General features: G+C 34.7%; 8 protein-coding genes, 1 long non-coding RNA gene and 1 pseudogene across 17 annotated transcripts; 7 read left to right on the forward strand and 3 right to left on the reverse strand.

Annotated features, from left to right (window-relative positions):
• Positions 1-1,929: 1,929 nt before the first annotated feature.
• Positions 1,930-4,249, forward strand: LOC108994831 (chitinase-like protein 2). The gene is made up of 3 exons (XM_018970216.2): positions 1,930-2,379; positions 3,031-3,190; positions 3,670-4,249. Exons 1-3 carry the CDS (start codon positions 1,992-1,994, stop codon positions 4,079-4,081), a joined length of 960 nt encoding a protein of 319 aa, XP_018825761.1. The 5' UTR covers positions 1,930-1,991; the 3' UTR covers positions 4,082-4,249.
• Positions 4,250-8,970: 4,721 nt separating this feature from the next.
• LOC108994708 lies at positions 8,971-13,431 on the forward strand. 3 transcript variants are annotated; one of them, XM_018970025.2, is made up of 7 exons: positions 8,972-9,243; positions 9,345-9,415; positions 11,820-11,885; positions 11,999-12,046; positions 12,544-12,606; positions 13,122-13,184; positions 13,280-13,431. In XM_018970025.2, the coding sequence occupies exons 2-6, from the start codon at positions 9,362-9,364 to the stop codon at positions 13,173-13,175; spliced, it is 285 nt and encodes a 94-aa protein (XP_018825570.1). In that variant the 5' UTR covers positions 8,972-9,243; positions 9,345-9,361; the 3' UTR covers positions 13,176-13,184; positions 13,280-13,431. The 3 variants fall into 3 exon arrangements, with proteins under 3 accessions (XP_035539558.1, XP_018825570.1, XP_035539557.1); XM_035683665.1 differs by having other exon boundaries at positions 8,971-9,153; positions 13,122-13,431; XM_035683664.1 differs by having other exon boundaries at positions 13,122-13,431.
• Positions 13,432-17,837: 4,406 nt separating this feature from the next.
• Positions 17,838-18,789, forward strand: LOC108994734 (annotated as a pseudogene).
• Positions 18,790-23,549: 4,760 nt separating this feature from the next.
• Positions 23,550-34,286, forward strand: LOC108994811 (AMSH-like ubiquitin thioesterase 3). Its single transcript, XM_018970185.2, has 14 exons — positions 23,550-23,820; positions 24,165-24,229; positions 24,332-24,407; positions 24,496-24,696; positions 25,390-25,490; positions 26,392-26,497; positions 26,576-26,622; positions 26,868-27,180; positions 27,341-27,430; positions 27,608-27,670; positions 29,514-29,588; positions 32,402-32,464; positions 33,390-33,442; positions 33,782-34,286. The coding sequence occupies exons 1-14, from the start codon at positions 23,719-23,721 to the stop codon at positions 33,969-33,971; spliced, it is 1,545 nt and encodes a 514-aa protein (XP_018825730.1). The 5' UTR covers positions 23,550-23,718; the 3' UTR covers positions 33,972-34,286.
• Positions 34,287-38,915: 4,629 nt separating this feature from the next.
• LOC108994724 (transcription factor MYB1-like) lies at positions 38,916-43,260 on the forward strand. Its single transcript, XM_018970049.2, has 3 exons — positions 38,916-39,265; positions 39,400-39,529; positions 41,791-43,260. Exons 1-3 carry the CDS (start codon positions 39,133-39,135, stop codon positions 42,893-42,895), a joined length of 1,368 nt encoding a protein of 455 aa, XP_018825594.1. The 5' UTR covers positions 38,916-39,132; the 3' UTR covers positions 42,896-43,260.
• A 2,326-nt stretch (positions 43,261-45,586) lies between these two features.
• LOC108994723 lies at positions 45,587-50,062 on the reverse strand. 4 transcript variants are annotated; one of them, XR_004797744.1, is made up of 6 exons: positions 50,020-50,062; positions 49,774-49,887; positions 48,934-48,977; positions 47,768-47,906; positions 46,939-47,003; positions 45,587-46,188 (listed from the first exon to the last, which is right to left on the reverse strand). It is a non-coding gene; the product is annotated as an uncharacterized LOC108994723 (long non-coding RNA). The 4 variants fall into 4 exon arrangements; XR_004797742.1 differs by having other exon boundaries at positions 49,774-50,036; XR_004797743.1 differs by having other exon boundaries at positions 48,934-49,061; positions 49,774-50,036.
• Positions 50,063-79,251: 29,189 nt separating this feature from the next.
• Positions 79,252-79,809, reverse strand: LOC108994735 (zinc finger protein GIS3-like). Its single transcript, XM_018970061.1, has one exon. The coding sequence runs from the start codon at positions 79,807-79,809 to the stop codon at positions 79,252-79,254; it is 558 nt and encodes a 185-aa protein (XP_018825606.1).
• A 24,654-nt stretch (positions 79,810-104,463) lies between these two features.
• On the reverse strand, positions 104,464-109,354 carry LOC108994773 (pentatricopeptide repeat-containing protein At3g09650, chloroplastic). Of its 3 annotated transcripts, none has more exons than XM_018970103.2 (2): positions 108,604-109,307; positions 104,464-107,145 (listed from the first exon to the last, which is right to left on the reverse strand). In XM_018970103.2, exon 2 carries the CDS (start codon positions 107,043-107,045, stop codon positions 104,778-104,780), a length of 2,268 nt encoding a protein of 755 aa, XP_018825648.1. In that variant the 5' UTR covers positions 107,046-107,145; positions 108,604-109,307; the 3' UTR covers positions 104,464-104,777. The 3 variants fall into 3 exon arrangements, 1 of the variants encoding a protein (XP_018825648.1); XR_001996757.2 differs by lacking the exon at positions 104,464-107,145 and adding an exon at positions 107,283-107,609 and having other exon boundaries at positions 108,604-109,354; XR_004797739.1 differs by lacking the exon at positions 104,464-107,145 and adding an exon at positions 107,283-107,572 and having other exon boundaries at positions 108,604-109,304.
• Positions 109,355-111,683: 2,329 nt separating this feature from the next.
• On the forward strand, positions 111,684-113,246 carry LOC108994707. The gene is made up of 3 exons (XM_018970024.2): positions 111,684-112,112; positions 112,200-112,453; positions 112,662-113,246. Exons 1-3 carry the CDS (start codon positions 111,966-111,968, stop codon positions 113,056-113,058), a joined length of 798 nt encoding a protein of 265 aa, XP_018825569.1. The 5' UTR covers positions 111,684-111,965; the 3' UTR covers positions 113,059-113,246.
• A 15,678-nt stretch (positions 113,247-128,924) lies between these two features.
• Positions 128,925-134,080, forward strand: LOC108994832 (importin subunit alpha-2-like). 2 transcript variants are annotated; one of them, XM_018970218.2, is made up of 11 exons: positions 128,925-129,302; positions 129,567-129,663; positions 129,761-129,852; positions 129,955-130,086; positions 130,366-130,551; positions 130,640-130,803; positions 130,934-131,012; positions 132,428-132,556; positions 132,756-132,883; positions 132,966-133,346; positions 133,457-134,080. In XM_018970218.2, exons 1-10 carry the CDS (start codon positions 129,090-129,092, stop codon positions 133,342-133,344), a joined length of 1,599 nt encoding a protein of 532 aa, XP_018825763.1. In that variant the 5' UTR covers positions 128,925-129,089; the 3' UTR covers positions 133,345-133,346; positions 133,457-134,080. The 2 variants fall into 2 exon arrangements, with proteins under 2 accessions (XP_018825763.1, XP_035539580.1); XM_035683687.1 differs by lacking the exons at positions 132,966-133,346; positions 133,457-134,080 and having other exon boundaries at positions 132,670-132,758.
• The last annotated feature ends 10,099 nt before the right edge of the window (positions 134,081-144,179 follow it).

Consider the following 144,179-nt stretch of genomic DNA (forward strand, 5'->3'; position numbering starts at 1 on the left):
TTATTGACATTTTTGTAATATAATTTTAAAAAGTAATATTATTTTATAACAATATTATATTTTAAAATATAATTGTAAAAAAAAAAATGTATTTTTTGATGTGTTTTTTTTACAATTATTTTTTATAGAAATTTTTTTAATACTTTTTAATATTTTTAAAAAATAAAATAAATTTATAATATTATTAAAAAACACTTCCTTAATTATGAAGTAAAAAATAATTATTAAAAAATACTTTCTTAATCATAAAGTAAAAAAAAAAATTAAATTTGTTAAAAATATTTAAAATTATTAAAAAAATTACATGATTAAGGAAGTGTTTACATGTTTAAAATTATATGTTTAAAAATATTTAAATTTTAAAAATTTAAAATTAAAATTTTAAAATATTTAAAATTATTAAAAAAATCTATATAAAATTAAAATTAAAAAAATCATATAAAAAAATACATAATAGAGCCAGCAGTAGCGGGAGCTATCAGTGGTGGCTCTATCGTTATTCTTTATACAATCCTAAAATGTGAAAACTCCATACGCTCTTTTTTTTTTTTAAAAATTAGGATTTATATGAAAATTTTATTTATTTTTAATAATAGGTCTTATTATTTGACATCATTTCCCCTGCCCCTCAGCTTTGACCTCATTTCCCTCTACTCCAAGTGTTCCGAAGTATGTTCCTCCTTTCGTGGTTCTTCAGGTGCATTATCAACCGAGCTCGAGGGCGATGCGCCTTCCCCCATTGATCACCGTGACTTGTCCTATCGCTTTTGGGGCGCTATCTGCAGACTGCGGCTGGGACAGTAATAACAGAGGTTTGCCACCTTGAGCAACGCAGCATCTCCAAAAGTCAGTAATAACCGAAGAGATCATGCTCAAAATATCAGAAAGTCCAAAGCCATTTGTTGCCTATCTTTCCGTGTATATGATCATATTTATCTTCAACTCTTGTATAGATCAAGTGTATTTTTTGTAATTCCAAACTTCTATACAGATTTGTGTTAATATGATGCTTTGAGCTGCCAAAAATCAATTTATTCGAGTATATCTTTCGGATAGGATGGAGTTATATAAAGTGGTATAAATTGAGCTACCTAATCATCTAGTACATATGCAACTCCCATCGAAGTTGTGATGATTCTTTGCATGAATGCAGGCAATTGCTTTGAGATAATGAGATCAGACCCTTCCCTTTTTTTGAGATAGTAATCTGCAGCTAGAGTTTGAACAACTTAACCTACCCAATGCTAACACGAGTCTCACTGAAAGACTTCATTGATAGCAATACTATGAGGGTAAAAAGTTAAAACCAATCTGTGCCTATAAAAGATGAGATCCTCAACCGGAAGCTGCTTCCTCCTCCTTCAGGCACGTTAAAGCTCAGCTTTAATGGATGATGCAATTTTCGAGGAAGGTAAGAAGGCAGGTGTGGGTGCATGTACTATGCAAAGAGAAGGGAGATGTAATAATGGATGTGTAGAAAAGAAAATAAGGTGATTGATGCCGATGACGTCGAAGCCCTGGCAGCTCTACAATCCCAGAGGGTAACTCCTTAACAACTTCGACCTAACTTACTTGGATGAAAAGCTTGTGCTTTTAGTTTTGATTCTGTCCAAAAATAAGAAACAAAAAAGAAGATGATGAAGCTTTGAATTAGAATCTAACAAAATTTTTGCCGCAGATTAAGACCCCGTCATTACCAGTACTAACTACTACCACACCTTCCCCGCGGCTGGCAGATCGTCTTTTCCTAAGAAGAGAGAAAAAAAGAAGGCGTCCTAGCATTCAAGTTTTTCTTTCCTTGCACTTGAAGAAGACTAAAAAATAAGCAAAAGCTGATCGTTCTCCCACTCTGAAAATCTCCTCCTCCTAATTATGAGTTGGACGTTCACTTTCTATCCCTGTCAACAACCTCTATTATAAGATGAACAAATCTCTCCAACACCTTCAATCTTCAGCACAAGGCATTCTCTAGGTTGTTGGTACATGCAAAAATGGAGGCCAAATACTGCTGGTCTGTGCTCTTGACATTGGCGTTGATTTTAGCTCTTGTCAATGGCGATGATGAATCCTCTTCTGTAAAGCCGGTGGTGAAGATAGTGAAGGGCCAAAAGTTGTGTCAGAGAGGGTGGGAGTGCAAACGTTTCTCCCAGCACTGCTGTAACGAGACCATTTCTGACTACTTCCAGACATACCAGTTTGAGAACCTCTTTGCCAAGCGTAACACACCTGTAGCCCACGCAGTCGGCTTCTGGGACTACCGTTCTTTTATCACTGCTGCTGCTGAGTACCAGCCATCAGGCTTTGGCACCACCGGTGGGAAGCTCACCGGCATGAAGGAAGTTGCAGCTTTTCTTGGTCATGTTGGCAGCAAAACCTCCTGTGAGTTAATTAAGAAGTTTTTGTTTTTTTGTCTTGCAATTTGGTTTTGCTTATTGGTTTAGTATAAGCAGTGCTTAGGAGTACTTAATTTTAGTGTAAGCTTATAGGAGGCTGTGTTTTAAATGAATTTTGGGGTCCTGATTAAGTATCCTTTAATATTGTTGAACAATATTGAATCTGTTGGGAATGGATATCTGGGGCCATCACAATTTGGGTTTATAGGCTTATTAGATTGAGATGATCTTACCATGAAATGAATGTATCCATCAAACTCACAAAGAGGTTGGCATGCATTGAAGATCTCGCGCTTCCTGTTATTTAGGACACACATTTAGGAGATATTATGTAATTCAGACCCAGATACTGAGAATTTGTATCATCAGATCCAAAACTAAGAACATCTAAGTTTCATTTTTAGGTCAGACGAATAGTATTGGGGTGTGAGTGGATCTATTAGTAGTGCTTTCATTATAGATTTCTCCTAGGATTGGATTGTAATGGCAATTAATATGAATCTGCAGCAGTCCTATATTGCTGTGCATCATCCGGGAGTTGTGTCTTTAATTCTACGGTCATGGGTCCTTTACTAACTCATTCTCTGTGCCAAGTACTAGCAATGGTTATGATATGATCATGGTTGATACTTTTCAGGCGGATATGGAGTGGCAACCGGGGGACCTTTGGCCTGGGGTTTGTGCTACAACAAGGAACTGAGCCCGGAGAAGGATTACTGTAATGAGGACTTCAAACTCACTTATCCATGCTCTCCTGGAGCTTCATACCATGGCCGTGGTGCCATTCCAATCTATTGGTACGCACCTTACTTCAGAAATTCAGAAATTAAAGAATTTCTATCAATTTAATTGAACGGAGAAATGTATTATATTGCTGAAAAAATGTTATTTATCGCCTTTTTAATTATCATTTAGGTTGCGTTTGGATTCTGTTGTGATCTCATATGATCTGAATTGATCTGTAAATAGTAATATTCTATAGGTCTCATTGAGATGTATTTAAATATAAATATGTTGAGATATATGTTTAGATGTATAGAATAGATTGAAATAAATTTAATAATTTTTTATAAAAAATTAAAAAAATAATAAATCTCACCAATAATTAATTTAAGATAGATGGATTTGATTTTGAATTAATTTCAACAACTAAACACACCCTAATGCCACCTCAGGCAACGATCAAAGAAGATGGTTAGAAAGTTGATAAATAATATTTTTCTTTATCAAACACCTCCTCTACATACCTAACCATTTTCTTTGCTTTTTTCGTCAGGAACTACAACTACGGAGAAACAGGGGAAGCACTGAAGTTGGATCTGTTGAACCATCCAGAATATATAGAACAGAACGCAACCTTGGCATTCCAGACTGCAATTTGGAGGTGGATGACTCCAATCAAGAAGCATCAACCTTCAGCACACGATGTCTTTGTTGGAAACTGGAAACCCACAAAGAATGACACTTTGTCCAAGAGGGTTACTGGTTTCGGCACCACCATGAATGTGCTGTACGGGGATTCTGTTTGCGGTCAGGGTGATGGTGATTCCATGAACAGCATCATCTCCCATTACCTCTACTACCTTGATCTTATGGGTGTAGGCCGAGAAGACGCAGGGCCTCATGATGTACTCAGCTGTGCCGAGCAGGCTGCTTTCAACCCATCCTCTTCCTCTTCCTCTTCTTGATGATCACGATCCCCTTTGCTTGCATATTGATATCGGTATAGGATGGATTAATAAGGGAGGGAAGCTATTCACATTCGAGTAAATGTACAATTACCGAAGGGAAAATTGAAATACGAAGGGATCACAGACAAAAAAAAAACATATATATATATATATAAAGATTCTGCTCAATTTTTGTACCTGTGAAGATAACTAGCTGGACTATTGATTTCTATATTGATCATATGTGGCTGCCCTTTTTCAATATTGTTGTGTAAATGTTGAAGGAAAGTTTGTATATGTTGGATATATAATGAACCATTTTGTGCAGGTTGCAATATTTTTTGCGTTTCGGTTTTGAAATCTCAGTGTTTTACCCAAGTTTTATCATCCAAGACTCGGAGTTTTTTCTTTCATGAATAAGAAAGATAAATGAGGTTGGATAGTGCTACCTGCACCATACGGTGCGGGGCACCCTCCTACCCCCCGCATCATGCATGGAAGGTTTCCAACCCCGCTCCGGTATCAAGGTGGGGATAAAATTCCTGCCCCACTGCCGCTCAACCGAATAACTCATTGAGTTTATATATATGATTATAAAAAATTTACACAATTTCTTACTATTCATATAATCTCCACACACAACATATTTTTTTATTTTTTAATTTTATTAAATATTTAATATATGAATAATGAGTACAAAAATTAAATTATTTTAAAAAGAATAAACTCAAAAAAAATTTTAAAAAAATATTAAAATTTTAAAAAATATGGTGTGAAGAGATTGAGGAGGTTGTATAGCATTGCTCATATGACTATTGTATTGACTTGACTTCCTATATAAAAGTTGGCCTAGAGGTCAAGACAATCTATTAACTTGAAATTCATATATACAATATATGAACTTCAAGTTAATAAATATCTATATATAATATATTTATATAAATTTTAAAAATATAATTTTTTTATATTAAATATGAGAGGGGTGTGAAGTAGGGTGTGAGGTGCGAGATAGGGTCCCACTGGAGTCAACTTGCCCCCACCCCCGTTAAGGGTCTTCCATGTGGGGCGAACAGGCCAAGGTAGCAGAGGTGGGCCCTCGCTAACCACCCCTAAATGAGGACCAGGAAAATAGCACAGAAATTTGATAACTCAAAATATGTAGTTAAACCTTGAGATTTCCATTGCATTGAAATTACCCTCTTCATACCATTGTTAATTTGTTATGACACTCCATACCGAGTGAATATATGAAAGTAATTAAAAGGATTCGACATTATTTAGGAGAGATAAATTCTTATTCTTTACAGCGATTCTAACGAACTTCAATTAGAATTTTGACTGATTCTTTTGAAATATAATCTTATTCGTGGGTTAAGTTTTCCTTGGTTCGCTTGGGGTTTCCTTGGATTGGTGCATATGTAAGAGAGCTGCTAGAGATGCAAAAAAATCCCACACATTGATGCGGCACATTGCCTAGTCTCCCAATTCTTTTTTTCCTCTCTTTCCCCCTCTCCCCTCCCCCTTTCCCTTTCTCAACCCCTCACTGACATCTCCGCTGCAGCCTCTCACCAACGTCGCTACCGAACCTTCCTCGCCCCTCGTCGATGTTGCTGCCGCACCCCTCACATTCCTCGCCATTTTCGACGTCGCCCTTCACTGCAGCCTAGTCATCTTCCTCGTCCCCGTCATTGACGTCAAAATGTCATTGTTGTCGTCACTGCTGCCGCACCTCACTGATAGGTTCGAGATCTCTCACGCTCTCTCTCTCTCTCTTCACTCGATCGAGCTGAGGGGATGGAGAAGGGGTGGGGGAAGTAAAATTGAAAAAAATAAAAATAAAGAAACTTAACTGGCGTGGCACGTCACGAAAGTTTGTGAGATTTTTTTATGTCTATAGTATTTTTTTAAATGTAGAATCATATTTTTGCAAAGGAAAACTTGGTCATAACCTCATGTACTTTGTACATATTGGTATTCGGCCCTTTGTTATTTTTTTTTAGAAATAACATTTCGTGTTGCGATGAATTTTAGACCAAGCGCCTTCATTAAAAATTCCCTTCATATTAACTAACAAAAAACACATGACAATTCCACAGTTACCACGTCTAATTATTTTCTTTTCTCATTTCAAAAAATAAAATTAAAAATTATATTTTGATCAAAAATAGGAAAAAAAGGCACTAAGACGGCTTCATAGCTTTATATTTTGATCTTCTTCGAAGTGTTAATGTTCGTATTTGTCATGTTTTTAAAGAATGTAACACGGTGATTGATTATTTTGCCAAAGAAGGAGCTCATAACTTGTGTGTGGATCTTCGAGCTCATAACTTTCTTTCTCTTAGGTTGTGTTTGGATGTTGAAGTGAGTTGAATTGAGTTGAGTTGAAATGATAAAATATTGTTAGAATATTATTTTTTAATATTATTATTATTTTAGAATTTAAAAAAGTTGAATTGTTTATTATATTTTGTATTGAAATTTGAAAAAATTGTAATGATGAATTGAGATGAGTTTGGTAACCAAACTCACCCTTAGATTTAAAGGTCTATTGTGCCTTGATAAATGTTTTTTTTCCTTATTGCGCCTAAGGTAAGGGCTGAAGTTTTGAATTTCCAGTGCTGTAGTGAATCGGATCTGCGTTATATGGTCCCTTTGCATCGTTGGCTGGTCTAGTTTTAATGGTTTTTTATTTTTATTTTTTCTGATTTTGTATTGATGTCATTTTTTGATAATAAGGTTGTCTTTGTTTAGTCTTTCTCGAGACTTCCTTTATAATTACAATATTTTTTCGTTATAAGTGAATTTTTTTTAATAAAAATAAGAGAGGTCACTCTTAAACATTTGATCCAGTCTCTTTTTTTTAGACGGGAGGTCTATTTAAGCCACCACAGGGTTTGACCACTATGTTGAGCCACGTACCTTGTGGTGGCCTGAGCTGGGCCAACATGAGGTGGCCCATTTCAGTCACTTGACCAAAATTTAGCTAGAATCTAAAAATTTAACTAGTTACTTTTTAATAATATCAAATAATAAATTTTTTAAATCTATTATTATTTTATTAAAATATTAATTTTAATATTTTTATTTATTTTAATTTTAATCATAATTTAAATATTTATTCGTTATTAAAAAAAAAATACGCGTGAGTTTTTTTTATTACTAAGGCAACAAGTTAACAACACATATGTTAAAACCCTGCTTTTGCTGGAAATCAAATACTTATAAAGAAAAAGTTTATAAAATAGATATTAAAATTTGTTCATTGTCAACATCAAACAAAATAGCGATCATAACAGATTCAAGATGTGTACTAAAAGCTTCATTCCAGACAGGAATTCGGCGTGGGATTGAAGTTCATACGTTTGTGGTTTTTCTTCATTTTTTCTTCTTACGGGGAGAGTAGCAGACAATAGGAAGATGAATTATTTAGTCTAAAATAATATTTAGCCAGCCCAATAAATTTGGGCAGTGATATAATCTTGGCCTATAATTTCTATTTATTTGTTGAGTCTATTATTTCACTTTATTGTGCATCTTGGCCAAATTTTAACTTTGTTGAATTCACTACTGGTGCTCTTAAAACACTCTTATTGAAATAGCCAAGTCAAACCCAAGTTTTAGCTAAGAATAATACTAGTATTCCTTTTGGGGGCTTCTGTTGAGATTTATTTATTTATTATTTTTACTTTGTGATTAATGAAGTATTTTTTAATGATGTTGTGATTTTTTTTTATTTTTTTAAATATTTAAAAGTGTTAAAAAATCTATGTAAGAAAAGAACAAAAAAAAAAAAAAAACACATAAAATAACATAGCGGGAGCCCTAGCAGTAGCTCTAGTGTTACTCTTTAGCTAATATGAGATGGATTTAACTTTAATAATTTCATTCACATCAAATCTCCACATTGAATTATTCATTTATTATATCATAATAAAATAATAAGAGATGAATTTGACTTTAATTATTCTATTCACATTAAATCTGCACATTAGATTATCTATTTATTCATTATATAATAAAATAATAATATTAATTTAATTTTTTTAATTATTAATTAATTTAATTTTATCATATTTTACCATTCTACCTATTTATTTAATGTTATTTACCTAATTTATTTAATTTTATTTAGACCATTTTTTTCCTTCTTAGATTTCATTAGAAAGAGAAAAGCCAGATGAGAGAGAGATGAAATAATAATAAAAACAATTGATTTGTTAGTGTTACAATGCACATCCAAATATGACCAAACATTTAGATTTACTATAGCTGAAGTCTATCTTTTTAGAATTTGCCTAATTCAATGCCATCAGTTTTTATATCCCAATAACTATTTGAAGTAGTTTTTTTAAATTTAACTAATCCATTAAAAATGCTCTTAGATAACCTATTGATAATGGTATTCAAACTAGCACAAAGTCATTAACCATACGTCCTCTAGTTTTTATTAATTCCTTAAATTTGATTTAATTTAATTTAATTAAATTTTTTTTTAAATTCTATGTTTGTTGGGTATTAGTTATATTTCTTGAAGTCCCTTGAGTCTTACCCCATAAGCACCTACGCGCCCCCAATTCCCAAACCTCACTCTCACCCACCCCATGACTTATATATATATATATATATATATAGAGCAATTAATCTCTATTTGGAAACTGTAATACAAGTCTAGATAATTTTATATTTAAAAATTTTTAAAATTACAAAAATATCTCTCATAAAATAATATTTTTTCTCATTTAATAAAGGGTCTGCACATACAATCCTAAGCCATGCAATGCAATTCAAGGGACTGCAATGCAAGGGCCTGTAAATAAAATTTCTCATATATATATATAACACGAAATTTCATTTTTCTTTTTACATCACATATAAATATATATAAATATATATCTAATCTTCTACATGCATATAAATATATTCTTACCTTACGCTCTTACCCAATCCTACCAATTCTTTCATCTCTGTCTGATCTCTCTTTTCAGTGGCTCCTCTATTCACACTTTTGGTCCTCCTCCTCTGGCCTCCTCCTGCATCTCCTTCTTTTTGTCTATGGTTGTGAGTCATGACGTCATTGCGCTTATAATTAGGTTTAGCTCCTTCCTTCATTTTTGCAAACTCGACTCGGTGCTTTAGGGACCTCTCTCTAATCTCTTCTTTGATATATCCTCAAGCTAAAGGTTTTCTTCTTATGTTATATTTGTATATAGAATCTTCAAGGCTGAAAGCCTGAATCCTACTTCTTTCTGTACGTCTTTAATGCCGGTCGATTTGTTTTCAGAGAAAGAGCTGAGATCGATGGCGGAATGCAACAGAGGCCAAGAAGACTGTTTTGCTTCCCAAGGCCAAGAGGTATATAAATAAATATATATATATATATATATATGATAAATGATAAATGATAGTTACATGATCGTGTACATAAACTTCGTTTAATTATTTAAAAAAAAATAAAAAAAATATGAGATTTATATAAAAAAAATTAATTTTTTAATAATAGATTTTTTTTTTTTTTTAAAATGACTGTACGATACTTACGCATTTCATGACTATATATAATATTAATATATATATACACGCACTCTCGGATGATCAATCTTCTTTCTCATCATATAATTCATAAACAATGACTAGAAAATGTATGTATGTATATATTTTTAAGACTGTACTGCGTATCAGCCGGAAGCCGCAACACACCTTTCATAATTTTTTTTTTTTTTTTTTTCACCCCAGCACGTTAAGTGTGCTGGGGCTTCTTCACACAGTAGTGTGTGAAGAAGATTTATTCATATTTCTATACCTCTTCGATAAGCATGTATGATCATAACGTGCATGATTGCAATGCCTTATCTGTATCATGAATGTATTTCATGCCCTTACTGCATGGCTTAATCATGCATATGGTCCACGGTACCTGCATGCAGGACATCCACTCATATTCATTTATATATTTTTAAATTGAATGGTTATTTCCGTTTGGTGTATTAAATCTTATTAAATCTTCCTATCTTTATTTCGTTCCATTCTAAAAATAAAAGAAAAATATTTTAATAAAAAAAATTATAAAAAAATAAACCCATAATATATATGATTTAATATTGTCGATAACATCTCTCTCATATTTTCTTTCTGAAGTTGGATTGAAAGGAATTAAAGGCCACGAATACACCACGAATACACTTTGGACACGTTTGTTTTTAAAGATGCGATAAGATGAGATGAGATTAAAGTTTAAAAATTAAATAAAAAATTATTAAAATATATTTTTTAATATTATTTTTATTTTGAGATTTAAAAAAGTTAAATTATTTATTTTATTTTATATTAAAAGTTAAAAAAATTATAATAATTAAATGAGATGAGATGAGATAAGATGAGATATTTTTAAAAGCAAATTAGCTATAGATTTTTGAGTCAAGTGGTTCCTTACATCCAACGGTTGGTAATAGAACACGGAATGGTAAGACGCTTTGGTCCTACACAAGGCCGTGTTCGTAGATATTCTCTTGCATTTTGTCGGCAGGGAATTACATTACAGATAACGTAAAGGCAATGGGTAGTTAGCCCGTCACGATATTCACGTGGACTTTGTTTTTTTCAAGCAAATGACATGTCTAAAATGTGGTTATTAGTCAGTTTTGTCCCCATCGACAAAAAATAAATGCAATTCTTTGAATTTAGTGATTATCAAGAAGTAATTTAATTTGAAGTAATTTAAAAGAGAGATACTATAAAAAAAGTTTTACACTACACACTTTCACTTAATTAAAGTAAAATTTATTATTTTTATCATTATATTTAAATATACACATATTTAAACATTAAGATATAAGAGCAAAAATAACAAATTACATGTTGGTTATGTGGATGTGTGTGGTATAAAACTTCTATGTATATTTTTTCTTTCTTCAAAAGTATTAAATTATATAATTTGGATAAATGTCTTTTTAATTCAAACATATATATATATATATATATATATATATATATATATATATATAGGGTTCATATTATTTGAAAGTCTTGTATGGATAACATTATTAGCTAAGGGGATGGCACAAGACCCAAATCTCTAAAATAGAGATCATGGGTTCGACCCTGAACCCTCTCTCCCAATGTATAAAAAAAAAAAAATTATTTAATACTTTAGGATTCAAATGCTATGTCTATCTTTAAATTAGACTATCTAGCTAATTTAGATAAGACTGAAAAAAATCTCAATCAACATTGTAAAACCAATTTTTCATGTAAGCCAAATGAGTGGGAGGCTAGACATGAATCATGACCAAGTATCCAAAATATTAATATATTAATTGAAAAGAGAAATGCTTTAATTATAAATTGATTTTACAAAAATAAATTTACAACTCATGTGACTTTATATAGTATGTCAGATTATAAAATTATTTTTATTATAAAATAGGTAATTTAATGTATCACATGAAACTATATCAGTTTATGATTTTATTTTTATAAAATAGTCACAAAGTAAAATAGTTTTGTGACTGTTACACTTCTAAGAAGGGAAACACGTGCATTTACTTTGATAATGAAATGAAATTAAATAATTAATAAACCATGGTTTCAACCTGTGACTGGATGATGAGATTTCTTAGCCTTTATTGTGATTATCTGTACATGTATTTCTTATAAGAGAATATTATTATATACTGATTAGCAGAAATTGGGTTTTAGACTCTTTCTAATCATAAAAAATGAAAAAAAAAAAAAAAACTTTTGGGATGTATTATCACAGGCAAAGACCAGTACAGAGAAGAAGTATGGAGCACTGATGCCAAAGAAAAAGCCACTGATTTCAAACGTAAATGATCAACACTCTTAAATATTCAGCTAGCATAACATGATTCTGCCTCATTTTCTCTCCAAATCATGTTCTGTTAAAATAAGCGATAACTTGTTTTGGTATGGCTTTAGGATCATGAACGTGCATTCTTTGATTCAGCAGACTGGGCATTATGCAAGGTAATTTATCCCAGTTAACTTTCTTGATCAGGTGTGTCATGTGATTCAAGCAATTAATCTTAGAGCATGATTCGGCACTCGGAATATCTCATAATTTAGTGAATACTAGTAAAATAGTTTGAGTAAATATGTTTTATTGGGTTTTGAAAAAGAAAAGAGAAAAAATAGAATAAAAATATTATAGAATAAAGAAATTATTTGAATATAACTTTTTAATATTCATTTTGTTTTGAAATTTGTAGATATTGTATTGATTTTTGTATTTTGTTTTGAAGTTTGTAAAATTGTATTACTTTTTGTGTTTGACTAATGAATAGATGAAAAAAAATTAAAAACTTGAATTTGAAAAAATATTTTGTGTTTGAGTGATGTTTGAGAATGAAATTGTAGGAAATTTTTAGAATTTTAATAATTTTTTTTAGTGTGTCCAAACAAGCCATTAGTTAACTATCAGTTTGGAATTTATTTGAAGAAAATTACAAATAAATAACGTGCAGCAAGGTGCTGGAGTGAATACAAAAACAACAGCAGCAGTGGAGACCTTGCAGCCAAAACTACAGGTATAAACTTTGGGCTCGCCTATAACATGTTTGGGTACCGCTTCATTCAGAAAAAACAGTGCTATTTATAAGTAGATGTGTAAACACACTACTTAATGCGTGATCTACTATAATTATAAAAAGAGAAAAGATATTTACAATCGTAAATTGTGCAATTGCTGCATAATCGCTTTGAAAAAAGTGAATAAAATATAAGAGCCATATAAAAAAATTAATTTTATAATAGTGGATCTCAATCTTTTTCAAAGCGATTACGTGGTGTTTACGCACTTCATGATTATATATAGAATTACTCTTATAAAAAATTTAAAAATATCAATACTTTTTTATGTCATCGATGTGATAAGTACTGTGTTAATATATAAACAGATTTGCAAATAGATTTTTTCTATACCGAAATCCTGAACGTTTAATCATAGCTTGATATTAGATTTTGTTAGAGTGGAATCTTACTTAACAGACATAGTATTGGAAAACAAATGCTCACAAAATCAGTCCAACCTGACAATATGCAGAGAACACCTCATCAACAGCTCCCTCCCAGGAGACCTGCTTGTACATCTGGTTGAGATGGAATGGTGAGTGTTCAAATGCAATGCTTACAGGTAGCTGGCCTGGGTATGCTATATATATTAACTTTTTGAACTACTTCATGTGGTTGTGGATGTTGCAGAGAGAGTAGAACTGCATGTACGTGTTCAGGAATCATACAAGTTTTTGTGTGATGTTGTCACAGTAATCATACTGTTCATAAAATGGCATACATTACAATGGCCTAAGCGCTTTTACATGTGCACTTGCTTCTAATAAAAAGGTTTTCATTAATGTGAGAAATGTTTTGATATCTGCTTTTCTTTTCATAAACGACGATTGTTGTGTTTGTATGCCTAAATTACAAAAGAAGAAAAGAAAATGCAGCACGAGCTGTGGTTGACACCATTACGGTATAAGGAAACCAATCATCTCATGTTTGGGAGTTTTAGATTGTGTTTGGGAACACAACTGTTTTCAGACGTTATTATCAGATTATTTCACTATTATTTATAAATTATTTCACTACTATTTATAGATAATATGAGATACTCTTAACATCCTAACGGAACCAGAAAGCTATATCGCCCTTCTTTCATACTTTATAGTTCAATAGAGGAACAAATGCATTCTAAGAAGTCATTCATAATGTCCATTCTAGAAAGCAAAAGTTAAGGAAAATGACTTGTGGCCTGAAACCAATGTAGGTTCGACAAACATATAATAAATCAATAGTTGGCTGTCAATTATCAGGTTTATCAGATTCAAAAGTTAGGGCTTGGCAAGGAGCTTTTATCGATGCTTATCAAAGCTTTACTTCCAAGTTTTAAGTCCTATGAGGTGTCACACGTCAATAGAGAGGCCAATGATGTAGCACACAAGCTTGCTCAATATGCAAGACATTCGGAAAACCAGAAAGTTTGAATGAATTCTTTTCCAGATATAATTTCTCAATCTGTATTTATAGATGCCAAATTGTAATCACTCAATCTCTAATGAGTGTCATTGTTTCCCATTAACAAAAATTATCACTTTATCTTTGGGGTATGGTTTTCGTCTAACTCTTTTTTAGTATTGATTTGGTCTCGTTTATTTTCACAACTCATCTAAATTCATCTCGTCTAATCATTATAACTTTTCAAAAATTTCACACAAAATAAATTAAACAATTCAATTTTTTCAAATCTTAAAATAAAAATATTATTAAAAAAATATATTTTAATAATATTTTATTTAATTTTTAATTTTAATATCAACTCATCTCATCTTATTTGTGAAAACAAATGAGGAGTTGTAAGAGGTCTTAATTGGTTGGAAAGTCGTGGACTCAATCCCCTTTAGATAGACACGATGCTAAAGAGATCAAATATTATCCTTATCCATCTACTTGGTGCCGGTATGCTTTTGATTTGGCTAATGATAGGCTATAAGTCAAATTCGTCTTGGGGATGTGCCTATTATTGTATGAATCAGCATTTGGTTTTATAAGGCAGTTACTATTTCCAACCAGGTTAACCCCATTATAATCTGAGTGGGTACCTGATTATAAAAATTTGGATTTTATCCGAGTTGTAACTGGATATCCTAATTTGTTAAAAAACTATTTTAGAGATGAAGCTACAAATATAAAATTATGTTGTTATGAATATCAAAATGACATTGTTTTATCTATTAGGGGTGGATGGCGGGGGCCCCACCACTCGTCCGCTCGCCCCAACTTGTCGGTTGAGCGCCCTAAACTGTCAGATGCCAGGGTGCTAGCCCCCGCCCGCACCTGGAAACTCAAGCAAGGATAGGGTCTGTGATAGGCCCAGACCCACCCGTGCTGGGCCCCATCTATATGTTAAAAAAAACTATTTCTTTAATAAAACAACGTTGTTTTAATATAGGGTTTCGTACAAAATGAGAAATGCCCCAGGGCCTAGTCGTTCTCTCTCTCTCTCTCTCTCTCTCTCTCTCTCTCTCTCTCTCTCTCTCTCTCTCTCTCTCTCTCTCACAATGCCTCTATTTTAGCATTTTATGGCTTCTTCGTCACCCCCAGCCGATCGCTATCGTTGTGGTGGTCTCTCTCTCTCTCTCTCTCTCTCTCTCTCTCTCTCTCTCTCTCTCTCTCTCTCAATGCCTTTGTTTTAGCATTTTATGGCGTCGTTGTTGCCCTTAGTTGGTCATCTTCGCCGTCATGATCTCTCTCTCCCTCTCATCGTTGCCTCCAGTCGGTATTATATATATATAATATATCTGGTTGGTGGTTCACTTTTCATTGGATGAGTTTTGGTTTTTTTAACAACCGTGGGTTGGTGGTGGGCGCTTTGTATTTTAACCGGGGTGGGCGAAAGAACCGGGGGTCAGTTTGCCCCCTTATAGCTAGACGAGAAGCACTGCCCAACAGAGGCGTGGCTAGAGCCCAAGGGCCCAACCCTGCCCCACCCATGTAGGGGCGGGGGGCAGGACAAGGGCACTCCTATTATCTATAATGTATTTTTTTAAAAAGAAACCCAGTTACGAATATTGGTTATTAATTCGAAATCCGCATTATATAATCGTATCCGTATTTGGATAAGGGTAGGTATGAAATCTAGATACCTGCCTAGATGAACCCGATTTTCTAAACCTTGAATCGGATTGAAAAAGGGTACAATGCAAATGCCATGAACTATAATAAGTGTGTAAATTTATTAAAAATAATTTCAAAATTTCATAACTACTATTTATGTTAAATATAATTGTAAAATAATTTTAATATTATCATTTTTCTTGTCTAAAGAAAAATGATATCCGCAATCATAGAGTGCGCGCTTGTGTTGAAAAATGAGTAAATAAAAGACTCATACTTTTGAATAGTGAACCCTATTTTTTTTTCAAAATGAGTGCGCGGTACTTGTACAATATGATTTATATCTAGCATTACTCTTTGTCTAAATAAAAATAATATTTACAGTCGTGAATTGAATAAGTAAAAAATTCACATAAAAGAATTAAATTTTTAATAATAGACTCAATTTTTTTTTTTAAAAGACTGGTGTTACTACTGTCTAAAATCCCATTTTAAATTGTCCTCAATGCTAAACCCCAGCCTGTTTTTCAATATCTCATGACTAGGGCCCACAAAACTTGGGCTTGGAGTTGGAACACCAGAATTTATAGAAAAATGATAGCTAGAAGCCCTGAAGCACACCGTACACCCTCCAAATAAGCATTGTGAAATATCTATTTTACCCCCATTTAAATCACAACCTTCTGGCTTCCTCTCCTTGCTGCTCACCCACGACGGATTACATTCCCCTTTCTCTCCCATCTTCTTTTTCTAGTAGAAGTGCCCACGACAGATTTGCATCATTTCTCCCATCTCCAGCAGCTGTTCGACGCAGGAATCGCGGGTTACACTTTTTTCCTTCAATTTTTCCTTGGCAAGAGGTTACACTTTTTGCCCTTCAACATTTGTGGACACTTAGGATGATACATTGGTCTGCGATTTTTTTGCCCATTGATAAAATCGTATTTTTGATTTTTTGTAGCTTCAATTTTTGGTCTGTGATAACTGTGATGAGATCACGATGGAGAATACTGAAATGAGAATATTATTGAGATTGTTTGTAGATTCAAAACAGTGATGAGATCATGAAATTTTTTGTCTGTGATGATGATGATTCTTTTTGGTCTGTGATTTGGTGTTGCGCATATGAGAGAGAGAGAGAGAGAGAGAGAGAGGTGATTAGGTGATTACCTTCCACGAAGTTCAATGTTGGATTTGTTGGCAAAATGCGAAGTGTGCTATTGAGGGAGGAAAACTGCTGACCCCAAGAGAACTCTATTTGTTTTTTGTGTTTTGGTTTTTTAATACACGTCAGTTGGTGTGCATGTGTGGTGTGCGGCACTTAAGTGGGCTTCTCCGTAGCACTTCTCGAATTTATAAGCAAACTAGCCTGCATTTGGCGGCTTGTTAGGCGAATGACATAAGATTGAGAGGGTCGTCTTCCTTAGCTTCCAGGGCTTCACCTGCACTAAGAAACCTACCTGAAGAAGCTTGCAATAATAAGAAGCTTCCAAGGGATACCCCATCAAAGGCCGAATCCAAGGAATTTACTAATCAAGAATGCTCGAACAACTTTGAAGCTCTTTCAATAAGTAACCCTTCTCCTCTAAACTCTTAGTTCAGAAATCCCAACTCAGTTTCCATCTCAAAGAACCCCATTCCAGCTAAGAAATGCCAAGATACTATTAGAAAAATTGACCACCGGTACATTTCTCAAATTCTGTCGCAAATGACTGGTTTATATTGCTAAACCACGAGGTCAAGGCAAGGAGAATCATTTTGACTGCTCAATTTGTAGCGAGTGTATTGCAAAATCAAGAAAACCCATTACACCCTTTGAAATTTTATATCTAGGTTTCGAATATCGACCCATTATTCGTGAAGAATCAGGGTTGGTTTGGTTACACAAAACTAAACTATCTCATCTCATATAATCATTACAATTTTCTCAAACTTTCACACAAAATATAATAAACAATTCAACTTTTTCAAATCTAAAAACAAAACTAATATTAAAAAATAATATTATAACAATATTTTATTCAATTTTTAACAAAACATATCGTCTCATCTGAACTGCATAACCAAATGAGACCTTAATTGATTCGAGGGGTCTTATCTAACACCCTTTCTTAGAAAGGTCCAGTTGTTTTGTCTATAATTGCAAATGACTGCTGATAATTGCAATCCTGATAGGTTCACTTATAATATCCTAATTCATTGAGTTTGCAAGATTGGAGTGTTGGATGAGGCCCTTCATTTGGTCAAGTAGATGGAGGCCTTGAGATATTCTCTGAATGTGTTCACGTCTACAATAGGACATGAAGAAGCAAGGAAGGGAATATTTTTCTGGATCAAATGTTCAAGGATGGACTTGTATATGATGTTTTTTGCTATAATACGGTGATTGATTGCTTGTGTAAAGCCAATAAGATGGACATGACATCTGAGACTTTCAGAGACATGCAACATATGGGAAGTGCTCCTAACCTTGTCACTTACAATACCCTTATTAGCGGACATTGCAAGGATGGAGAGCTATATAAGGTGCGGGAACTTCTGGTGATTCTTTTAGAACATGGATTTAAGCCTAATATCTTCAAATTTAGTTCAATAATAGATGGCCTTTGTCGAGTACACCAAATTGGCGATGCTTTTGAGTGTTTCATTGAAAATGGTTGAGTGGGGTGTCACCCCAAATACTGTCACATATAATATATTGATCTCTTTATGTGTCATTGAGGATGTTGGTAGATCAATGAATCTTTTGAAAAAGATGTTAAGCCAACGGAATAAGCCCCGATACTTTCTCATTCAATGCTCTTATTCAAAGTTTTTGCAGGTTGAATAAGGTTGAGAAAGCAGAGAGCCTTTTCATTACCATGTTAAAACTAGGTTTGCATCCTGATAATTATACATACAGTGCTATGATCAAGGCACTCTACCAATGTGGGAGACTGATTGAAGCTAAGGATATGTTTCACTCGATGGAAGTAAATGGTTGTGTTCCCAACTCTTATACATGTAAATTAATTTTGGAAACTCTGGTTCAGCTAGGCCACTTTGAAGAGGCTCAGAATTTGGTAAAGAGACGTAGTAAGAGTGGACTAATTTGGTAAAGAGATGTAGTAAGAGTGGACTTTCTTTGAAATCCAATCCTAACTTGTAGGAAAGTGCTATTATGGTCCATCAATTCATGCTGCTTTGATGACATATGCATCTGTAGAGCATTTGGCTACTGTCTTGCTTATTCCATCGGTGCAATTAAGTGTACAACAGGTATGTAGCAAGCCATTTTATAATTTTCTACTTCTAGTTCTTTCGTATCTCTTTTAGACGAGTGTTGGTTCTCGGTAGGATATGCAGGGTGAGTTGCTGATGATGAAGTTAAGCAAATTTGTATAAAAATGTTAAACTTTAAATTTATACTGTCCTGGCATTCCCTTCTATTGGTTTTCTACATCCTAAGAGGTATTCTGATATGAAGTTCAAATTTATTGTAGTTTTTAAATTTGGTTGAAACTTCTTACCTTTCTGAGAGTAAAGGGGGAGAGGGACGATGAATCAGATTGGCTTGGGCGTTTTATCTGTTGTTCACGCATTGACATTGGTGAGGTGTTAAACATATCAATGAAGAAAAGAAAAAGAGGAAAAAAGAGATTACTACTAGTATTCAATCTTTGCCCAATGAACAAAAATGGTCAATTGGATATGATGGCGCTAAAATATCAATAAACTCCATCTTTTAGATTGTCTTGATGCTGTCTTTTTTTTTTTTTTTTAAAATCAATCTACCCAAGTGAAATAGAGTTGTGTTGTTGACAAGTACTCCCTTGCAAGCACATACGATGTTGGCATGCTAATATTATCGCAATGTGATGTGGCTTGGAATTGTAAAATATGAATAATGGCTTTATGTTGTCTGGTGACCTTCTCTCTCTCTCTCTCTCTCTCTCTCTCTATGCGTTGTGACTTTTTTTTTGTCCTAGAAGCGAGGATGGTGAGTTATATTTGGATGACAATCATGTTCTGTGCTCATTTTGTAATTCTATTTTAGCATAAAAATACTCAAAATCTATAAAAATACTCTAATGTATGATCTAAGACTCCTGTATCTCTTATGTAGATTAAATCGCTGATTTAGTGATGGCTACAACAAATCTGGGATCTGTTTTCTAGGTCTGGTGACATTGGACTTGAGAAAGAAAGTAGTAGCTAGGAGATAACCCTTTTGGATGGCTGTGTCATGTGTGTACCATTCATTTTATCTGGCTGATGTCTGAGGCTTGTTACTAGTATATGAAAAAGCTCCAAATGGACATGATTTGGAGCAGAGAGACATGTTACCTGTTTGGCCCCCATGTATGAGAAGAAAAATGAAGCTGGTTTGGTGGAGCGTATGGCAAGCAATTGGAACAAGGCTTTGTCAAGTGAATTTTAGGGCACATTGGACATATGTTGGAAATCGAACCGAGATCGTTAGGTTTCTAACTGCTGTTTAGACAACATCTTTTCTCTAAAAGCATTTAGTGCCTCCTTACAATGATAATTAGCAAAACCATCTTTAGGAACTCACGAAAACAAAAGTCTCACGTGTTCATAGTGGCAGCTAAAGTTTTTGTAGTGATGCCACTCCTCATATTTATCAACCTTTTCAAGGAGTTGTCAACTCAATAAAAATCTGTATGAATGGTTTGACATGTTTGGGATAATCTCCCCTAGATACTCCAAGTGGTGATGTTATTTTCCTTTTTCAAGGCACACATGCTCCGATGAATTAAGCAAGGCTGCCTTTTTTTTTTGCTCTAAAAAACATTGTTCTGTATTGTCTTTTGTGAACTGTTTGAACATATGATCAAATATATCTATATGTATGTATGTATGTATGTATGTATGTATGTATGTATGTATTTAATCATAATTCAAATATTTTTATACACATGAAATCGACTAGCATAATCAAGATGATGATAGACAGAGATATTGGTGAAACTTCAAAGGGTCATAATCGAGATATTTTTTGGAAGAAACTATAGAATCTACCAACTCCAATGGTAGTTAAGGTTTTTCTTTGAAAAACTTGTCACAATGGTCTACCTACAAGAGCAAATTGAGGAAATCTTATAGCCGGTCAATCTGTTTTTCCTCAAATAATAGCCATCCAATCAAATTTTGCCACATAGTTCTTTTATTTCAAATCTCATATACCTGTCCACACCTAATAATTGTAAGAATGTCCTTCATGAGAAACCCTCCCTCCCTCCCTCTTTCTTCCACCAAAGCCTCCTCCTCTCCAGAAAGGAAGCCTCACAAGACAACTACTGCCGATCTGCTTGCAAGTAAGGATAACTCACATATCTACTGCTGATCTGCTCAAGTGGATTTTTTTTCTTTCAAAATTTTTAATTTGATTGGTTAGGGAACGATTCGATGGGGGTGGATTTTGTTTTGCCACCCGTGCCTTTTTGCACATGATTTTCCATCTACAACAATTGGTTTTAAAATACACATGATTCTGATAAAGTGGTCTTCTGTTGCTGTTCGAAAGTTGGTTTAACAAACTATTCTGAGCACGAGAGGGTTAGGAACATGGGATTGCGAGGAGATTTTGATGTATTAGCTAGGAGCAAAGCAAAAAAAAAAAAAAAAAAAAAAAAAAAAAAAAGAAAAGACCATGCAGAGCAAATAATAGAGAAATGGGTGGAACATTTGTAACTTTATGGATTAAATTAGCTAATTTGATCCTTTCTACAGAAGATTTTGTTTCTAGAGAAGCAAACAATAGGGCAACACGATCGAGTAGAAAAAAAAAACTAGCATGATAATCCAGGGGAGATGGTGCTCGACGGTGAAATTATTGGAGGGTGATCGAACTGGTGACGTGCGGCGGTGGGTGATGGTGACAAGAGCTGATTTCTGTGATGCCGAGGCTGAGGTTGAGGTTCGACTGGCTTAAGGCAAAGACAAGGTTGAGTTTCTGCAGAAATATTTCTATTTTATCTAGTGTGATGCTCATTGTTTGATTTGTGTGGAATTGCTGATGTGGTGGAATTCTATTGGAGGCTGTTAAAGCCTCAACAATAGACAGACAGATGCAAAGTAGAACTAGAGCAAATTGAGTGTTGAAGAAAGTGATCGGTTCGGATCTCTGTCCCATTTGTGGTCTGGCTAGTGAAAATGTTGTGCATGCTCTTTGGACTTATGTTGTTGCTTGTGATGTCTGGAGGATTGATTGTTGAAAAGTTCAGAAGATGAGTGGCTGTGTGGTGGACTTTTTGTCTCTTATGAAGCATATGGGTAATATCCTTGATCAAAATGAATTTTTTGAGATAACAATTATTATGAGGAAGGTATGGCTTAGGAGCAAAGTATTGATACATGCAAAACACATTTTCACAACACATTTCATAACAATATTGTAAGATAAGGGTACTTTTGTAAAATAATGTTATTTTTATAAAGTGTTTTACAAAATTATTCCTCATTTAACACATTATTATGAAATATGTTGTAAAAAATATTGCGTATAAATAATTTTCCTTAGAGAATATCAGATTGCTAGAGCAGAGATGATGCATCACAATAGTATGAGGACAATTGAACAACAAGTATGGTCACTACTTGCAAGTCCCTAGGTCAAGGCAAACTGAGATGTAACTATTGATAAAGAACATACTTGAATGGGTATTGGGGTTGCGATTAGAAATTCTCAAGGTGATGTTTTGGCAGCTACGAGCACCAATAGAGTTAGATTCCATTTCAATAGAAACTCGGGGAGCACTTATTGCATGTTTGTTTTGTAGAGATCTGGGTTTGTCTAATGTGATTCTTAAAGAGTATGCTAAAGTAGTGGTTGATGCTGGTAATAATTCTCATGAAAATTTTACGAAGTATTGGCGTCTTGTGGAGGAAATCAAGCTCTTTATACATGGTCCTCTTGCTTGGCAGATTCACTATGTCAGGAGGGACTTCAATCAAGCTGTACATTAATTCTGTATTTATTGATATGGAAGATGTTCCTATCCATGTAAGATTGGTTAATGTATTGTCTAAAATGGTTGATAATTAATGAATGACGTTGTTTTATTTAAAAAAGAAGAAGATATATTCGAGAAATTTAAGAGATGCAAATGAGGAAGATTATTTCATAACACACATCAGTTCGACTATTTTTTAAGTTCTTGTGTAATAAAATAAATAGTTTGTGGGTTAAATGTGACAGATCTTTAAACAATTTATCAATTATTCGAAGACTATTTTTAATTTTGATTGGATTAAAAGTAATGATAGATGCATATTATTTCTATAATACTTTTACACTCATATTTTAAAGTATTCTGTTATATATAATCATTTTTATGTATTTTTTGTGGACTCCTCTTATATGATTGATCAAAATAATTATTTTATATTAAAAAAAAATGATATAGTCAATTATATTAATAGAGTGTATAAAAAATATGTACATAAAATTTTTATATTTTAAAACGAGATATTTATATAAGAGATACTATTTTTATAAATTATTTTATCATAATATCATTTATTAAAAATTTAGCTATAAAAAATTGTAAAAAATGGTATGTCTATATTTTCCAACATTTTTAGTCAGCCAGTAGCTTCAGAGTGTGTTTAGATGTTAAAGTGAGTTGAATTGAGTTGAGTTGAGATAATAAAATATTGTTAGAATATTATTTTTTAATATTATTATTATTTTAAAATTTAAAAAAATTGAATTATTTATTATATTTTATATTGAGATTTAAAAAAATTATAATGATGAATTGAAATAAATTGAAATGAATTGAGGATACAAACTCACCCTCACTATGTCGACATAGGGTGACAGAAATGTCGGAAATCTTTATTTATATCTCTCCTCGAAACGACGGTGTTTGATCTTCAGAAACTTGACTCCCACGCTCGCTCGGAAATCGACTCCTCGCTACCTTGTTCTCGTCTTTCTAACATTGACACAGACGTGTGGCTTTTCTGGGAATACAATCGGAGTTGCAGAGAACTGGCATTTTTATCGCCGTCACCGGAGAATGATGAAGATCGACGTGAAATCGATGGCTCGGACAGTCGAGGTCGACAATCGAATTCCTCTCCGTAATTACTACCGGATCGCTGATAATCTCCTCAAACAGGTTCCTCCAATTCTAGGATTTTCATAGCTCTGGGTTGAAACTGTATGCGTAAACTTGTTGAAGGTGCAAGTAAAATGACTCTAATTCTGGTTTTATTAGCAAATGGAATATAGCCTATAGGAAGCAATTGCTAATGTTGTACGATGGAGGTGTACGTGACGCTGAATGTTTGTAGGGCTTTGATAGAATCACATCATTACTGATAGTTTGCCCTACTTTCTATGGTGTATGTTTTTGATCCTATAGTATTGGCTTTAGCCTAACGATAAAGCAGGATTTATTTATTTATTTTTACGGTTCCCTGTTATTTATATGGCTTATTTTGTTATGTTTAATCCACTCAGGCTAGCATCTATAGGGAGGAGAAGAATGTTATAGATTTGTACATCATACTTCTTAGATATTCGAGGTAAGGATAAAAAAAATGATGTGATCGTTTTCTGAAGTTTCTGAAATTGAAACGGTATCCTGTATTTGGATTCATGAGCTTTTTTTTTCTAACTTGCTGCAGTTTGGTGTCTGAAACTATACCATTCCATCGGGATTACCTGCTTCTGCTTCCAGAAGAAAGAAAAAAATATAAGAAGGTGAGGCATACTCTTTGTGTATCTTGTACTTTTGTGTCGACTATATGATAGCATGTCTTCGTGTGGGCTTTTCTTATTTGCAATCCAGAAATTGCTATCAGTGCTGGATGAGGTTGAATCTTTGAAGCCAGAGTTCTTACGACGAGTGGACGAACTAAAAAAAGCCCATTCTGGATCCAGATTATTACTACCTGATGCCCCAGAATCGAGTTTATTTGGTTCAGAGATATCCTCCTTGGAAAGGCCTGCTGCTAATAGAAATTCTTACCTCAGTGTTGATATGAAGCGGGTATGACCTTGCTCATGCTTCTCTGATGTTATGTGAATTTGTCACCTGATAATTGGAATGCTAATAGTCTTCTAATCATTTGATTTATCTGACAATACACTACTTACAAAGCTTTTCTTTTCAGTTTTTTTGGAAAATGGTACTTGGACACCCAAAATACCAAACTATGACCGAAATTGTTATTTTATTTTTCATTTTTTTTAATTTTTTAACTTTTGTTTGAATAAAAATAATTTTTATAACTGATTTATCTTTTATAAAATTCAAAAAGTGAAAATAAAATTCGAAAGAAAATTAAAAAATTATATCGGTCAAATTTCTGTATTTTGGGTGTTCGAGTAGCAGTGTCTTTTTTTTTTTTTTTTTTCGGTATGGTTGCTCAGTCACAATGTTGCCTTACTGTTCTGTTCTATATTGTATGAAGTTTGTAGAAATCTTCACTTTTGTTGTATACCTTCTGTTGATTCGTTTTGTTTTCTAATATCTCTTGCTCTTTGGTGTAGAATTTTTATTTTCTAAAATGAAAAATTCTTCTCATCAGCTACTATTCACTACCGCACGCCCCACACCCTATAAAAAACACCCCTACACCCTATGAAAAAAAAAGAAACTATAGGTGTGGGGTGTGAAAGTGAATGGTGGCTGATGTATAGAATTCCTCTTCTAAAATATATTGTTTTCATCTTACTGCAGCCTGCTAGTGTAGCACCTCAGTCTTCATGGAAGTATCACAATCATCATTCTCAGGGTTTTTCATCAAACTCCGCGCAAATTGAGAAGCAGTTCCAAAAGCTGTGAGTATATCATTTAAACTTCTCACGCCAAGTAATTATAGACATAAGGCCCCTTTTGGGGGTCAAGTCTTTGCACCATGCAAAACCAGTCCCTTTGTAGGCCGAGTTAGAGGGACTTGATTGGAGTTTATCAAGTTCAGGTGTTTATAGGAGAGGCCTCTCTGAACCTACTAATTTTGCCTAACTTGAGCTGATTAGGACACAGATTTCATGCCCTGATAATAAGCACTATTTATTCAAGGTACTATTCATGTTAGTTCCTTGTACAAAGCTTTTACTTTATTATACAATATGCACTTTTAATAACCCTTACAGCTAAGATTAAAGCATTGATATGGACATGCTTCCTGAAGAGACTGCCACCTTAACTTTGATACTTTAAGGTGTCTCACCTTGATGTGAAATTCAGACATGTAACCCTGAGGGGTAGCTCAGCTTGCCCGGCCTTGGGTTTGCTCCCCAATGGTCACTAGTTTGAGTCCCCTTAGGGCCACTGGAGGTTTACCTGGTCGTTAAACTTCAGGGCCCCATGGGATTAGTCGAGGTGCGCGAAAGTTGGCCCGGATACCCATGGTTATTAAAAAAAAAAAAAAAAAAAAAAAATTCAGACATGCTTCGTAATTCCTATGCTGGTGTTGATCCTCTGGCTACTCTCATCTCCTATAACTATTCTACTTGTGAAACATTTTTAGTTCTTCTTTCTTTGCTTTTGTTTAGCTATACACTTCATTATATGTGTAATATTGTACTAGTAATCTAACCAACCAAAAAAAAAAAAAAAATATTGTACTAGTAATCTAGAGAGACCCATAATATAAATTGCTAAAGATAAAATTGCTTTTAGTATTGTCGTTTCTACAGAGATGACCCATAATAATAATTAATATGTTGAAATGTACAGATCTTTTGGTTTACCTCCTCCAAAGAGGGAAACTTTGTCTAGACACTCATTCTTGGGTCCAAATGGTCTTCAGGGACAGTGGCTAGGACCTAGTGCAGACATAAAGGTGAACTTGTCTGTTCTTCTTCCTTCTCCTCCTCCAGCCCAAACTGTATAAACTAATGAAAGCTACTGTGAAACACAGGTTCAATATCCAAACAATATCAACTTAAACCCAACAGAAATTCCGGTGTAAGTATTCCTGATAAGGTCTTCCATTCTCAACTAAAGCTTCAAAATTGTATTCTTTTCTTCCTTTTTTATGTCTTATATTTATCTCACATGGCATTAGAATGAATTCAAGAGATTGACCATTTTGCTTGCTATTTCTTGTCAAGTTTCTTCCATCTAAATTACTTATCAAAAAAACAAAAAGTTTCTTCCATCTAAATTGCCACTGCTTGTAACATTTTTAATTTTGTCATCCATGATAATAGCCTGAATCAGGCTGGACAATATGGTCTTGTACCAGCAAAAGATGGTGATCGCCTCAGCATCGGATCTACAATGGAGTCAGTGCTCTCCTTGGATGATGGTAGATGGCAGTGTACTGACGAGTTGTGTTCTCCATTGATTGAGGCAGAACCTTTCCAGTTGGTCAAGCAACCTTCCATTCCTCCTGTCCTTGCTCAGCTGCAGCAAGATGTCACTCCAATTCCTCCATCAAAAGTTGCAGACCCAAGACCTGGATCAGCTAAATCTTCTCAGGATGGGATGCCAGATTCTGGTTCATATCAGCATCTACACATTGTAGGCTTCCTCTGCTAGCTCTTGTTTGGCATATACTTAGGGAAAGTAAACATTTTCCTATTACTTGGAAACATCATGATTTTTTCCTTTTTACCTTTTAGAGGTTATGCCTCTAGTTCTTGATGAATATAATGCTAATTTAATTCAATTTATATTGCAGCCCGTAAAAATGATGGAAGATTTCTTGAGATTAGCTCGGGAAAACACTCAGAAGAATTTAGAGACATGTGGTGTTCTTGCGGGTTCATTGGTAAGACTAATTAAATATTTTAAGATCCATGTGTGGGCTCTTGTTTACTCTTTTGATTTGTTTACCGTTAAAAAAAAAATTTAAGAACCAAATTGTTATTGTATTGTGATAAGAAAAAATAAGTTAGAGGGGAAGTTGACTTTTTCTTCATTATCTTCCAATTTCATGTTGCTGTAGAAAAACAGGGTCTTCCATATCACTACGCTTATTATCCCAAAGCAAGAATCAACTTCTGATTCGGTAAGACCACTTACTATTTTTCTTTTTTCTTCATCATTTTATGTCATATTTAATGCCCTCCTAGTTGTTATTCTAAGGTTTATCTTAGGTGCCGTTTGGATTGTGAGATGAGATGAGATGGTTTTAGATGAAAGTTGAATAAAATATTGTTAGAATATTATTTTTTAATATTATTATTATTTTGGGATTTGAAAAAGTTGAATTGTTTATTATATTTTGTGTGAGAATTTGGAAAAGTTGTAATGATGAGATGAGATGAAACACTTTCACTATCCAAACAGGGCCTTAATCCCATCCCCGTGCGACTCCCTCAAATTGGTGAATCTTTAAGGGCCAGTTTATCAATATCATAATAATTAAATCTATTTTGTTACTTTAATATATTTTACTTATAAACAAAAAATTGGTTAGTTTAATATAAGGCTTTTCCCCTAATTTATACTAAATATAAAAAATGATATCATATGCTCAATTTTAAATACAAAAAAATATTATCAACATATTTATCAGTTGAGAAATGTTACTCTTCATCTTGAATTTGTCATTCTCACTCACACCTGCTGATGTGACGCATTTTTTAGCGGCTTCTTGTTTGAACAACTTAATAAAAATCCATTAAAATTTGTCATATCAGTCAGTGTGATGATGAGAAACATCCATAATGAAAAGTTCGGAGAGAATAAAAATAAGTATCTAGGATAGCCAAGTGCAATAGATTTGAAAAAATACATTTTTTGGGGTTTAGAAACTATTTTAGAGCCAAAGTTTGAGTTCTAAAAATAATTGTAGATTTTGTTTTGTAGTCTGGAAAGTCTTAGCAAGACTTTAAATAGAGGATTTTTTGAAATTTTATTAGTGAATGAAATCTTAGAAATTTTAAATTTCTTTTGGGGAGTCAGTTCTTTGTTATATTGTAACGCCCCAATGGAAGACCCAAACCACATGACCTATACTCCAAAATGATTAATCAATGATACAATTGGAGTCCCATTGGAACCTTCTAAGGAGCAAAAACTTCTCATTCCCAAGCAATGTGGGATCCCATATACCACCTACCCGTATCTTTATCATATGGGGTTACCTGGCTCTGATATTATTTGTAATGCCCCAATAGAAGACCCAAATCACATGACCTATTCTCCAAAAAAACTAGTCAATTGGTATAATTGGAGCCCCATTGGAATCTTATAAAGAGCAAAAATTTTTCATTCCCAAGCAATGTGGGATTCCATACAACACCTACCTTTATCTCCCCTCTGCCCCCAAAACACACAAAAAAAAAAAAAAAAACGAAAATGAAATAGTATTGGCTTTGAAACAATGAAATGCAGAAAGAATATTCAGAATGCGTTATATTTGTCAAATGTTTTGGTTTTAGGAAGTATTTGAGATTCTTAGATATTTCATTTGCATACAAAATTAGTTCTTATTCCCTTTGCAGATTTTTTTTTTAACCATTGATGCTAATATAGATCATGTTGAAGAATAACTCCAGATATCCTATTCGGCATGCACTCATACCACTGATTTAATTGGATTTCCTATGCCAATATTTCAGTTTTTTTTTTCCTGTTTTCTAAATGTAAATAACTGTTTTTTTTTTTTTTTTTTTTTTTTTTTCTTTTGAAGGCCCTTGTGTATATTTGTAAATTACTAGCATCGGCCTGTTTATTGTATCTTTAAATTACAAATGGATATAATGTTTCCCTATTGCTGATTATGAGTATAAACAAATAAGAAAAATGCTTGATGTGTCTGCAGAAAGCATTTTTGTCTTTTTTCTTGGCAAATTTTTAGTGTATACTACTTGAATGTATGTGCCATCAACTCCCCTTTATTTCAGTGTCAGACTTTGAATGAGGAAGAGATATTTGAAGTTCAAGACAAATTATCGCTCTTTCCGCTTGGTTGGATTCACGTAAGTGTGTGAATTCTCTCAATGGCCAGTAATTGTCAATATTACTTATCATTAAATTTTGCATGCTCATGGTCTGTTTCTGCTTTGAGCTACTGAAATGTTGATTAGAAATTTTTGAAATAACTTGTTATTTTGATGGCTGGTGAGCATGCTGTTGGCCTCTCTGATTTTTCAGTTTTGTTTAATGACATCCACTTGAAATAATAATAGATATTCAGTCAATTGGAATTATCTAATTCAATCTTCAACTATGAATATTGAATAGAACCCTCAACGCATGTGCTTTCCTGTAAGTGAGGGACTAGGCTTGCTGCTTTTGCTCATGTTTTGGTCTCAGATGTTGGTATGTTCATAGCTATGCTTATAAGCGTTTGGGTCTCCCTGTGGGAGCATCATACAAGGCAAAGTTAAAATGGGATGGTTTATTGCTGAAATGGGAAGAGGACTGGCTGGCTGGGAGCATCTTTATATGTTAGAAGGGGTTGGATCGGCTTGATCAATAGCACTCTATCTAACTTACCTACTTATTTTTTTCGCTCTTTCCCATCCCAGTTGGTGTGGCAAAAGCATATAGAGAAGCTCCAACGGGGCTTCCTATGGGTTGGTGTGGAGGGTGAGCCTAAACGTAACCTAGTCCATTGGTCAACAATATGTGCTCTGGTCTCTTCTAGTAGTTTGGGTGTCGAAAACTTGTTTGTTTATGCGGGCAAATGATTGTGGCACTATGCATTGGAGAGAAACTATGGTGATTGGTGGTGAAAGTTAAGTATGGGAGCATGTGGGGCAGATGGTGTTCTAATGTGGTCTGAAAAATCAGTGGTTCTAACCCAACACAACACCTAGAGAGGGGTGAATAGGTGTTTTTCCATTATACTGCACTATTTAAAAATGTCGTCAAACAAGCAGTCAATCAATGAAACAATTCACATGAAAATAATCAACACAACAATTTGGTCACGAAGTGAAAACTCATTTGAAGAACATCTTCAAAATCTAAAACCACCTAAAATCCACTATAGAAATTTAGTTTGTTACAACCGATTTAGAAACACTCACGAAACACTCACAAGACCCTTGCAGTAGCTAAATCTGGCTTGCAACATCACGAGTGACCCATGTAATCACTGAACGCATGTAGCTCCGGAACTCCGGCCTTTCTATAGCTTTACTACCAGAACCTCTCGATCTTTGCTTCAACGGTAGCTCCAGAATCCCTTTCGGCCAAAGAACATTCACCCCAATTGATTTAGCAGTAGTTGACCTCAAGCAAAATAGTATGGGGATTTGATTACAAGAGAAAACTGAAGTATATGGAATGGAATCTTTTTCTCTCTTTCTTAGCTCTCTATCTGCTCTGCACGTGCTTGCCTTATGAAGGAACAAAAAAGTTTCCTTTTATAGCCACAATGGGACACGATGCTGAAACCCTATTCAAAGTCATACTTTTAACATTCCCCGCTCGAGCAAGTGTCGAGCGCACGTTGCTTCCAAGCATCGCTCGAGCCATGAGTCGAGCGAACTCTCTGTATGAGCTTCACTCGAGCAACGGATCGAGCGTAGGTCGAGCAAACTTTCTATATGAAGCTTAGCCCGAGCCATGTTGAGCTGATTTGAATCCCCTGTCATTTTATCAGTTTTCTTTAGCCACTTGACACTGAACAAGTTACAACACAATTTAACATAGGTTGTCACATATATGCCAACACACTCATTTTACATTAACATGGTCAATGGGCCTTTTAGAGTGTGGGTGTAGGAAAACATTTGCTAAGGATAAGGAGAATTTTCTAGATCCATTAGATATTAGGGTAATGATACCCTTACACCTTTTTTACTACTGCTTTACTACCTAGTGGGAGATCAAGCTCTTAAGGAAATTCGGCCAGAATTGTTTAGTTCCTCTTCTACAAGCATTTATGAGTGGCTGAACTTCTCCAGATTATGAATGACAGTCCACACTGGAGCATGCCCTTTGTCAAATTAGTGCAGGATTCGAAAGTGGAATCGATCACATTGCTCCTCAACCTCCTGTATTCACCAAGGATGAGAGGAAACTGTGTGGACCAAATGGGGTGGATCCATTCAAGAAGAAGGCAGTTCGAGGCGAGATCATTTTATTGTCTCCTACACTTTGCAGCTGCATGTTCCTGTTCACTCAAGCATGGCATTCTTGTATAGACGATGTCTAGGGAAGATCCTAACAGTGAATAATCTGAGTTGGGAGGAACATAATATGATGAATTGGTGTTGTATGCCCAAGTACGGGAAACCATCTACCACTTGCTGCTTCACTGTAAAGTGGCTTGGGCCTTGTGGGCGGAAATCTAGAATGGTGAAACCACAATGAATGGAGTTAATGGTAGTGTGGGCGGTAAACCGAGTGAAAATTTGGGCACAGGGGCTAGGAGGAGGGCTCCTTTGTGCTTAACATGGAGTATTTGGAAGGAGGGTAACACCTACAACTTTGAAGATTGTGAGAGAGGAATTAAAAACTTCCATGATTGAATCTTTGTATCAGTGGACTACGGTCCACAACAATGCGTGCTTTGCATCTTTGTAGATTTTACTAAAATTCGTGCTACCTTCACCTCCTTAATTATGACTTGATGTGCTTTACTTGTTGATGTCAAAATAAAAAAATTATTATGAAAAGTAAACATTATTAGAAAAGCCAATTTTGGCATGATCGACTCAGAGATTACTGGTTTTGTTTTCTCAACTTTCTATGTTTTTTGTATGGATGTGTACTTTTCTCTATAGGCAGCTGTTTGGGTTTCTTGACCATTCTGTCTGTTTACTAATGTTATTATCAGACGCACCCATCACAGACCTGCTTCATGTCTTCCGTAGATCTACACACTCATTACTCGTACCAGGTAACAAATGGTAGTACTTGATCTAGGTTTCCTGTCTTTGACTGCTTTTAGCTTGATTAAATTCAGTTACTGAATTTGGTATACTTTTTTTGTATTAGCACTTGATTAAATTCTGTTTTCTTTTTTATTTTTTATTTTATTTATTTTTTATTTTTTTATCAATAAAGTTTGTTTACCTATAAAAAAAAAAAAAAAATTCAGTTTTTTATACTTGTTTTGTTTTAGCTTTGATTGGCTTGGTATTAGCACTTGATCTATACTTGTTTTCTAGTATAAAGTTTTAGTAGTGTTGGACTTAGCTGCTAAGTGATTTAGTTTTTACTGGAGCATGGTTGATGCTTTTTTCTTCTTCGTACTTTTTTCTCTCTTTTTTTGTAATATTATTTTCTATGAAGGCAACTTAATTTAGCCTTCAATACCAAACTAATCAGAACAAGCCACATAAATCTGATATTTTTCACTTGCCCTCAGGCCATGTCCCTTGTTGCCTCTCAAGTAACTGTCTTTTTTAATGCATAGGTTTTGTGGCGGGGTTTTTTTTTTTTTTTTTTTTTTTTTTTTTTTTTTTTTTTTTTTTTTTTTTATGTGTAAGCAGTATTTGCATTAGCATGGAACTTGTTAGAGATAATGACAAATATCTGCTAAATGCTTGGTTATTGAAACATGGATGAAGAATGTAGCACTGAAAGGAATATAAACTAAGAATTTAACCATTTGGATGTTCAAGCAAAATAGATAAGATGGTGATTGGTGAAATTGCAATTATAAATGAGAACTTAATAAGCATTGGCATTTCTCCAGAATTTGGAGATTTTTCCCCATGAATCAGTTAAACTGCTTCTATATTTGCATATCTGATATTTTCCATCCTTGTTATTATGTATTTTTACTTTGTTAACAAGATTTCTTTTTGGTTTTACTATAGATTATGCTGCCAGAAGCAATTGCAATTGTTATGGCCCCTACAGATACTTCGAGGTTGGTTTTCCAAGATCACTTGGTGGTTATCACGTCAAATATATATAGTCCTGTATTAAGTAAGCTACACAGAATTCTGCTGACTTGGAATATATAATAGCAAAGCAAAATTTTGCAAGAAATATCAATAGTAGAAATAATGTTGAGTTACCATCTCTGGTTGAATGTTGGGTGACCCATAAAGAATATGTGTCTATAGGGAAGGCAAACCACTGGGACTCTATATGATTAAAGGTTAACAAATGCTACCAAATTATTTATTAATACATTAAAAATTATGTATCTTAGTTAATACTATTACTAGTTGGCATGCTAAATTTGTTTCCCTTGCTTTTGCAGTCCACATGGCATATTTCATCTATCCGATCCAGCTGGTGTGTCTGTGCTTCGAAATTGCCAACAGCGTGGCTTTCATCCCCACGAGGAGCCATCTGATGGAAGCCCAATTTATGAGCATTGTTCACACGTCTATATGAACCCCAATTTGAAGTTTGATGTGGTCGATCTTCGGCTTGAGTTTTCTCATTGAAGCTGGAACATATATATATATATATATATATATATATGTATGTATCAGTATATGTATATTAGAAAGTAAATCTCTTTGCACCTCACACTTATTCTGAGTATAGGATGGATAAGAAGCACATCCATTTGTATCTTCAACCATTTGCGACAAAGCTCAAGTCGATCTTGTATTGTTGTTTGACTGGTAAATATAAATTGTGTCATTAACACCAGCATTGTTCACAAAGTCTACATTTTTCGCAGTTGGGATGGCTTGACATGAATGCCAACATGGGTTGTTCAAATATATTGGTTTCAATAATATAAAGGGAGCTCTTTAGGGTTTGTTTCAAATTTTTTTTTTCCAAAGTAATTGGAAGGGGACCAGGGGATGAAGTTTCACATTGGCAAAGATGAGAAATATTGAAATGGCTCGTAGTTGGCGATGAGCTAATAAAGAGTTTCTGCAAGTGGAAAACAGGCTGGTAACAAAAGTCTCTAGTCTTCGTCTTCCTAAACCTGTCTCCCTTCTGATAATTTTGGACCACAACTCGTGGTGGTAAAGACGATATATGAAGAGAAATGTATATTTACTGCATGACCATATTGATCATCATCTCCCACGTTGCAAGTGGGTCAATGCATGATTATCATGTTTGATCTGGAGAGTAAATGGGAGCTCAGATCATGAATCTTTCGGCCAGGATTTCCAGACATCTCATAACTCTCCTATTTATTTTTTGTGGGGTGGGGGGTGTTGATGGAACCAAACGATTATTTGATTATCTCGATATTATCTGGAAATTATCTTGACTTATCTCAAATGGTGTTTTTTTTTGTTAGAAAATAGACTTCATTTCATTCATGAAGGAAGCTACAGCTGTGACTAGTCCATACAGAAACAAATTCCGAATACAAGCCAAAACTACACATATGTTATACGCTTTCATGTACACAAATTTCTTTACGATAAACATTTTCTTAACTTCTAGAACTCTCTACTGAAAAAATTGATTTGTCTGAAAGTATCTCTCTATAAAAAAAAGAGATAACCATCCCTACCTCCAAGGTATCCAAACCCCATCCTCCAAAGGGTATCCAACCCTCACCTCCAAAGGGTATCTTTGTAAAATTTGATTTATAAAATAAAATAAATTTTCTCGTGTTAACAATTTAAAACCGAGTACGTAGTTTTAATTTGGGGCATTTTGGATGCTAGAAAAGTCATAAAATGGGAGCTGGACTGATTGGTAAGAATGTTAATGAATGGCATATATGCTTTTTTTTGAATGGCTTTAAACTTTCGTATGTACTGTGAAGGCGGGCTATGTATGCGCGCATATATAATGAGGACCACGTTCAAATGTCAAAAAAAAAAAAAAATGTAAAGATTGTATGTAGTGTGGAGGCTAGAGATTGATATATAAGTACCCTCGTCCCCCTTCCCTTAAGAGTAATTACTCTTTAAAAACAGAGATTGATGGAGTCCCAGACTCAAAGCCCTTCACTGCAAGAAATTCAGAGTGTCTTTATGGTTTTCGGCCGTACTTTTTGAGACACAAATAGAATGTTAAAAAATGTCAAAAAATCGGTTGAACTGATTGAACTGGGAGATTCGGTCCGGTTCGTACTAATTGGTCTTGTCCAATACAAATTCTTAAGAATCAAAATCGGTTTGATACTGATTTTTATATTTTGGAAATCAGTTTGAACCGAATCGGATGAAGACTGGATTAGTATAGATATTTTTAATTATTTATATTTTTAATTTTTAATTATTTATATTGTATTATATATATTATATGCTAAATTACTAATTAATATATTATGAAATTTTAATCTTATTATTCACGTTTATTAATCTTATAAAGTAAAATTAATCTTATAAAATTTTAATATAACGTAAAATTAATCTTATAATTTTTAATATAACATTTGATATAACATATAAACTAACCATACAACATGTAAAAAAAGAAGAGAGAATTTCCTTTAAGGAGAACAAATATTAGAGGAATTAGCTCTCAAGTCTTAACTTATGTAATGTCACACGTGTAAACGGTAAATTGGAAAAACCGGACCGGATCAAAACTAGAAAAACAAAAAGTTTTGGTTTCGATGATGAATCAGTCTGTATCGATTTTTAAATTTTTAAAATTGGTGTATATCGGTTTGGTTTCAGAATTTATTTAAAATCGGACCAGTTACACTTCTAAATTTTTGTAGTTAAGTTATATATTTAATCCATCATTTTCAATTGGTCATATAGTTTATATGGGAAGGAAAAAAAACTGAAAAAGGAATTAATCCTTGTTGAGAATACATATATAATATATGTTCACATATATTTCCTCATTTATATGATGTTTTACCATCTTAATCGATTAATTGCTAGCATTTAGATAAATATTTTGGAGTGTTTTTTTTCTAGTGCATCGATCACATATGTAAAGAAAAAGAAAAAGAAAAAGAGAAATATTAAATCTATAAAAAGATTTTACATGAGTAAACACACAAACTAACTTGTTTCATGTAATATGTCAAATCTAATATACAGTAAAATTAACTCAACATTAATCTAACATACCACATGATCAATTTATATAATTCCCTATATTCGAAAAGTACTGTATTTCATGGATCGAGTAGAAAGAACTTTACATGCTGATCAGCTTCAATATTAATTCTGTATTGTTGATTCTTTATTGACATGATATTTGAGATAGAATTAGGAAATTAGAGGCCTTCTTAAAAAACAATTAGCATTGATCGTTAAATTACTTAATTCCCTGTATATATATATATATATAATTAATTAGGTAGTTAATTAATTAATGTGTACTACCCGGCCAGCTAGCTAGCTACGTGCTGCCTATTAATCTCGAATTCGGCGCCAAATTAATGTTATATATTGCATATATAATACGGTATTAATTAATTAGTTTATGTGAATGTAATTAATCTATCTGATTACTTAATTTGGACCATTGATTTAATTGCGCAGTAGGCCCCCGGATTTGGATCGTCGGAGCTGGAGGTGAGTAATTAATTATGAATGCACAAGTACGATCATAAATACATCCATGCACCTCCTAATTCATTTCTTAATTGCCTCTAGCTAGCTGGATACTCCTAATTCGCTACTTTATTTCATTGACCACCGCTACGCACTGTTATTAGAAAATGAGTTTTGTTAAATATAATCATTTTTACGTTTTTTATTTTATTTTAATTATTAATGTGATTGAAAAAAATAATTATTTTATATTAAAAAAAAATGACACAATCAATCACATTAGTGAAATGTGTAAAGAATATATAAAAATGGCTGCACATAAAATTTTTATTAAAAAACTGGATCATAATGGAATGAGAAAATTATATTAATGTCTTTTCTATAAAAATATTATTTTATAAATTGATATAATTTAATATGATATATATATTTTTTAAAATTTTTATGTATACTTCAATTAAGTATGCCATGAATGTGATGAATAACTTAATGAACACATTTAAAATACTCAATTAATTGCATTTTCAATATATACTCAATGAAAAAAATCTATTTATAAATCTGTTTTTTGACACATGACTTGATATATCACTGATCGGTTTTACATTAATATTGATGAAAAAGTATTTTGTACGTATTTTCATATATATATATATAGATATATATTAATAAGTCTAAGTACAAGAAGCTGTGCATGTGTTGATACATGAGTACCAGACTTGCTAGCAGCAAATTAATTAACTCGTACTAGATTGTCAAGATCAACTAAAATATTTTTGATCATCACGTAACGAATCATTAATATATATATATATATATATATATATATATATATACATGAAATGCAGCTTAATTACACATGACTTGCAGCAGAAAAAACAATGCTTTTTAGTGACAGCAATCTGATCAGACCCGATGTATTAATATATGTGTGTGTGTGCATGGCTTTTGCCATCTAATTAAACTATGCATGTGATCCCAATTCAATGTTTTGGCACGATTGAAAATGACATTCTCAGAAAATGGTCCCTGTTTTCAGTTGAAGTCCACATTAATCACTACTACTTATAATGTTTATGCTTTTTACATGATTGGACTTAGCATGCAGCCATACAATATGGTTCACCCTGATGAGGATGAAAAAGATGGAGATGCTTATGTTAGGTGAGGCAATAAATCTCCATAAAACATGACATATTCTCAAAGAATCTTCAGAGCCCACAGGCCAGGCCGACTGCCATACTATAAACCTTAGATCAGCAACAGTACTCTGAGCAAGAGCTAGGTACTACTGTCTGTATATATAAAATTCATATATATGGGTTGAAAAAATCAAAGAAAAACTCTACTTCAATTCCCCAATACACACTTCATATATATATATATATATATATATAGGATCTAAATTAAATGCCCACCATTAATTTGGCTAGCTCTGATCGATCACCAGCGGCTGGCTATATATAATATGATCTATATATAATTAATGTATGTTGGGCCTCAACCTATATATATATATATATGTTGGAGTACTCAGATTAATTAGTACTTAATTAAAATAAAAATATATTATTTTGATATGAATTTTCTTTTTCCTTTTCAGAAGCTTTCGATAATTTTTACGTACAGATGATCTGTTCCAAGGTTAAATAAGAAAATCAAAAGCATTAATAAATCTTGTGAAAGTTCGATGAAGCGGTATCAGTAGCCCTCAAGTCTACTCGTGTTCCCATAAAAAATTCCTTTTGTAGTTATGTGCACGAAAGCTATATGACTGTCACATTAAATGGCCTTATATTCTCAGTTTGCTTTTGCATTTTTCTTAATTTTATGTACAGCTTCACTGCTATTTAATTAATGGCCCTATATCCTAGCTAGTGGAAGAAATCGATCACGCCGTGACACACTGTGGCGCTAGCTAGCTCTTAATTATTAAAGAGTGAGATTTCACACCGAAGAGGAGTTGTTCTTTAATTAGAAGATTCAGGACACAACAAAGCTTGGCCGGCCTTCCCTTAGACGTCCACACCATCATATTCATCTTCATCTCTCCCCTCTGGCCTGCATCTTCCTCGCATTGAGGATATAACGCAACCTCCTTCACATAACCATATAGTACTCCTCAGCTTTTCTATTGTCCTTCTCTGATCTCTTTCTCTCCATAGAGATGGGAAGGGCACCATGTTGTGAAAAAGTGGGGTTGAAGAAAGGAAGATGGACGGCTGAAGAAGATGAAATCTTGATCAACTACATTCAATCCAATGGTGAAGGTTCTTGGAGAACTTTGCCCAAAAATGCAGGTACCACATCTGTTTCTCTTTTTCTTTTTCTTGTTTTATTTATTCTCTTTTGATGAAGAATGCAATTAGGATACTGTTAAAAGTTGGGTGCTAAATACGCGATCAAGATTCTATTAATGGTCAATGTCTTAAAGGTTTGTCAAGGTGTGGGAAGAGCTGCAGGCTCAGGTGGATAAATTATCTGAGGGCAGACTTGAAGAGAGGGAACATCACTCCTGAAGAGGAAGAAACTATTGTTAAGCTGCATAGTGCTGTTGGTAATAGGTATATATTTTAGTTACTCTATGATCTGTACCATTATATATATATATATATATATATATATTTATATATACTCTTTTCCCACGAAGCATGCATACTAAATCATGCATAAAACCACAGATCATAGGAGCTTTAAAAAGTTTGAGAAATGGTGCATCGATCTCATATATAGCCTTCCTACCTAGGAAAAAGAAATCCTGACCAGTACTCCATCATTGTTTGTGTTCAGATTAAGCTGATAGAGGGAAAAAAAAAAAAATCAGAAGCTAAAGGGACATGATTATAAATGTTCATTTAACAATTCTAGAGTATGATTGATCAAAGATGTTGGTGTTTTATATCCTACTGAGCATCCATGTGTAAAGTTAGTCCGAATATATCTGAATTCTCTTGAATTCGGGGAACCCACGTCTAATAAGAATATGCTGATCATTATAGGCGCCGCAGCATTAATAGTTATAAGCATTTTATTTATGTTTTTCTGAACTACATGTACGGCATCATGCAAGAGTATTTATTTATGAACACGTACATGCACTGGAGTGCCAACAATTAAAGGGTGCCATTAACACCGGCCAGCTTCATGCCCTACTAGTACTACTGCAAATTTCGGCAGTCGTCATGATAGCTAGCAGTAACGAACCCCAAAGGCGCAGGTAAAAGGGCTAGAGGTAGCATCTGATCTTGCCCAAGCGCGCAAGGGTACTACGTACGTGAAAATAGGCTGTAAATTACATGATAATAATAGCTAGCTAGAGCAAGGGCTTGGCTTGAATGTGCCGGTTTATCGGCCACCGCTGACCGTTCTACGGTTCATGTACTCATGTACATATCTGATATGTGTTGACTAATATATATATATATAAGTAATTTTATATATAATCGTGTAGTGTGTAAATGTTGCGTAATCATTTTGAAAAAAAGTAGAGTTTACTGTTAAAAAATTATTTTTTTATGTGGATCTCATATTTTATTAACTTTTTTTAAAATGATTACGCGACGGCCACACAATTCACGATTGTAAATATTTTATATATATATATAGGATAAGATTCATTGGTTCTTTTGTTTCCATAGTTAAATAATATTTTCTTCTAAATGAATTGTTCATAATCAATTAGCAGCTAGCTAGCAAAATCGTATAATTAAACTTGGTTCTTTTATTATAAGATAATTGATCTCCTTAACATTCTTTTAATATTCAGTCTATGAAATTGTCCTTGTCCATTAATTGAGCATGCAGCTTGTGACAAACACATTCTATAAAAAAAAATTCAGTGCTTGATCTCATATAATATATTAAAGGAAATATGACAATTTAGGAGATGGGATGGAAGGAAATTAATTTCTCTAATTAACCTACTTTAGATGAACAATTTATTCTTAATTTTCTTTTTTTTAAAAACAAGTTTGAATTACTAGCTAGCTCATTTAATCAACAAGCTGCAGCTTGTATTTTAGTTTGTTTCCGCTCAGCTTTCAGCTTGAATTGATCATGCAAGTAGAATTCAATATCAAGTAGATCGAGCTTGCAGTAGTAGTACTAGTACTACTGGTCAAGAACATTTTCATTAATTTGTTTACAACCTTAAATATAATTAAGCACCGATGACTTTAAACTATTTTAAAAGTGTATTTGAGTTATGTTATATGCATATATATATACTAAACCTATATTTCGCTTTCATCTTACTATATATATATATATATATATTGGTGTGAACATTGACTTTTTCTTTAGGAAAAACAGGAGTACTTGATCCAAGAGTTATGAGCATTAATACCATCACATGATTAATACAACGAAATAGAAATAGGATAAAAGTATATATAGTATATAGTATTTTATAAGAATTAGAAGGGTACTGACAATACGCATGCATCGGCCTGAAGATATATAGCAAATTAAACGTTTTCGGGGAATGTTTTGTTGAAATATTCTAAGTGGAGTCATGAATCAAGCGAGATTTATGATTGCAAGGGTACTAAAGCTGAGAGGTGAGATCATGAAAAATTTTAAAAATAAAAATAAAAGTGGTGCCAATATATATATAAGAATTGAGTCAAAATTAATTTGGAGGAAGTACCTAAGCTTTGTATTAGAGTAGCTTCGGCCTTAAAAGAAATTAAAGAAATTCCAATGAAAAATCAACCTCTGCCTTACTTAAAAAAAAAAAAAAATTTAATATTTTAACAGCAAATTATATTCATATAGTGTCGAATTATATATCTTGGATTAATAATTTTATTAATGTTGCATGCAGATGGTCTTTGATAGCTGGGAATTTACCAGGACGGACAGATAATGAGATAAAGAACTATTGGAACACACACTTAAGCAGAAAGCTTTACAGCTTCACTCGGACCACAAGTGAATCCCTGTCTTCCATTATCAATATGGCTGCTGCATGCAAGCGAAGAGGAGGACGAGGTAGAACCAGATCAAGATCTTCAGCCATTAAAGAGCTCAAGAACACAGCCTCAGCTGGTATTGTTGGAACGTCATTACCAAAGCCTGATCATCATCATCATCATGATGGAGGTGGTGGAACCGCAAATAATAATATTAGTTCCGAGGTGCTTGATCCAGCGTCATCCAAAGAAAAACCGCCACATGATGATGATCTACCCGGTACACTTCTAGAACAGGTTGAAAAGATACCAACGATGATGGGTATAATGGGTTCGTGGGGCCCCCCAGAACAGAAATTAGGAGATGATCAGGTCAGAACTATAAACAACCTCGGTGTGCATGCAGGTTCTTGTCCGGACAATATAGATCAGAGGATATTAGGCGGCCATTGCGGTAATCATGAGATCGGTAAGATCAGTAGTAGTACTACTGCAGGGTTACGCCCAGTAGTACTCCAGCACAGAGAAAGCGAGGTCTTGGAGCCTTACGAGTGGCTCGACGGTGAAATAACGAAGCTTAGCTATATTCTTGAAAGTGGGTTTGTGGAGGATCATCCAATTGAAAATGCTGCCCATCATGATCATAAGGAGTTAATTAGAGATCAAAAGGAGCAGAGATCAGTAGAACTGAATGTTGGGGCATTAAGATCAAGAAGAGATCATCAGAAATTATTAGAGACCACAAGTACTGATGATCAGGACATGGAGAGTAGTGTTCTGAGCTCCTCCAATGCAGATGGTGGAGATCAGTCATGTTACGATTGCTCTAATTACTCAATTAATAATAAAAATTCATCATCAGGCTTTGATGATGAATGGATGGACTGGAATTGGGTAGGTGGTGTTGATCAATGTCATAACCAATATTGGGCCTTATGGAATGAAGGAGACAAGATGTCGACTTCTTGTTTGTGGGAAGCTGCAGGCAGCAACAAAGGTAGTACTGAAGAAAAATAGTACTGTTATCAAGCAACAGATCAAAGTACGTACGTAGGGTTTGGATCAGTTGGAAACAATATTCCAATATATATATATATATATGTTTTTGCAAAGCATGAATAGTACAATTTAAAAAAGAAATTAAAGGTACTTTCAAGCAGGGTGGGGAAAAATAAATAAATAAGTAAATTATAAAAGTACGTACTTTCAAACTGCAGTTAGATAGTATATATAAGACGTAGGATATATCATGCATATATGCCTGTATTTGTTGCTCAAATCATGCGCGCATTCAGTTTGTAAGAAATAAGGTTGTGATCATTATCATTAATTTATCTCATCTACGTACGTTCCCCCGTACGTGTTGTTTTATGTTTTCCACACTTAAGCTTGCTTATTTACTTTTTGTTTTTATATATCTTTTTGTTTATTCTCCCCTTGGTTCCACGAGTCCTAATTATCAAATCTCAATCTCCATTAAGGAAATTTGATCTTTAGAGATGAAATATTTTAGGGACGAATTAAATTTCATCCTTAAAAGTATTTATTTGAGACAAAAATTAAATTTTGTCTCAAAACATGAAAGCGGTTTTTTACGCATTTGAACAAACAAATATCTGTTCAAACTAGACTTTCTGGAATTAAATATAGCGTCTAACAAAAATAAGCTGTTCGAACAGTATTGCAATTCACATTTGAATGTTTACATAATTGTTCGAATAATAGTCGTGACGGAAAAGTATAGAAAATTGTGCCGAAGAATACTGTTTGAATGCGATATTTAATCATTCAAACGATTTTTTTGCTAGAAAGTTATAAATAAATATGGCAAGGATGGTTGCTATACGGTTCAAACGTACCCATACATGTTCGAACATTATTGTGATTCACGTTAGAATGTTATAATTGTTTGAATAATAGTCATGGCGGGAATATATACAAAACTGTGCTCGGGAAAAGTTAGAAACTGTTTGAACGCAATATTTAATTATTCGAACGAATTTTTTGGTAGAAAATTATAAATAAATCTGGCGGAAATGGTTGCTATACCGTTCAAAAGATCATTTTACGTTCGAATGGATTTATAAACAGTTCGAATTCTCATAAGAGTCGTTCGAACGGTGGCATAAACAATCAAAATAAATATGATTATATAAATTTATTGAAATACAATCAAATATTTTAAAAATAAATATTATTTGAGTCTATTAATTATCATTTTCAAAATATGAAAAATCTACCTATACGGATTAATTATTATTTATGGTAAATTAAAATTTAACTAATATGTCATCCTAGGAATTTTATATAATTAATTTAAAAATTAATTAATGACTTTTGTTATGGTAAATAAGAATTTACAATTAAAAAAACATTACCTTCTAGGTAATGTCATTTTTTATATTGTCAACTGGCAGGTAAAATAAGGAAAATGATTTTTGATAAGAAACAAATTATAAGAAATTAGGTCTTTTCCAGTGCTTAAAATCGTTGCAAATACTTCCAATAATCGCTGCATTTGATCAATTTTGGCAATTTTGAAATCGCTGCATGTTCGACAAAATTAAAGCGCAACTTTTGATCAATTTCAGCGATATGCAAAAATCGTCACAAGAAATTACTATTTCCGGCGATTTTAGTTTATCGCAAATGTCACAAAAATCGACGAAAATGGCCTTCCTATTTACTATTAAAATTGCCGAAAAAAATTATTTGTCATTATTTTTTCCAACGATTTTAAATGATTTTCATCATTATGTATTAGCAGCGAGTACATAATGATGATCAGGTTAGAACTGTAAACAACCTCGGTGTGCATGCAGGTTCTTGTCCGGACAATACAGATAAGAGGATATTAGGCAGCCATTGCGGCAATCATGAGATCGGTAAGATCAGTAGTAGTACCACTGCAGGGTTACGCCCAGTATTCCAGCACAGAGAAAGCGAGGTCTTGGATCCGTACGAGTGGCTCGAAGGTGAAATAACGAAGCTTAGCTATATTCTTGAAAGTGGGTTTGTGGAGGATCATCCAATTGAAAATGCTGCCCATCATGATCATAAGAAGTTAATTAGAGATCAAAAGGAGCAGAGATCAGTAGAACTGAATGTTGGGGGCATTAAGATCAAGAAGAGATCGGAAAATAGAGACCACAAGTAGTGATGATCAGGAGATGGAGAGTAGTGTTCTGAGCTCCTCCAATGCAGATGGTGGGGAGTGTTACGATTGCTTTCTCAATTAATAATAAAAATTCATCATCAGGCTTTGATGATGAATGGATGGATTGGAATTGGGTAGGTGGTGTTGATCAATGTCATAACCAATATTGGGCCTCATGGGACAGGATGTTGACTTCGTGTTTGTGGGAAGCTGCAGGCAGCAACAAAGGTAGTACTGAAGAAAAATAGTACTGTTATCAAGCAACAGATCAACGTACGTACGTGGAAGAAAGATTATCAAGTTTATATATATAGTTTTTTGCTTCATATGGGTGGGTTTGGATCAGTTGGAAACATTCCAACATATGTTTTTGCAAAGCATGAATAGTACAATTTAAAAAAGAAACGGTACTTCCAAGCAGGGTGACGAAAAAAAATTTTCCGGTAAAGTTTACTTGCTGGAAAAGGTGTTTCAGAAAATAAAATAAAAATGCACAAAATCGAATACAAAAAAAAAAATTATACACATTCAAGTTTTGCAAGCTTCACAATTTTACCTTACACTATGGATTGCACTTATATTCTTTTTACATACTTAAAAAAGATCCAAGGTATGAGCTACTAATATGACCAAAATTGACATCGATTGTGTTTTACAATATACAATGTCTAACCAACCAAAAAAAGCATTCTGCTTGATAGTTGTTCTCTCTAATACACACTATTTAGTATTTAGTCTAAGGGAACCACTTTGGAGCAGTCGGTCTGCTATTGACCCATTAACAGCCTCCAATTAAATTTTGACACATAACTTATTTCACATTAAGTCAATAGAGTGCATCACACCAGACTATTCATCTGATCCCAGACCTCTCATGTTCCATGTTCTCAGTCATTTCGTCTTCTCCTGCCACTATCGCCAAGCATCTCTACCGCCCATCATTCCCGCTGTCGCCCATCTCTGTCGTCGATCTCCCCCATCTTCGTCAATCATCCCCATCTCCTCTCCCAAAAATCAACCCACAATCACAGTGAAACCCATCTTTGCTTGGTTGCCAAGAAAACTCAGGAAGAAAAGAACAGAAAAATGGGAATCAAACACATTTCAGTGGCGCCCTTATTGCTTCCAACATTTTCTCAGCAACCAAACAAAACTGAAGCCAACACAAACCGATTCAAACTCCAGCAGAAAAAAAAAAAAACATTAACTTCTGATTTCCAAAATACAAGTCACGGGCTAGAAAACAAAATATGAGCCAAAATAAATGATTATTAAAACTTGAAGAACATGACCAATGGTCGTACATGAAAAACCCTAAAATGGAGAGGGCCGTGGTCTGGGTTCCGTGGGAGAGAATGGAGAGAGGTTGCGTTCCTCGTGCGACGACGGAGAGAGGGGTTGTTGTCGTGGCGGTGAGGGCGGTTGTCATGGCGGAGACGGTTCCATGGGAGAGAATGGAATCGATTTTGGAATGAGTCCGAGGGGAGAGAATGGAGAGAGGGAAATCGTGCGTAATACCATGGGGTTGGGGCACATGGTAGTGTTGGTGAGTTGTCTACATTGAAGTCATCCATTGGTGGACTGTTGATGGGGGAAAAACAGTCCGACCGGTGTCAAGATTAACTCTTAGTCTAATCCCCTTGTGTGATCCTGCTTTTAGAATTAGTATGCTCTACAAGACGTATTGATCTAAACATTTATACTAAGACCATTACATGCTAACTGCAACTGCAACTGTAATATACAATATCTAAACCTCTTTTAGTACATTATACCTACACAAGTACTTGAATCTTTTGAACCAACCTTTTCTAGTTAAGTATGCATCAACGCAAAGCCGAAAGAATATACTTTTTAGACTAGCAATAAAATCTTCCATTTAAGAGGACGAAATGGTCAATACCTTGATTAGTCCTGTCTTCTTGTCAAGCTCATATTTCACCTTACTTCCCTTTGTGATCTCAACAACTTGTATCATTCCAATTAGTAATACAACAAAGAGATACATTAGAAAATGTGCCTAAAGAAAACGAGTTTCAATTTAAAAGTTGAAAATTCTTGCTAGATAAGAGAAAGTACTGGAAATTTAAGAAGGCTGAGAAAAGTTGGCAGCTGGGAAATAGAGTCTAATAGATGTTGAGAATAATTTGCAAGGAAAGGGGGTGATGGTCACAAAATTAGCCTGTAGCACTAATGTTTTACCCACTAGGATGAAAGGGAACACTGCTGGATTGGGTTGCATGGGAAATGGAATGACCATAAAGAAGGTGTAACTGCTTTGATAATTCTTATTGGAGAAGTGATCATATTTGCATGCTGGCAAAGAGTTAGAGATTCATAAAAAACAGAAATTAGTGCGAAGATGGTGATCTTAAATGCTAGAAATCTCACTTGAACATTCTTTTAGCATGTTACCACCCAAAAAATAAAAAAATCAAAGTTAATATCTACTAGTAGGTCCCCCCCTTCTAAAAACTGAGGGAGATTTTGGTTGCATTATTGGAAGCACTACAATCAATACAGAAAATACAGAAAAATAAGGCAGACGAAATTCAACCTCAGAACATGTTTATTCCCTTCACTAACAAACCACTTCATATTGTAAAGCCAAGTTCGAAAACATACACAGTTGAAAATATGAGATGCTCCAGGTCTTGCAGACAAAGTTTTATGGAGCAGAATTAGTACCTTTAAGTTTATATGAACACTGAATATAGTAGGTTTATACATACCAATCTCGAGATCACGCCAAGGGTGTGCAGCAACTGATCTCCTTGACAAAGATGAAAGGATTCTCTCATTCAATCGGGGAACTGAACGTTGGGCATGATTTTTTTTTAGCTTCAATTTCATGTGCCTCGTCACTCATCTCTAATAAGATGCAGAAAAAAAAGTCACATGGAAAGCTTGATAAAATATTAAAATTAACAAAGCTGTGGATTCAAAAACTCTGGTTCTTAAATCAGGATGACAAATATGAGAATCAATTATTTCAGTTGCAGGAGGTGGCAATGCCATAAAATCGCTGGGGTAGTCTGATATTGTTGCAGCCAAGATTATATACAAATCACTCTAGAAGCAAATGACATTCAGATCAAATACACTTCCTTTTTGTGAAAATAGAATGTAAGGTGATATCGTGGATCAAGAGCCCATTACAAAACATGTGTTTCTTCCAAAGTTTCAAGAGTACTCAAATTTAAACAATACCCATTTCCAAACTCAGTACAAAAATAAAACTTAACATTAGAATACAAAACATGTAATTTTCAAACTTAGTGCAAATACAAAACTTATACATGCCATTTTCAAACTCAGTGCAAATATAAAACAATAGAGAACGTAAATCCGACCCACTATACATGCCATTTCCAAACTTAACATTAGAATACAAAACATGTCACTTGGCTGAAATATTGCAAATACAAAATCTGTCCAGTTGTAGTATCTAACCAAAAGAAAGTCCATCAAATTTATTTGGTAACTGAGAACTCACTTTACATGAAACTTGCATGCGTTTTATGAGTATTATGAAATACTAATGATATAAATGTGGTTCTTGGTAAATTGAAATACAACATACTCAACTCAACTAAGCTTTTAATCTCAAATATATGAGTCTTAAAACCACATAGAAGAGTATCATGTTAACTCCACAGCAAAGAACTAAAAGTGCTTCCTATATTTTAGCATCCTGTGTCATATATTCTTATTTTCTTCTTTGCATCAGATTATCTTATCACTTTTCTTAAATCCATGCATAAACTCTTGTTGAACCTAATCTTTCCAAATAAATTAAATGATGTTTCATTGTTGGAAGCAAATAATAAACTGTATATCAACCTCAACCTCAAATTATAAACATTTCAGAAAAATTGGAGAATTAATTAAGGCTAACCTTTAGCATGTTGCCTTCACTAAATGCCCTCCACATTCCATAAACTGCACCAAAATCCATGCCATGATTGGATCAAGGCTCACAAACGGTTCTTCCAAGTATGCTCAAATTTGAAGCAAGTGATTCCTCTTGATTGAATGAAATGATAACACCACCCCAAGTAATGAGTACTCTAGCTAGGTGTCTCATGTATACTACTTGTGCATGGGGGTTTCACCATTGCACTTATTAATAAAATCTTTTTACTTCTAAAAAATAAATAAAGAGAAACTCAGTAACAGAATGTGTTTAGAGAAGCTCTTTTTAGTGACTAACAGAGTGTCATGAGGTATTGGAAATTGGACTAGTTTATCATGTTTTCATAAGATTCTATGTCTTCTCCCTCTAATTCTAAAATGTGTTTAGAGAAGTTCTGGGAAAATATGTTAATCGATAGAGTACAAAACTAAGTTACAAACAAAACAAAGGACAAAGGTTAAACCACACTATACCTTCCACATCAGATTCTTTGGATGAGTAACTGATGGTTAGCAAAATGAGGAGTACTAGCCAGCATATGGTTAGCTTTAGAGGATGCCAACTTAAAACATTTACAAACATGCAACAGTCCTCAATTTCCAATGATTTGTATATATCCCAGATGCATAACCTTAATTGACTGATCCTATGGATCTACAACCAGTTCCAATACTGCATGATTCCGAAAAAAGGAAGTTACATACATAATCTCGGTTTGAAAATTAGATTCCCCTATATAATATGGCAAAGATTAGACAAATGGCTTCTCCATCCACGAGAGACTGAAAAATGATAAAAAGCATTTGCGCAAGAAATATTTACTTTGATTGGGGATCCGAGCGTTCAGAAGAGGAATGCCTTCACTTCAAAGGAAGCCAATGGACATTGTTCAGCATTGAGAGGAAAATCGAAGCCAGAATACCGTGGTCATCACACCTGAATACAGAGACGTTCGGCCAACTCAACTCTTGCACAAATCAAATAAATTGAAAAAAAGGTTTTGAATAGACTAGATTAAGGGTACCACCCCTCCATCCCTAACAAATTTCATATGGTCATTAAAGAAACCTGTTAGGATGGTTCAGTGCAGGAGATTGAGAGTGGAAGGCTGTCATGTTATGAAGAGAAATGTATTTTAGTGTTGAGAATAATCGAGTTAGGAAGTAGAAGTAAATACGACATCGTATAGTTAGAATAATTTGTTGTGCACGTGTTCATTAATAGTTGAATTGTCTGTTTTAACCTTACTTACAAATAGGAAGTTACAATATTACCCTTGCTGTAACAGAAATAACTGACTCATTTTCACATGAGTTCTTGTATAAAAACCTACGGAAGGCTATGAGAAAGGTATCTGAAGTATTATACATAATTCATTTTCTTGGAGGTTCTGATCCCTCGAATGATCAAAAGTGTTTCTTTCTTCTTTTCTTGTTCTAGTTACTAACGTACTGTAACAAAGTGGTATTAGAGATTTGGGCCATTTGGTCTCTGCAGAGGGGGTTAAAGCAGATCCCTCTAAGATTAAAGCTATGATTGAATGGCCATTGCCCAAAAACATTAAGTCCTTGAGGGGTTTTCTTGGACTAACTGGTTACTACAGAAAGTTTGTGAAGGGATATGGTATTGTAGCTGCCCCACTCACTCAATTGTTAAGGAAGGATTCTTTTGTATGGGGACCCAAGGCTTCTAAGGCATTTGAAGCTTTGAAATTAGCTATGACTAATCCTCCTGTGTTAGCCATGCCTAATTTTTCTAAAGAGTTTTTAATTGAATGTGATGCATGTGGTAAGGGAGTGGGTGTTGTTTTAATGCAAGATGGGAAACTCTTGGCTTATTTGAGTCAAGCTTTGAAGGGTGAGGCATTAGATTTGTCTACCTATGAGAAAGAACTTTTGGCATTGGTCTTGGCAGTTCAAAAATGGAGGCCTTATTTGCTTGGGGGCACCTTTGTCATCAAAACAGACCAGAAAAGTTTGAAGTTCCTGCTTGAGCAGAAAATTGGAACTCCTTCACAACAGAAATAGATTAGCAAGCTCCTTGGTTATGACTTCAGGATTGAATATAAGAAGGGGAAGGATAATGTAATTGCTGATGCTTTATCTAGAAGAGAAGAGAGCTCTGAATCAGAGTTTTCTTTGGCTGCTATAACAGTACTCGACCCCATTTGGTTAGAGGAATTGAAATCTTCTTATTTGCTGGACAAGGAAATATCTGACATCTGTGAGAAGCTAAAAAAGGGTTCCTTATCCACTTCTATGTTTGAAGTGAAGAATGGTTTGCTGTTTAAGAAGGGGAGGTTATTTTTTTTCTGCTTGTTCTCCACTTAAAAATTAGATTCTCCATTTTGTTCACAACAGTGCTGTGGGAGGTCATTCGGGCTATCAAAAGTCCTTGCAGAGGCTTAAAGCAGATTTCATATGGGCTGGTATGAGGAAGGATGTGAAGAAACTTGTTAGAGAATGTTCTATATGTCAGAAGTGCAAAACAGAAAACTTGTTACCAGCAGGTTTATTACAGCCCTTGCCAATACCAACTTCTTCATGGAGTGATATCTCCATGGATTTCATCGAGGCCTTGCCACCAGCAAAGGGTTTTTCTGTAATCTTTGTAGTGGTGGATAGGTTTACTAAGTATGCTAATTTTTTGCCCTTATCTCACCCCTATACAGCTGCTACGGTTGCTCAGTTATTTATTAACCAGATTTTTAAGTTGCATGGCATGCTAAGTACCATTGTTACTGATAGGGATGTGGTATTCACTAGCAATTTCTGGAAGGAAATTTTCAAGTTGCATGGCACGAAGTTGAACTTTACCTCAGCTTACCATCCTCAATCCGATGGTCAAACTAAGATAGTAAACAAGGCAGTACAATAGTACTTGAGGTGTTTTGTGTTTGAGAGGCCAAAACAGTGGGTTCATTGGCTGCCTTGGGCAGAATATTGGTACAATACTTCTATACATTCTTCCACATGAATAACTCCTTTTGAAACTTTGTATGGCAGACCACCTCCTTCCTGGTTGTAATATGTGGTTGGTACAACACAGAACCATGCTGTCGATTCCAAATCAAGGGAAGAGATTTTGGGAAGTCTTAAAAAGAATTTATTGGTAGCTCAGTCAAGAATGAAGCAATATTATGATAACAAGCATATTGATAGACAATTTGTGGTAGGAGATATGGTCTATTTGAAGTTACAGAAGTACAAACAGAAAAGTGTTGCAGCCATTCCTTATCCTAAGTTGGCTCCTAGATTTTGTGGGCCATTTAAAGTTTTGGAGATAATTGGTGAAGTTGCTTATAAACTAGAATTGCCTTCAGATGCTGTGGTACATCTAGTTTTTCATGTTTCTAGACTTAAGAAGCATGTGGGTCCTAATGGGAATGTGTCTCCTTCGATTCTTTTGCTAATGTTCATGGGCATGCGAGAGTGGAGCCAGAATGTATCCTGGAAAGAAGAATGACACCAGTTAACAACCAGCCTTTCATTGAGTTGCTTGTGAAGTGGAGAGGAGCACCTCAAGAAGATTATTCATGGCCATACCAGTGGAGCAGCTTAGATTCCAGTATCCTGACATTGTGGGCAAGGTCTTTTGAAGGGGAGGGAATTGTTAGGATGGTTCAGTGCAGGAGATTGAGAGTGGAAGGTTGGCATGTTATGAAGAGAAATGTATTACAGTGTTGAGAATAATCGACTTAGGAAGTAGAAGTAAATACAACATCGTATAGTTAGAATCATTTGTTGTGCACGTGTTCATTAATAGTTGAATTGTCTGTTTTAGCCTTACTTATAAATAGGAAGTTACAATATTACCCTTGCTGTAATAGAAATAACTGACTCATTTTCACATGAGTTCTTGTATAAAAACCTATGGAAGGCTATGAGAAAGGTATTTGAAGTATTATACAGAATTAATTTTCTTGGAGGTTCTGATCCCTAGAATGATCAGAAGTGTTTCTTTCTTCTTTTCTTGTTCTAGTTACTAACATACTGTAACAAAACCCTAAACCGTGCAGTGGTGGAAATGAAATTACCTACAGCTAGCCGTCGTTTCCGCGAGAGAGATGATGGTTGTGGCCTTCAGAGGGTCCCTTCACTGGAGTATGTTTTTAGACGAAAAAGAAATCACCAATATAGACATTGCAAGTTTCGGAAAGGGGAAGGGGAAATGGGATTTCTCGTCAAAGGAGGTGATGATGTTTAATGTAAAACTGGGGGAAATGTATCGAGACGAGGAGGTGAGGTAGCGGTGGCTTGGTGGGTTCGTTGGCAACGGGCTGTGCGCGGCCGAGGCTTGAGGGAGAAGAGGGATTTTTTTTTGGGGAGAAGAGACGCCTAGAGGGAATTAAATTGAGGGGAAAAGACGTGATTTAAATTTTATCATATTTTTTGGCATTTTTCACTCGCTGCTAATAAACATTACGTGATCCAGATGACTTTTACGGCGACAATCTTCGCCGCAAATAATATATGTTACAGTGATTTTTAAACTCGACGCATGGAAAATTGTGCTATAGTAAACAATACTTTCTTGTGACGACTAAAATCGCCTCAATATATATAAAAGTCGCCACAATAAAATAAATGGTAAATTCTCTATCAGGATTTTCAAATTTCATGCAGGAATTAAGCAGCAACTTTAAAATCGCCGTAAATAAGGACTATTTGCGACAATTTTTTTTGCAGTGATCTTAAAATCGCTAGAAAAAGTCTAATTTCTAGTAACTATGTATAACAAATAAAAACGATATAGTAATTAAAGTAATAATGTTTGATACAAAACAAAAAGTCAGATTGAAAACTCAAAATTGATGTGTAAGACTCGCTAGGTCCTCCTGGATCGTAGTAACACGACCCTCAATCTCTTGTAGTCAAACATGATGGGCACAATGATCATTTCCATGATCTTCTCCATGTCCTAGATCAAAAGTGTGCGCTCCTCGAGCAGGGATCGCATCTCTATGGTAGTAGCCCTTGCAGCCTGTCTATCAACACCGACATAAGTAGAACATTAATTCACTATTCATAAAACAAATACACAACAAATATAAACAAAATGGAAAGTTCTAATTAATATTATATATTGTGATGTTCGAATAGGAACTACTACGTTTGAACAGAGACTACTCTGTTCGAACTAATGAGTATTTAATTCAAACGCCAAATAACACTGTTCAAACAATATCAATCCATGTTCGAATGATTTATACCCATTAAAAAAAAAAATTGGGACTTGTTCGAACGGTTAATACGGATTCGAATGCATAAATATCAAGTTCGAACAGTGTAAATCCTATGGCCATCGAACAACATAAATTTTTAGTTCGAATGGTTCGTCTGCTCAGGTTTTAACTGTTTGAACGTGTTGTTGCACGTTCGAACACAAAAATGTCTGTTTGGCAAATGCTCGTCCAAACAGTTTTGAGGCCATTCGAATGAGATCATCCATGAAGATCCATGACTGAGTCGACTCAGAACCAAACGTGGAAACCAACGATTCATCAAGAATCGTTGGTTTTAAGCAAAAACAATAACACTCCATCATTTCTACTGCCAAATGTCGTGTGTGGTGGCTGGAAAACACCAAAAAGGGGTCTGATTGGATTCAAAATCCGATCCCCATTTCAACCCATTTTATCCAAATTTCAAGTACATATAGACATGAGTGATGGGCCATACCTCTTAGAAGTCAGCAAATGATCGAAATACGGTGGGGTTGGTGGCAAGTGGTGGCATGCAGTGGAGAAAGGGCTTCGAAAGGTAGTTTGTGTGAATATGAACCGTTTGACATTCGAATTGGGTATTATGTATCGAGCAGTCACGTTCGAACTTGTGGTTTCCAGTTAGAACGAGATATCTATTTTAATTTAGTTGTTTGAACAGAAATTGACCATTCAAACAGAGGCTTTAATTGTTCGAACTATGTATGATCCTATTCGAATGCGTGGATTCATGAAACTTTCAGAATAACATATGACGATTCATTTGTGTTGATGATCCCAATAAGTTCGAATGCCTATATCAATGTGTATATATATATTTGTATACTTATATAGTATAATATTTAACTATATACTATACTACTATATACTATACTAGATAATATATATGTAACTATGTAGTATGTAACTATGTACTCTATATAACTATATAACTATATAATTACTATAATATATACTATTATATTTAAATTATTAGATAAAACTACGTCAATTTGTAGAATTGTATTGTGTAATTCCTTTGTGAATATAACAATACTCATAGTATATTATTATATAATTTAAAATTGATATTATACTAGTTATTATACTATTAGTAGTATATTAGTTGTAGATGGATGCTACTCATCATCCTATACCACACAATTTACATATTTTAAAATTATTTTTTTATTATTTATTATTTTATTTTATTTTTGTTAAATTAATTGAATTGTTTTACTTATCAAATATAAGATGTTAGCTTATATGGAAGAAAAAATATTTCATTCGAACGGAATATTATATTTATTTATTGCCAAGTATTTGTTTTTGCTATAAGAATCTCGTAAATATATATATATATATATATATATATATATTTATATATTTTGCCGTCTATTGAAATGAATCTCGTACATATATTTGTGGATTTTGTGAATGAAGTTGTGAATAAATGTGGATGTGCAATATATGATTGAAATGAATTTTTTGAATTTTGTGGATTATGTGAATGAAGTTGTGATTAAATTTATTGTGAATGAAGTTGTCGTTAAATTTTGTGTGAAATATATGATTGAAATGGATTTATTAAAAAATAATAACTCTTAGATCAAATAGACAATATAAAAAATAAATTTTAATGTACACAAACTAATAACTATAAAATAAAAATTTAATAAATCTAGTGCAATTACCCCATAAAAACAACTATTATATTAGTGTCATAGTTCAATAATTTATGAATTATTTTTAATAAAAATAATTTATTAAAAAATAATAACTCTTAGATCAAATAGCCAATAAGTGCATAAATTATAATATACACATACTAATAACTATAAAACAAAAAGAAATAAATCTAGTGCAATTATCCCATAAAACAACTATTATATTAGTGTTATAGTTCACTAATTTATGAATTATAATAAATAAAAAAATTTATTAAAACTACAAGAACTCTTAGATCAAATAGACAATAAGTGCATAAATTTTAATGTACACATACTAATAACTATAAAAAAATAAATAAATCTAAGGTAATTACCCCATAAAAACAGCTATTATATTAGTGTCATAGTTCACTAATTTATGAATTATAATAAATAAAAATAATTTATTAAAACTACAAGAACTCTTAGATCAAATAGACAATAAGTGCATAAATTTTAATGTACACATACTAATAACTATATAACAAAAATTTAATAAATTTAGTGCAATTTCCCCATAAAAACCAAAGATCAAATAGACATTAACTGCATAACTCAGTATTAGCTTATATTACTTGTATCAAGGTAGATACTTCTTATGGAAGTACATATGAAGTGGGTTTGTATGATTGATTTTCTATCCAATTGAACCTTAGACCCGTTTGAGAGTTGTGTCCTATCATTCGTGAAGAATGTTTGGGTACAACTCTTGAGTTGTCCAAAGTAGACAGTTTGTGATTCTATCATCTATATGACAGATATATTCAGTCTAAACTCTCGTGTTAGTCTTATAATTTTGGTTTAGTGTTTCCTTTCATTTTTCAGGTGTGTGGTCCGTAAGTTCATCGCCCGTGGATAGGGCCAATAACTTTTTACAACTAGCATATACTTGGAGAATTGTAGATAAATGCTATCGAAATTTCGACTAGCATGGGAGTTTTGGACTGAGTATATATGTGATGTAGATGATAGTTTCTCAAATGGCATATGATCAACTATCTTATGAAATCTATGTTGGCAGTGAATATGGAAACACTCGTGATAGAGTCTATGTTGGTTTTTTTGTTCCAATAATCGATTAACGAAAGTACAATAGATAAAAGTTGGATGATGCTGGGAGATAGACTTGGTAGAGACTATATGGAATATGCAAAATGAGTCAAATTATTTATAGAATTTGCTCGTGAGAGTATTGACACTCGAGGTTTTATAAGATGTCTGTGTAAGGAGTGCAAAAATCTTAGTTCTTATAACTTGGCCGCAGTGGACGAGTATTTATATGTCAATGGAATCGATCCTAAATACTCACTGTGTGTCTTACATGGGGAACCATTTCCTCAGGGTGTCAGATTTGGCACTCAGGCCAACCAAATGGGGAAGATAATGACATCGACATAAATGACATAAATGTGGATATATCTGATTATAGTGATAAAAATGAAGAGGATATGATAGAGATGTTAGGCGGTGTAGGTTCTGGAATTTTTAGGGTGAGGGATACAAAAGGGACATCTACTCAATCATCTGAGGGTCATGGAAGGTTTGGAAGATTGTGGGAGGACGCACAGCAACAACTGTATGAAGGGTGCACTCGTCATACAAGTTGTCTTTCACACTAAATGATAACTATTTCTGTGTAAGTATCGTTGTTGTAAAAGTAATAACATTTTTGTGAATAATAATTTATTACAGTTTAAAATAGATATGCCTCACAAATGCAAAGCAACTTGTGTGCCATCTCCATCCATTACCGACTCCCTAATTGGTTTGCTTGCCACGATTTGTGGGCCAACATCCCCAGACCCAGAACAAGGTACGTTACATAAAAACTTGATTTTATGTGATGATTTAAGTAATAGTGTTTTAAAAATGAAACAACTTTTTTTGACATTATGTGCTTTAACTACTGTATAGCTGTTGTAAGCCATCGCCGAAGTTGAGGTGCTACTAGAGGTGTCTGCATAGAGAAAGTAAGGAAAGCGAAAAAAATTAAAGTTGATATTCCTGATGATTGCACAAGTGGCTCTAGAGATTTGGTGGCTTGGCTTGCTTCCTATGTTGGTACCATTACCTGCACATATGCACCGATGGCTACATCCTCCTGGGCTAAAGTTCCTCAAGATGTGAAAGATCGCATAAAAAATCTTTGCTTGGTAATCAGTTTTTATTTGGACTGATCATTTTTAATTTTTTCAATTATGAGTTTGAACTTAAATTTGGTTTGCAAGAGGATCAACTAACAATTGATAAGCTGATGTCCAATGCATTCTGGAGGTACAAAGGTAGATGCCATGTACACTATCAAAAGCTCAGTAGTGTAACAAATGCACGTCAAAATCCATTCCAAGACATGCTACCAAACGAATGAGGAGTTTTGTGATATGTTTGAAGATCCCGCTTTTCAAGTAATTTCGTTACTTTCTTTCTTGTATATGTTAGATGCATTAAACAAATATAGTAATAATGTTGTTTCTTTTTTTTTGTAGCAATGGAGCATTGTCAAAAAAGCAAATAGAACAAATTTAACGATACACAATCATGCGGGGTCTAGATCTTTTCATCAACTATCAAAACAATTGGTAACGTTATACCAGTCCCTGTTAAATATTAACATATCAAAATTTGTGATTGAAGTTAAAATATAGATTTTCCTTTTGTAGGAACAAGATTGTCCTACTGACTATAATTTGACCAAATTGTATGCTAAGTCACATAGAAATCGTGATGGCGTTTGGACTAGTAGCAAAGCAGAAGTAAATTATGTAAGTTTAGTTTTTTCTTATTTGTATTGTCTAATAATATTTTCATTATTTATACTATCTCTAATGATTTTTTTATAGGATAAGATGGTATCACTTCTGGAGAATGTTGTAGCTCCATTTGATGAATCATCTGTGAACGATGTTCAGATCTTTTCTTAAGTTCTTGGACCACGTTTTGGATATTTGAGGGGCTTAGGACGTTGCGTAAAGTAACATCATCCTCTTCTTAAGTTAGATTGAATAACAACTCTCGGGAATTAGAGGAAGCAAGACTCGAGGTCGAACATTGAGGTCCAAGTAACAAGAGAGATCAAGCAGAAGATATAGAGGCGAGATTAGAACAAAACTTGCAGAAGAAGCTGGAGATTCAATCCCAGAAAATGTTCGAACATTGAAAATTAATAATGTCCCAAAAATCTATGCTACCACCATCCTAAAACTTATTTTCTTTAGTTATGTCTTTTAACTTATTCTGATTTAATGCAACATTTGAGCAATTGTGATATTTTAATTATAATATTTAATATTAGTTTCTTATTTTGAATTTATAGCTTACTATATCATGAATACCATTCAAACATAAAATATCCAGTTTGAACGGTAATTTACAATTTATCACCCCTCGAACACATTTTCACTGCCGTTCAAACGACCAATCAAAAACCATTCGAATGAATTGGGAATCGTCAATCCTGTTTGAATAGATTAATTGTCTGTTTGAATAGACTGCATGTTTGAATATTTGAACAAATAATAATTTTTTTAAACACATTTGTCATCATTCAAATGGAATATACAACGTTTGAACAAAAATAACGAACTAGCCATTTGAACAGATTTTTTCAATTTGAACGTTTGTCAAAGGTGTTCGATCAGATTTTGATTGTTCAAAAAAAAATAAACTATTCAACACTTGCTCCATTTGAACAAGATCAAATAAATTTGGATCGTTCAAATCAAATTTTGATAACATTCGAAAAGATATCCGACCGTCCGAACAGTACTTGTGCCATCGAACTGGTTTTTGGGATGAAAATGTGCCGTTCGGCCATATTGCTTTCCTAAAAGTATTTTGTAGTAAAATTTTGTCTCCAAAAACCTTTTGAGACAGACCTTTTGGGACGAAATAGAGACGAAATGTTTTCATCTCTAAAACTCTTTTAGGACGAAAATGGCATTTTTTAGGTCAGAATTTTTTGTCCAAAAAAATGCATTCTCTTGTACTGCTCCTACGTAGTATCTTTCATTTGATCTGTGAAAAATGAAATTCATTTGAGTTTTAATTTATTCGTTTAAGTTAGAGGACATTTTGCTTGAAGAATATAGCCAAACTGTAGGTGAAGTTGCTCTATTTACACTCAATATTAGATAAAAAGTTTGCTCAACTCTCGCTCGATATTGGCTTGAATAAAGTACACACAATTTACTCAACACACACGATTCTGACTCGAGGGAAGGTTACAGAGAGTTTGCTCGACACTTGGACGATACTTGCTTGACCAAAGGTTCGGAAGAGACTACACATGATGCGGTGTCGAAGTTAGCTCAAGCAAAAAGTTTCAAGATCAACAAGTTAATTCGAATTTGAACTCTATGTGTCATACACAAATCCTAGGTACATATAGTTTAATATGGAGGATTTTTAAGGTTAAGAGGGAGGCCACAACAACTTATTTTTCGTATTATTAAGAGAAACTTCCAGGAAGATAGATTGAATCTTCAACAAGACATTTTCTCTCTTGATATACAGATTTCCATCATTTATGGAGATGCTATAAAGGAAACTGATTAGTACAGTTTTAGAGTGTACAAGTCTTGCACAATCATTTAAAAAAAAAAATATGGAACACACATTGGGCCATATGAAAAAAATCTACTTTTCCATGGCGGGTCCAAATTCTTTCAATGGGTCTGTGTACATAGGGCTTATATACTTTAGGACTCTATCTAGTATTACTCTATTATAACGAGATAGAAGATCTGAAGTTAAATAGACGAATGGTTCGAATATACCAAGTTAAAGAGAATGTTTATTGTATGATCATTTTATTTTATCATTGGTTGATTTTATACTTTAATAATTTGAATTATAGAATGGAGATTTTCAAATAGTCAGAAAGCATCTATTCAACCCTTTCTAATTGCACTTGGGTTTTGAAGCAATGTGTTAATCAGGTGTTTCGCACACTAGGTACCTAGTTTAGTCACTTGCAACACAGAAAATTTGGGATTTTGGGGGAACCTTCGATGCCAAAGTCAGTTTTACTCTGCTAGAGATTTTCCTTAGAATTAGCTAAGGTAAAACAAACTCTCACCTGGTGTTGGGCTTTTATACTACCCGTTGGGGGATCATTTTGTACCCAGTGTCAAGGTCCAGTCCCTCACATATAGGGAGCCATGACGCAGTCTTTAATGTGGTGTGACTTTCCCGAGCAGCGCCTCAACCCATGTGAGTGGGACGTCCATTCTTCGTGCACAATGTCAAGGGCATGAGAGTCGGCCGTGATCTCTGTCCAGATCTAGGATTCGATTCTTTAATGCAGCATGAACTTCTCACGACGTGCTCTTGTAAGGGGTGTTAGGGCAGGTGACGTCAGGACATGTGGTGTCCTATTTGTCCATATCGGCTCCTTTCCCTTGTGGGGTGTGGCCTATCATCTTCTTCGCGCCACTCATGGGCTACTTGTGTTGGAAACACCTTTGGCCTTCTGAGTGGGCCCATCTTAGCCCGAGAAGGGTTGTTGCCTCCCCAATGTCCCCATCGGGTCAAGCCCAATGAGAAACACTAATATCCCTTCCACAATAAGTTTTCAAAAATGATTCTATTGCTTAGAAAAAGTAACCCATAGATGAGGCAACAATATGGCATGGGGATCGTAATGTAAAGTAACATGAATAGTGTCCCCTTTTGCATTTAATATCGTGCCCTTTGAGATTTCTTGCCTTATAGTTGGTTGCGGGTGGTGACCTTCTTGCCTACCACATGTGTGCTCGCCCATAGCGTTGTTGAGTGACGTCCTCTATACGCTTAAAGCTTGCTTCCCTGGCCTGGTTATCTCGTTGCTATCTCACCTCTGGCAACTAGTATTGTTGTCCTAATCACCTTTAACATTGGGCCAAGTGTTAGGTTTTATTAACATTTTAGAATTATTTTGGGCATTTTAAATAATAATGTAATATTTCATTTTCCTTATATGTTTGAATAAAATCTTGTGCATTGATGGAGAACGTCAACTCGTTGAAATATATGAAGAAAGCAATTATTAGAAAGCAATTGTTATGTACGTAACAAGAAAACTAAGCATTTTCTAGTCGTTATATGACATTTTTTACGTGACGAGAAAATTAGACATTTTCTATTTCGTTAGATGGCATTTGTTACGTAATGAGAGAACTAGGTTGTTTTTTTTTTTTCCCTAACCATTGGAATGCATTATAAGTGGTTATAAAATAATTGCTATGTTAAGATTTTAGAACAGATAAGAAAAACCATAGTTCTCATTCTAAAAGATATATCTCCATCTTGTAATTCTAAAAAAAGGGTATTTTTAAGTTGTTCTATTAAAGTTCTATCGTAGAAAAATGAGAAGAGAGGGGGCTTTATTGTATCTTGGAAATAATTTTGTCAATACTCTATAGCACGTTGAAAGGGGACAAAATATGTTCTAAAGAAATCATCTTTACGATCGAGCCTTAGAGTCCAAATTTTTATTTTATGCCTTTGTCATTCAATTATTTTCATTATAATTTTCTAACAATTTTAGAACATAGTTTGTATCATGGAGGCGATGCAGTCCATTCAAGTGATTAACCAAGTCTTCATTCGTCTTGATCGTTTCGATTGTCAGAACTTCATTCATTAGCAACAAAAGATGTTGTTCTTCCTCACCACTTAGAAGCTCGCATACATTTTGAAAGATTACTTGTAGGCGATTCTCGATCCTACTCCAAAAGAAAGTGTCGAGTTGTAGGAGAAGCAAGGAAGCAGAAATATGATGACTTTCTATGCAAAGGCCACATCCTCAATGCGTTGTCCAATTCAATATATGATGTCAATCGGTATGCTACTTTGGCAACGGATTTATGGAAGAGTTTGGAAACAAAATATAAAATCGAGGAAGCAGGTATGTCTATTATTTTAAATTTTATGGATTCTAAAGGCCACATCCTCAATGCGTTGTCCAATTCAATATATGATGTCAATCGGTATGCTACTTCGGCAACGGATTTATGGAAGAGTTTGGAAACAAAATATAAAATCGAGGAAGCAGGTATGTCTATTATTTTAAATTTTATGGATTTTAAAATGACTAATGATAAGCTTGTTTTAAGCCAAGTATATGAATTATTACTTATCGTTGGTGATCTTAACTTGATAGGAGTTGATATTGCTTAAATTTCCTTGGTAGGAGCAATTGTTAATAAATTACCCTCAATATGCGATGATTACAAGAGGAAGCTTCAGCATAATGATAGAAAATATTCTTTAGAATCTCTTCAACATCATTTATGCATTGAAGAAGATTCTAGGAATAGACAGAAAATATGATTATTCTAAAATGAAAACAAAGGTTAACGTCATTGACATTAAAAAAACCAAGTAGAAGAATAATTTGCAGGCCAAGAATGAGAAAAAGTTCAAGAAAAATGGCTTGAACCCTAAATACCAAAAAAATAAGAAGAAAGATAATTATTTTGTTTGTGGTGAGCAAGCGCATCACTCCTATCAATGTTGGTATAGGAAAGAAGAAGCGAATGCTGTGATTGATTACCTCATTGCGAAAATTTGTAAATCCATCCAAGTGACATCCGAGAATGGATGGTGGCTTGATACTAGAGCTACGATTCATATCTCGAAGGATAGAAGTATTTTCAGGACTTATGAAATGGTTGATGATGAAACTGAGGTGAAAATGGGTAACAACATTCGAACCAAGGTCATTGGAAAAGGAACTATCATGCTAAAGTTCACATCTGGAAAACTCTTGTTAATGTACACCATGCATGTTCTTGACGTGGCAAATAATTTAATTTCTAGTGATCTTTTAAATAAGAGGGGTTTCAAGTTTGTGTATGAATTTGATAAATTTATTTTATCCAAGAATGAGAGGTTTGTAGATAAATGCTACTCTTGTAATGGAATGATTAAATTGAATGTAATTGATGAAAATTTAGTTTATATTGTGTCTTCTTTTAGCTTATGGTATGGTAGATTTAGACATGTAAATTATAGTTCCATAAAATATATGTCTAATCTTGATTTGATTTCTAGTTTTGATGATAATGTTAAAAAAATGTCAGATTTGTGCTCAATAAAAAATAACTAGAAAACCTTTTCAAAATGTTGAGTGTAAATTTGAAATTCTTGAACTTATTCATAGTGATGTTTGTGATCTTAAAAATCTTGAATATCGTGGTGGTAATAAGTATTTTCTTATGTCTATTGAAGATTGTATTAGATATTCACATGTTTTTTTGCTCAAGAGTATAGGTGAAGTTTTTTAAAAGTTTTTGATTTATAAAGTCGAAGTAGAAAATCAATTTGGAAAAAAGATTAAGGTCTTAAGGTCTGATCGTGGTGGTGAATATTTATCAAATGAGTTTATGAATTCTGTGAAACTCATGGTATAAATCACCAAGTCATGGCCCCTTATACGCCACAACAAAAAGGAATAGCCGAACGGAAAAATAGAACTCTTGTGGGGTGAAGCTATTTTATATGCATGTTATATTTTAAAACGAGTATCCGTAAGAAAATTTTGAAACTCCTTTTGAATTATGGAATAAACATCCTCCATCTTTGAAAAAACTAAGTGTGGGGGTGTTTACTCTATGTTTAGAAACCGGATCTTAAAAGATCAAAATCATGTTCCAAAACATATAGATGTGTTTTTGTAGGATATTCTCCAAATAGTATGATATATAGATTTTTAGACCTAGATTCAAATGAGATATATGAATCTAGGGATGTAGAATTTTTTGAAAATTTGACTAAGTCATATTTTCAAAAGAATGATTCTCGTGTTCATATTCCAAATACTTTTGAAAATGAGATTGATCATCCTAGTGAGTTTGAACAAAGGAGGAGCAAAAGGCCTCGAAAAGAAACATTATTTGGCCACGATTTTCTTTTCTATCTCGTAGAAGGAGATAGAATTGAGGTGAAGAATGAAGTTAAATTCGTTTTTAACATTGAACGTGATTTTTCATCTTATCAAGAAGCTATGTCATCACAAGATGTAGCTTTCTGGAAAGAGGCTATAAATGATGAAATCAAATCAAAAGTTTTAAATCAAACTTGAAAACTAGTTGATTTACCTCGTGGTTCAAAAGCAATAGGATGTAAGTGAATTTTTAGAAAAAAAAAACTTAACGTAGTGGCTCTATTAATAATTGAAAGCTCGTTTAGTGGTTAAGGGATATAGATAACGTGAATGTATAGATTATATTGATACATATTCTCTTATTGCTAGAATATCCACTTTTAGAATATTAATTTTTCTTGCATCTCTCAATCATCTAGTAGTTCACCCAAGGCCGGCTCAAAACGTTCTGGGGCCTAAGGCTAAAATTCTGAGTGAGGCAGTAAAATTAAATAAATTTATTTTTATTTTTATTTTATATTTTTATTTAAAAATAATTCCTATTATTTTGTAAAGTAAAATTATTGATTAAGATTTTATATCACATTTTTAATTAATAACTGACTTTAATCTTTATTAGGAAATTTTTGATTTAGAGAGAATTTTATCAAATCTAGTTTTACAAGTACTTTAGACTCTTTACAAACCATCTCAATCCATCTTAACTCATCTCTAGTTTTACTATTCACAAACCATCTCAACTCATCTCTGAATCCAAACAACTCCTTAGACACAATTATAATCATTATTGCCAATAAAGTTCTATAAGCAACTTACACATTTGAAAAAACAGATGGGCACTTGCCTCTTCAAAGGATTATACAAAAACCTTTTATGAACATTGGAAAATTAAATTTTGTTATTTATAATTTTCACATTAATTATATATTAAACTAATAATGACAAAAGATAAGTGTATTCTTAGAAAGAGAATAAGTAAAATAATTATTATATGTGATACTTTTAAAAACTAATAATGATATAATATCTATTTGATCATATTTATATTCTCATTCTCATTAAGTTAATTAAAGTTTTTTACTAGGTATATATATATATATATATATATTTAAAATTATACTTTACATATTTGTTTTTTAGGGCCTTCTTCCATTAGGGGCCTTAGGCAATTGCCTAACTTGCCTAATGGAAGAGTCGGCCCTGAGTTCACCAAATGGATGTAAAAACTGATTTTTTAAATGGAGACATAGATGAAAAGATTTATATGGAACAATCCGAGAGTTTTTATCATGGATGGTCATGAAAAGAAAGATTGTAAATTGATCAAATCTCTTTATGGTTTAAAACAAGCTCCTATACAATGGTATGAAAAATTTGATAAAATAGTTTTATCTTATGGTTTTAGAGTGCTGATAAATGTGTTTACTATAAAGTATATAATAATGATTGTGTGATCATATGTTTATACGTTAATGATATGTTAATATTTGGAAGTAATCTTCAATGTATAGAAGAAACTAAAAGGTTTTTTCCTCAATATTTGATATGAAAGATATGGGAGAGGCTAACGTGATTCTTGGAATCAAGATTGTGAGGACAACCAATTGTTTGTCCTTAACACATCCTCATTATATTGGGAAAGTGATCAAGAAGTATGGTCATGAAGACCAAAAATCAGTCTCAACTTCATATGATCCTAGTCTTAAATTGAGAGAAAGCACATGAAGATGTAGATCCAAATTAGAATATACTAGCGTGATAGGGAGTCTAATGTATGTTATGCATTGCACTAGACTTGATATTCCATTTGCTATTGGGATGCTAAGTAGATTTATTAGCAATCCAGGTAAAGAGCATTGTGATGCTATTTCTCGAGTTCTAAAATACATGAAGGGGACAATGAATTATGGTTTACACTATCAAAGAGAACCCACTATATTAGAAGGATACAATGATGCTAGTTGTAATAGTGTAAAATAAAAATTTAAATCTACAAGTAGGTGGATTTGTACATTAGGAGGAGCTGCGATCTCATGGGGATCAAAGAAGAAAACTTGTATAACCCATTCTCAATGGAATCTGAGTTTATTGCTTTAGCAACCGCATGTAAAGAAGTGGAATGACTTAGGAATTTTTTTGTAGACGTACCAATTTGGACTAAACCATTTCCTACACTAACGATTTAGGCCCCTTTTGGATAATGAAAGTGTTTAATTTTATCTCATCTCATCTCATCATTACATTTTTTCTAAATTTTCACAGAAAATATAATAAACAATTCAACTTTTTCAAATCTTAAAATTATAATAATAATAAAAAATAAAATTATAACAATATTTTATTCAATTTTTAACTTTCGTCTCAACTCATCTCATTTCAAATGGCACCTTATTGTGACAGAGAGACAACCTTGCGAGTAGCTACAAGCAAGACGTATAACAATAGATCAAGACATATTAGTTTGAAGCATAATTATGTGCTCGAATCACTCAATAATGGAGTGATTACTCTTGAATATGTTAAATCTATTTAGAATTTGTGGATTCGGTAACAAAGGGCCTACCAAGAGATATGATCTATAAGACATCAAATAGAATGAGGTTGAAGTCTATAAATTAAATTGCTTGCGATGGAAACCCAACCTTGGATTTGAAATACTGGTAAGGTTCAATGTGTATCAACAAGTCGATAGAGTGATGATTGTCTAACACTAGATAATTGATTAAAAGTTTACAACCCAATTCCAAAGAGATGTATTCTAATGTTAATAGTTCCTAGAGTTTAAAGGATGAGTAAAACTCTTAATTAAGTTCATAGGCTAATTTTGTCGAGACGATATCGGATCACCTTAGATGAACTTACCTATGTGACAGTGGAAGTGTGGCCGCTTCCTATGGAGAATTAGAAAATAATTGCATTAATTGTATCCGGATAGTCTAATAGGGTCATCAGTTCAAGATACATTCATTGATTACCTTGACATAACTTTGATATAATCACACTAGGTGAAGGTTCAGATCCAAAATACACCTTCATTGAAGTATTTTATTTTCATCCATATGCACAAGAATTTATTTATAATTATTATTCCAAATAGTGGGGGAATGTTAGATTTATTAACATTATAAAATTATTTTGGATATTTTAAATAATAATGTAATATTTTATTTTTCTTCTATATTTAAATAAAATTGTGTGCATTGATGGAGAACATCAACTCATTGAAATATATGAAGAAGGAAATATTAGATGACAATTATTACGTGCTAGATCAAAACTAGCCATTTTCTAGCCGATAGATGGCATTTGTTATATAACAAAAAAACTAGTTGTTATACGGCATTTGTTACATAACAAGAAAACTAGCCTTTAGAAGGCAATTGTTACATAATGAGAAAACTAGTCATAATTTTCTAACCATTGGAATGCATCATAAGTGGTTATAAAATAATTGATATGTTCAGATTTTTAGAATAGATAAGAAAAACCAGAGTTCTCCTTCTAAACGATATCTCTCCATCTTGTAATTCTACAAAAAATAGTGTTTTTGAGTAGTTCTATAAAAGTACTATCGTAGAACAACGAGAAGAGAGAGAGCTTCATTGTATCTTGGGAACAGTTTTGTCAATGCTCTATAACACGTTGAAAGGGAAGAAAATATGTTCTAAAGAAATCGTCGTTACTATCGAGTCTTGGAGTCTAGATCTTTATTTTCTACATGCGTGATTCCATTATTTTTATTATAATTTTCTAACATCAAGTTCTCTCCTCGTTGCCAAAGTTGGCTAATTGGGGTCGATCATCCTGAGCTTGGCCTCACTCATATTAACCCTGAAAACTATTAACCTTGATTCATGCATGCTAGCTAGGGAAAGCAGGATCAACTTTTGATTCATTCTTGGGAACAAAATGAGTAAGAAAAATATTGAAGCTAGTGCATATTCTAGCTAGCTGTAGATCTAATTACGGGTGTAACCGGTTCAGTTTGGTCGGGTTTTGAACAAATTTTGAGACTGAACCGATATACACCGGTTTTACATTTTCAAGAACCGATACCGCACCGGTTAACATCCTAAACCGGTACTTCCGATTTTACCAATTCGGTTCGGTTTTCCGATTTTTAATATATATTAAATCTCTAATCTCTAATCTCTTATACTTGTATATATATATTAATATATATAAATATTAGTAATACACTAATACTCTTAGTATATAGTAATACTACTGGTATAGTACTATTACTATATGTTAGTGATAATATAGTAATTAATATACTAATGTATATTAGTATTACTAATATATTTATCAAAATGAATATGTTGAGAATTTATTAAGCCATAAAATGTAATTAATATATATTTTATATTTAAAACATATGATCAAATAAATGTTTATGTTTAAGATTAAAATTTTATGTCATAAATTATAATATAACATTATTTCATATATAATTACAATTTATAAAAATTATATATAATATAAAAAATATTATATATAATATGAAATTTTAATTAAAAATATATAAATATGCGAACTGGTCCGGTCCTAGAAAACATAAAATCGAGACCAGACCGGTTTTTAAAATGGAGGAACTGGTCCAGGACTGATCCGGTCCAAAACTAGACCAAACCAACCGATCTGGGTTGATTTTCCTGTTCTCCGGTTTATTTTTATAGCCCTAGATCAAGTAAATATAATGGGAACGATATAATATTATTAGAGTTTTTTACTTACCCCAGATTATAATTAATTAATGTGATCATCTTCCAATTTGATCCGTAATTAATTATATCGATCTTTCATTACCTAGTTTGTCAATGCCTTAATTTGCACAACAGATCAGAAGAGAGGAAAAAATTATCCCTAGCCCACGATGATGGTTCGAGCTTCGATACGATATTCTTCGTGTTCATCCATATGATAAATAATAAATAAGCGAATAAAAGTAAATAAAGAGAGATATAGAGATTTACGTGGTTCGGCATAATGCCTACGTCCGCGGGTTGTTTGGGGTGAAATCTACTATAATGAGTGCTTTTACAATTTCTCTTGACCTCACATATCTCACAATATAATAGAGGAATTTAGGGAGGATCCTTAGGAGTTGTAGTGGAGTTTGGCGTAGGAAGCTTCTGTGGAGAGATCTTGTGTGTATAGAACTTGTCGAGAGTTCGTCCGTTTTGTGGGAGAATCTCCTCATATATATAGAGGTTTATTTCCTTGGAGTAATTGACTTGTGAAGCATTTTCCTTTTAGGAGTCTGAGTCACTTTCCTTTTAGGAGTCTGTGTGTCTTTTCTTTTTGGAGTCTAAGTGGGTTTGTCCTATCTCTTATTGACTTTATCTCTCAACTTGATTTTCGGCCTTATCTTGAGGCTAAATTATAGGCTGCTAATTTGACCCCTACAGATGCCCACGATTCTTAAGAATGACTCGTTGTACAAGAAGGCTTGAGAATCTTCAAATCAATAATCTGCAGAATAAATTTTGAAATTGGTCACTAATTTGCTGTTTGGTCCCTAGTTTGCTGTTCGGTCCCAGGTTTTCTGTTTGTTTTGTGCTAAGCGGTTAGGAGCTCAGCTTGGAGAGATAGACGGGAGGTGTACCCGACCACATTAGGTGTGAGTGTGGAGCTCGACTTTGGCGGGAGATATACTCAACTGCATTAGGTATGAGCGTGAAGCTCTACTTGGACGGGAGATGTACTTAACCGCGGTAATGGCGAGCACGGGGCTCGGCTTTAAGTTTGTTTATTTGTGTAGATGTTTGCCTGAGAGATTGTTTATTGTCAATGAAGAGTACATATTTCCATGATTGGTTTTTTGCATGTATTTTTGTCATCATTTTTGCTTTTGTTAGTAGTAGTGGATCTTTTTGCCCCTTGGTGTAAATTGTTGTTAGTGTTCTTGTTTTGTTGTTTGTTCGTAGTAACCGGCGTTTAAGTGGTCAGGGTGCTCGTCAACCCCTTGGATCCATCTTAAGCGATTGTTGAGCCTGTCGACTCGTTCTCAAAGGACACGAGTGTGAGGCGGTTGTAGAGCTTGGTGGCTCTTTTCCGAAGGTAACCCACTAGCGGCGATTGTGACATGAGCATAAACACTCGGCGTTTGCTGGTGAAGATGCTATGCTTGTATTCTTATCCATGTGAGAGAGGTCGGGTAGCCCAAAGAGTTGCCAGCCTATTAGGCGCCTGGGAGGTAGGGTGGTCATTGACCTTTCCCGGATGTTGGCTGCACCTCGAGTTTTTGGAATCGACCTTGGTGGCTAACTGTAGAGGTGGTGGGGTCTTCTGACCTCCACGCCCGTTGAGTGCGCCGTGAGTCTCTGCACTCGACACTGGTGGCTAACTATAGAGGTCATGGGGTCTTCTGACCTCCACGCCCGTTCAATGTGTCGTGTGTAATGCCCCGGTCCAAGGGGTCAGAGAGTTACTACCTTTCACTTAAAATTATATCTCACAATACATATGTAAACTCCAATTTCTCAATTACACATATATCTCATTGTTTTAAATCAACTACATCAATATCATTAAAGTAAGACACCACCAAGCCTCAAAATAAACGTCAAACTTTCAGAATATCAAATCGACAGAACAAAACAAAAGTACTAAATAAACTCTCCAATATTCAAAATACCCTCTTTGTACGTAATCTGCTATGCTCACACAGTCTTACCCATACTTTCAATTCTTGATCCTTAGCTGAAACATTCAAAATATTTGAAAATATTGTGGAGATAAGGGGTGAGTTACAATAACTCAATAAGTAAAGAACATATGCTAGTATGTAAACATGAGTCTTTTTAGAGAGTTCAGTATGCGCGGAAACAAAACATTTCATTTTCAGAATGCATATCCCAAAAACATGTTATCAAAACATCAGAACAATATTTTAAACTGTTCATATTCAAAGACCCTTTGGCATAACATGATTGAACATCTTCATCGTATCATATCATTTCATATAATATCGTATCGTATCATATCATATCACCATATCATATTATATTGTAACACTCAGCCTAATTAACCATTAGGATTAACCTTTAAACGTTCTAGATTAAACTTATGATTTTAGGCTTTAAATATTTTTTTTATATTATTTTGTTTGATTATTTTATTTACTTACTTCAATGTTGACAGTGACCTTGGCACTTAGTATCATTAAGCAAAGGGTTAGAGAAGGAAGCCTATTAATGTTTCTAGTAAGGCCTTTAGGACCTTAGAACATTTATGGGTTAAGCCTTTGAAACCTTAGACCAAACCTCTTAGGAATTCAAGGCTTAGTAGATAGCATTGGCCCAAGTATCAGGAAGGCTTAAGGCCTTTAGGCCAAACTTGATATAGAATTGACCCATGACCCAATTAGGTTAAGACAAGCCTTTTCAAGCCCTATCTTTTGGACTTGAGGCCTCTTTTTAATCTTTCAAGATTTGAAAACAAGGCCCCCAATCACTCAAACCCAAAAGCCCATGAGCCCTTGACCCACACTCATGGCCCTTTTAAGCCCATCAAGGCCCAAAAGCCTTGTCTTCCATTTTTACACTTGAAATTGAAAGCCCAATACACCATACCATGGGTTTCCTTAAACCCATGTCATACCCTAAGTACCCAAATTAAGTTTTAAAATTAGTTAAGATCATTAATCAACTTACTCAAGATTAGTGATCTTTAAACCATGTTTTGAAGTTTAATTTCGTTCTTAATCTTTCCTTAACCTTTTGATCTGAAACTTTCTTATTTTACTACCTAAATACATCACTCTTAGATCATACTAAAATCCTAGATAAACCTCCCCACATGTCATTAGAGGAAATGACATATCAAACCCCAAAACCACACCTATTGGCACATATGTATGCCCTTTGAGTGCATGAACTGTTTTACCTTTAAGTCCAATATTTTTGTGCCTTTTTCTCAAGGGTAATATGGTCCTTAGACACCTCTTATAACCCTTTTAAACCTAGACCAAGATTTGGACGAAATTGGTTTAAAAAATCAAGTCCTTAAGGAAAACTGAATTGCACCAAGGGACTAGTCGAATGAGAACTGGTTGGGTTGAGTTTCAACCAACCACCTGCCATAGTTGAGTCACCACCCCATGCCACCTCCAGAACTACCTAATCCCCAAGAGGCCCCATGGATATCATGAGCATTTGACCAAGGTTCACCACCCATAGAAGGCACCAAAAACCGAAAGCATCCAATAACCCTTCACTCGGCAACCACCTCCCTTGCATCACCTTCTTGAGCTGCACCTCCATGATTCACTTGGCAGCCAACCAACCATCTTCTACCAACTGAAAACGGCTTCAAGAAATAACCTTACCTCCACACAATTCAGCCTTGACGAAGAGTCAAAGAGGAGAGACAAAGTGATGATCAAATCTGCCCACCAAGGAAAACCACTTGAACCCGTTAGCCTCCTTGGGTGGTTTTGATGGTTTTCCTCATCTCTTCTCTACCCCATGACTTTACCACCATCTACAGGAGAAATGTAGCCACTGTAGAGAAGAAACCATGGTGGTTTCAAGCTACTATTCCCCCTGCACATGGTGACACAAGCTAATGAAGGCAAATCTGGAAATTTCAGCCCTTCACCACCGCCCACCTCCACCAATTCCCTTGGACCAAGGCCAACATCCCCTCCCCTTTGGCTGCCTATAAAAGGCCCCTTCATCCCCTCATTTCCTCCACACCTCATCTACAGCTCCCCATTGAGCATAGAGAGCAATCTTCCCCCTTACTTTTGAAGATAAACCGAAAGTGAGTGAGTTTGAGTGTTCTTGGGAGTTCTTGAGTGGGCTACGAAATTTTTATGTTTTCTTTCTCTTGATCTTAGTTTACATATCAAGCCTTATTTTCAAGTGTTGGAGTGAATTTTGGTTGAGTTTAGAAAATATTACCATGCTTAATGCAAAACCGGGTTCATTAAGGATGTTTTAAGTGTTTAAAATGGTTTAAGTGGAAATTTAACTATGAAATGTCTTAAGTATGTTTTGATATGATTTATTAATGTCTTAGAATGATCCTGGAAGGTTTTTTTTTTTTATTATTATTAGAAACATATCATGATAAGTTTTAATTCTATCTTGTTTTGATCATCAAAGCATGCATAGGTTTTGGTAAGTTTGTGATTAAGGCATGAAACTTGATTTGTCCCACCTAGGCTTGATGATTAAGCATATAGGAACCTTTTGATTGGGATAAGAATGAAATTTGAAAGATTTGAATGAATTTTGAAAGCATACCTTGATGATTTGCAGTAAGAATATCAAACTTGATTAATGGAGGATTATTGAAAATTAAGGTTCTTAGCCATGATTAAGTGTTGGGATGAACTTAATTATCCAAGGGTTTTCCTTTATCATATACTTAAAGACTTTGGTGATTGTTTATGATTAAAGAAAGTTGCTTAAGCATGCATTCATAGGGATCAATAGTTGAAAACATATGAATGCATCAACTAGAGTACATGCCACTGGTTGGGAGTATTTGAGCTTGTTCCACTTTGAATTTTACAAATCTAAGAGTTTAGATGACTTTAGAATATCAAAAATATGAATTCCAAGAAGTCTGGTTGAATTTGAAGTTTGTTTGTAAATAGTAAAAATTTAGGACCTTAATGACAATTTTGAAAAGTTTAAGGGTATTTTTGTAAATACCTATTTTTTAAGCCCTTGTTTATTAACCTCATCCATAGTAGTATTAATCTTAACTTAGTATGAATTTGATTTCAGCCACTACGACCTTTTTCGAAAACTCAAGAAGTTTGTAAGTTGGCCTTAAACTTACACCTTGATAGATTATTTATGATTTATTGATAAATGCTTCATTTATGTTTCAATTATCATTTTGAGCATAAAATATCATGTTCTATGATACATTGAGTGCATACTTACGTGACATGTGATACATTTCACCATTTTAGCATATTGAATCTATAAAATGTCATTTTCACATGAAAAACTTGCTACATATGCACATGTCATGAAATACATTTTTCAACTTAGCATGAAAATAATTTTTGTCATGACCCCAAGGCTAGAATGAAGAATTATCCTAGTGAAACTCATCTGTCCACTCTAGAGTGTTTAAGAATTGAGTGGTAACCCCTAGGTTGACGAAGAACAGTCAACGGGCTACGAATGAATTCTTTTTAAAGAATGTCGGAGCGAAGTCAAATTTTTATGACACCTAAAGCTAGTGGGTGTACACATTATGATGTTATGTTATATTACCAATGCATTGAGAATGAGTCCGCAAACAACATAGTTTCAACGAGAGTTGTACAACAGTCACCGGCAGGTACTTACAGTGCATATGGAGAACTGTGACGATACCATACGTATGATGTTACGATTAATTGTGAATGACTAATAATGATGAAATGTTATGATGAAATTTTGTTTTTGACGAATGAAGTAAAAATGTTCTCTGAAAGAAATTACGTATCTCAATTTTTCTGAAAATGTTAAAGAATCTAAATAGGAGACATACACACATTTTTCTACATTTCATATTTATCATTCTTCATGCATAATTTATCTTTGTGCAAGTTGGTTGTTAACTTACTGAGATTTTATGTAAATCTCACCCCTTGTGGACCCATTATCATTCCATTTGGAATGATAGAAGTTGTGTCAGGATTCGAGGAGGACAGATTAGATGGAGCATTGGATCCAACTAATTGAGGAGGAGCCTGATCTCGAGAAGAGATTAGATTTCATCCATATGTTTATAGCTCTAGTCCTTCATGCTCTAGAGCGCATGAAACAATTGATTTAGTTATGGATACTTTAATGCTTAGTTGTATTAAGTTTATGCTACGATTTGGCTTTGAACTTATGATGTTCAGTAATGCATTGAGATGTTTTTAGTTATTCTAGCATAAGTTATATTTTCACCTTTATTTCTGCTACGATTATTGCATACTGCTAGTTGCATACTAGGATGCATCGCATATTAACTGTCATGAACGAGGGTATGTAATATTGTGTTATATGTCTCGAAGCTCAAAGTCTCCGTTACATCCCAAGCGAGGGTTTGGGGGCGTCACACATATACCATGTTTAACCCCGTGGTAGGGTTGTACTATCCCCAGTGGCCAAACCAGGCAGTATCAAAATGTGAAACTTTTCTTTATTCATTCTAGGAGCCCCGAGTGTGCACACAAGAAATAACACCAGAAAACTACCTTGTTTTCAAAGTGGGTGCACTCATATCATATGAGAAGTATTGGTACCAACCATATAACAGAATCAAAAGTATCATATCAAAACCAAAACCAGAACCAGAATCAGAATAGAAACAGAAAGTCATGCCAAAGGTTTTTCAGATGCATATCATATCAAACAAAGTGCTGAACATATTCAAATGATGGAAAACAGATCCAAAACATTTTCATATAACATGTACAAAAATTCTCAGATTTCATATTCGCTCTTTTATATATTTCATAAACATGTCAAATATTACTCATGTCCACACTATTCATGTCAAAAAATATTTTTCTCTTTCATACAGATTTCATGAGTGAATGCAGAATATATAACTGAGGTTGTTTTCACATTTTCTTTTAAAACATTGCATGCATATTTAATAAATCAACTTCAGTTCATTTTCCTTTTTATGCAAATCTAGTATAGGAACCCCGTTTACCTGCATTTTCAATTTGTTTTTGAAAATATTCACAACAATGTCAAGCAAACTTGATCGTCACCTAAATATAATTAATACAGACTATTAACACAAATAAGCTGACACATCTAAAATAAACGACATAATTAAATGTCTCCACGAAACCATTTTCCATAGTTCCAATTCTTCTAACACAATTACTACTAAACCACAAAGTGACTTTCTGAACCTCACCTATTTAAGGCATTCACACTTAAAATTCCCTTTTGAGCCTAGCCTACTACAAAATATTATAGCAGTGTTCTATCATAATTAAAATTAACTCAACTTAAAAATCTAACCCATCAGAAAATCGGCCCACTTAGGATATATATGCCCCAACTTAACAATCTCTTACCATAAAACCCAACTCAAACACAAGTCCAATATTACATCTAAGCTAAAACCAAAAGCCCATGTGAACAACCCAGTAAAAGAAATCGGCTAAGTGAGCAAGATAAGTAAAACTTCAAAGCTTACCCTTTGTAAAAATAAGTTTTATAAGCCCTTTTTTATTTGAGAGCAACACAGGCAAGAGAGAAACAAAATAAAAAGTGCCGGTAACAAAATTTACTGAGAGAGGAACGATGCCATGCTTGGGGAAGTGGCTTGAGCCAAAACCACGGTGACGCACTCTGCTTCCCACCTGTGTGGTGTAGAAACTCTAAAGAGAGAGGGAGAGTTGTTTGTTGTTGTTAACCTAGAGAGGGAGAGGGTGGAACCGAGAGGGTGAGTCCCAGCAAAGTGGTGGAGCTCCTATCGTTGGCAACTTGGGTGCAGTGGCTGGCTTTAGGTCGACGGTGGAGGAGCCTCTGTCATGAGTCTTCGGTATTGGTGTAACGAGGAAGGCTAACTGGTTCATCAAGCTTTTCTTTCACATTGGTTAGTTCTTAAACGTGGACGTGGAAGGAGAGAGTCTCATTGGCAGTGGTAATGGATGCCAACTGGGCGGTGTCCCACAATGGAGGCTTACTTTCCGGCGAGTAGCTGTGATCAAGTGTGGGTTGTTGTTGGAGCACAAACTTGCTCTATTTTTGTTAAGGAAAACCTGGCATGTTGTTGGCATTGATGCTTGGAGGGACTGGGCAGCGTCAATTGTTTGTGGAGGCAGAGGCTCATGGTGGGATTGTTCTACCGTTGGGAATGGACTACAGTAGTGGGGTCTTCTCACGTTGCAATGGCTTGCTGTTGTTCCGTGCGACAAGGGTGGAGGGAAGTCCATGAGGGTGCGACGTCATGAGACATGGGGGCTTCTTTGGCCGTGATGGGAAGTTTCGTGGTAGGTGGCTTTCTTTTCTCTCGGCCTGTCCAAGTGCCATGGCGGAGGAGTATGGTTCAACGGATATGGGGTTGGCGGCTTGTTGCCGTGTGTTTGGGTGGCTACAGTTTATGGGAGAGAGTGAAGGTGATGCTGCTTCACCGCAGTGCACTTCGGTGGGCGGCTTCACGCAGCGGCGAGCATACTCCACATGGTGTGTGATGGATGGAGAAGACGATGGCTTCCCAGCGAGTGGCTCCAATGAGGTGTCGGCAGCAAACTCTCGCCGAATTTGCCTGGATATCTGGCCACCACAACAAGGAGGTGGTGTGGTCCCACTGCCCGTCATGAGGGTCACTAAGTGCACACCGTCGTGCACCCATTGTCCGCGTGCTTACTGTGCACTTGCATGGGCATGCCTTACGTGCATGGTGTTTTCCTCCCATGCATAGCGCACGTCCCACGTGGGCGACACATGTAGTGTATTAGCACATCTGGCTCGCTGGAGAAGATCTCGTGAACTAGGGAATCATTCTACTCCCCTTTCTGATGCAAAGAATAAGAAATTGATCACACAGACGGCGCCAATTGTTAATGCCTTAATTTGTATAACAGATTGGAAGGGATGAAAGAATAATCCCCGGCCTACGATGATGGTTCGGGCTTTGATATGATGCTATTCGCATTCATCCATATGATAAATAATAAATAAGCGAATAAAAGTAAATAAAGAGAGAGATATAGATTTACGTGGTTCAATATAATGTCTACGTCCATGGGTTGTTTGGAGCTAAATCTACTATAATGTATGCTTTTACAATCTCTCATGGTCTCACATATCTCACAATATAATAAGAGAATTTAGGAAAGATCATTTGAAGTTATAGTGGAGTTTAGCATAGGGAGCTTCTGTGGAGAGATCTTGTGTGTAGAGAGCTTGTTGAGAGTTCGTTCGTTTTGTGGGGGATCTCCTCATATGTATATAAAGGTCTGTTTCCTTGGAGTGATTGCTTTGTGAAGTCTTTTCTTTTTAGGAGTCTGAGTCCATTTTATTTTACGAGTCTGTGTCTTTCCTCTTAGGAGTCTAAGTCAGCCTGTCCTATCTCTTTTTGGCTTTATCTCTTAGCTTAATTTTCAGCCTTATCTTGTGGGTAAAAGTACTGATTGATCGTTCTTGGGCGAACAAAAATCAATTAGCCCAATCTGTTATTTAAAATGTGACTCGTCACTAAATATGATCGGAGATATATAAAAAGATGTAATATAAAGAGCAATATATATACATTAAACATTTTCATCCTGAGAAATGCTATTTATTATCCCACATCATACATCAACATGTGATTTGTTATGTTTGTCCTTACATTTTTTTTAGAGAGAATTTGTCCTTCTATATAAACACACATATTTACACATCAATATGTGTGTTTAAATATATAGAAGCATATGTAAAAATAACAAATCACATGTTGATGTGTGACGAAGGAAATGACAAGCAGAATTTTTTTTTTATCTATATAGGATATACTAGTCTACATGATTGACAACATGTGATATTATCACTTGGTTTGTAGCTAATAATTTATAAGGTCTTCCGGGGTGCCAGCCTCAAGTGGAGATCGAGATGATCATCTCCTTCACGTGCTTCTGCTTCATCAATCAATGGGGCTTTTGTAGGATCCACATCAGTGCCTGTGCCGGCACTAGGAAGCAGATGTGGCCACTCAACAGTTGCACCACCCATGATCGAGGAAACAGTACTAGTACTCGAGCATACAATGGGTACTGCCGATCCTGGTCTCCCCTCGTGCGCAGCGATAAATATTGGGACTGCTACTACAGACCGTGGATATTGATGATGACGTTCATCTCGGAACTCTGCCTGTTTGGCCCATTGTCGTTCCCTCCGGTGCGCGTTCTGATGGCCACCAAGTGCTTGATGATTCGAGAACTGTCGGTGACAGTATTGGCACTCGAACGATCTCCTGCTACTTGCATCGCATGGTACTGTTACAGGCAAATGATCATTGTGATGATTGTCGCAGCCCGCGACTGGAAAACCAAATATCTTCAATGCAGATGATGGTATTTTTGGAGATTTAGACGCATGGAGGATGGTGTTTTCAGAGGCAGCACTCATGCTAGTTAGTTATTTGTAAAAACAGGTTATATTTTAGGGGGAATGACGTCCGAGTTCTCATATGTGTGTATATATAGAAACTAAAGACTTAGGTTGGTTTGGATACAGAAATCATCTCATCTCATTTTATTATTACAATTTTTTTAAATTTTAAAATAATATTAATATTAAAAATAATATTTTATTCAACTCATCTAAAATTATTTTTTATCTCACACACGCTTTGTTTTCTTTTGCCATGAAAGACCGAAAGTGATGGTCTTGCACTCACGCTTATGCCTTTATATCCTAGCTAGCTCCACGTACGTACCTCTTTGCAAAACAATTAAGCTTTTAGCTTCTGCTTTACAAGTTGCATATTTTTTTTGTCTTGTTTCGTCTGAAACTCAGATACATGGCGCTCACTACAAAGATATGCAGCAGCCTTGCTGCGCTTGACTGCGCCCTCGATCCGGCCCCTCCCTCCCGAGCGCTTCCCCCCAACAATAAAAGGTCTCCGATCCACTATGTTCATGATTTGTGTGGAAGATTTTATACAAATTTATTCTTTAAATTCCATAACTGGGTTGAAGAGATAATGGGATCTTTTGTGAATGATCTAGGCGGCCTACATGATTACCTATTAATGAAGATCATATTGTGAGATCTTTAATTAATTTTGTGTGTATATATATATATATATATATATATATATATATAAGCCGTAGCTACGACATGGATCCATGCATCCATATAGGCTTCTCTCTCCCTCTCTTTCTGATCTCGATCATGTAGACAATACAGAAAGTAATTAAAACATATGCTATACAATATTACACACACACACACACGCATATCATGTTAATTAAAACTGATCTCTAACTCCTAGAAAGAAAAATGCTATTTATTATCATTTTAGCAAGTATTTTCTTTCCATCATTTAATCTATATATCTTTAAATATGAATTAATATTAAAAAAATGATAAAAAAAAGATAATGATCAACAAAAATTCACTTTTTATTCAATAAAAGTCAAGCAAAAAAGGGCAATATTTTTTTTAAGCAAGAAAGGGAGAAAAGTGATATTGTTTTGTCTCCTGATCTAGAATATCACCATGGGTACGTATACTTAATTCATATTAGGCCTAATTAGAGAAAAATAGAAATCCAAAAGGCCGGCTAGCTAGGAAGTAAGAAAAAGCTGCCTTATAATGTACGGGCTCATAAAACACAACTCGACACATATATTCCTAATAGACAATTAATATTAGACAACTTGGGAGAAAAGAGACCATACTTAAAATAAATTTTCCGATTCTATTGTGCTCTTTCTATGTCTAGAAAAATGCAGAAATTGAGAGAGCTGGGACACCCCGCCTAGTAATTAACTACAAACTTTTGAACAAAGTCTTAGAGTGAATTATATATTCTATCCTCAACAAGAATGATTTAATTTATAGGTTATGTGATGCAGTTATTTTCTCCAAGTTTGACCTCATTTGAATGATTAAATTCATTTTGTGATTGTTGAAATTCTTACGTATTTGATCGGGACTATTCTGGAAATTTGTTGCAGCTATAAATTATTCATTATATATTTCAAAACTACTTAACCCTAACTACCAAACACTTCCATATAAAGACATCATCATATCCCAAACTAAAACACCTAATTTGGTTTTTGTAAGAAACCTCAAAACACCGAAAGTATTGGAAATACTTACAACTAGAATTGTGTAAATTAATAGTCTGTCTATGATGGGAAATAGGGAGCCCAATCTGTCTATAATGGATGCTGCAATGAAAGTGAAAGAAGGTGGCAGGGTTGAAGATTTAACAGTTTTTTTCTTAATTGTTGGGGGTTTTTGGTTTAAAAGAAATAAAACGGTTCATGATAAAGAGTGTATGGAGCCAATGAATGTTATTGAGCATGCCTTATCTTTATTACAAAGAATGTTTGATGATATTAAGGCCTTGCCAAACTCGAAGACTAAGGAATACTTCATGTGGAAGCCTTTCCCTACTAGATATCTGAAGTTAAATGTGGATGGTGTTATGTTTAGTGACCTTCATAGAGCAAAAGTTGGTGTTATACTCAAAGATGAGAGAGGTTATATAATTATGGCAGCAAGTAAAATTTAATCTGAAACGGCTGATCCTGAATCTATTGAACTGCTTGCCATCTTCCGAGGCCTTCAACTTTTTGCTAATATGGGCATAAGCAAGTTAATAGTTGAAAGTGATTACTAATTGATGGTGAAGGAAATGCAAGAAGAAACTGAATCTACTACATTGTTAAGGAACCTGCTGATGGAAACCAGAAAAGGGTTATTGCTCTTTGAAGAATGTTCCATTCAACATGTCTATCGACTAGGCAATGAGGCAGCTAGGGGTGTTATCGGTCCGATTTGATACGATTTTGGACAAAATTTGAGACCGAATCGATATGTACCAGTTTTGCATTTTCAAGAATCAATTTCGTACCGTTTACCCCTATAAACTGGTACTTCTGATTTTACCGGTTTGATCTGGTTTTCTAGTTTTAATATACTATATACAATATTATATAATATATATACATAATAGTATATAATACTATAGTGACAATATATTGGAGTATATTATAATATATAATATAGTGATATATTATAGTATATTATAATATATATAATGATGTATTAGTATAACTATTGATACGCACTATATAATATTAGTATAACTATTAATACGTACTATAGTGATATAAGATTTCAAATTTTAATATTATATTAATTAATAATTTATCATATAATACAAAATTATTTTATATATAATTATATATTATGTATAAAAAATTATAATATATATATAAACCGGTCTGGTTTGGATCGATCTAGTTTTAGAAAAAGAAAAATCAAAACCGGATCGATTTTGACCGATTTTAAGAAAAATAAAACCGATACTGGACCAAACTAAACTCGGTACCGGACGTCCGGTTTACCGATTCACTAGATTTGTTTTTACACCCCTATAGGCAGCACATAAGCTCGCCCTATATGTTTGTAATGTTGAGAGTTGAATGATATGGTGTGATTATATTCTAGATTTTATTTTTCAAACTATATGATTTGATAAATGTCGTAATATTTTTTATAAATGAATTTTGTTTTGATTAAAAAAAAATTGCGTAAATTAATCCCCCAACACATGCAAGACGACAAAAATAATAATAGGGCAAGCAAAACGAAATTTGATGAATGAAATCAAGTGTCGGCCACTACCATGCACTAGGACAACGTACGCCTGGTGTTGCATTAATCCTTATGGTTAGCCCGATTGATGATAAGATGATACTGTCTTTTTTTCTTTTTCTTTTTTTGTGTTAAAACTTCAACGAATTAAGGACCACTCAAAATGTACTCAAGTATATAATCCATTAAACATCCTTCACCTTCGAGCCCGCATGTTCATGAGCTTTAACTTTATATATATATATATATATTTAATTATGTTTATTGTAAATTTATTTTTATAAAGTTTTTAAAACTTCTCTAACCATATATATAATATGAAAAATGTTAAATGATCTCATAAATTTGTTTCGTCATTTTAATCGTACATATATTTTATTTTTTTATAATTTAAAAAATGATTATTAATAAATTTATTTATTCATTAAGGATGTTTATAAAATATTTAAAATAAAAAAAAATAAAAATGTAATTTGCACCGATAATCCATGCGATTGAGCAGCAACCAAGGACAGTACTGCTCACACTCAAAAATCAATTTTGTACCGATAGTGTAGAATATTTTTTGTTTTTTAAAACATTTTTTGTGTATTTTTTTTAAATATTAAAAAATAAATAAGTACAAATGTCGAAAGAAAAACAGACACACATTTCGATACCGAGTGTCGGTGAAATTTCTCAGTGCCTTGTCATTTTCCAAATATATATCGCGAAATTCACCAATTAATTCCCATCAAACTGAACTGGACTGGGGTACGTCCGAGGTCTTGCCCCGACCCCTAGTTAAATGAGGACACCTAGAAGAAAGCTAACTAGGATAGCAACAGCCAACAGCTCTCTGTTTTTGTATACACACTCTTAATTCTTTTTATCTTATTTTATATTATTATTATAATTTTTTTTAATTTTTATATAATAAATAATTTAATTTTTTCAAAATTTTAAATTAAAAATAATATTATAATCAATTTTTAATTTTTAACTTTTATTTAAAACCACTTCATCTTATTATTTAAACAGCTCCTTAGTGTTCTCAATCAATACGTGTGTCCCAGTACTACTACCCATGTGTCTTTATTATTTCATGATTAAAAAATAAAATAAATAATTTATACAAATTTTAAATAGATAAATTTTATATAAATTTTTATAAAAAAAATAGACCCCACCTTAAAAAAGTATAAAAAAAACTATGATTTATTAATGAGACCTATTATTTTACAAAAGACTTATATAAGACTTATCTATTTAGAATTTATATCTAACATTACTTTTAAAAAAACATTATTTAATAAATTTATTTATTTTTTAATGTTTAAAAAAAATTTAAAAATATTATACATTCGATCATACTCATTCTCAATAGCGGGGACATGATCCTTTTTCATAATTATGAGCTGATATTCTATAGACACCTTTGGTTACTTGGTATAGATTTACAGCAAGCAATATTATTGATATATGTAGGGCCCGTACAGCTTTCGAAAGTTTTGAGGATTTTATTATCCGAGTAATGTTATACATTAACCTTAAATAGACCTTAAATAGGCAAGTATATAAAAGTTTTTTGTAAAAAAATAAGTCTTATTAATAAAAAATAATTTTTTTAAAGTGTGGTCTACTTTTTTACAAGGATTTGCATTAGATTTATCTATTTAAAACTTATACAAATCATTTCTCTTATTATCCTTTATGTACGAACCATATTTGCCCTGGCTAAATAATTAATTAATTAATTAAAGCTTAATGTTAAGTTATGGATATAGATAATATATATATGTGTGTGCGCGCGCACGCGCGCATAATGTGTTAAGTGTGAAGTAAAAGCTAACTGAATTAACCGTAAGTTCGATATGGTGCGTTTGGATATAAAGAGGTTGAGTGTTTTTAGTTATACGGTGGGTTGAGTGGGGGGATTGATTGTTAATAAAATAGTGTGTTAAAGATTGTGAGTTACGATTATAAATGGCAGTGATTAGACGAGTGTTTTGCTTAGGCGGTGTAGTTGTCCATAAAAGGGAATGGAAACCAACTGTATATTCATTCTGTTAGTTGTTCATCATTCGAATTGTAAGGAGGTTAGAGAACCCTCGAAGTTCTCTGTGCAATAAGATTTCAAGGCTGTTCTTGAGTCTTCAATTCATTTCTGTTGTATTTTCCTTATTTTCATATCAATCACATTACAAGTTGGTATCAGAAAGGCGATCCTCTCATTTTACAATGGCTAAAGGTACTTGAGGTGCATTGTTGTAGCTACAACAACAAGAAGTGAGTCAACGAGATTGAGAAGCGGTTCAGAAACAATTGGATGATCATAATCAAGCGATACATGGATTGGCTCAAAGGTTAGATTTAATTACTGATATGTTGAGGGGTTTTGTGGGTGAACAGAATGGTGATCATTATGGGGAAAATTCTCAAGGCCCAAGAAATGGCCAAGGAGAAGAGAGACCTTTTAGCTCTCGAGGGATAAGGTTTGATTTCCCTCATTTTGATGGTACCAATCCTGCAGGGTGGATCTTTATGGCCACCTAATATTTTGATTACCATCAAACTCCTGTTAATCAGAAGTTGTTATTGGCATCTTATTATATGGAGGCTGAGGCCTTAGTCTGGTATCAAGATGCAGTGGAGGGTGAGTTGTTTTGCAATTGAGATTCTTTCATTAAAGCTTTACAAGTGAGGTTTGGTCCAACTGCATATGATGATCCAATGGAGGCCTTGACTAGGCTTAAGCAGACTTTGACTATTGTTTTGTATAAAGCATAGTTTGAAGTCCTGTCGAATAGGTTAAAAGGCTTACCTGAGAAAAATAAGTTGAGTTGTTTCTTGAGTTGATTAAGGGATGACATTTGATTACCCATTAGAATGTTCAATCCTGTTAATCTCAATGCAGCCTTTTGGTTGGCCAAGATTCAAGAGGAGTATCTTTTATCTTCTAAGAAACCTTGGAGGGGTTATGGTATGAGTATAGAAGGTCCTGATTTTTCTATAGAGTCTAGTAGAATACAAAAAACTGCAGGTCCAGTGAGAAGAATTTCTTCTGTTGTGATGGATGAGGAGAAGAAAAGGCTTTTGTTACCATTGTGAGGAGAAATGGAATCCTGCACATGTGTGCAAGAATCCTAAGATCTATTTACTTCAATCTGAAGAACTTGAAATGTAACAAGAGGAAGTTGTGGAAGAAGTGTTACAAGTGGATAGAGAAGTTCATCGGCAGGTAAACTTGGAAATTTCTATTCATGCAATTTCTATTCCTGGAAACTTGAACAATAATTCTATGAGATTGCTTGGAAGAGTGGGTTCTTGTTCAGCAGAGATCTCGATGGATTCAGGAAGTACTCACAACTTCCTGGATCCCTCAGTTGTGCAAGTTGCAAAGTTGACAATTAAGAATGATACTAGCTTACAAGTTAAGGTAGCTAATGGTGATAAAGTTTTGAGTATGGGAAGCTGTGAAGAATTCGTGAACATACAAGGGTCGAGATTTATAGTTCCCTTTCATGTTCTTGCATTGGGGGGTTGTGATGTTCTTTTAGGTGTCCAGTGGTTAAAGACATTGTGCCCTATTAACTGAGATTTTACTGAGATGTTAATGACTTTTGAGAAGGGTTTCAGGAAAGTGGTACTTCAAGGGTTGGGATCTGAGAGGGTCATTGTGCAGCCAACTGTGAAGTGTTTAAAGTCTTCTATGGTTAGAAAGCAAGGGTGGTTTTTACAGATGGTAGCAATAGATCAGAAACAAGGAAAACAGGTCCCTAATCAGCAAGTAGCAGAAATATTGGAGGAATTTAAAGCTGTTTTTTATGAGCCAGTTGCGTTGCCCCCTAGAAGATCTTTTGATCACAAGATAATGTTGGAAGATGGTACCTCTCCTGTATCAGTGAGACCATATAGGTATCCTCACTATCAAAAAAACAGAAATTGAGAAGATAGTGCAGAATCTGTTGGAATATGGTGTTGCAAGACCCAGTCAAAGCCCATTTTCTTTACCTGTTTTATTGGTTAAGAAATCAGAAGGGTTATGGAGAATGTGTGTAGATTATAGAGCCTTGAACAAAGCCACTATCAAGGACAAATTTCTTATCCTAGTCATTGATTAGCTTTTAGATGAACTGTTTGGAGCTAAATTGTTTTCGAAGTTTGACTTAAGATCTGGTTACCACCATATTCGAATGAGGGAAGAAGATATTGAGAAGACTGCATTTAGGACCCATGAGGATCATTATGAATTTTTGGTAATGTCTTTTGGGCTTACCAATGCTCTAGCAACATTTCAAGGTTTGATGAATCAAGTGTTCAAGCCATTTCTTAGAAGATTTGTGTTAGTCCTCTTTGATGATATGTTGGTTTACAGTAGCAGCGTTGAAGATCATTTGAAGCACCTTAGATCTGTTTTAGAGGTATTGAAGTGCAATGAATTATTTGGTAAAATGTCAAAGTGCAGATTTGGGGTGAAGTAGATTGACTACTTGGGGCATATAATTTCTGGAGCTGGTGTAATGGCTGATCCAGCTAAGATTTCTGCTATGAGTGATTGGCCAGTTCCTAAAGATTTAAAGTCCTTAAGAGGATCTTAGGCCTAACTGGCTATTACAGAAAATTCATCAGACATAATGGAAGTATAGCAGCTCCCGTGACTCAATTGTAGAAGAAGGGATCATTTGACTGGATTGAGGAGGCAACAAGAGCTTTTCTGGAATTGATGGTTGCTATGATTGAACCACCAGTCCTAGCCTTACCTGATTTCTCAAAGGTATTCACAATTGAATGTGATGCCTCAGGTTTGGGGTTAGCGGCAGTATTGATGCAAGAAGGGCATCCTATTGCTTTTTATAACAAAGCTCTGAAAGGCAAGGCCTTGTTGTTATCAACCTATAAGAAAGAATTTCTAGCATTGGTATCTTCTATCAGGAAATGGAGATCTTACCTTTTGGGTTAGTCTTTCAAAATTAAGGTTGACCAGCAAGCTTTAAAATTTCTCTTAGAACAAAAGGTTGGTATTGAGTCTCAACAAAAGTGGCTTTCTAAACTGTTGGGCTACAATTTTACAGTGGATTACAAGAAAGGGAAAGAAAATAAAGTTGTTGATGCCCTTTCTAGAAAAATTGAGGAAGAATCTGCTACATTAGCTGTAATATCATTCTCATCACCACTTGGATCGATGAGTTGAGACAAAGCTATAATCTTTCAAAGAAAATTGGTGAGATTTGTAACCAGTTGCAGCAAGGAGTTGGGAACATAAGAATTATTCTTTGCAAAATGGGTTGTTGTTCAGGAAAGGTAGACTAGTGGTTGTACCTGATTCACCTTTTAAGGTGAAAATTTTTCATTTTATACATGATAATCCACAAGTAGGTCATGTGGGTTATCACAAGACCTTGCATAGAGCTAAACAAGATTTCCATTGGGAAGGTATGAGAAAGCATGTTAAGAAGTTGGTGAGGGAATGCCAAGTCAGTAAGCATGAGACATTACCTACTCTAGGGTTGTTACAACCCTTACCTATACCAAATTCTCCATGGCTGGACATCTCCATGGATTTTATTGAAGGCCTTCCTATGTCAAAGGGAGCAAGTGTTGTTTTCACTTCTGTGGATAGATTGACTAAGTTTGGTCATTTCTTTTCACTCTCTCATCCATATACAACAAGCAAAGTGGCTAAAGTGTTTTTTTTCTAGTGTCTTCAAGCTACATGGAATGCCAAGATCTATAGTTTCAAATAGAGACCCAATTTTTACTAGCTCTTTTTTAAAAGAGTTATTTAAGCTGCAAAATATAAGTTTAAACTTTAGTCCAGCTTATCACCCACAATCTAATGGGTAAATTGAAGTTTTAAACAAGTGTTTGGAGTCTTATCTTAGATGTTATACAAGTGACAAGCCTAAGAAATGGAGTATGTGGCTTCCTTTGGCTGAGTGGTATTATAACCGTACGTGTCATTCATCTATTGGGGTAAGACCCTTTGAAGCTTTATATGGGTACCTTCCACCAAAGTTAATTGCATATGTTTCTGGAACTACTTCTAATGCAGCAGTTGATTAGCAGCTCAAGTCAAGGGAACAAATCATGGCACTTCTAAAAAACAATTTACAAAAGGCTCAGCAGAGGATGAAGTTTTATGCAGGTAAAAAGAGGTTTGACAAGCAGTTTCAGTTGGATGATTGGGTATACTTGAGACTTCAGCCTTATAGGCAGAAGTCAGCTTCTCTGAAGCACAATTTGAAGTTGACTCCAAAGTTTTATGGTCCCTTCAAGGTTGTACAAAAGATTGGCACAGTGGCTTATAAATTGGAATTGCCATCTACTTCAAAAATTCACCCAGTTTTTCATACTTCTTATTTAAAGAAGAAACTGCGTCAGCAGATTAAGACTTTGTCAACACTTCCACCTGTGGATTCGCAGGGCCAAATTCAGCCAGAACCTAAAGCTATTTTGGAGAGGAGAATGAAACGGCAGGGTCATCATGCTGTTACTGAAGTGTTAGTGAAATGGACTGGAGCAAGTGCAGATGACAGCACCTGGGAATCTTTATGGAAACTTAAAAATACCTATCCTCATTTGGTGGGTACCTTACTCTAGAAGCAGATGTTGTACTAATGGCCTTGCGAGCAAGGGCCTTATGGGGAGGGCATTTGAGATTCTTAGCCTTGTAGTCAAGGCTTTATAAAGGGGAAGGATTGTTTAAGTGTGAAGTAAAAGCTAACTGAATTAACTGTGGGTTCGATATGGTGCATTTGGATATAAAGAGGTTGAGTGTTTTTAGTGATGCGGTGCATTGAGTGGGGGGGTTGATTGTTAATAAAACGGTGTTAAGGATTGTGAGTTACGGTTATAAATAGCAGTGATTAAATGAGATGTTTTGCTTAGGCAGTGTAGTTGTCTATAAAAAGGAAAGGAAACCAATTGTATATTCATTCTGTTAGTTGTTCATCATTCAGACTGTAAGGAGATTAGAGAATTCTCGAAGTTCTCTATGCAATAAGATTTCAAGGTTGTTCTTGAGTCTTCAATTCATTTATGTTGTATTTTCCTTATTTTCATATCAGTCCCATTACATGGTGCTTATTATTTTTCTCCTGATTTTATTATATTTTTCCTTCGAGAAGCTAGCACCACGTACGTACCGATATAATTATACATGATATAGCATTAATATTACTTCAGTACGCAAAAGTTTGACGTACGAATTAGCTAGCTAGGGTGTGGGTGGACGACCCGTCCGAGGATAAGGTCAATTCAGAAATTTCAATTGCTAAAATCATTTCACTCATCTTTGTATTATATACATGCACTACACACATACATACAATAGCTTAAAATGATAGAAATACGTAGATTAAATCAATATTAATGAAGTAATATATATATATATATATATTCTTTTTTTCTTTAGGTAATTTTTTTTTTTTTTTTTTTTTAGTATTGAAGTTATATTGTAACAAGAGTTGAAGAATTAGTGCAGTACAACCTTAGTTTTACGCCTTTCAATCCTATGCAGCTACTGGCCTGTCTCGCTATTTCACCAGTTTTATTGTAAACAAAGTCACACTAAATAATTAAAATTTATTAGAAGGAAAAACCTAAAAATTTAATAAACCCTAATGCTAATTATTTTTTAAATAACTTCCAACCATCACTCGGGTAGCGACTGCTAGCTACCTGAGAAACATTCGTAAGAAATTACAATTAATTAGGTTGTTATTCGTTACGGTTCCATTTGGATGTTGAGTTGAGTTCTTTAAGAATAGTAGTGAGTTGAGATGGTGGAATAAGTTTTGTGGGACCCACCTAAGCTGAGTTTAGATGTGTTTGGATGTTAAGATGAGTTTATATGTATTTATAAGAATTTAAAAAAGGTTGTGAGTTCCGCGTGTAAAGAGACGTTGAGTTGAAAAAGATTGTAGGTCCCATGTGTAAAGAGGTTTTGAGTTGAGATGAATTTAGTGATTTGAGAGTTAGATATTTAAATGTTAGATTCAGCTTAAAATTAGATTGAACTGAGTTGATCTCAGTTCAGTCCAAGTTCCAAACATGGCCTACATGAAAGATGTGCAGCCTTATTGCGCCTTTGATCCCGCCCTCGGCCCCTCCCCCCCCCCCCCCCCCCCCCCCCCCCCCCCCCCCCCCCCCCCCCCCCCCCCCCCCCCCCCCCAATAAAAGGTCTTCCATTGTGTTCATTTGTGTGGTAGATTTTATACTAAGGACTTATTTGGACACAGAGAATTATCAAAATCTATTATAATTTTATTTTCAAATATCATTCAAATACAAAACAAATTTTAATTTTTAAATTTTTAACATTTTCATCTAATTGTTACCTAATCATTATTAAATACAAATTTTACAAACTAAAAAAAAAATATTCAAATAATTTTTTTAACTTTATAATATTTTTACTCAATTTTTTATTTCTTATTTTTTAAAATTTAATAAAACATTTTCACTCAAACTATTTAATACTATTCGCAAAATTCTAAAATACTCCAAATATCCAACCATCCGGCCTAGAGCTTTCTCAAAACATCTCATCTCATCTCATCATTACAATTTAATCAAATTTTCACGTAAAATAAAATAAATAATTTCATTTTTTAAAATCTTAAAATAAAAATAATATTAAAAAAATATTCTAATAATATTTTATTTAACTTTTAATTTTTATCACAACTCATCACATCTGTTAAAAAAAAAATACGCGTACTCTTTAAACTTCTTTAGATGGGTTGAAAAGATAGTGGGGACTTTGTGTCTCTAAGCCTACATGAAAAGATAGTGGGATATTGTGGGATCTTTAATTTTGTACATAAGCGCCCCTAGCTACATGGATCCATCCATATAGGCTTCTCTGTCTCTCTATCCTGATTACTTTGAGGGCCGGCCTATTACTTCAGTATGGTTTTCACCATCTAGATTGTAATAACAAGAAACTGACAATTCTTATTGATTTTGACTAGTTTTCTTAAACATGATGTTGCTTAAATTATGGGTTAATTTGAACCCTCTCATGTTAACAACTCATGACTACTAACCAAACTCACGACCAAGGACCCAATGTTAGGTTAACAAACTACTATGTATGCTATATGATATACACATGATATATATATATATATATATATATATTTATATATATTAAAACTCTCTAATCCTTAAAACAAAAAATAAGGTAGAAGGGGACAATATTTTTTTAAGCACTCGCACGTACGGCCCCAAAAAGAACAAAAGTGGTGTTTGTCTCCTCTATATCATAGGCCTAAGATAATTGGAAATCCGAAAGGCTAGGAAGTAAGAAAAAGCCTTGTTAATGCGTGCCTTATGTGCGTGGTGTACACCTCGCGTACATCATGGACCCCCAGTGAACACAGCGCACGTCCCACATGCGCAGAGTCTTCTATTTTGCAACAGTATTTACGAGACAAAAATAAAGGTGAAAAGTTGAGAGTAATCTTATCTTTTTCGGAGACGATCCCATGAACCATGGAGTAATCATTCTCTCGCTTTCGGCATATAGTGAGAATAGATGAATTTTATATATCAATCACTATTTATTTTTATATTTTATATTTATAATTTTTTTTTATAAAATATAAAAGTATTTTTTATAGAGTGTGAGGTGTGAAGTAGAGAATTGTGATTGATGAAAAGAATTTTTCATTAAAAATGAAGTCAAACTCACAGACGGCACAATTGTTAATGCATAAATTTGCATAGCAAACTGGAAAATGAGAAAAGAGTCAACCCGACTCATGATAATAGTTTGAGGCCTCGATGATACTTGGTTGTGATTGTGGTGGACAGCTAGCTATTTCGTGCTGATTGTGATTCAGATTGTCATTGTAGTGGTTGGCATGTTGTGAACTTGTGATTGTAGAGGTTGTTGTTTAATGTTTAGTTGTGATTGTGCTAGTTATTTGGAGGCTCCTTTGTATTTTTTATTTATATTGTGTTTGTGATTGTGCATTTATTTTTCTTTGGTTTTGTAATGTATATAATTTAATCATTGTATTTTAAATGTTTTAATTATTTTTTACAGCATTTCTTAAAAATGGAAAGCCCACTAGGGTGTTGGTATTTTTTACAATATTTCAAAAGCCCAAATAACACGTTGGGCCTTTAAAAGTGGGCCCAAGGCATTTGGACTTGGGCCTTGGCCCAATCACACTTCGATCAGAGCACCAAATATAAATAGAGAAAGAGAGAGTGAGAGAGATAAACGCACGAATTTACATGGTTCTACGTAAAGGCATACATCCACGAGTCGTTTGGGGGCGAAAGCCACTCAGCTCAGTGATTGTACAATCTTTCATGGCCTCGCATATCTCTCAATATAATTGAGAAAATTAAATTTTTTGGAAGTTGAAGAGACCCATCAAGGGAGAAAATTTGAGAGGTCTCTATGCATAACAAAGTCTGTCCAAAATTTGAGGAGATTCCCTCTATTTATAGTGGTCCCTTTCCTTTTACGTGCCTATGTCAACTTCCCTTATGAAATTTTTTCCTTTTGGTGATAGACTCCCAATGGACTGGACGCAACTTAATTCATATCCAACAAGCCTAATGTATGTAGCTCTTAAAAAACACCTCGACACAATAGAGAGTAAAAAAAAAAAGAAACTAACCTAAGACAAAATGACGATTCGATGGTGGTGAGAGAGAGTTTTGTTGGGCTGGTGTGGCTTGTTGCGGCGGGAAATGAGCATTCCAAATCGGCGGGAGGATTTTGTGACGGTGATGGTGGAACTGTGTACCACACTCTCTGGGACGCACATTTTATTAAAATCATCAAAATGATGTTTTAAAGAACTTTTAAAGCTATTTAAATACTTTTTAAGACCATTGATGGAAAACCCTAAAATGCTCTTACAGTTCAAACGTATTTGCTTAATAGAGCACTAAATCGAATGTTTGGAATATTTGCATGTCGCTCAAGTTTCATACAGTCTAATGTTGTAAGACAGCGTGTTCAAATATTTCTTTGGAATTAAACTTCCTTAAATTTTAATTCAAAACATCATCATTCTCGTCATATTTTGAACAATCTAATTCAATTACCTGTGAAGATAAAAAAATCCAAAACTAATCTAAACAGTGAAAGACAAACGAGAGGACACAACGTACTCGACGTAGTATAGTTCACTTCCATCCACTAAACTCTCTCACTCTATCCCTCCCTCGTTATCTTCTTCCACAAGAAACCATCCAGCCTTTCCCAACCGTTTTCACCCTCAAATGGACCGACCATGAACGCTGCTACCTCTCCACAACGGCTCTCACCATCCTCATCCACAACCTCCCCTTCATCAACTTCTAACTCATTCCCACTAACCCAATCTCTCTCTTCATTGGGCATCTCCTCCAGCATCACCATCCCCAAATCCTCTCGCTGATTTGGATTGTCCATCGCAAGAAACTACCCCATCCCAACTGACCTCTCTATCACCACCACCAAACCATTCCCTAGACCATAGACTCCTAGCTCTCTTTCGTCAAAGAAAATTAGAGCAAGCTTGTATAGCTTACACCCAACCCACTCACCTCCCAAGCCACACTTGCCTTAGCCGCTTGGTCTCCCAATTTTCCTATCTAAGCACTCAATGGGGCATCACGCGCGCCCAGTCCATCATCACCCACCTCCACCACGAGACTAATCGTTGAGCTTTGCCACCCGTAATTATCTCCCTCAGATAGCTGATCCCTAAGCCTTTAAAAGATAAAAAATAATATTAACAAATGAGAAGTAATACTAGTAACTACCATTGTATAAGTACTGAGAGGTCTGGTTTGGATAGCAAAATCTTTCCAATACATTTCGGCCTCGTTTGTTTTGGGAAAACATCTCATATCATCTCATCTCATCTAATCATTACAACTTTCCTAACTTCCAATACAAAATAAAATAAACAATTCAACTTTTTCAAATCCCAAAACAAAAATAATATTAAAAAATATACTCTAACAATATTTTATTCAACTTTTTAACTTTAATCTCATCTCATCTCATCTCATCTCCGAAAACAAACGAGGCCTTCATTTGCCTCGTTTGTTTTCAGAAAATTTCTCAACTCATCTTATCTCATTTCATTTAATCATTACACATTTTTCAATTTCTCATACAAAATAAAATAAAAAATTCAACTTTTTCAAATTTCAAAACAAAAATAATATTAAGAATATATATTCTAATAATATTTTATTCAATTTTTAACTTTAATCTGAAAAAATCTCATCTCATTTCAATATCCAAACACCACAAACAACACACTTTTCAATTTAAAATAGGTTTGGAGGGTGAAATGAGAATTTTGTATTTTGTTTGAGAGTTTAAAATATTATGTTTTAGTATATTATTGTCTTGAGATTTGAAAAATGTGAATTGAGATTTGAAAAAGTTGAATTTTTTATTATATTTTGTATGGAGATTTGAAAAATGTATAATGATGATATGAGATGAGATGAGAATTTTGTGTCTCATCCCATCCCCCAAACCTACAACTTGCCCAAACTTTCAAACAAAAGAGAAAAAATAATTATACTTTTTCAAATTCTAAAACAAAAATAATATTAAAAAATAATATTCTAATAATATTTTAACTTCATAATATTTTTATTCAACTTTTTTTTTTTCTCTCATTTCTCAATAACTCATAAAATATATTAACTCAAATCATTTCACTACTATTCACAAATCATTTTACTATTATTTACAAATCATTTCATCTCATCTCACTATCCAAATAAAGTCTTATTGTTCGTGTAAACCATGCTAATTTGGAATATCACACAAATATCTGTATAAAAACTAACAGAGTATAAAACCACAAAGAAAGGTTGAAGCTTCTACATAAAATATTGAGACGAGATGAGACGAGATGAAAGTTGAAAATTGAATAAAATATTGTTAGAATATAATTTTTTAATATTATTTTTGTTTTGGAATTTGAAAAAGTTAAATTGTTTATTATATTTTGTGTGAGAGTTTGAAAAAATTATAATGATTAGATAAGATGAGATGAGATGAGTATAAATGTTTTTTGAATCCAAACAACCCCTACTTCAAAAAGAAGAAAACAAATGCAAGATCGAGGTGCAAAGGTGGAAATAAGAAGAATATGAAGACGTATCCTGATCTGGAAATCTCACAGTGCAATATTTTATAATCGTGAGAGAAGTGGAGACTAGAGATAATCGGTTTCAACAATCATATTCCAAACCAATCTAGCACATTTTCTTCGCAAGTTCCTTTTTCTTTTTCTTTTTTTTTTTAACTTCTTCCAATTTGGGGTTGGGAAAATATATATGAGTTGTTATAAAATGAATTATGAGCTGGAAATAAAGAGATTAAAATGAGGATGAAGCAGAGTGGTTGATGGAGAAGAAGTTGAAGGAAGACAGACATTGCGTCATAAGGTGCTCCCTTGCTGAGATTTCAGGGTTGAAGCTTTAAACTACAAGATCATGGGATTAATTCTTGTGCAATTCAAAATACAATTAGTAAACTGTAAAAAAATGTGTGAGAAATCAATTCTGCTACAGGTACCTGGCGTTGGGTACATGTACGGGAATCGGCTGACGTGGTACTAACCACGTTAGCTAATATTAAAAAAAAAAAAAAAAAAAAAACGATTTCAGAAGCAAAGGAAACCCACCATCCCAGCCAGCGCCAAAATGGGTCTCAATGAGACCGTCTCATAAGCAAACCCTCCATCCCAGGTCGTATTATTTGGGTAAAGTCTCAGAAGCAAATCCTCCAACCCACAATTCTGCAAAGTGGCTGCCTTTTTCATTTTTTTTTATTTATTTATTATCTTCTATGGCCTAGTATTTGAAACCACAAAAAGCCATGGACAAGTCGAAGAGTTTCATTCAGCATCTCATCAAGGCTGCAGAAGATTCAATCTCAAGCGACGAAAGCCCCACGTACGTGGAGAAACTAGATAAGATGAATATGAGAAGAGGATGAGAAGAAAATGCGATGAAGATAAGATGCAAAGGAGAAGATGAGAAGAAGAAGATGAGAGGTACCGAATCTGTTCTTCTATAATTTATGCTGCAAATCAAATTGGAGTGCTGCGAAAAAAGTGAGAAAATGAAGATGAGAAGAAGATGCGCAGTAGATGCAAAGAAGAAGTGAGACGAAAAAAATGGTTCTACACGAAGAACCTGATCTTCGTGTTCTCTATGGGAAAGGAAAACTTGCTCCCAAAGCTATGCTCCTTCAGTCCTTTGTTTCGTCTTCGTGTTGGAATCAAATCGTAGTGGTTTTGAATATAAACGAAACGTCTTGTCTCATTTTGTACACGTAGATGGCCGTGTACGTCGGGTTCCCCAACCCCGGGTGCAAGTAGCTTTTTTTGTGAGAAATAAGTGTCATCTTGTTGCTTGACTGGCTTTCACTTAGATCTTTTCAAAATATGTATCTTCCCTGTAGATTTGATCATTTCAACTTTCTCTCTCTTTGGATTATTCATCAAAGTTTGAGCTCCCAAATCCCAATAATTTTCTATTTTTCAAACAACAAACTCAAGGCATTCTATTATTAAACGAAAACTGATGAGTTTGGTGTTGATGAATAATCTCATATTGTTTGTAGATAAGGTTTTGAACATGTTTATAAAGAATGAGAAATCTTCTCTTATAGAACCAGTTTTATTAGATGAGTTAGACGCATGAATTTTTTCATTTGGTTTGGTTGGTATGAAGAAAAAGAAGAAGAAGATGAAGCAAGAAGTGGGGGAGGCAGAGATTGTGTTACCATCCCACCTCAATTTCAAACGGATTCAAATGTATGAGAAGTACCTAAAAGCCAATCCAGAAGCAGGCACTGGAAACATCTCAAGCAGATCCTTCAGGCTGAGAATTACCAGAATTACCCTCCTGATGAACCCACTTGCAAGTTCTTGGAACCTTTTTACCCTTTTACTAGAAAGAATGTTGAGAATGTTCTGAAGAGCAAGTAAAGTTGTGTTTGCTTATTGTGTTGAAAATAATTATATATTTCTAATTTGACAGTAAATTGTAAGCCTGCATGTGTAAATTGTGCATAAATTTCTTGCTAGATACAAGATATATGGAAAGAGTGGATTCATGAATTTGTTTACTAGATTGAACCAAACGAAAGTTCCCTGCTATCTTTTCAGTTTCTACACTTTGAAATTGATTATAATTAATCTGTAGAAAATAGGTGGTGAAGTAGTGAATGTGTTATAATTTGTGTGAAGCATGTGGATGTTGGTTTTGGTTGAGTTTGAGTTGTCAACATGGTTTTTGAGTCTCTTGTATTTACATTGTAACGAGGCTGTTAATTGTAATTTTCTCAAGGTTTTTTTTTTTTTTAGGCACATTATTTACACGTGAATTTTTATTGTTTGAGAGCAAAACGTATATTCATGCATGATCTTGTACTTAATTATATATGAAAATATTTGTATAGGTATAAAATGTACAACTACAAGTCCCATACAAGTCATTTAAAAAAAAAAGACTTAAATATCCTTGACAGACTTTTTTTTTTTAATCAAAAGAACTTCGTATATTTCATCTTTCAATAGTATAGCCAGTACAATTTAAATCCTTACAAACTTGTAAAAAAATAAAATCTGGACATTCATCTATCCAAATCTAATCAATCTCTAAACTTATAGCCTTTTTAGCCAGCAAGTGAGCTACTTCATTTCCTTCCCTTCCTATAAACTGCACTGCCCATGCATTACTCCCTTTCATAATTGTTTTGATGTCCTCAATAATGTGGCCTCCATACGACAAATCCTCCTCCTCACTATTAACAGCTTTGACAACTAATTGAGCATCCCCTTCAAAAATAACTCTGTTAAAACCCAGATCCATGCACAATTCTATAGCAAACCATAAAGCTGCAGTTTCTACTACAAAAGAATTAATAGCAGGCAATTTTCTGCAACTAGCACAAGCCAGCACCTCCCCATTCTCATTTCTCAGAACCACTTCCAACCCCATATATTGACTATTGAGGGCAGCATCCCAGTTTGCTTTGATGCATCCTTGCGCAAGTTTTTTCCAGAATGCTCGACTACCTCTGTTGCTCATACTGACTGCATATTGTCTTGGTTCAATTTCTGCAGTTAAAATCTTTGTTTGAGCCTCTTTGAAATCTCCCAACACTGCCTTTGATGTTCTCAGAATTGACTCAGGGCCTTTAAAATTGTTTTCGAAAATAAAAAAGTTCCTTATTTGCCAAAGTGATCTCATCAACACTGCTACTAGCTCTAACTCTACTAACTCAAGCTTATTCATTGCCTTTTCCCAGAGATCTAGGAAATAGTCTTCCTCATTGGTCCATTTTTTAATAGATCGAATAGAACCAGCCCAAACATCTTTTGTTGCAGGGCACTGCCACGACACATGCATTGCTGTCTCCACTTCACTTTCACATATAGGGCAGACTGCATTCTCTATAACTTTTCTCCTCCATAGGTTCTTTTTTATTGCTAGAACATCATTCCCCTGCTTCCATAGGAAAGACTTAACCACCCCTGGAACTCTCCAGCCCCAAATATTTTTCCATATCAAGACTGAGTTCTTTTCCTTAGAGCATCCTCATTGGCTTGGCCAAATAAGGAGATTAGCTAAAATTTAAATCATTTGTACCAAAAAAACTCTACATTGGATTGACCATCTCTAAAATAATTTGAATTTCTGCTATAGTGATTACCCAAATATAGAGAACCACAATTGGTTCACCAAACATTAAAATAATAATTTCTCACTCCAATTAAGTTTAATCTCAATTTTTTTTATTAGCATTAAATGACATTTGAAAATATGATTTTTTTTAATATTAATTTAATTAGAATATAATTATTATTAATATTAAATTAGTAGAATTATAAAATGTGATACAAATAAATTAAATAAAAAAATTATTAATTTAATAATATTTTATTATTATATAGAGAGTGAATGGCTAATCCAATGTGGAGATTGAATTTAAATGGAATAGGAAAATGCAAAAAAGTATGATATTGGCTAAATTTTGAAGATGGATTTGGCCAATCCAATGAGAATGGTCTTAGAGCATTCCCCCCTTCTGAGTTCTTTTCCTCTCTTGTTCCATAAAATATGCACTTTTTACAGTGAATAAACCTCTCTTAGAAGGCCCCTATATCAACTTGTCTTCTAAGCCTAGCTTACTCACAGGGAGGCTACAAATTTGATCAACTTCCTCCTTTACAAAAATCTCATTTACAAGCTCCTCATTCCAACCAAACCCACTCTGGTCTAAAAGTTCACAAACCCTTGCATTTCTGTCGAGCTCTCTAACAGGAGATTGAACTCTAAAGGTGGAAGGGGAATTGAGCCACTTATGATTCCAAACTTCAATGCTTTTACCATTCCCTAATCTCCATCTCAATCCTTCCTTTAGTAGCTTCAAAGACCCCCATATGCTCCTCCAAATAAGAGAGGGATTAGAACCCAGTTTTGCATCCAACAAATGCTTAGCCTTAAAATATTTTTCTCTGAAAATAGTTGCTGCTAAGGAAAGTGGAATGTGTGAAAACCTCCGAGCCTGCTTGGCTAAGAGAGCTGAATTGAAACTATCCATGTCCCTAAAGCCCAAACCTCCATTTAGCTTTTGTTTTCTCATTCTTTCCCAGCTTTGCCATTGGATTTTCTTCTCCCCATCTGCACTTCTCCACCAAAACTTTGACAACATATTATTAATCTCAGTACATAAAGACTTTGGAAGTTTAAATACACTCATAGTGTACGTAGGTACTACTTGTAGGACAGCTTTTATCAAAATCTCTTTTCCTGCAGTAGATTAGAATTTATTTTTCCAGCAACTCATCTTTTGCCAAATTCTATCCTTTATGCCCTTGAAGGTATTATATTTTGATCTTCCCACAATTGACGGAAGACCAAGGTACTTCTCATAACTACCACATACCACAGAACCTCCATCTCTCAAAATCATCTCTCTAATAACTGTCTTAATATTTGAACTAAAGAAAATTGAAATTTTTTCTTTATTCAAAAACTGGCCTGAGGCTCTTTCATACACCTTCAACACTTCCATGAGCTCCACCCATTTCTCACAATTAGCCCTCCCAAACAAGACACAATCATCTGCAAACAGCAGGTGATTTATCTTGGTGCCCCCTCTAGCCAAAGTAACTCCTTTAGGGTGCGTTTGGGTAGTGAGAAGTGTTGAGAATGCTTGTGAATAGTTATGAGTAGAGATTTGAGTGAGTTTGTGGGTCCCATTGAGAGTATTTTGAGTTGTTTGGATGTGTGAAGTATGTTGAGTTGTTGACTTTTGAGTAGGTAGTTGAAAAATGTGTGGGTCCCATAAATATTATAGTGATGTTATTTTTAGTAATAAATATTATAATGATTTTATTATAGTGATTTTTTAATATTAATAAATATTGTAATGATTTTATTTTACTTTTATATATAATAATGATAAATATTATAATGATTTTATTTTTAAATTATATATAATAGTGATAAATATTATAATGATTTTATTTATATATATATAATAGTGATAAATATTATAGTAATGTTATTTTTTATTTATATATTATAGTGATTTTATTTTTAATTTATATATAATAGTGATAAATATTATAGTATTTTATTTTTTATTTATATATTTTAGTGATTTTATTTTTTATTTATATATAATATAGATAAATATTATAATGATTTTATTTTTTATTTATATATTATAAGGATTTTATTTTTTATTTATATTTAATAGTGATAAATATTATAGTGATTTTATTTTTTCTTTATATATTATAGTGATTTTATTTTTTATTTATATATTATAGTGATTTTTTTTATTTATATATAATAGTGATAAATATTTTTTTATATATTATAGTGATTTTTTATATATATTATAGTGATTTTTTTTATTTATATATTATAGCAATTTTATTTTTTATTTATATATAATAGTGATAAATATTTTTTATTTATATATTATAATATTTTTTTATATTTAATAGTGATAAATATTATAGTGATTTTATTTTTTATTTATATATAATAGTGATAAATATTATAGAATGTTTGTGAATAGTTATGAGTAGAGATTGAAGTGGGTTTGTGAGTCCCATTGAGAGTATTTTAAGTTGTTTGGCATGTGAAGTATTTTCAAAAGTACGAGAATATTTGAAAAGTGTTGAGAATACTTTAGTACCCAAACATAGCCTTAGTCAAGCCTCTTTAATCAAAGAGATTGAGAAGAGCACTTAATAATCCCTCTACACATAAAATGAAGAGGTAAGGGGAGATAAGGTCCCTTTGCCTCATGCCCCTTGTTGGCTTGAATCTTCTTCCAAGTCTACTGTTTATAAGGACTGAGTAAAACACAGTTGAGACACATCCCATGATCAACCTACACCATTTTTCACAAAAACCCACCTGCTTCAACATAGCCTTAAGGAAGCCCCACTCGATTCTATCATAAGCTTTAGACATGTTTAGTTTGATAGCCATTGAACTAACCTTTCCTTTATGACGAGTCTTCATAGCATGAAGGGCCTCATAAGCAACTATGATGTTGTCTGAAATCATTCTACCTGAAATGAAAGCACTCTGAGAAGGGGATAAAATCACTCCCAAAAATTACTTTAATCTGTTTGCAATAGCTTTTGAGGCAATCTTTTACATCACATTGCACAGGCTTATAGGCCTGAACTCACTCATCAAAGTGGGGTTTTTAACTTTAGGGATGAGAGAAATGTATATATAATTCATCATTTCATCTAACACCTCCATTTAGAAAGGATAAAACAGCTTCACCAACATTCTCCCCCACCACCTGATATCCTGGACAGACTTATATTTAGTATTATAACGATGAGTAATATTATACACCACACTCTTATCCTATTTTTATTTTATTAAGTAAGATGTGGCACATTTATCACCATTAAATGTTATCTAGATTACTTTGATATCTAGATTAAAGTTCCCATCTGATTGTACTTTTTAGAGATGAGGATTTTTTATTTAAGTAAAATAGTGTATTTGACAACATTTTCCCCAACAAAAAAACTTACACTACGTTTGGGTAGTGAGAAGTGTTAAAAATGTTTGTGAATAATAGTGAAAAAGTAATGAAAAAGTAATAATAAAATATTGAATAGTAGTAAAAAGTAAGTGAAAAATAATGAATAGTAGAAAAGTAGGTAAAAAGTAATAATAAAGTAAAGAATAGAAATGAGAGTACTTGAGGTACTCTCACTTGCCAAACATAGCTCTAGACAACTCAGAGAGCAATATTGGTAACGTTGTTGTCGCACCCTCTAGTCTACAGAAAGAGCCCTACAGAGAGAGATGCCCGCTGCTAATGTGGAGAAGGATTATGTAGCAATTTCTAGTTTTGATGTAAAAGCAGAGCTTCATCATTAAAGTAGGAACTCTTCAAGAAGCAAAATTTAGAGCAGATCAAACTTTCATTTCTTTTCATTCTCTATTCTGAATTTCTATCACATCTCTTCAGATGCTTTTTTAGTGATTGTCATCAATATCATGAGGTACTGGTTCATGGTAACATATATTCTAAAATTGTAGAAACAGACTGGATAGAGTTACAAAAATACAAGTATATGCTATAAATGTGTTTTTTTTGAGTGAAAAAGGGTAGGAAGGGACAAATGGAGGTGGCTTCACTAGCTGGGCATGAATATAGTAGCACCCTACCTAATTGAGAACGGAACAGAAGGAGCTTATTCGGTCGGAACGCTTGCTCAAGTCGGATTTGAATTTTAGACTAGACCCTATTCTCAACTAGAGAATTTAACGGAATAAGGCGAATCCATATTCAGATTAAAACCTAGGACCTGGTACATGCCCAATCACATGGGAGTAATCTAAGGAACATTGAGCCACCCTCCATGATGGTCTGTTAATGCGTTTTCAACACAGGTGTGTGGTTCTCTATCTCATTGTTCAAAGTTGAAGTGTTCAATTCATAGAAAGATGTACAGAATGGCACATGACTTGGGTAAAAACGAGACAACTCGTGCATTACAGTAAATTATTTTACATTTCAAAATCAAGCTTCATGATGTTAGAACTATATTTCCATCTTCCTAAGCACTAGATATATAAATATAAAAATAATTTGCAGAAAATATAAATATCTATAAGAATAGAAAAATTTTATTTATCATTCATTTTACCATCATCCTGTGAACATCTAATGATGTGGCATCAAATGATTGGCTTACAAATTGGACATAACAAATAATTTTCATTCGTTTAATACCACATAATATGATGGTGGAAGGATAATGATAAAAGGAATGGCGGGTAGAATTACTCATAAGAATAATTTGTAATTGTGTGAAGAGGAGAGGATACCAAGTCTTTTACATAGAAAAACTAATAAATCCTCTCGTCAAAAGACTTCTACTCTGATTACAAGTTTTTATGCAAGCTTCGTACACATCAAATTTAATGGCCCTACATACAATTACAATTATACACTATACATCTAAGGTGCACAAAACACAATGGACGTCAAAGATCACTTATTGAGTTCAGCTGTGATACCATTATATGATATATGTCCAACCCATTTTCCATAACTAAAAATCAAAATCAATCGAACCAAAATACAGAATATATTTCTAACACGATATTTGGTATCAAAGTGAATAATTACATCAAAACTTCCATTTCCTCTATTGTTTTGAGCGGGAAATCCCAAATCCAGAACTGTAATATACAGAAACGTACCAATTGGTCAAACCGAATCAAAATTCAGAAACATCTTGATCACCATCGATGGGTTCTAACCTCCACTCACTCCCATAATAAGAATTAGGCAAACCCAACCAGAACTTGAAAGCCTCAGCTGCTCTCTTCCTCTCACTCCTCCTGTCCTGTCTCGCCTTTGATGCATGCTTACTAGTAAACATCCTTGAATGCATTTCCACATAGATTCTTGTATACTTGGTCTTATTTGGTGGTATCCCATACTCTTCCATGCAAGCCACAATTTCTAAGGCCTTCCTAAAAAAAGCGGCTCTCACACAGATATCAGCCAGGGTATCCAAAAGCCCCTCGTCTGGTTTTAATGGAGGGGTAGTAGATAAAGAATCGGAACTTTCTCCTTCCTTTTTCACTCTGCATCTCTCCTTCACTTCATTCCAAAGAAGAAGTGCCTCTCCTGGCTTTCTAGCCAATGCAATTCCATTTGCTAGACTGCCATAAGTAGCTACATTCGGGTGAAACCCGTTATCCTTCATCTTCGTAATTATTTTCTTTGCTTCTTCAATTAATCCCAGTCTACAATAGCCTTCAACCAACATATTCCAGGCAATTAAATCAGCCTTCACTCGAGCATCATTAAGCATCTCATCAAATACCTTGTTAGCAAGCTTTGGTTGACCCGACAAGGCAAAAGCTTTCATTAAAGTGGTATAACTAATCTTGGTGGGAGCAATTCCTCTAGCCCGCATCTCATTAAAGAAAGAAAGAGCCCCTGCACTGTCATCAACAAGTATACAACCATCAATCAAGATGTTATAGGATATCACATCAGGCTCAATTCCTGCATCCTCAGTCATGTCCCTAAGCAGCTCCTTTGCCTTGTCTATCTTTAGTTGCTGGCAGAAACCCTTAAGCAGTATATTGTAGGTAATCCGATTTGCAGGAACACCAATTCTCGTCATTTCAGCCAGTACTTGACAAGCCCGATCCATCAATCCTGCCTTTACCATTGCAGAAACAACAGTTGTATATGTTACATGATCAGGATGACTAGCACTGTCATCCAGGCGCCGCATTGCCTCTAGCATTCGAACTGTGTCAGTGACACGGCCAGCCTTCATGTAACCTTTCATTAGAGTGGTGTAAATTCTAGAATTAGGAGCATATGCTTGGGGCAATAGTGGCGGCTCATTGTTACTGGACTCAATAAAATTAGGAAGCAACTTCACAAACACGTCTCCATCCCCATCTTCTTCCTCTTGAGTCGACTCCCTGAGAACCCTACAAAGATCTCTCCTACCTTCCCTCATTGCTTGAACCATTTTCTCGGCTGTTTCCAGATCACCAAAACCAACATAAGCCGCAACAAGCGAGTGCAATGTTGTCATGCATAACGGAATCTCCTTCTGAATAATTCTCTCCAATACAAATACTAGTAAACTCTTCCTATCGGCTCTCGCACACAGCTTAATGATAATGTTGTAAGTTAGTACATCAGGCTCAACACCAAACTCGGGCATTTCGTCAAATAACTGCAAGAACTTCTTAGTATTGCCGAGATTGGCACAGGCATTGAGCACAGCGTTGTAAGCAGCCGTGTCGGGCCGCGAGTTGGCAACTATGGTAGGGTCTGCAAATCGACGGATCCGCTTGGCGACTGCATTGAATAGCCTGAGGGCTTCTGTGGGGCCGTCATCGCCCGAAGCGGCGAGACGGCTTACTACGGCGCTCCACGCCTTAACATGGGGAAGATAACCGGAGCGAAGCATGGACTTGACAATAGAGGTGGCGTAGAGGGTGTGACCGGCCTTTGTGGCTGCAACAGCGAGGAGGCCTAGGGAATTGGCATCAAGGCGATGGAGCTGGCGCTCGTGGCGGAGGCGGGTGATGATGGACTGGGCACGCGTGAGGCCCAAGTGAGAGTTTAGATAGGACAATTGGGAGACCAAGCGGCTAAGGCAAGTGGGACTTGGGAGGTTAGTGGATTGGGTGTAAGCTATCCAAGCTTCCTCTGTTTTTCTTTGACGGAGGAGAGATAGGAGTCTTTGGTCCAAGGAATTGCTGGGAGGTTCGGTGGTGGTGAGAGAAAGGTCTGTTGGGCTAGTGTGGTTTGTTGTAGCGGGCAATCCATATCGGTTGGAGGATTTGGGGATGGTTATGGTAATTGTGGAGGAGATGGCAAATGGAAGAGATGCCCAATGAAGGGAGAGAGCTTGGGTTAGTGGGAATGAGTTAGAAGTCGATGAAGGGGAGCTTGTGGATGAGGATGAGGATGGTGAGAGTCGTTGCAGAGAGGTAGCAGCGTTCATCTTATGCAGAGTTATGCCCTAAAAACTTGTTGAAAATATCTTCTGCAATCTGCGATGATCCATTAGCATTTCTCTCATTTCATAAATCTTTCATCTTATACTGCAAAAGCAAGAGCAATTTTTCTTAGAAAAATAAATTAGTATATGTATGCATTGTGGTAGTCCAAGTCCAACGCATAACCCAAGTAAAATAAAGTCAGTTAACGTTAAGAAATAAAATATAACAAAACATTAGTATCACATCAAAGTTGAAATCTAAACTTTTTATTTTTATTTATTGTTGTACACTATAGTTTACAACCATGGTAAAAATCTAAAGCACATCCATGGACAGAACAGTCAACATACTTCAACATCAACCTATAATTATCCAACAGGATCATGACCATTGCTGAAATCTAGGCAACTAAAATAAGCATATGTCTTGACTACCTAGGTCATATACAAATATATTGTTCAGATCTTCTGGTATGATTCTCCAATAGCCAGAAATGAATTGCCCAGCTTTTCCTTGTCACAAAGTGCACCTGCAACTCTCTTCTTCCTTTGAGCTAATTCAAGAAGCTAAACATGAAATATTTAAAATATGAAACGGGGCAGCATTAAAGTTCACAATAACAGTATTAAGGGCAGTTCTTTCTAGCATTCAGAACTTCCAATGGATTATTGGATATATCAGACAACCTATATGTGCAGCTTAAATATGGAGGCAGGACTCTCTTGCCATGTGAAGCCAGTTTATTTGCAACGGCTTCACATAGTAACTTAAAGATGTGTAGCTTAAATATGGAGGCAGGACTGCTGTAGAATTCTTTACATAGTAACTTCCTGTTAACTGCATTCAAATTTGAAGATTTCTATTCTATCTTTGATAAAGTCGCATCTAAAAGAGCAATAAGTCGACCTACCTACTGGCATCATGCACTTGATCATAAACACGCACAAACAAGAAGATCCATCATTTTATCCAATCAACTTTTACCCAAAAAAAAAGCCTTTTGCAAAAACTTCTCTCTCCAAACATCATTCAATGGACCCTACCACTTTTTCAAATTCAATAAAAACACACCTCAAAATTACTCAATCAAAAGATACTTTCTAAGGGTCCCACCACTTTCAAAAAACCTACACAAAAATCTCTCTAAAACTTTCCATCTTGGTTTAGAAAATCTTCAAGATAATTTTACGTCCAAAAGAGCCCTAAGAATTTTTCTAACAAAAACAGGAATGGAAAACAGAAGGCAAGAAGGCACCCCAGCCATGCTATTTTTTAAGCATTCATCTTCTAGACGAGACTAATCATTCGGTAAACACACATACACAAATCCATCTAGTCCGTCAGAATCAAGTTCTGGAAATTCGACAAAGGAACTAAATGTAAGAATATCCTATCTATGTAAACATGAAATAAGAAAACCGATTGATACACTAACTCAAATCAGAAACAAAATTTGAATCCATCCATAAAATTTACAAGCTATCCTGTGTGCTGAAGATCCCTCTAGCAGTTGAGAAGAGCTCAAAAACAAAGAAAATGCGTATAGAACAGAATTCGTACCTTCAGCCATGCCAAGATCATTCTCGATTTCTCGATGAGGCAATCGAGAGATGCATTCTTCTGCAACAGACACGAGGGAAGACAGAGGGTGATTCAAACAGAGGGAGAGACGAAGAGGAAGAAGCCACCGTTGCCGGCGTCGGACTGGCACGGCGGGGTGACGACGGGGATGACCGGAGGGAAGCCGAGCACGGCTGAGGTTGGAGATTTCGAACCCCTAACGGGTATGAGTTTCGAGACCGAGAGAAATAGAAGAGAGATGAAGGCGGAGGAGCTAACCGGCGATGGAAGGGCTACGGAGATCGTGCGTGGCGCGGTGGAGCAGTAGACAGCAGGGAGGCAGAGGGCGACGGGGAGAGAGGAGGGTGAGAAGCCGAGAGAGAGAACGGCAGAGACAGAGATAGCGGGGGGAAAGGGGAAGATATTTTCAATGGGGGCATTAACTCTGGATATGTCAAATGATTAGCAAACGAGAGGACAGAATCCATCCACTAAACTCTCTCACTCTATCCCTCCCTCGTTATCTTCTTCTCCGAGAGACCATCCAGCCTTTCCCACCCGTTTTCACCCTCAAATGGACCGACCATGAACGCTGCTACCTCTCCTCAACGGCATCCTCATCCACAACCTCCCCCTTCATCGATTTCTAACTCATTCCCCGCTAACCCAAACTCTCTCTTCACTGCCCATTTTCTATAAGGCTGCGTTTGATTGTCAGCAGTGAATTCTAAGGCTTCGTTTGGATTACAAACATCTCTCAACTCATCTCAACTCATCATTATAACTTTTTTAAATTTCAATATAAAATATAATAAATAATTCAACTTTTTTAAATTTTAAAATAATAATAATATTAAAAAATAATATTCTAACAATATTTTATCATCTCAACTCAACTCAACTCACTTTAACATCCAAACGCAACCTAAATTGAATTCAATATTTAAATATTTAATTTTTAAATTATTAAATTTATTTTAATCCAAAACTTTCTTATATATATTATTTATAATTTTTTTTAACTTAATACATTTTTATATGTGTGATTCATAACTTTTTATAATTTTTTATAAAAAATATTAAACTCATTTTAACATATAAACACACTTTAAATTCAGTTTAGATAGACCTCACATAACTTCTTCTATTATTCAACTCACTACTATTCATAAAGAATTGAATTCAACTCAACATTCAAATACAATTTAAAACTACTTAAATCACATTTGGTTACTGATGAATTAGAAAATTGAAAGTTAAATAAAATATTATTTTTATTAAAAATTAAAAAAAATTATTTATTATATTTTATATGACAGTTTAAAAAAATAATATTGATTAAATTTATTTTCTTTTAGATTATAAACAAATCTCATATTCTGGATTTTTTAATTCAGATTCAAAGAACAACATGAAAAAAATAATTAGGTAGTAAATAAGTAATAAAGAAAGTGTAAAATATCACTATCTTAAGATACTGTAATTTGAATAATAAGATAAAATGAGATAATTTTATATAAAAATTAAATAAAATATTAATTTTTAATATTATTATTATTTTAAAATTTAAAAAAAATTAAAAATTTAATTATATTTTATATAGAAATTTAAATGGGCGGTTCTGAATCCCATTTGGACCAGATTATGCATGCATGTGGTCCAAATTTGGATGGTTTATGGATTTTCTGGCACGTACACAGCACGAAATTGGACAGGACTAGTTGGACTTCAATAATAATGTTGGGAATGTCTCGGCCACTGGGAAGGCTGTGGACGGCATCCTTCATTATCTATATGAGTTGCCCCTCAAAATAATTCTACTAATGTTGTACTCAACTATTTATTGCCTAAGGCCTCTCCTCCTAACATTGGCATGATGGGTACTAAACTATTAAAATGACTTTAACAAGAAGAAGTGCTTAATAAATAAAGAAAAATTATAAGAATAAACTTACGAAATAACATGTTCTGATGTGATATATTATATATATTTTATGATGAAAGAAGTTTTATAATATAACTTACTATGTGATAAAGTAACATTTCACTAGAATTTTTTTTTATTTGCTATTAGTTATTTTTTATTGAAATGAGTCTATTTTCGTTGTAAATAACTCGTCACAAATACTTATTTTTTTAATAATAATTTTCTAATTACTTTTATAAATTAAATATTATGATGTGTGGTGTGTGGTGTGTGAGACTTATAAATAACAACACTCTTTTTGTTATTGACACTGAGTGTCTGGAAACAGGATTCCGATTAATCCCGAGGGTGTAAAGGCCTAGCTTCTAACTAACAAGATTTGTAGTGTCATAGATCCCAACTAATTGTTGCAATAAAAAGGATTTGTACTAATCTCCAAAAAAAAAAAGATTTGTACAATTTTAAATTATGCAAATCTTAAGAAACTATTTTAAAAAAAAAAAATTGAACATACCTGAAACATAACTCATTTTTTTTTATAATAGATTTCATTATTTTAAAAAATTATATGAGCCTTGGACGCACCCTCAAACGGTCGGTATCATTACAATGGTTGCAATGAAGTATGAGGCAGCCGCCAAAGTTGATAATTTCCAGAAATTTTGAGAGGTATGAAGCTGTTTCCACAAGTCTGTAACGTGTGGATAACCTAAGAGCCTGTTTGTTTGTATTGAGTTTAAAACCTTAAAAAGTATTTTCAACTGTTTAAAATTTCTTTTAAAGAAAAAAAATTATATGTGTGATAAATTTATAAAAAGTATTTTAATTATTTAAAAAAGCTGAATGTCTACTTATTTAAAAAATACCAAATTAAAACTTTTATCAAAAAATTATTATAATTATATATTTTTAAAAAATAAATATAATTAACTAAATGCTTTAGATATATGTTTATCAAACAGTAAACTTCTTTTGAAGTATAGACCGTATTATTTAAGTTATAAGCTATAAGCCTTAAGTTTCAAACTATATTTTTCATCACAATCTTAAATATGTATTAACAGTATACAAAAAAGTACTTTTAAGCCAATAATAAAAAATAATTTAAAAAAAAAAGGAGAGAAATGCAATATCTACACGCGTCTCCCCAATTCATGAGCAGCAACACAATTCCATCGAACAAAAACACGATGACTTATCTTTACAGATCGAGCACCTTTAAAGCAAAATGTTTAGGAGCAGAAATGGTCCTTTGTGTGAATTCTTAACAATAAAGCTCATAGCCTGAGAATCTTTAGCCTTAAAGCAACCTTTGCTCCAAGCAATTCTGTAAATAATTCCCTCCATATCTCTCTCTTTATTTTATTACCGAACAACTCAAATCCCATGATGTCTTTCTTCTTGAGGCTGGCATGAGTTTCAGCTCTTTTAGAAAATGGTTGTCACACATGCCGACCTTGAACCAAGCCGTCGAAGCACCGAGCTGGGCAGCAAAACCGGGGCCTTCCTCGTCGTATTGACCATTCTCTGTGGCTTGCTTTGCTTCGTTCTTTGTCTCGTTGCAGAAGCTTTGCGTTCTGAGGTAAGAGTTGCAAAAATAATGTTCTGGGACTATGGTCGACTTGACAATATTATTTGATGTAAAAGCATCTGTTGGGTTTTGGTACAGGTTGCTTGGGTGGGAACCGGTAATAGAGGAAATAAAGGGAAATATGAATGCATATATAGTGGCAGTGGGAAAACACCATTGTTGTGTGCTGCTGCTGCATTTGTTGTACTAGCAATTTCCATGGTGGTGGAACATGCGTACATGTTGATTGCAGTCACTAAATCGCCACGTTCAACATTGGTTGCTCGGGACCCCGACTCTGCTCCTCCCAAGTCTCTAACATGGCTAGCTGGCTTTTTCTTTGTCTCAACTTGGTAATATATAACTCGTTTCCAATTATCTTGCATTTTCAGTACCATTAACCTACACACTTTCAAACATGGCATATTTCTGCATTAATTGTTTTTTTGAATGCTGGAGATTTTCTCAAGGATTTTGAATTCCAAATGTAGAAGAGATCAGGAAACTATTATGACAGAGAGCCATAAAAAAAGAACCTTTTTTTTTTCCGGGTTCTTGCAGGATCTGCTTTTCCATTGCGGAGATTTTGTTGTTGATTGGATTGAGCGTAGAGTCTGGGCATCTTAAGAACTGGAATAGGCCAAGTCCTAGTTGCCTTGTCATCCGAGAAGGCTTGTTCTCTGCTGCTGGAGTGTTTTCGTTAGCTACAGTCTTCCTCGCTGCTAGTCTATACTTGACAGCATTGCGTGCAGAAACAATATCTCAAGAGCTACAGAATGTGCGGCGTGAAGTGCTCGAGACATCGATCCTCTATGCATCTCCGCCGAGATCGCCTCGACATCAGTTGACAAGCATGGCAAGGGAGAACCCCATAACCACACAGAACCATACTATTCAGCCACCATCGTTGGTATTTCCATGGGCTTTTACTTTTAGCAAGCACTCAAATTTAGTGTGAAGCAAGCAAAGAATAGATTGTGCCGGCCTCTAGCTAAGCTAAAGCCACAAGCTACACCTCGATTCTATGCAAGTAATGTGGAGATCAGGCTATATTTGTTCATAATAATGATATTGTCATCAATTTATTTTTGTAAATTAACTTTTTATGAAATTTTAATGAGATGAGAATATATTGGTATTTCTCAATTGGCTTGGATACTTTCAGCTAAGATCAACTGCAGCATGCCATGTTATCTTCTCGCTTCCAAAACGCACACAGAGCCACCCGAGGCCCTAGCTAGCAACCCCTCTCTCCCAAGTCAGCCGGAGATTCTCATTCTCCATTCCATGACTCTTCCTTTTCCTCTTCTTCTAACGATTGCATCTCTTCTCCCCGCCATCTCTCAGTTTCTTTTTTTCATTTTTCCTAAAATATTAGAAAAATTAATGAAATTAAAGGCTAGATTAGGACTGGTTTGGATAGTAAAATCATTTTAACTTAACTTATCTCATTCCATCTCAATATCTAAACACCACAAACACAGACACTTTTTAATTTCAAATATTCAACTTTTTCATCTAATCTTTACAATTTTTTCAAATTTTTAAACAAAAAATAAAAAATAGTTCAACTTTTTCAAATTTTAAAGCAAAAATAATATTAAAAATAATATTTTAATAATATTTTAACTTTATGATTTTTTTATTCAATTTTTTTATCTCATTTTCCAAAACCCCATAAAACATATTAACTCAAACTATTTTTTTACTATTCACGAACAATTTCAATATTATTATAGTTAATCTCATCTCATCTAACTATCTAAACGGATACGATTTCTTGGTCCACCAACTCATCACACCACCCCTACCGTTGGAAGCAACACCCCATCTTCATCCACCCATGAGTATAAATATTTTTTGAATAAAGCTATCCTGCCACTTGCATTTGCCCACTGCAAATGACTGCCTGACGTGGCATGTGACGTGTAGTGTCTGATGTGGCACAAAAACAAAAAACACATTCCATTCCTGCGTGATTTACTTCTTCCCTATGTAAAGAACTTAAACCCATCTGCATCCACCTGCCCCACTTGCCCCCACCCTCACGACACCGACCACCACCATACTCGGCCCCATCTCTGACAAGATCTAGGTCCACACAGAAACTCCACCACAGATTCGAATCCACAACCGAAACACAGGACCCATCTCGCATCCACCTGCCTCCTCCCTCACGGCGCCGACCACCATACTCGACCCCATCTCCGGCAAGACCTGGGTCCACACAAAAACTCCACCAGCGATTCGACTCCACAATCTCGACGCCCCCCGATTCAAATTTCTTGACTCCACAGTCACACGCCGGACTCAAGGTAAAAATTATAGGTAGTTTTCTCCAAGAACTTTTTTCTTTCTTGGCATTCTCTTTTTGGAGGGATCAGGAGATGCTTGCAATTCCGGTGACCAGGTTGCAGCCAAACAAGGCTGCCCCCACAGAACTTCAATGTATGCGTGAACAAATGGCTTTGCATTCATAACTTCTCTATTTTTGTTGCTTTAATGGATAAGAAAGATGCACATATGCTTATTAGCCAAGCCAAAACTTGAAATAATAAGAAAATAAACTGCATTTGCCATCTGCAGATCTTTTGACAATGACAATTCTCTCTAAAACAAGACACAAAAAGTCTAACGCCTAAAGGGGTCCAATTCCATCAACATTTATAACCCTCATTTCTTCATGCCAAAAAAGTTAAACAAAGTAAAAAGAGGGATCCAAATGTATTTCTTTGTGTAATAGGAATACACATTATAACGAAGAGTAATTCTACACACAAAATGTTAAGGGTTGTGGCTAGTGAAGCCCAGCAAAAAGAAAAAGAAGTATATTTCTATGTTTTGACTTCTGAAACTAATCTTTTAAATAGTTTGTCATTGGTCTATGAGGTGAAACTTTATGTAAGAAATAGATATAGTTTTCATTTCATTTCAGCTAGTGCAAAGAATTTGTAAATTTAACAAAACCGTGACACAAAATTTATGTTTTGCTCGAATATTGTTGTATATTTTTGTTTCCTTTTATTTAACCTTGAAAAAATACGAACTTGAAAATGGCTACCAAAAGGGAAGCCACTTAAAAGTTTACCAGATCTCCTTCAAGACTACAACTTATCATGACGCCTCTTTCCCCAATATGTGAATTTGATGAATCCAAGGCCAGGTTGATTGTGTACTTGCCTTTTGTATGTGAGGTCAGCTTTAAAGACTCATCGGCAACCTTATCCACAAGATGCCATAATAATGACACCAAATGAGAAATATGGGGGGCCTTTAATCTTGGGCACTTTAGGCATCATCTTAATTTATTTATGTACATGTTATATTTTAATGTCAAGTATTCATGGTCTTAGATATGAGGAAACTAATGTCTCAACGCTCTATTCTTTTTATAAGCTCAATTTCCAATGCCTTCATTTTTTTCACATGATCAGATGCTACTCTATATAGTATGTTGTTGTTATTTTTTTTGTCGAGTTGTAGTAGACTGTTGAATGTAATGATGAAAATGTTTATAATCTTCTCATGTCAATAATATAAAGAAAATAAATGATATACTAATTTAATTATCAGATACTAATTGTAGGTTCTCCAAAGCTAAGTTGATATGGCTTCCTTTGTAGAGTTATTGGATAATGAATATAATGAAATAGTGGTTGATGATGGGCCTGATAATGATGATGGTGTCGAAGAACCCAAGGTTGGAATGATATTTTCTAGTGATGAAGAAGTCTGATCTTACTATATGAAGTATGCTAAGCATAAAGGGTTCAGGTGTGTAGAAGAAATTCTAAACAAAGAGACGATGAGAAGGTTAGATGGTTTACATTGGTATGTGCGCAGCAAGGCACAACAAAGAGTTAGGCTTCCAATGTCCTCAAGCTAAGACAAATAGAGAGGGTATGGTGCAAAACAAGAGTTAATGCGGTTTTGAATGAGAACGGCAGATACACCTTGTCTAGTATAATCTTGGATTACATACATGTATGTAGTCCGGAAAAACAATACACTTTAGATGTTTCAAGAAAGTAGATGCTCATGTGAGTAAGAGACTTGAAATAAATGATGAGGCTGGAATATGTACATCTAAGACTTTCAAGAGTGTAGTTGTTCAAGCGGGGGGGTATGAAAATGTGCTATTTGGGGAGAATAAATGTCAAAACTATATTGACAACACAGGACAACTTCGCCTTAGAATTGGAGGTGTTGAAGCTCTAATGCACTACTTCCAAGATATGCAGAAGAAAAAATCATCCAGACTTTTTTTATGCGATCGATGTGGGCCCTGCCATGAGGTTAAAGAATGTGTTTAGGGCAGAAGTAGAGATGCGTATCAATCAATCGAGGATGTGATTACATTTGATACAATATATCTGACCAATGCTTATAAAATGTCTTTTGCGCCGTTTATGGGTGTGAACCATCATGGTCAATCAATCTTATTCGGGTGTGGATTGATATCCAATGAGGACGCACATACTTTTCAGTAGTTGTTTGAGTCATGGTTGAAGTGTATGAATGACTGACCACCAAATGCAATCATTACAGACGAAGATAAGGCAATGCAACTTGCATTGCGAGGGTGTTTCCATCGTCTAGGCATCGTTTTTGCTTGTGGCATATCATGAAGAAACTTCCTGAGAAGTTTGGGTCACATTCTCGATATGACGAGATCAAAAGTACTCTACACAAATGTATATATGACTCATTAAGTGAGAATGAGTTTAAAGAACGATGGTGCGAATTGCTTAACACCTATGATCTTCGCGATAATGCTTGGTTGTGATCTATTTATGTTGATAGGCGGTTTTAGGTGCCGGCGTACATTAAAAACATCTTTTAAGCTGAATGTCAATTACATAACGTAGTCAAAGCATGAATACATTTTTTGATGACCACGTTCACTCTAGGACCACATTGAAACAATTTGTTGATCAGTATGATTCAGCCCTTAGGAGGAAAGCAGAAAATAAAGCAATTGTTGACTTCAATTCATTTAACACTGAGATTCCTTTCATCTTCGGCTATCCTATCGAGAAGCAATTTAAAAAAACATACACAATTGCCAATTTAAGGAAGTACAAGAAGAATTTCAAGGGTTTTTATATTTGACTACCTCATATTTAGGGGGCGATGGTGCAAAATATACGTATGTAGTCGTGGATGAGATTGAAGTGAGTGATGGACTACTTAAATGTGCAAACTACATTATGAGCGTAGATGAAGAAGATCCCCTAGATATTACATGCAGTTGCAAGTTTTTGAGTTTAAGGGAATATTATGCAGACACGCTCTTTGTATTCTGGCGCAGTTAGGCTAGATTGAAGTTCCACCAAAATACATTTCGGATTAGTGGAGGAAAGATATAAAGAGAAAATATATCCATGTAAAAAGTAGTTATGAGATGATGAGCAACCCCGAGAGACAAAGGTATGATCGGATCCAAAATTGCTTTTATCAACTATGTTCAAATGCCGCAACGATCAAGAGAAACTGTGTGAAATTGAGCAGTTAGCTACAACAGTTGAAGCTAGAGTACCCGGATGACTATTCAAGAGAATGTACTTCCACAACTAGTCCAGTTACTCCCATGGATGGCACGATAGGCAAAGTTCTTAGTCAGTTGATAGTTTGGAGTAAAGGGAGACCACAAACTAAGAGAAGAATGCACCCCGTTGAGAAGGCTCTCAATAAATCGAGTACGAGAAGGAGATTGCCAACAATTGAGGTTGTATATTGCACTATTATTTTTGAACATATGTACAAGACCTTTCTTAGATAATATTAGTTTTTTAGAAGTTCAAAATCAGAAAAGATATGTACAAGACCTATACTTCCACACTGTCTTATTGTTTGTTTGCTTCACATCATATATTATCAGGTGGTTACCTACTTCATTTTTAAAATTTTTCATATGTTAATCTAGGTGTCTTCAGTATTTAGTTTAACTAAATTACTAGAGTTGAAAGTTCCAGCTTGATTGTCCAAATAGCAAAATTTCATCTTAGGTTACATAGTATGATATTATTCTCAATTTTTATTGATATGCATAGATGAGTAGTCACTTATCAAGAGAAGATAGACTAAATTACAATCTGAGCGGTACATAACATGAGACTCCACAAATTTACGTACACTTAAAAAGTCAATTGTTCAAATATTTATTCCTATTCTTTTCTTTTGTTTATGTATAGAACCCAAAAAATGATATTTGATGATTTTCCTAAGTATCCTGGCTACATGATCAAGAAAGCTAAGTTTGGACACATGTGCCGAGTTCATAGATTGACTTTGGGTGCAATAAAATCCAAGATAGTTCAAAAAGATAGGGACCCTCTTGCCACTAGCCTAATAGTTTAATAGCTGGTGGTGTGCTTTTTGCATTCATGTTTCATACAATCAAATTTTTGAAGTAAGAAAAAGACTCACTTTTTTCTCTTTTACTAAAAACAAACACTTAAAATACAAGCTTTGTATTCAAAATCTCAACAAATACAAAGAGTTTCCACAAAATACAAAGAGCTTCCACATATATGAGAATATTCAAAGTCACAAAAAATACAAAGAGCTTCCACAAAATACAAAGAACTTCCACAGACAAATAGACTTTTCCAGTTACTGACTTCTATTACAACATTAGCATTTTCCTTTGAACCAACCACAACTGGATATAAGTAACCCAAGAAAGAAAAACCACGACAATGAAATTGTTAGAACGTAGGTAGCCTTCTCCAGTTGCCTCTTGCACCTCTTGGCCTCTATTTCTAGTCGATGATTCAAGGTTTGGATATCCATTGATGCTTGGATCTTTTAAACTTCAACTTTTAATTTATCAATTGAGTGTTGTAATCGTTTGATAGTCTTTTGGCAATATGATAGTATTTCAGAGTCATACCAGCAAAAGTATCCACAAGACTTTCCAGACTATAAAAATCAATTCTCACTGAAATTTTGACAAATAAAACTATCAACGAGAATGAGATATGAGGGCAAGAAGAGAAAATTTCACCATAATATGACTTAGCCAATTTGTTAGTCTACAAGGAACCATACCATTGTTCAAAAAATATTGAAGGAGGTTTCTGCCAAATTTGAACCAGTTTATTAGTAAAAACATGGTCAGTTTCAATAACAAAAGGTTTTAAGGAATTGTTAAATCTAGCAGCATTACATGTTAGCCAGAGCTACCAGAGAATTAAAGCAAGAGTCAGCAATGCAATGAGATGAAGTTGGTTTGAACCATTGAAGAAAGTGGTCCACCATGAATTGCATTTAGCTCTCCAAGAATGAGAAATCAATGATTCTACACCAAAGAAATTTGAGAAGTGATGCCAAACAGCTCCTTATGAAGTAGAACGTTGATAAAAGAGATGAGCATCATATTTCAATACTCCCCAAAACACAATTATTGCAATATTTAGAGGCCATTTGAACTCCTCACATATTTAAATATTAGAGTTCCAAATAAATTGATCATGACAAGCCGAAGAAGAAGCAAAAATGTCATTTGAGTTATGCTTCTAAACCTAAGTATCTGATCATGTTCTTAGCAAGCACCTTCTTTGTAATCTTCCTTTTCAAAGAACATGGAAAATGTAAAATTATTCAATCTAGGTTAAACAATGGTTTAACTTTTCTAAAAATCTTGAAGAAAAAATTTACAAGCTATATATTGATAGAGTCAACTCAGCAGTCTGCAAGGACTACTTATTAATTGTGCGTATATAATGTAAATGGGTGTTAACCAGTGAGTGTAAATGATTTTCACGGAATTTTTTTCTAACATTACCAATCTCTTATAGATGTTAACCAGTGAGTAATGGCACTCATCGATGCAATTCAAGACCTAAAAAGAAAAAGTACATAGAAATCTCATACAAAATACTACAACTAATAGTCATTCAAGCTAATTCTAGACTAAAACAAAAAAGTAACAAACTGAACCCCTAAGAAGCAAGTCAAAAGCTTTGAGAAAAAAACAAAAACCCTCACGTCTACCTGTGAAGAGAAGAAATAACGTATCAAAGGGTAGAAGCTTAGTGGTTGGTGGAGTTTACCAAAAATAAACAAATAATGTAGAGGGTGCTGATGTTCGGCGACGGAAGGCACTCGTGGAGGAGGGTAGAAGCTCTATGCTGCGGGATGGTTCTCGTGAAGGAGTGAACTGATGTTCGGTGATGGAAGGCACACATGATGGTGTTTAGCGACGGGATGGCCACAGGGACAATGAGGGGACAACCATGGGACGGCAAGGGAGGGGAGGGCAACGGGAGGGTGAAGATAAATTTTCTGAATGTGTTCAAAAACACTTCCCGCGATATTTCAGCCCCTTTTCGATCGGTTTTTTTTTTATTATTTTAATTATATGCCACGTCAGGCGGTCATTTGTAGTGGTCACACAAAAGCGGCACAATAGCATGACTCATATTTTTTTCTGGTCGCTGATCGGCTGATGTCATGTTGTTCTTTATTTTTCTGAATTATTTTCCTTTTTTTCGGTCTTTCAGCTTCAGATTTGCTTGCGCCCATGGCCGTGTATGCACCCATTTCAACTAGCACATAGCTCCCATGTGTCGTGCATTGCTGCTCAAAAAATATCGTCCCTTTTCGTCAAGAGCTTCATGCTTCTTTTTTTAATATTTTATTATTATTATTCACTACTATTCAATATTCAATCATTACATTTTTTACTAAGAGAACCAATGATCGAGTCCTCCCTCCCTCATGTATAAAAAAAAAAAAAAAAATTCTATCATTACTTTTTCACTATTCAAAGAATACCTCATAATACCTCACTAACCAAACGTAACCTTAACTTCTGTCTCGTTGTTTAAAAACATGTAGAGGAGATCGTCATTGACCACCCCAAATATATATACACAGTTCCAATGCATATCCTAGTGCCCATTAATGAATTATTTTTCCTTTGTAACGACCTTTTCTCGATCAGGAGCTAAGAAATTATGGGACTGGAATCATTAAAAGATAGAAAACACAATAGACACAAAGGAATCTTATAAAAGAATCTCACACACTGATGTAGCACACTACTGTATCACCACTTTTTTTTTTTCTCTTTCTTTCTCCCATCCACCCGTGCCGCCACCCTTGCCCTCTGCTCGTGCCCTCTCTCTTCGTCGGCCATGCTGGTCAGGGACCACCTCAGGGTGGGTAGAAAACACTGACGGCACGGCTGGCCTGGAGCTCACAACAACTCGTTGTGCACGTTGGTAGCCGAGGACCACATTTTGCACACCATGTGCATGGTCGACCGCATGCCTCTAGGTGGCTCGATGGCGAGATCTTAGCCAATGACATGTACTTTAGCTGTTTGTGGTGGTCGGGAACCACCTCGGGAGGGCAGATAACACCGACGAGGAGGGAGAGAGAGAGAGAGAGAGAGAATAGAAGGGAGACGTGACACACTGCTAGTGTGCTACATCAGTGTGTGGGATCCATTTGTGTCTCTAGCAGCCCTCTTAAAAGATTGTATTTATCAATTTGTCTAATTTATTTCTATAATGTAATATTTGTTTTGAAATATCTGTTGGCCAGGGTTTACCACTCTCTATAATTATACCTTTTAATTTCAGTAATCTATTTTGCCCATTGAAAAGAACTTGAAGTATGAGTGATTATAAGTAATTCATTGAAATGGATTTTTTTTTTTTTCCTAAAACCATTTATTTCCTTTTTAATCTTCATCTTAATTATTTTTCAGATGTAGTAGGTTAACATATTTAAGTCCTTAAAATTCTTGTCCTAACTCTAAGATCTAGAGTAAGATTGAAATAGATATACAAAATTGATCTTATAGTATTTATTGAGCATTTAATGCTATATGAGGAATCCACTGGAGTAACCATAAATATTATGAGATTTGTTTTATGTCTCTCTCACACTCTAAGTCCTAAAATTAAGACAAGAACTCTAATGAAAATAATAAGATAATTAATTATTTTTTTAATCCGATTATTATTATGTTCTCATTGTCATTGAATGTTTAGAGAGTGGCATCAAGTCGAGCGTTCCAGAGTTATTACGCAAACTTGAAATGGAGAAGGAATATGATTGAGTAAAATGGAACTTTTTGTTACACATGCTTGAGAGGTGTGGACTTTGAGTGAGATGGTGTTCTTCGATCAAATTATGTATATCCACCGTACACTTCTCTATTTTGGTGAACGGTACTCCAATGGCTTTTTCGGAAGTTCGAGGGGATTGAGGCAAGGTTATCCCCTATCTCCACTACTTTTTATTTTCATAATTGAAGTTTTTGGTAAAATCGTAGATCTTGTGGAAGATGGATTTCTATTTGGTTTTGTAGTAAAGGATGTAAGAATCGGCTCACTTGAGATGACCCATCTCTAGGGTTGGGCAGCGGGGTGTAGGGCCCCACTGCACCCATTCACCCTGCATTTGCATGGGTGGGGCGGGGCTCCATGCCGCCAGATGCGAGGGTCGGGTGGCCCTGCCTGCATCTGGGGCCTCCAGCTAAGGCGCTCGATTTTCCCCCTCCCCCTATATATATATATATATATATATAAATAAAACTAGTCATAATTCGAAATCTTTGTGTCTCTAACAAAACGACATTGTCTTATGGCTAGGGGTTTTTATAAAACACCCCCCTACGACTCCCATCTGCCTCTTCTCTGTTCCCACACCCCTATTGAAAACTCTCTCTCTCTCTCGCTCTCTCATCTCCATCTCCATCACCGTCCATCCGTCATACGCACTACGCCGTCACTATCTATATGCATCTACGTCAACAAAGGCAAGTTAATCGAATATGATTATTTCAGTGTTTATTTTTTGTTAAGTTATGAAGATTGGAGGAAGGATGAGATTAAATGGAGGAGTTGGAGGATGGGATTGTGTCTTTGTGAACTGTGTGCTGTGTGCTGTGGCGATTTGATTTGTGCATATTTTTTGTAATGTTTGTATTTTTTTTTTTGTGACTTTAGGATTTCGGATTGGAACCCTAAATTAGTTTAGGGTTACAATCTGAAACCCTTAACACCCTTAATTATGTTAAGGGTTTCAATCTTGAAACCCCTAAATTAATTTAGGATTTACATAAACGCTAAATTAATTTAGCAAAACCCCAAATTAAGTTGGGGTTACGAATTTGTGGAGGTCTTTTTTGGGGATTCATAGGGTTTATGAGATTTTCATTGAGTTTATGATATCTAATTTGTGAAAATTATTAGAATTTTGCATATTAAGGTTTATGAATCCACAGCTTGTTAGTAGATTTTTTTTCTTAAAATTGAAAATGGTTCAAATTGGTTGTTACAAAATCTCGGTCCCTCTAGTTAAATTGTGTTTATTTTGGCATGGCTGTTAGTTTAGGACCTTAAAATGGAATTTACCCTTAATGTATGTGTGTGTGTGGGTGTTAATAAGTTTGATGGTTAGCATCCTTTATAATTTGAGAAATTCATAAAGGAGTTTCTCATTAGCTTTATTAGTGACATTGTGAATAGCTTGAAGCTCTAGAGACATTTGTTTAAGAGAAACTTGTTAAATCAGTAATATTGTTCAATCCTTGCAGTCTGTAAATTGAAAATGACTCAATTATTAGTTGTAGCAAATTCTCATATCAATGCTTGATGGATGGTCAAGAAATATAGAACAATTATTAGTTTTAGCATATTGTCATAGGAATGCTGTGCTGGGCAAGATTGGTCCAAATTTTGGATATCTATGCATGAAATTGTGACTTTTATTCAATCTTTTTTTAATCATTATGTGAATCTTTGGTGTTGCTGTGAATCTGTGGTGTTCATTGTTGATGCTAGTGACATGTTTTCATTTCTGATTTTTTACTGTATCGGGGAATCAGGAATCATGAATATCTAGTTCGGCAGATTTTAGTGAGAGCTCTCTTACCCCTACCTTAACACCTAACCTTACACCTCTTGGCACTAACGCACAGACCCTAGTCCTAACCCTATGGAGATGGAACCTTATCCTGCCCCTAAGGCCACACAAAGCAAGACACTTGTTTCCATAGTTTGGTCTCACTTTACCAAACTAGAGGGTAGTGACCCCAATAACCCCCAAGCAAAATGTAACCACTGTGGTAAACTCTATGGATGTCACTATAGAAAACATGGTACATCACAATCAAATGTCCACTTAGAAGAACAATGCAAGAAAAATCCAACATTAAAATCCTTACTTAAGAAGAGTCAATTTAGATTAAAGATTGGACTAAAAAAAATGTCGGATGGGAGTAGTGGAGATTCAACGTTAAAGGGGTATACTAAGTATGATCTCGATAAGTGTAGAAGATAGTTAGCTCGTATGATTATCATGAACGAGCTACCTTTTCAATTTGTGGAGGGTAGAGGGTTCTAAAAATATTCTAATTGCTTGAAATCGAGATTTAGTCTTCCTTCTCACCACACAATGGCGAAGGATATTAAAAAACATTACAAGAAAGAGAAATATTTGTTAAGGGGCCAATTGACGGGTCATGTAGTTTGCCTCATTACCGATATTTGGACATCCATTCAAAATAATAATTACATATCTTTTACTGTACATTTCATTGATTGTGATTGAATTGTGAAGTTTTGTCAAATTTTCGATCACAAGGTTGAGACAGTTGGGAAGACTTTGGAGGCCGCAACAAATGAGTGGGGGTTGGCATGAATTTTGACAGTTACAGTTGATAATGTCTCATCTAACGATGTCGCATTGGGATATCTTAATACCTATTTTAGCGAGGCAAATAAAATAATCTTGAGTGATGACTGTTTGCATGTTAGATGTACTGTACATATTTTGAATTTAATTGTGATTGATGAGTTGAAAGATGTTGATGACTCAGTTGCAGAAGTTAGAACGGCTGTGAGATTTGTGAGATATTCTCATGTTAGATTGGAGAGATTCAAGGTTGCTACAAGAAATGCGGGCATAATATCCAAAAATGACCTTTGTACTAATGTTCTTACAAGATAGAACTCAACCTTCTTGATGTTGAAGGCGGTGTATGAATATAAGATGGCATTTGAATATTGGGTGATGAAGACATTCAATATGTCAAATATTTTGATGAACACATGGGATTAGGAAAGTCTATTGATGATGATTGAGAGGTTGTTGCTACTTTTGTAGATTTTTTTAGGCTTTTCTATGAGGTCACATTGAGGTTATCTGGTTATTTGCATCCTATATCCAATGATTTATGTCAACAAATATGTAAAATAAAAAAAGAATTTGATGAAATGTGTAGGGGTGACCATATTAGGATGCATTGATGACATTGATGATGATGGTCAAATATGACAAGTATTGGAGATATTTGAGTAGGCTGAATATTTTATTATATGTGGTTGTTGCTCTTGACCCCCATATTAAGATTAATGACATGATATATAGTTTGTGACTTGCACATACGAACGCATGGGCTGATTTTATTGGAACAATGGTTAGAGAAAGTATTGGTAAATTGTTTGATGAGTTTACCGTGATCAGGAGTGGTAATGCACCTACACCTACACCTACACCTACCTCACCGCCTTCTCCAGTAGTCAGGCCGAGGAAAATGCGTAAGTTGACATGGGGTGAGAGCCTCTCACATAACCCCTACTAGTATGTCAATCTATGGAGGCAAAGTCAGAGGTAGACAGATATTTGACAGGGGATCTTCTCTCATATATACAACAATTTGATATATTAGCGTGGTGGAATACCGATGCTGTGAAATATCTCATCCTTAGAGAGATGATCCACAATATTTTGGCCATCTCTATTAGCACTGTTGCCTCAAAGTCGGTCTTTCTTACTAGAGGGCACATATTGGATCCATTTTTGAGTTCATTGTCTGCTACCACTGTGGAGGTATTGATTTGCACACAAAATTAGATCAACAAGATGAAAATTCATGTTCTAGATATTCTTGACTTTAAGGAGACCAATGTAAAGGAAGATGGTGATCAACCTAGATCTGGCAATCGTTGATTTTATTTTATTATTTTGATTTATTTATATTCATTTCACGGTATTAATTTCAAATTTAATTGTTGTAGCAAGACATGAGGTGACGTCTACCTCCATTACAGTATGATTTCATGGTATTGGACTCATCATTGCCATTTGCCATAGGTTTGTACAATTTTAATTGTCCCTTAATTATTTTTTGTATTTATATAATTTTTGGTAACTAATTGTTTTTCTTGTATTTTTTTTAACTTTTATAATCTTACTGTCATATGAGCAGCTCAAGCCTTAATCCTAATCTCAAGCCCAAGGACCAAAATTCAATTGATCTATTCTCATCTTGATCCCTATCTCATATAGGTTAGTCAGATTTTAGTTTTTAATCTTTTTTTATTTCTAATATATATTTGTAATTTTAATTTTTATTTCTTGTTTATAATTCTAATTTATTTTCCTATTAAATTGTTAATGTTTCAGATTTTATAATCTCACAGAAGGCAGCAGCCGCAACAGTAATTACATGTCTTTCTGCCCTTGGCCACCCGTCACCAATGTCAAACAACTCGCTTAGTTTAGTTGTATTCAGTGATTCAGTTATTTGTAATGTTCATACAATGTTTTATGTTTGTAATTTTGTAATTATTTTATCTTAATTTGTATTATTGTAACAACTTGGTTATTATTATTAATTTACTAGGTAGTAGTAGTAGAAGTAGTTCATTTTCTCTTAATTTGTAAATTCTTTTTATTATTATAAATTCTTTTTATTTTGTATTTTTTTGGTTAATTTCTGAACCAGTTCTGGGCCATTTTGGGTTCATTTCAGCTATTTCTGAGTAATTTTGGACCCAAAACCATGTTCTGGGCCAAAAAGTCCATTTTGGGAGGGGGGCAGATGGATGGGGTGTCCATCCCCCACACCCAGGTACTCGAATGGGGTACCCAGTCCACGCACACGTGGGGTGGGTTTCGGGGTGCAAAACCCCACCCCTGCCCTTGCAGGGGCGGGCAGCGGGGCGGGGAGGGGGCTACCCGGCCCCATAGGATGGGAGTAGCACCCTTACCCATATCTTATTTGCATATGATACTCTTGTATTATATGGTGCTAGTCACAATAACATTTAAGCTTTGCGAGCTCTTCCACTTTGCTTTGAAGCAGCATCAAGATTGAAAGTAAATCCCGCCAAGTCAAAATTAATTCTAGTTGAAATTGTTTCAAGTGTTTTGAGCTTCGCCATCATTCTAGGATGCAAAGTCTACACCTTGCTAATGAAGTATTTTAGTCTTCCCTTGGATGCCTCCTTTAAGTCACACTCTATCTGGGACGTAGTATTGGAAAAAATGGAGTAGAAACTGGCGAGGTGGAAGATGATTTATTTGTCCAATTGTGGTATAGTTGTGTTGATAAAAAGTAATTTTTTCAACATGTCTCTCTACTTTTGATCTTTATTTCCAATACCATGCAAGGTCACTTTTTGGCTAGAGAAGTTGTAGCGAGATTTCTTATGGAGGAATAGATGAAGAATTCAAGTTTCACTTGGTGAGTTGGGCTACGGTTTGTACCCCAATACGTGAAGGCAGGTTGGAAATTCAGAACTTGTTAGTTTTCAACAAGGCTTTATTAGATAAGTGGCTATGAAGGTACCATGATGAGAGGAATGCTTTGTGGAAATTTATCATAAATTTAAAATTTGGTGGATTGTCGGGAGGATGGTGTTCCAATGAGGTGAGCGAACCACATAGGGTGGGGCTTGAAAACACATCAGAAGAGGTTGGACAAACATCCATTGATACACACGCTTTGCAATTGGGGATGGTTCCAGAATTAATTTCTAGACTGATCTATGGTGTTGAGATTGAATCCTTAAGGAAGCCTATCCAATGATATACGACATCGCACGAAGACAAGAGACTTTAGTAGCATAACTCATGGGTCTCTCTAGTGGCTCTCCCTAATGGAATCTCATTTTCCTTAGAGATGCTCAAGACTGGAAAATTGACACATTTACATATTTATTCAATCTTGTGCATAATTGTAAAGTGAATTGAGGAGATGATACGATTTTATGGTCACCGTCCAAGAATGAGAGATTTACTGTATAGCAGTACTATAAGTCCCTTATGAAACCTTTTACAAGAGTGTTTCCATGGAACAACATATGGAGGACTAATGCTCTCTTAAAAGCTTCATTTTTTGAATGGACAATTTTATTAAAGAAGATTCTCACCTTAAATAATCTTAAGGAAACACCGACTCGTTGTGTTGGATTGATGTTATATGTGCAAGAGAATTGGTGAGTCTGTGGATTATCTATTACTGTATTGTGATGTAGCCATGAGTTTATGGTATGATATATTTGCTAGAACGGGACTCCATTGCATGATGTCACGAAGGGCTGTGGATTTATGGCCAGCTAGCAATGCATTTGAGGTAACTCTCAAATCACAACTATGTGAAAGATGTTATTGGTGGTGCATATGGATGGAGAGAAATTGTAGAAGTTTTGAAAATCGTGAACAGACAATGAACGAGACTAGAACTTTATTTCTTCGGATTTTGTTCTATGACATCACCGTATATAATTATTATTTTTTAATCTTTAGACACTTATGCACAAGTCCTTTTGTATATGAGTTATTCTCGGCATAAGCCCATAGTCGCAGCACACCCGTGCTGTGTTTTTTTTTTTTTTTCACTTAATCAATGGAGGGTGCTGCGGTTGCAGCACATAGTAGGCTGCAATATATATTTTCTCTTTGTATATATCCCGAAAACTTTGGCTTTGCTTATTTTAATAAAATTCTTAAAAAAATTATTTTTAAACCATGTTTAAAATCCAAGTGAAAAAAGCCCTCCACAAAAGACCCGCCTCCAAACCCTCTTCCACTGTCTCTCTCCCTCTTTTTCCATGTCTCTCTAGTCTCTAGGGTTTTTCTTCCTCCATTCCACTCTGTTTCGCACTGCACACAATCAATTGTGTGCGCGGTACTACCGCTAGGTTTTTGTTGTAATCTGACGCCGAGAAGCTAGCAACCATGTCTTTGAGGCCGAATGAGAGAACCGAGGTCCGCCGGAACCGTTACAAGGTGGCCGTGGACGCCGATGAGGGACGCCGTAGACGGGAGGACAACATGGTCGAGATCCGGAAGAGCAAACGCGAGGAGAGCTTGCAGAAGAAGCGCCGCGAAGGCCTCCAGGCCCACCAGTCCTTCTCTTCCTCTCTCCACGCCTCTAACGTCGAGAAAAAGGTACGGTAAATGCATTTATCGATTTCTGTATATTCGTGCGGTGCGAATTAGGGTTCTGAATGTTAATGATTCACTTATTTTTAGGTCTTAGTCTTTGCTGTTGCTTTTTGTTTAATATATTTGGTTTGCCGATTTCTTTTCATTGAAGAATGCGTGATTAGGGGTTTTATTTTTCTGGGCAATGGTATATCGGTGAGTTTCGGCAGTGATGATGGAGTATTAGTATGTTGATGGTTTGTGACTGATTGATTGATTCTGATACAGTTGGAGAGTCTTCCTTCGATGGTTGCTGGGGTTTGGTCCGATGATAGTAATTTGCAGCTAGAGGCTACCACGCAGTTTCGGAAGCTCCTTTCAATTGGTATTTTCTCGTATGGTATTTTACTCTTGTTAGACTTTCTATGGTTTCTGTTTTCATTTAAGTGAAGAGTGAGTGTGATCGATGATTTCAAATACAGAGAGAAACCCTCCAATTGAGGAAGTTATTCAATCTGGGGTTGTTCCTCGGTTTGTTGAGTTTCTTGTCAGGGAGGACTTTCCTCAACTTCAGGTTTTTCATTCAAGTCTTCCTACCTTCTTCTGCAGATATGTACATCTCTATTATATTTGTGTTTTTTATTTAGTTTTTTCCTTTTCGTGGTTTATTGTGTAGTTTGAGGCTGCTTGGGCCCTAACAAACATAGCATCAGGAACTTCGGAGAACACGAAGGTGGTGATTGATCATGGCGCAGTTCCAATCTTTGTCAAGCTACTGGGTTCCCCAAGTGATGATGTTCGGGAGCAGGTATATATTGGAGCAACATGGATTTGACCTTATTTTGCAGGCAGAATAATGCTATTCTAAGGCCTCTACACCACACACCATCCACATGGCATAATTTGATTTATAAAATTCAAATCTTAAAATTTATCTTCCAAATCAAATTATGCTATGTGGATGGTGTGTGGTGTAGAGGCTTTACAATAGAGTTATTCTTGCAAGAATTGGTTAAAAAATGCAGAGGGGAAAAAACTACCATAGTCATATCTTAGCTCTTTCTGAACCTTTATATTATCACTGTAGGCTTTGTGGGCATTAGGAAATGTTGCTGGGGATTCCCCTAGATGCCGTGATCTTGTCCTTGGCCATGGAGCCTTGCTTCCATTGTTGGGACAGTTGAATGAGCATGCAAAGCTTTCAATGCTAAGAAATGCCACATGGACTCTATCTAACTTCTGTAGGGGCAAGCCACAACCTCTCTTTGATCAGGTGGTTTTTTGTTTATTTTTTTGCCTCCAAGCGTAGCCTCTCTGCCATCGTGTTTTGGGTCTTTGTAACCTGGATCTTCGATGGGCAGGTGAGGCCAGCACTTCCTGCTCTTGAGCGTCTCATCCATTCAAATGATGAGGAAGTTTTGACAGATGCCTGCTGGGCTCTTTCGTATCTTTCTGATGGTACAAATGACAAAATCCAAGATGTGATTGAGGCAGGTGTCTGTGCCCGACTTATTCAGTTCCTTCTGTGAGTATATCGCACATAATTGATCTACATGTATAATCTTGTTTCCAACTTATCGAAAAAATGTATAATCTCATTTCCAATTTTATGGAATATATGCCAAGTAATCTGAAGCATATGCATGTTGTTTCAGACATCCATCTCCCTCAGTGCTCATTCCTGCCCTTCGCACAGTTGGAAATATTGTGACAGGAGATGATATTCAGACGCAGGTAAGATCTCTTCGATTTTGTTTCTTAACTTTAAACATATATGCCAGCATTTTGTGTTATATTCATATGATTGTGTGGAAAGTGAATTGCCGCATTTCATTATGCTTAATTTAATTGCTCAAGAATATGGAAACACGAAATTGAATATATATTGAATAAAGCTAGTTTAATATATATTCAACTAAGGCTAATTCTCCTGAGTGAGCTCTGGTGACTAGAGGGGGGAAAGAAGTTATCTGTGGGCTTTTCCCTTTAAAAACAATCTTATAAAAAAAATCTTTCTGTACACCCACCTGTCAAGTTCATTAGGGAGAACATAGCACTGCCTTGAGGATGGGGAAGAGGAGTGTCCTCCAATAGGAGGAACTCAACTTCAATTGGGAGAGAAGATTAATGATTGGGGAAAGACCTTACTGTGTGAACCTCTGAATTTTGTCTCAAGCGGGTCCAAGAAGTTAGATCATTCGAAGCAAATGCCCCCAAATTGGGTACCATGGAAATTAAAAACTTCCAACACTCGTCGCCTTGATGAGTTAGGGGAACTTGACAGTATTGAAGCATGGGCAATTTTGTGTGATGAGGAGAAAGCAAAGAAGATTTGGTGTCTGGTTTGGTGTCTTCTAATAGAGCTTTGCTTATCAGGAAAACTTGAAAACGTTTGCAAACTAAAAATATTAAATATAGATTGCAATATAAAAATATTGCTGCTACTCTTTTTCGCCATCATGTGCTTTGAATATCTATTTCAAGATTTTAGGTATGAAGCTCACTGATTTCATAAATCTGTCAAGTGCAAGTTAAATTATTAATTGAACTTTTTATTTGAACTTATAAAAAAAGTATTTATTGAACTTTTAAGCCTCTGACTGTGGGCTGCCACGGCCTTTCTGAATACATGTTAAGTCTTTTAAATATGAGTTTTGAATATATTTTCTTTGAGTAATTGCTGCGTGGGTACACGACGTATTTGCCTGGATGTATATTTTAAGTGGACCTTTGCTTATATAACATTGTTTTAAAATGAGTTTTGAATAGTTATTGTTGTGATTCTTTAGCATTATTGAAAAAATACCTCAGAAAAGTGTTTTACATGGGACAGACACAAGAATCCTCACTCAATATTTGGATCTAATTTTTGAAAGTTCCTAGAACATGTGAATGAGTTGAAGTAATACTTTATAATCATATGTCAAATTCAACCAAACCTGCCGGTACAGATGCCAGGCCTTTTGATAAGGAAAATAGAAGAACTCTACTGAATGATTGTTTAAACAAATCCCCCGCAGCAAAAGAGAAAAAAAAAAAGAAGAAAAAGGGTTGATTGACTATTGTTACTTTTCCTGTGATTGCATCTCTTTTGTTTTTTGTTTTTTGTTTTTTTTCTGTGGATTTTGATGGGTCACGTGCTTTCTCAGTTTATAATCACTCATGGTGCACTGCCATGTCTTCTGAGCCTGTTGACCCACAATCATAAAAAAAGCATCAAGAAAGAAGCCTGTTGGACTATCTCAAACATTACGGCTGGAAACAGGGAGCAAATACAGGTAAGAGTCTTACTAAGTATATGTCAGCTTGTTCGTATAAGAAATCATTGTCTTAACACTAGATGTGGATAAAGAAATTAGGTTCCTCATTATTTTCTAATAATCTTTTGTAGGTTCCTCGCTAAAGAAACTATTTTGCAGAGGTATAGGTCAGTTGATTATTTGAAAATAATGTTAAGTCAACTTTGAAATGATGCAGGCTGTTGTTGATGCTAGTTTAATTAGCCCCTTGGTCACTCTGCTTCAAAATGCTGAGTTTGATATAAAGAAAGAGGCAGCTTGGGCAATTTCAAATGCTACTTCAGGCGGTACTCATGATCAAATTAAGTATGACCTTGTACTTTCTTTTCTTCCCCTTTATTCATCTGTTTATGGGGTAGATATTGTGCTAACGATTTTTTTTTTATAGGTACCTGGTGAGTCAAGGGTGCATAAAACCCTTGTGCGATCTTCTTGTATGCCCGGATGCAAGGATTGTCACTGTCTGTTTGGAAGGGTTAGAGAACATTCTGAGGGTTGGGGAAGCAGATAAGAGTTTAGGCAACACTGGAGAGGTTAACTTATATGCCCAGATGATAGATGACGCTGAGGGGTTAGAGAAAATTGAAAATCTTCAGAGTCACGACAACAATGAGATCTATGAAAAAGCAGTCAAACTTCTCGAAACATATTGGTTGGAGGATGAGGATGAGGCATTACCTTCAGGTGATGGTTCCCAGCCTGGCTTTGGCTTTGGCTTTGGTGGGAATGAGGTTAAAGTTCCATCAGGCGGATTCAACTTTAGCTGAAGGTAAGCTTTAACTAAATAAAGAGAAGCGAGGATAACCAGATATGAAGAATCATGAGATATAACCTTGTTTCACATTTTTATTACTCATTTGCTTCACAAAAAAATTGCAGGGATTAGAGTTGGATGAAGAACTTCATGGTGGGGATGGCAAGGTATGTTGGGTGAGGTCAGGGCATCTTTCAGTGTCTCATTTGAGTCGAGTCTGGTCCTTTGTCTGTTGAAGTCCAAAACGTGCCAATGTGGGTCAGTTATACCCTCGTGTCCAAATAATGTGGGACTAGGCGGGTTTAATTGTGGCGCAATGGCATAATCAGTTGTTCTGGGGGTTTTCACCTGGCACCATAGAAGGCTGCGATGTCAGCATTGTTGCATAAGCAGTACCCCGACGGATATGGTTTGGGGCAGCGCGTCTAGAGTCATATCGTTGCCATTTAGTCTGGATTTGTTTTGTCATGTTGGGTGGATATATTATTGCTGTATGCTGAATGAAAGGAAGAGACTTGTTATTTTTTTGTGGTAATAATCTTTTTAACGATTTTTGTACCAAAGTTTATGTTTGGTAATCTATTGTAGAAGTACAATACTATCATGTGGTTTGATAAGTCACATGTGAACCTCCAAAGTGGTGGTCCAGTTGGCAAAGGCTAGGGAATCATTCTTTCCTCCCTTGCCCAATGTCACATGTTCGAAACGGCTTGTCTTAATAAAACATATGAACCGAAGTTTTGGGAATCTTTGCATGCTGGTACTTTGGTGGAGTTGCAGTGACGGGTTGCCCCTTTCAAGGGTCAGTAGCTATGACTCAATCCAAACATGTCGCAATGGGTGTGGACTTTTATGGTCACGCTCAGAGAGAAAAATATTGTCGCACGTGAGATATTGCATGCAAGTTTACCAAATATAACTGTCAAAAGTTGATTAAGCATGACATGAAGTGATTCAAGTCGTTCTGGGATGCAAGTCATTGATAGGAAGCTGGAAAAGAATGCTGTCTGGTTATATTCTTTAGAGAAGATAAATAACTATTTTTTACTTTCAATAGTTATTCTCTGAAGGATCATTTTACATGTTGGTGAGAGGGCATTATCGACATTTCTTATGTGACAATATTTGACTGTAATATTTCAATTTTTAATTTTTTTTGAAAATTAAATTTCACCATGCGATTGGTGTTAAACGTGTGGAAAATTGAGTTTTGTTACAAATTAGATACTGTTCACATCACACACTCCACACTTATAGTTTTTTTATAGGATGTGGGTGTTTTTCATGGGGTGTGGAGGTATTTTCATAGGCTGTGAAATATGATATAGTGAATAATGACTGATGAGAAAAAAATTTCTGAAAAATTATACTATCAATACCACTTTCTTATTAATACGTTTAGCCCATACAAAATTTGCTTATGCTGTTCTTATTTTCTGCAAGTGGTAATTTATATCTCTACACATGGTAATTTATATCAACAAAATTAAATTATAACGATCATTCCCATATTCAAACAAAACTTAGGGTCTGGGGTTGTGTTAGGAGTTTTAAAAGTACTTAAATATTCTTGTAAGTCTTGAAATGAAAAAATTAGGTTGTTTGAATATTATATAATAAAGTACTTTTTAAACTCAAATAAGCTTAAAAACTACGTTTGAGAAAAATTAGTATTTTGATGTTTCTCCTCAAACATGCTTTTCTGAATAATTCGGAATGTAGTTCAAATTTTAAAAAGACCGTCAATAGGTAAAAATACTCATCAATTTTTAGATAATTACAACTTTTAAACTTTTAAAAATATGATCATAATCTTTGAAATAATCAAATGATCGTCATATCTAATTTAGAAAATACTTTTTTTAATTTGTTTCCAAACAAATATAAAATGTTTAAAAGTACTTTAAACATATGATTACTAAACAATAAATAATTTTTTAATAATAGAATTTATTATTTAAATTATAAATTATAAGTTCTAAAATTATAAACTATATTTCTCACTGTAATGTCAAACATGCACTTAACTAAATTGAAATTGTTTGGACTGTTCAATATGACGGCTCTTTAAATAAGCCACGAGCCCTTAAAAAAGTCGAACAAATGCACTCTGTTGTGGTAAAAGTCGAGTCATTGTTAGAAGATGAATGTTATGTATCGTTACTATTCACTCTCACATTTATAATTTTTTTATAAAATATAAAGGTATTTTTTAAAGTGTGGAATGATAAATAGTAAAACTATCAAGATTCGAGTGTAATTAGTGGTAGGGCTGAGCACCAACCACTTCGGAGTCGGAGGGCCCAACCTCCGACTCCGACTAAAGTCAGAAGTCAAATTCGACCTCCGACTCCGACTCCGAGATGTACAGAATCTGCTCCACCTCCGACTCCGACTTGTCAAAGCGGGGTCAGATTTTTAGACTTTTTTTTTTTTTTGTCTTTTTTAATTTTATATTTGACCCACTTTTTTTATAAAAAAAAAATTGAGGGCTTTCAAATTTCGATTTTCTTAAAATTACAATCTAAACTTATTAAAGTTTTGATTATAACAAAAAATACAACTAAATAAAACAAGTAACATACTAACATGCATTCAAAAATTAAAAATAAAAAGAAAATCCTATTTTTATATATACTCCCATCATCCATAATTTCATATCCATATCTAACTAATCACTACAATAAACAAAGGTACCGTATACGAAATGAAGATTAAAAAAAAAGGCACCGTATAGTTACTATAATATATTATTATAATTACTATGAATCTATTTTTAATTTTATATTATATATATATATATGAAGATTTATAAAAAAAAATATATGATATATATTATTATATATGAATATTAAAAAAAAGGCGCGGTATAAAAAATGAAGATTCAAAAAATAGTATTACTATTTTATATCTAATATAGTATTACTATAATATACTAATACTACTAGTATGTTAGTGATTTAATACTAAAAAACAGTATTACTATTTTATCTTATAGTATAATTACTAATACTATAGTATCATACTATTAGTATGTTAGTGATTTTATATTATATATATATATATTAAATCTCTAATCTCTTATACTTGATATATATATTAATATATATAAATATTAGTAATACACTAATAGTATTAGTATTAGTTATACTAGTAGTAATATTAGTTATACTAATAGTTATATTAGTATTAGTTATTATTAATACTATATATAGTTATAGTGATCAGTATAACTACATTAGTATTAGTTATAGTGATTTAACATAACTATATTAGTATAAGTTATAGTGATTTAGTATAACTATATAATATATTAGTATAAGTTATAGTGATTTAGTATAGGTATAATACTATAAGTTATAACTATAGTCCGTATTAGTATTAGTATTAGTTATAGTGATTAGCATAACTATATATTAGTATTTGCTATAGTGATTTTAATTTAATATAACTATATAATACTATTAGTATAAATCACTATACTAATTATATCACTGATAGTATTAGTATACTAATGCTAGTATATCACTATAGTTAATAGTATCATATAATAATATAATATTAGTAATTAATACTATAGTGATTTATATAATAATTTATATATAGACTTAAAGTGGATTAATAATAGTATTAGTATTAGACCATAAATCTAATTAATATACTAATGTATATTAGTATTACTAATATATTTATCAAAATGAATACATTGAGAATTTATTAAGTCAAAAAATATAATTAATACAAGATATTGTTATATAAAATTTATATGAATAATACTTTAGTTATTATACATTAGTATTATATGTAATTATAAATTTATAGATTAGTGTTTATCCATTAGTATTACATGGTGATGTTATTATGCATCTTAGTGTTTATAGTATATTATATATCCATTAGTATTACATGTTATTATATTTATACATTAGTAATTTAGTGTTACAACTTACATGTAACATGGTAGTAATATTGTAAATTTGTAATAGTATGATATTTATATATAGTCATATATTAAACTATTATTATTTATTAGTCAATTTAGTCTATATATTATAGTTTAAATATATTATTTAACTAATATATTATTGAGTTTAACTAACTATATAAGATATAGTTGTATAAAATTTAAACAATTAATATATAGAAAAATACATATCTTTTTATAAAATATGTATAAAATCGGAGGTGGAGACGGAGGCGGAGGCGGAGTCGGAGGTGGAGTTGGAGGCGGATCGGAGCGAAGCCGGAGTCGGTTCGTCAATGACTCCGACTCTGACTTGTCAAAGTTACAGCGGAGCTGGAGCAGAGCTGGAGTGAAGTCGGATTTGTCAGATTTTTGCTCAACCCTAATTAGTGGTAAGATAAGAAGAAGAGTGATGCTACTCTGCCACTCAAAGTGTACCGCTCCATCTTATCTCTAATTCTAAATTCCCTTTTTATCGTTCTTCAATTTTTTAATTCATATCTTTTTTATCATTTTAAAACATTTTAAAAAAATATTAAAAAAATAACAATATATTAATAGTCACTTTCTTAACTATTAAGTAAAAAGAAAATCAAAATACATAAAATTTTAAAATTTTAAAATAAATAGAATGGATAAAATAGTATTTTTCTAAGTAGAAAAGGCAGATATGAGTCGACAACATTGAGAGCCAAGGCGAGGAGCACAGTAGGATCAAGGAATCGGAGATCGTCGACATGTGTAACCTTGGGAAGCGCCAAGGAGGGCTCATACGTGCATGGATGATGCTAGTCCTTCAATTCCAGCTCCTCCAACTATCGTTGGCATTTTTTTTATTTCGTAATTAAAAAAATATTTTTTATTTATGTAATTTTTTTAAAAAAATATTTAAAAGTGTTAAAATAATACATTAAAAAAAAAGACAAAAATACCATACTAAAATAACTAGTAGAAACCAGTGATAATTATAGTACCGTCCTAAAATTTTAAAAAAAATGATAATCTCATTACTTATTCTTACAGTTTATTGTTAAAATTTTTTATTTTTATTTTTATTTAATAATTAAATAAAAGACAAAAATAAATAAATTACACTAAACAATTTCTATCAGCGAGAGCTGGGGACGAAGCACCGTCCATACGAGCATTGATGATGAAGTGACAGAAGAAAGCAAGTAGCATTAATATAAGGAAGGCCAACCCAGAGGCACGCGTTTCTCATCGGACAATAGACAACTGAAGAAACAACAATCTCAACGAGTGAACACCAAATCATGAAGAGGTATAGCCTTTGTAGAGACTTTGTAAAAGAGAACTTGTCACACAAAAGGGATCCCCAGCACCAATGTAATATATAAGGTAAATCAGGAGTAGAATGCTCGACCCTGATTCATTTTTGTTTTTATAAACTTAGGTCACTCACATTATCTTTGATTTAAGTTGAGTTTGTATAGTAAGGTATTTTATAAATAGTAATAATAAAATAATAATAAAATATTAAATACTAGTGAATAATAATAAAAAGTACTTGAGAATACCTCAATATTCAAACTAGGCGACTTCCAAGGCATTCCCACGAGAACTTTCGACTCATAATTTTCTGTATTTTAAGCTTGTAAATTAAACTTCAGATTTCACTCTCTAGCATACAGAAAGTTATATCAACACAATCAGTCTTCCAATTTATATCATTTAATGGGAATGTAATTATATAAATTGATTCGCTACGAAAATCAAACGTTTTGATTGGATTGCGAGGAGCTCAGTGAATGTGAGTGGGGGGTGTGCCAGTTTCTAAAGGTTGGGGAAATAACTAAAATCTGAAAATGCAAAAATAAAATACCAAGAAAGAAAAGGAAGGTTAGGAGTGACACGAGGATGATTATTCTCCATGCTGGGACCAATATTCCCCTTAAAAACGTGGATCAAACTTGTTTGGTTAAGGGTTATAGTTATGTACGGCCGCATCAAGGCTAGAAATGTAATGGAAGAGTCATCTCGAGACAAAACGAGCAGCATCGCCAAACACGTGGTTGCCGAATTTAAGCCTTTCTAAAGGAAATATCAACTTAATGAAAAGGTGGATAACGTGAGGAGTTAATGACTCCTAGCGAGATACTTGCTCGATGAGGGAGAGATTAGAGCCAAGCCGAAGGACGGGCCTTACCATATTGAGGTAATCTACCCATACAATTACATACAAAAGCACATGATATTCAATCTATCATCACTGAATTAGGTATAAGATGTATTCTCCCACAACCCCAAGTCATTCTCATTTCTGGTTACAGGATTGTTAGGGCTAGTTGTAGGTGTATGAAACATGTTCTCAATAATCGGCACTATTTGTGGGATACTTTTGTTAAAACATGCTTTTCTTATGCTTGCAACGGCACACTCCTAGACAACCTGCGATCAGGACACAACAGCTATAGAAGAGCAAGCGAGCGACAAGATGTATAGGACATTGGTAGAAATGGAGGAGAGATTGAGGAAGATGACATTGGAAATGGAGACCCTACAAAGGGAGAACAAAGCCTTGAGACTATGAGATACAGGATCCAGAGGGGTTGTAGAACCAAACCGCGATGGAAGGCGGGCCAATCCTAGGCAACAGGGAGGAAAAGAGGAAGATGCACAACGATTTACGCGGTTTCATGGACAAGTACGAGGACATAGCAAGGAAATTGAGTGCGTTGGCATCCCTCGATAATCTACTCAACAACATGGATCTACCTTACAGTACAACGATCATGGCAGTTCCACTCCCCTAGAAGTTTGAGGCCCAGCATATAGAGCTATATGATGGATCTAAAGATCCCATTGAACATTTGGAGATGTTCAAAGCCCATATGAGCTTGCATGGATTCCCGGGAAAAATCACATGCTGAGCTTTCTCGTTAACCCATAAAGGAATGGCTAGAGGATGGTTTGGGACGTTATAGCCTAGTTCCATTGCCAGCTTCGAAGAACTAGGTAGACAGTTCTTAACAAAGTTCATGGCCAGTAGATAGAGGAGGCGATCAGTAGCGTACCTTCTCACTATGAAGCAGCGTGAGGACGAGAGCTTGAATGCATACCTAACATGATTTAACAATGAGTGCATGTTAGCGGATGATCAAGATGAGAAACTCATGCTCATAGAACTTTTAGGGAGAATTTGGTCCCGAAGCCCATTCATGGCCGAATTGGTGAGAGGAACACTTGTGACATTACGAGAACTCTTGGATAGAGCAGATAACTTTGTTAATGCATAAGACACTCTGAAAACATTGACCAACCCAAGAAGGATCGAGGTAGGTTGGGCAAACAAAAAATTGAAAGACGGAAACACCCTCTCTAGGGGTCAGAGTTCCAGGGCGGCACACTCGAGCCTAAGCATGAAAATAGAAGGGGAAGACTAGCCATGAAGGAATGACTGCCGAGATGTGGACAAGAGGGGAACCCATTGTTTCTGCACCTATCGCAAAGTGGAAGGACATAGAACGGAAGATCGCTACAACCTCAAATGAAGAATAGAGGCTATGCGAGAAAAAAGGGAACTAGACTGATTGGTCACCAAGCATGGGTTGCCACTGAGGCAGTCGATGAATAGATGGTGGGAACGCTCCACAGAGTTATTGCTGCAACCTCAAACGATGAATAGAAGTTATGCGAGAAAATGGGGAACTAAAGCGATTGGTAGCCAAGCATGCGTTGCCACTGAGGCAGTTGATGAATAGATGGTGGGAACGCTCCACAGAGTTTCAAAGAAGCAAGAGCCCAAAGCGAAGTAGGACAACCCCCGCCATAGTCCAATAAAAGACAACCCGCCCCTGAGAAAAAGTTTTTGGTGTAGAAAGGCCTTCCAAGCAGTTGAAGCCCCAGAGGATAGAGGACTATCGCCATCTCCTTTAGAGATAAAGACTCCGAAGGCATGCTGTACATGCACGATGATGCATTAGTGGTGATATTGTTAGTTGCCAACTATACCACCTGAAGAATTTTTATTAAGAATAGGAGTTTGGCCAACATCATGTTTTGGGATACTTTCATGAAGATGGAAATCAAACAAAATAGGCTACGCCCATCACCAACATCACTGAAGGGTGTCTTAGGAGAAAAAATCCAACTTGTAATGGAACACCACCTCTATGTTGATCCAGAAGCCATGAAATTCCTGTAAAAATAAAGGAGCTTTAGAGTGAAAAAGTGCACTGCTATAACAAAGGAAGTTGAATGCCTCCTGGCAGCGGGGTTTATCCAAGAGGCCCATTGCTTCGAATGGCTCTCCAATGTGGTTATGGTGAAAAATGCTAACAAGAAGTGGAGAATGTGCGTGGACTTCATCGATCTGAACAAAGCATGCCCGAAAGACGGGTTTCCCTACTGTGCATTGATTTGATCATCAATTCTACGAGGGACACCGAATGTTAAGCTTCATAGATGTATACTCAGGTTATAATCAAATTCGGTTAAACCAGAGCAATAAAAAAAAGGCCTTCTTTGTAATGTTGGAGGGCTTATTTTGCTATCAAGTAATGTCGTTCCTGTTGATGAACATTGGGGTAAGGTATCAGAGACTAGTCAATTGCATGTTCAAAGAACAAATCAGGCAAAATATGGAGGTCTATATAGATGACTTGCTGGTTAGGAGCAAGGAATCATGTTACTGCGTAGCAGACCTACATGAAGCCTTTGTCGTCCTACAAAAGTATAAGATGAAACTCAACCCGGCCAAGTGTGCATTTGGCGTAGAATAGGGTAAGTTCCTAGGCTTCATGATTTTGAAAAGGGGAATTAAAGGCCAATTCTGAGAAGATTAAAGCGATAATGGATATGAAGCCTTCCAGGAATTTATATGAAGTACAAAAGTTGACCGTCAATATAACAACACTTAATATATTTGTGTCTAGGTCAATAAATAAGTGCCTACCATCCTTTCGGGTACTACAAAGAAGCCAGAAATGGGATGATGAGTGTGACAAAACATTTGAACAAATCAATGATTACTTCTCCAATCCCCACTTTTAAGCCAAACAAGGTAGGGGAAATCTTATAAAGGAAAAGGAGAAAACGTAGAGACTGGTGTACTATTTGACTCATGCTTTGAGGGGTGCCAAAGCATTACCCTCGGATGGAGATGTTGGTGTAATAGCAGCTCGCTAACTAAGGCCCTATTTCCAAGCACATCTGATAAAAGGTATTGACAGAAGCCCCTCTGAAAAAGGTATTATGAAGACTCGATACGTCCGGTTGGCTTGGTATGAGCTGAGCAATTTTGATATTGAATACCTCTCTCGAAGCACCATGAAAGGGCGGGTTTTGGTAGATTTAAGTGCAGAGTTCACCAACTTTTCAAATGAGATCCAAGGGTACCGACAGGAAATTCTTGTCGAGTTTACATCGATTACTCCACTTGCCGCACTAGTGGGAGAGTAGGCATATACCTTGTAACTAAGACTGGCGAGGAACTCCATTATGAGATAAGGCTAACGTTTAAAACTATTAACAATGAGACAGAATATGAGGCATTGCTAGCAAGACTCGCAGTAGCATAAAGATTGGGGGCATGAGAAGTTGATGTGCATACTGATTCCCAGGTAGTGTTAAACCAAGTGACGGGAGAATACCTGTCGAAAGGAGAAAAGCTATAAATGTATCTACAACAAGTGTGGGAATGATGTAATCGTTTCCATCACTCGACATCAAACAACAACCACGAAAGGACAACTGGAAAGCGGAAAAATTAGCACAATCTATTTTAAGGATGGATAATACACTCTCGCCATGGGATGTGACGACTAAATTTTTGGAAGCTCCTTTGGCTGGACACGAAGTATCTGAGATAGGATTGGGGGCATGGAATGTATGAGCGCCGTGATAAAATACCTGACCACTAGGGAACTTCCTAGCGAAAAGTGGGAAGTGAGAAAGTGAAGAACATAGGAGTCAAATTCACCCTCATGGAAGGAATATTGTACAAGTGAGGATGAGTGGCAATATGTGACACGACCCATGAACCCAACATGAGCACGATACAAAATTAGCAAATTTGGATTTGATATAAATGAGTTCGGATCAAAACGAGTTGACTCGTTAAGACACGATTAATAAACGGGTCAACCCCCTTAACCCAAAAATCAACCTGCAATAACCCATTTAAATTTTATTGGTATTTCTAAATATTCTTATATTTTTATTATTGAGATTGTAATTCTGGACCTATACTCATATTTGTTATTATTGAATTTGTAATATTGGATTTATTATCAGTTAAAATCTGAAAAATATTGATATATTTTGTTAGTGGCTAGTCTTATTGTTTTTTTAGATGTCGTGGCTACTAATAAGTATATGTTTTAATTTTTATGTAAAATTATGTTTATAAAATTAAATGGGTTATACGAATTAGTTCAATCCATTTACATGAAATAGGTTCAAATGAGTCGTGTCATGCTAACCCATTTCTAATTTATTATTAAACGAGTCAAAACGGATCGTGTTAGGGCCTGAATGTCTGACTCGTTTAGCTTATCGGATTGTCTGATTCGCTTGAATGTCTGACACGACACGACCTGCGAACATGAATTACCACCCTACAAGCGACGCTTCTCTAACCCACTCTTGAAATGTGTTTCAATAAAATACGTGTATTACGTGATGACATAAATACATGCATGAGAATCTAAGGGATGCATAAGGGTTTGTCAAGAAATGTGCAAAGTGTCGATTATACGGGGACGTACCTCACAGCCCGCCAGAAGAATTAAAATCGATCACCACACCATGGCTCTTTGCACAATTGGGAGTTGATATCGTGGGTCTCATGCCACTAGGCAAAGACGAGGTCGAGTTTGCCATTGTCACTATGGAGTACTTCATAAAGTGGGAAGAAGCAGAAG

The sequence above is a fragment of the Juglans regia genome, chromosome 12, assembly GCF_001411555.2.
Source record: "Juglans regia cultivar Chandler chromosome 12, Walnut 2.0, whole genome shotgun sequence".
In the NCBI taxonomy this organism is placed as follows: Eukaryota; Viridiplantae; Streptophyta; class Magnoliopsida; order Fagales; family Juglandaceae; genus Juglans; species Juglans regia.

What these genes read in the sequence shown, in the direction of transcription:
- LOC108994708 (XM_035683665.1), top strand. Translation starts at nt 9,362, where the DNA reads ATGGCGGAATGCAACAGAGGCCAAGAAGACTGTTTTGCTTCCCAAGGC. An exon ending in TTGCTTCCCAAGGCCAAGAG is followed by an intron (nt 9,416 to 11,819) that starts GTATATAAATAA and finishes GTATTATCACAG; the next exon opens with GCAAAGACCAGTACAGAGAA. An exon ending in AAAAGCCACTGATTTCAAAC is followed by an intron (nt 11,886 to 11,998) that starts GTAAATGATCAA and finishes GTATGGCTTTAG; the next exon opens with GATCATGAACGTGCATTCTT.
- LOC108994811 (XM_018970185.2), top strand. Translation starts at nt 23,719, where the DNA reads ATGATGAAGATCGACGTGAAATCGATGGCTCGGACAGTCGAGGTCGAC. An exon ending in AACCCAACAGAAATTCCGGT is followed by an intron (nt 26,623 to 26,867) that starts GTAAGTATTCCT and finishes CCATGATAATAG; the next exon opens with CCTGAATCAGGCTGGACAAT. An exon ending in AAGAATCAACTTCTGATTCG is followed by an intron (nt 27,671 to 29,513) that starts GTAAGACCACTT and finishes CCTTTATTTCAG; the next exon opens with TGTCAGACTTTGAATGAGGA.
- LOC108994773 (XM_018970103.2), bottom strand. Translation starts at nt 107,045, where the DNA reads ATGAACGCTGCTACCTCTCTGCAACGACTCTCACCATCCTCATCCTCA.
- LOC108994735 (XM_018970061.1), bottom strand. Translation starts at nt 79,809, where the DNA reads ATGAGTGCTGCCTCTGAAAACACCATCCTCCATGCGTCTAAATCTCCA.
- LOC108994831 (XM_018970216.2), top strand. Translation starts at nt 1,992, where the DNA reads ATGGAGGCCAAATACTGCTGGTCTGTGCTCTTGACATTGGCGTTGATT. An exon ending in TGTTGGCAGCAAAACCTCCT is followed by an intron (nt 2,380 to 3,030) that starts GTGAGTTAATTA and finishes GATACTTTTCAG; the next exon opens with GCGGATATGGAGTGGCAACC. An exon ending in GGTGCCATTCCAATCTATTG is followed by an intron (nt 3,191 to 3,669) that starts GTACGCACCTTA and finishes TTTTTTCGTCAG; the next exon opens with GAACTACAACTACGGAGAAA.
- LOC108994707 (XM_018970024.2), top strand. Translation starts at nt 111,966, where the DNA reads ATGGTTGTCACACATGCCGACCTTGAACCAAGCCGTCGAAGCACCGAG. An exon ending in CAGAAGCTTTGCGTTCTGAG is followed by an intron (nt 112,113 to 112,199) that starts GTAAGAGTTGCA and finishes GTTTTGGTACAG; the next exon opens with GTTGCTTGGGTGGGAACCGG. An exon ending in TTTTTCTTTGTCTCAACTTG is followed by an intron (nt 112,454 to 112,661) that starts GTAATATATAAC and finishes GGGTTCTTGCAG; the next exon opens with GATCTGCTTTTCCATTGCGG.
- LOC108994724 (XM_018970049.2), top strand. Translation starts at nt 39,133, where the DNA reads ATGGGAAGGGCACCATGTTGTGAAAAAGTGGGGTTGAAGAAAGGAAGA. An exon ending in AACTTTGCCCAAAAATGCAG is followed by an intron (nt 39,266 to 39,399) that starts GTACCACATCTG and finishes AATGTCTTAAAG; the next exon opens with GTTTGTCAAGGTGTGGGAAG. An exon ending in CATAGTGCTGTTGGTAATAG is followed by an intron (nt 39,530 to 41,790) that starts GTATATATTTTA and finishes TGTTGCATGCAG; the next exon opens with ATGGTCTTTGATAGCTGGGA.
- LOC108994832 (XM_018970218.2), top strand. Translation starts at nt 129,090, where the DNA reads ATGTCTTTGAGGCCGAATGAGAGAACCGAGGTCCGCCGGAACCGTTAC. An exon ending in TCGGAAGCTCCTTTCAATTG is followed by an intron (nt 129,664 to 129,760) that starts GTATTTTCTCGT and finishes TTTCAAATACAG; the next exon opens with AGAGAAACCCTCCAATTGAG. An exon ending in CACAACCTCTCTTTGATCAG is followed by an intron (nt 130,552 to 130,639) that starts GTGGTTTTTTGT and finishes TTCGATGGGCAG; the next exon opens with GTGAGGCCAGCACTTCCTGC.